At 34.0% G+C, this 135,047-nt stretch overlaps 11 protein-coding genes, 2 long non-coding RNA genes, 2 other non-coding genes and 2 pseudogenes across 25 annotated transcripts; 7 read left to right on the top strand and 10 right to left on the bottom strand.

Annotated features, from left to right (window-relative positions):
- Positions 1 to 457: 457 nt before the first annotated feature.
- Positions 458 to 576, bottom strand: LOC125582770 (annotated as a pseudogene).
- A 1,054-nt stretch (positions 577 to 1,630) lies between these two features.
- On the bottom strand, positions 1,631 to 1,705 carry TRNAN-GUU. The gene has a single exon. It is a non-coding gene; the product is annotated as a tRNA-Asn (tRNA).
- Positions 1,706 to 25,502: 23,797 nt separating this feature from the next.
- Positions 25,503 to 27,624, top strand: LOC106380210 (transcription factor bHLH93). Its single transcript, XM_013820015.3, has 4 exons — positions 25,503 to 26,389; positions 26,879 to 27,061; positions 27,227 to 27,394; positions 27,497 to 27,624. The coding sequence occupies exons 1-4, from the start codon at positions 25,751 to 25,753 to the stop codon at positions 27,581 to 27,583; spliced, it is 1,077 nt and encodes a 358-aa protein (XP_013675469.1). The 5' UTR covers positions 25,503 to 25,750; the 3' UTR covers positions 27,584 to 27,624.
- Positions 27,625 to 36,658: 9,034 nt separating this feature from the next.
- LOC106379105 (uncharacterized protein At4g02000-like) lies at positions 36,659 to 37,648 on the top strand. The gene has a single exon (XM_013819117.2). It carries the CDS (start codon positions 36,659 to 36,661, stop codon positions 37,646 to 37,648), a length of 990 nt encoding a protein of 329 aa, XP_013674571.2.
- Positions 37,649 to 43,032: 5,384 nt separating this feature from the next.
- BNAC02G43960D (uncharacterized protein At5g65660) lies at positions 43,033 to 44,096 on the bottom strand. The gene is made up of 2 exons (XM_013823040.3): positions 43,720 to 44,096; positions 43,033 to 43,334 (listed from the first exon to the last, which is right to left on the bottom strand). Exons 1-2 carry the CDS (start codon positions 43,951 to 43,953, stop codon positions 43,152 to 43,154), a joined length of 417 nt encoding a protein of 138 aa, XP_013678494.1. The 5' UTR covers positions 43,954 to 44,096; the 3' UTR covers positions 43,033 to 43,151.
- Positions 44,097 to 58,336: 14,240 nt separating this feature from the next.
- LOC106380211 (auxin-responsive protein IAA9-like) lies at positions 58,337 to 59,804 on the top strand. Of its 8 annotated transcripts, none has more exons than XM_048747332.1 (5): positions 58,337 to 58,685; positions 58,752 to 58,981; positions 59,106 to 59,220; positions 59,331 to 59,367; positions 59,461 to 59,804. In XM_048747332.1, exons 1-4 carry the CDS (start codon positions 58,570 to 58,572, stop codon positions 59,332 to 59,334), a joined length of 465 nt encoding a protein of 154 aa, XP_048603289.1. In that variant the 5' UTR covers positions 58,337 to 58,569; the 3' UTR covers positions 59,335 to 59,367; positions 59,461 to 59,804. The 8 variants fall into 8 exon arrangements, 4 of the variants coding, with proteins under 4 accessions (XP_048603289.1, XP_048603288.1, XP_013675472.1 ...); XM_048747331.1 differs by having other exon boundaries at positions 58,340 to 58,685; positions 59,328 to 59,367; XM_013820018.3 differs by having other exon boundaries at positions 58,341 to 58,685; positions 59,455 to 59,804.
- Positions 59,805 to 65,643: 5,839 nt separating this feature from the next.
- On the top strand, positions 65,644 to 68,429 carry LOC111213636 (probable E3 ubiquitin-protein ligase WAVH2). The gene is made up of 2 exons (XM_022715434.2): positions 65,644 to 66,210; positions 66,410 to 68,429. The coding sequence occupies exons 1-2, from the start codon at positions 65,812 to 65,814 to the stop codon at positions 68,135 to 68,137; spliced, it is 2,127 nt and encodes a 708-aa protein (XP_022571155.1). The 5' UTR covers positions 65,644 to 65,811; the 3' UTR covers positions 68,138 to 68,429.
- A 4,413-nt stretch (positions 68,430 to 72,842) lies between these two features.
- On the top strand, positions 72,843 to 77,306 carry LOC106382945 (phosphoenolpyruvate carboxykinase (ATP) 2-like). Of its 2 annotated transcripts, XM_048747334.1 has the most exons (10): positions 72,843 to 73,137; positions 73,299 to 73,593; positions 73,843 to 74,018; positions 74,112 to 74,265; positions 74,538 to 74,622; positions 74,727 to 75,300; positions 75,371 to 75,615; positions 75,694 to 75,863; positions 75,956 to 76,124; positions 76,239 to 77,306. In XM_048747334.1, exons 2-10 carry the CDS (start codon positions 73,304 to 73,306, stop codon positions 76,380 to 76,382), a joined length of 2,007 nt encoding a protein of 668 aa, XP_048603291.1. In that variant the 5' UTR covers positions 72,843 to 73,137; positions 73,299 to 73,303; the 3' UTR covers positions 76,383 to 77,306. The 2 variants fall into 2 exon arrangements, with proteins under 2 accessions (XP_048603291.1, XP_048603290.1); XM_048747333.1 differs by having other exon boundaries at positions 73,843 to 74,265.
- A 5,033-nt stretch (positions 77,307 to 82,339) lies between these two features.
- On the bottom strand, positions 82,340 to 83,372 carry LOC111203278. The gene is made up of 3 exons (XM_022696850.1): positions 82,851 to 83,372; positions 82,524 to 82,736; positions 82,340 to 82,417 (listed from the first exon to the last, which is right to left on the bottom strand). Exons 1-3 carry the CDS (start codon positions 83,370 to 83,372, stop codon positions 82,340 to 82,342), a joined length of 813 nt encoding a protein of 270 aa, XP_022552571.1.
- A 772-nt stretch (positions 83,373 to 84,144) lies between these two features.
- On the top strand, positions 84,145 to 85,814 carry LOC106380214 (transcription factor RAX3). The gene is made up of 3 exons (XM_013820023.3): positions 84,145 to 84,419; positions 84,540 to 84,669; positions 84,756 to 85,814. The coding sequence occupies exons 1-3, from the start codon at positions 84,284 to 84,286 to the stop codon at positions 85,597 to 85,599; spliced, it is 1,110 nt and encodes a 369-aa protein (XP_013675477.1). The 5' UTR covers positions 84,145 to 84,283; the 3' UTR covers positions 85,600 to 85,814.
- A 12,507-nt stretch (positions 85,815 to 98,321) lies between these two features.
- On the bottom strand, positions 98,322 to 100,624 carry LOC106415781 (1-aminocyclopropane-1-carboxylate synthase 5). The gene is made up of 3 exons (XM_013856560.3): positions 99,828 to 100,624; positions 99,542 to 99,702; positions 98,322 to 99,444 (listed from the first exon to the last, which is right to left on the bottom strand). Exons 1-3 carry the CDS (start codon positions 100,104 to 100,106, stop codon positions 98,472 to 98,474), a joined length of 1,413 nt encoding a protein of 470 aa, XP_013712014.3. The 5' UTR covers positions 100,107 to 100,624; the 3' UTR covers positions 98,322 to 98,471.
- A 1,742-nt stretch (positions 100,625 to 102,366) lies between these two features.
- On the bottom strand, positions 102,367 to 104,839 carry LOC106431207. 3 transcript variants are annotated; one of them, XR_002655652.2, is made up of 6 exons: positions 104,467 to 104,839; positions 104,207 to 104,273; positions 104,066 to 104,114; positions 103,888 to 103,932; positions 103,619 to 103,738; positions 102,367 to 102,540 (listed from the first exon to the last, which is right to left on the bottom strand). XR_002655652.2 is itself a non-coding variant. In XM_013872013.3 (5 exons), the coding sequence occupies exons 1-5, from the start codon at positions 104,668 to 104,670 to the stop codon at positions 103,672 to 103,674; spliced, it is 432 nt and encodes a 143-aa protein (XP_013727467.1). In that variant the 5' UTR covers positions 104,671 to 104,839; the 3' UTR covers positions 103,512 to 103,671. The 3 variants fall into 3 exon arrangements, 1 of the variants encoding a protein (XP_013727467.1); XR_002655651.2 differs by having other exon boundaries at positions 102,367 to 102,546; XM_013872013.3 differs by lacking the exon at positions 102,367 to 102,540 and having other exon boundaries at positions 103,512 to 103,738.
- Positions 104,840 to 105,691: 852 nt separating this feature from the next.
- LOC111202754 lies at positions 105,692 to 109,243 on the bottom strand. Its single transcript, XR_002655650.2, has 3 exons — positions 106,931 to 109,243; positions 106,375 to 106,503; positions 105,692 to 105,953 (listed from the first exon to the last, which is right to left on the bottom strand). It is a non-coding gene; the product is annotated as an uncharacterized LOC111202754 (long non-coding RNA).
- On the bottom strand, positions 108,980 to 109,079 carry LOC125582841 (annotated as a pseudogene).
- Positions 109,244 to 115,035: 5,792 nt separating the features above from the next.
- LOC125581602 lies at positions 115,036 to 117,739 on the top strand. The gene is made up of 7 exons (XR_007319213.1): positions 115,036 to 115,234; positions 115,322 to 115,457; positions 115,577 to 115,667; positions 115,940 to 116,364; positions 116,476 to 116,838; positions 116,974 to 117,114; positions 117,276 to 117,739. It is a non-coding gene; the product is annotated as an uncharacterized LOC125581602 (long non-coding RNA).
- A 1,078-nt stretch (positions 117,740 to 118,817) lies between these two features.
- Positions 118,818 to 120,854, bottom strand: LOC111202808. Its single transcript, XM_048749265.1, has 9 exons — positions 120,734 to 120,854; positions 120,514 to 120,610; positions 120,298 to 120,419; positions 120,133 to 120,217; positions 119,910 to 120,039; positions 119,626 to 119,819; positions 119,416 to 119,539; positions 119,121 to 119,336; positions 118,818 to 118,967 (listed from the first exon to the last, which is right to left on the bottom strand). The coding sequence occupies exons 1-9, from the start codon at positions 120,852 to 120,854 to the stop codon at positions 118,818 to 118,820; spliced, it is 1,239 nt and encodes a 412-aa protein (XP_048605222.1).
- A 9,267-nt stretch (positions 120,855 to 130,121) lies between these two features.
- On the bottom strand, positions 130,122 to 130,228 carry LOC125582618. Its single transcript, XR_007320075.1, has one exon. It is a non-coding gene; the product is annotated as a small nucleolar RNA R71 (small nucleolar RNA).
- Between the last annotated feature and the right edge of the window lie 4,819 nt (positions 130,229 to 135,047).

The raw sequence follows: 135,047 nt of genomic DNA on the forward strand, positions 1-135,047 counted from the left end.
GTGAAATTGCATCATAATCAGATTCCATAGGGTTTTAATATACGTATTAATTCCAATTACACAGTTAGTGAGGCCATGTTCTCAATAATATATGCATATATATCAATAAATAATACATCCAAAAATAGAAAAATAGAAGATTGTGTTTCGATGATTGATCAAGCGTCTCCATCTGTGAAGAAACACGAGAGAACGGAGAAGAAGAAATAGGAAACATGTGAGAGCTTCAAGAATGGATCTCTCGTGAAACTGAACCGATCATCCTCTCTGATACATACAGCTTACACCCACTTTTGTTTTCAACTGATAATAAATCCAAAACCATCTACCGCAATTGCAAATGAGATTCATACACGCCCGGTTTAACTTTTAAACTATTCTTCATATGTATATCCATTAGCCATTTTTCTTCTTTTTTTTTGAAACACTTTTTTTTTTTGAAACACTTTAATAAAAAAAAGTGCAACACGAGTACTTCTTGGGAGATCACCCATCTTAATATTACTCTCGCCCAAACACGCTTAACTACGGAGTTCTGATGGGATCTGGTGCATAAGTGCTGGTATGATCGTACGCCATTAGCCATTTTTCATAACATCAAATTACTTTCTTTTTTTTTGAACTGATAACATCAAATTACTACTGAAACTTGAAGAATATTTACAAAAAAAAAAAATTACTACTGAAATTTGAAGAATATTTACAAAAAAAAAATTTACTACTGAAACTAATCTACAAAGAGCAAAACTAAGTAGAGATTTAGAAATTCACATCGGTGATATTATTAGATGTTCTAACCCCAACAATTTATACTACTCCATATAAATCCAAACCTGATATACTTGACTAAAAACGCATTTGTATCACAAAATAAAATAAAATAAAATATATGTTTGTTTGTTATTTTATTTTATATTTGTATCAGAGGTTTGGGTCTTTGGCCTATAACTTTAAATATATTGATACAAAACAAGTTCTTAACAAACTAATATTCTCCCCAAAAAGAAACTTTGTACCTTTTTAACATCTGGTTTTCCTTTATTTGATATCAATAAATATTGTGAGAGATATATGTAAAAATATATTAAATTGGTTAAAGCGAGAAAGAGACATGTCACAAAAATGACTTAGGGTAAAGACGCAGTTTCAACAAAGATTTGGTCAAATGCAGTTCAAATGTTCTTAGTCAAAAAAAAAAATGCAGTTCAAATGTTATATCGTTATCAAACGTTGTAGAAGCATATACCACCTGATTTACCCGCTCTGTTCCCTTTTGTTCCAGCCGTAATCTGATCCTCCTTTTCATTGATTGTTTTACATTTATTTATATGAGTTCGGTCCGAGTTAAAAAAAAAATTAATGCTCTGCTGGGATCTTGAAAGAGGAAAAGTAAAACAAGAATTAATATTGGAAATTGTGAAGCTAATCACGAGAAACGAACGGAACGAGAGAAGAGCTGATTCGTGGAGGCCCATTAGTTTTAAACCAACCATTGGGCTTATAAGCTTGAACGTACCTGTATTGTCGGATTTTTAGATTATTTCGTCGCACAAATAATTACGGTGTGTATGGCAACTTCTGGACTTAGCCCATTATTAAAAAAAGAGCAAAACACAGTATGGCTAAATAACGCTAGAAGGAGGGGTCGAAACCTCCGACCTTGTGGTTAACAGCCACATGCTCTAACCAACTGAGCTATTCCAGCTTTTGATTAAATAATTAAGAACGTATTAACAGAATTGGTCTTTTTCTACAAACTATTAAAACATGAATTTTAAAGTACGAGATACATTTAAATCTAGCTTGTATAAGTTCGTGAATAATTTTGGGACTTTAATCTCTTATGGGACAAAAGACAAAAAAAAAATCTACTCTTATAAATCATAATGTGGATGTCCATAACCGGTCCAGTTCATAATTGGCTCTATGCTAGAGAGAGAGAGTCGACCGTGAGGAGAGAGAGAGAGAATCGACATCTTGCATTTTCCTTATTAGATTATGATTTGTGTTCTTTCCATGTTTGTATTTCCTTTCTCTAATATTTCCATTATTCTATGACGGTGTAATTCTCTATATATAAAGGGCTCCTTATGTTTATGAATAGACAGAAACATACAAATTTTATTCTCTTGTTTTACAACACGTTATCAGCATGATAGAATCTAAATCCCTAAGCTAAAACAAACCGCCTAAAACCCAAACCCTACTCGGCGAACATCCTTACCGGCGAACCATCCTAATCCCGATCGCGAAACCTTACATACCGATCCTTGTTTGCAATCTGTTCCCGATCAGCTTCAGCTCAAGGCGTTCCTGATCCTAGCTCAGACGATCTCGGATTGTTCAACCTCAGCTCGCAAACAAGACGATCTCAGACAGCTCGCGACCGGATCAGCACGTTGGACAGCTCGCGTTCCCGTTCTCAGCAATCAGACAGCTCGCGACAACATCAGCTCGCGTTCCGATCAGTTACAGCTTACGGTTCATCTCTTTGGTGGTTCATTCAACCCTACTTGAGGTTAAGGTAATTCGAAACCTTAAAGAGCATCCATAATCGAATTTGATTGTTTGATAAGAATTGAAACCATAAAAACTACAAACCCTAATAGTATGATCTAATGTTGAAATCAAAACCATAGGGTAATAGATCAAAACCTCAATGAGTAAATCGAAGCTCATAATCATAAGTTCGATACCCCAAACCCTAATCGAGATTGATTTTTTGATCAATTAAAATCAAAACCTTAATGGTTTTGAATCTCAAAACCCCAATGATCTAAGATCAAAATCGAAACCCTAATATCCATGATCCAAGCCGAATACATGCTTATTGCATGAATGCATGAAATCGATTTTATTTAAAACCCTAATACTAAAACACATTCGATTTTATAAACCCTAATTCAAAATCAAATTGATTGATTGAATGAATTAAAATAGAAACCCTAATCTAATGCTTTGAATCGAAATTTATTGTTTGAATGATTGTATGTTTGGATCTAGTATGCTAGCCTTGATTAATTAAAACCGTATGAATTTGAACACATAGAAATCGATTGCTAGGATTGATAATCTCATTCTTGAATTTGGTTGTTTGAATTGATAAAACCGATTGAATGATTTTCAAATTGAAGTCGTATTGATTGTTTGATTGAAACCCTAATGTCTTGAAATTAAAATCGAATACTATCTTGTTTGATTGATTAAAACCGAATGCTTGAATTGAAATAGAAATCGCTTGCTAGGTTAAATGATTTATGCATTCTCGTCTTGATAATGATCCGACTAGTATTGATAGTTTTCATACATTCTCGAATGAACTCTAATTGTTGCATTGCTCGACTGTTTGATTGCAATTTGATATTAAGAGTTTTCAAGGCTCCTAAGACAAATGTTGTAGTATAAAAGATTGTCGAACCAGTTCTGAGGGATATCAAAGCACTGAGAATGCAAGTACTCACTTAATCTAAGTGCAATCAATGATTTAGATGGGTTTTAAGCTATGACTAAAACTAGAAAGCAATAACAGAATGACACTTTCTTGACTAAGGAAAAAGAGAACTCATGGGCATAGGGATTAGACCTTGGGTGATCAAGTATCGAACTAAAGATGACAAATGATCAATCAAACTATCAACCTTAAGCCTAGACACAATTCTAAGCAAGCTCTATGTCTAGATGAATGCTCATTTGCTAACATATCTCAAACATCAAATGTCTTTGGTTGAATAATATGAAAGCAATCATTACTAACAAGTCTATTAGCTATCTTAGCATCTTTAACAACAAATGTCTTTGGCAAAGTATACTAAAAGCTTAGGAGAATTGTCTCAGGCATTCAATCAAACACCTTTCGGGTGGGAAATGCCTATTGCAAACTCAGAAGATGTATTAGGAATACTCTACTAGCAAGGGACAAGAATGATCTACACTAAAACATCCTAGAACTAACCTAATCACCCTTAATCTCCCTAACCCATGAATTCAAAAGGTGATTACTCACTAATCTCCATGATTCCTCTTAAACCCATATTGGATTTCAGATTAATCATGTAGAGAAATAGATAAGAAATCAACAAGAACACAAGAACATAACAATCAAAATCCAAGAGATAAACTTCTCAAGAGAGTTTTTATGTATTTCTCAATAGATCCAAAAGATCTTCTCCTCCTGGTGGCTTACAGAGTATTAAAACATAGGTTTAGAAAATAAAAACGTGCATCATGAAATGACCAAAAGGCCCTTAAGTAAAATAGAAAATCGACCCAATAATAGACGCGGAGCGACCTCGGCATGTCGCTCCGAGAGGTCGCTCTGGCCTTCGGGAGCGACCTCAGTGGGTCGCTCTGAGAGGTCGCTCCGGGCTTCGCTTCGTGTCGTCTCGCCATAGAGACGCGAGCGACCTCGGGGTGTCGCTTTGGGAGGTCGCTACGAGAGGGGTGTGAGATGCGAGTGACCTCGGTGCGTCGCTCTGGACTGGTCGTTGTGGTGAGGTCGCTCTAGGAGCTGGAGCGACTTCGCCTTATCGCTCTGAACTGGTCGCTCTAGGAGCTGGAGCGACTTCGCCTTGTCGCTCTAGGAGGTCGCTCCGAAGCGTATAGGGCGAGCGAGTTCATGGCGTCGCTCCGGTAGGTCGCTCTGGCTGGAGTGACTTGAGATAGTCGCTCTGGGCTGGTCGCTCCAGGCAGTGCTCGTCCAAAGATCACTCTAATCACCTCCTTTGAGCTCCAAATGCACCCAAGTGTCTCCAGGAACTCCATGTGGTACTCCAATACCTGATAGAGACATATGTATGCAAAATGCAACCTAGATATGGCTTAATCCTAATCTATATGATGAAAATGCACATGAATAAATGGATAAAACAATGTGAATATGCAAGATATCACAATTACACATTGAACTCTTAGAAAACCGTTTGCTAATATTGAAAACGAATAACCATTGTATTGATTGCATTGAAACCGTTTGCTAAGATTGTACTCGTGTGGCTTGTTTGCATCATGCATACATAATAGTATGAACTGATTGCATATAGAATTGAATGCTAAGATTGAACATGTATGCATCATATACGAATGACCTATTTACATCATACCTAGAATCTGGATTGCTTGAGCATATTGATTGCATTCGCTTGAACACTTTTAAATCTAAATTATGAAACATATGATTTCAGATGTCGAAAATCAACAACTTGGATTTTGCTGCCCTAAATCTCTGTAGAGATAATTACTTGCAATGAGCACTTGATGCTACGATCATCCTAAAATCCAAGGGACTCGGTAAATGTATTAGCGAGGGCAATAATGCAAGTGAGAAAGATAGATATGGAGCTATATTAATTATACGTTATCATCTTCTTGAGAGTCTCAAAGATCAGTATTTGACTATTGTGAATCCTCTAGACCTTTGGACAGAGTTGAAAACGAGATATGATCACCAGAGAACGGTGTTATTTCCAAAGACTATGTATGATTGGAGGAATCTCAGAATCCAGGACTTCAAGTCCGTGGACGAGTATAACTCGGCCATGTTTAAAATAGTTTAAAAATTGAAACTGTGTGGTGAGGATATAACGGATAAGGATATGCTTGAGAAAACATTTTCCACCTTCCACACAAGCAATATATTGTTACAACAACAGTACCGTGAGAAGGGCTTCACAACTTATGCTAATCTGATCTCTTGTCTCTTGCTCGCTGAGCAGAACAATGAACTGTTGATGATAAACAGTGAATTGAGACCTCCTGGAACAAACCCATTACCTGAGGCACATGCGACCGTAGAGGCTAAGAAAGAGTCGAACCATGTCCAGAGTGATAGCCAACACAACCGTGATCGTGGAAAATGGCATGGACGTGGTGGTCAAGGCTGAAACTCGTTTGGTCAAGGCCGAGGTAACTCATATGGCCGTGGTCATGGCCGAGGCCGTGGTCATGGCCGAGGCCGTGGTACATCATTTAAACAACAAAACTCGACCAAAACCGTGTGCCATAGATGTGGTATGGATAATCATTGGGCTAAGACATGTAGGACTCCCAAACATCTCGTTGACCTCTACCAAGAGATTTTGAAAGGGATGAATCCTGAAGCTCATATGACTTATCAAGATGGTGAAAATAATTTCAATCATGAACAAGACGATCTCATGGAGTATGAAACATCTGATTGATTAAATGAATGAAGTTGATTTTGGATCTATGTTTTTGTGTTCTTTGCTTTGTGTTTTCTATGTTTTGATTGCTTTGAACTTATTTTATTAATGAACAAAAGTTTTTGATATAAAAGTCTCTAAAGTCTCATAGAGGGCTACGGCCAGGCTAATATCATGTTGCCTAAGGGTACGCATCTAGAGATATCTGATGCATTGTATTCACCCAGCTCTAAGAGAAGCCTATTGAGCTTTAAAGACATTCGAATGAATGGCTTTCATATTGAGACTAATGGCGAAGGAAACAAAGAGTTCCTTCATATCATAGAGATCAGCCAAGGCTATAAGAAAGTCCTAGAGTCTATACATGCGCTCTCTTCTGGCCTTTTACTATGCTAAGGTTGGAATGATAGAGACCAATGCTTGTGAGTTCACGTCCAAAGCGTTTAATGATTACTGTATGTCCATGGGGGTAAGTGTGGAACACTCCGTGGCACATGTACATACACAAAACGGCTTGGCCGAACCATTCATAAAATGAATTCAGCTTATAGCTAGACCATTGCTTATGAGGTCTAAGCTTCCGGTCACAACTTGGGGACACGCGGTCTTGCACGCGGCCGAACTGATTTGTTTAAGACCATCTAGTGAACATAGATATTCCCCATTACAATTTCTTACGGGTCATGAGCCAAACATATCCCATCTTAAGACATTTGGATGTGCCGTCTATGTGCCAATTGCACCACCACAGAGAACAAAGATGGGACCACAAAGGAGGATGGAGATATATGTTGGATATGATTCTCCCACGATTATAAAATACTTTGAGCCAACTACTGGTGATTTATTTAAGGCCAGGTATTCAGATTGTCACTTTGATGAATCTGAACATCCAACATTAGGGGGAGATAGCAGTAAACTGGTAAAAGAAATTACATGGAATCAAACATCCTCATCTTGGCAAGATCCTCGGACTCAAGAGTGTGATTTAGAAGTCCAAAAGATTATACATTTACAAAAGCTAGCTAATCAATTGCCAGATTCCTTTGCTGACCCGAAAAGAGTGACTAAGTCATATATACCAGCTGTTAATGCACCAATAAAAATTGATGTTCAAGAGGGACACAATCAAGTTGCTACAGAGTCTAGACAACGTTTGAAACATGGTAGACCAATAGGTTCCAAAGATAAGAACCCTCGGAAAACTAAGAAAGGTGCAGAGATTGAAATCGAGGTTGTTAAAACCTTAGACACGACTGCGGCCGTTCTTAAATCCCGGGACTTAGCCTCGGCCGATTCAAAAACCCTAATAGCGATCGCGGCCGATCATGAATGCTTAGATGCGGCCGGCCCTGATGTATCTAATACTGATTCTTGGGACGCCAAGATTCAAGGTACTGAAGGTCCTGATAATAATGAGATCTCAATAAACTATGTCTTGTCTGGGATACAATGGAACATAAAGAATGTCGACATTGATGATATATTTGCATGCAATGTAGCACTTGAAATCATGGATGATAATGAGGATCATGAACCCACGTCTATTTATGAGTGCACTCAACGATCAGATTGGATCAAATGGAAAGAAGCTATAAACGTGGAGTTAAACTCTTTAAAGAAGAGAGATGTCTTTGGACTAATAGTCCGGACACCTTATGATGTTAAACCAGTCGGCCATAAGTGGGTCTTTGCGATAAAGAGAAACGAACATGGTAATGTCGTTAGATATAAACCACGGCTTGTTGCACAAGGATTCTCACAAAGACCAGGAATAGATTATGAGGAGACATACTCCCCTGTGGTGGATGCTACTACTTTTAGTTTCCTGATAAGTCTGGCTATAAGAGAAAAATTAGACTTGCGGTTATGGATGTTGTAACTGCATACTTGTATGGGCCACTGGATAATGAGATTTATATGAAAGTACCAGAGGGTATAGAGTTGAAAAACAAATCGAGTACTCAAGAAAAACACTGTATAAAGTTGAATAAATCACTTTATGGATTGAAACGATCAGGCCGACTGTGGTACAATAGACTAAGTGAGTACTTAGTGAAAGAGGGATGTAAGAATGATCCGATCAGCCCTTGTATCTTTATAAAGAAATTCGGCCAGGGTTTTGTGATTATAGCAGTGTATGTTGATGATTTAAATATCCTAGGAACCTCTGGAGAGATTTCTCAAACAGTTGAATATCTTAAGAAAGAATCCGAGATGAAAGATCTTGAAAAAAACAAAGTTTTGTTTGAGATTACAACTTGAGTACATAAGAGATGGAATCCTTGTGCATCAAATGGCATATGCAGAAAAGTACTCAAGAGATTCAACATGGCCGAGTCTCACCCATTATCTAGCCCCATGGTCATGAGGTCCCTCGGCCTGGACACTGATCAGTTCCGTCCTAAGATGGACGATAAAGATGTCCTTGGTCCCGAAGTGCCATATCTCAGTGCCATACGAGCTTTGATGTATCTGGCTAGTCACACGACCAGATATATGTTTTGCCGTGAATCTATTGTCTAGATTAAGCTCTTGTCCAACCCAAAGACACTGGAACGGGATTGAACATGTTCTTCGTTACCTGCAAGGAACGAAAGACTTGGGTTTATTTTATACTAACCAAAACAAAAAAGATTTAGTTGATTTTGCTAATGCAGGTTATCTTTCGGATCCACACAATGCTCGATCACAGACATGCTATATTTTCACACATGGTGGAATGGCCATATCATGGTGTTCCATGAAGCAGACGATTGCAGCCAAATCTTTAAACCATTCGGAGATCTTAGATGTTCATGAGGCCAGCCGCGAGTTATTCAGAACAGGGGGAGTAATACGTGTTGTACTCTTTTTCCTTCACCATGGTTTTGTCCCACTGGGTTTTCCTGGTAAGGTTTTAATGAGGCAACATCTAAAGCGTATTACAATACCTGTATGGTTATGACATCCAAGGGGGAGTGTTATAAATCATATTGTAGCTGTCCATAACCGGTCCAGTTCATAACCGGCCCAATGCTAGAGAGAGAGAGTCGACCGTGAGGAGAGAGAGAGAGAGAGAATCGGCATCTTGTCTTTTCCTTATTAGATTATGATTTGTACTCTTTCCATATTTGTATTTCCTTTCTCTAGTCTTTCCATTATTCTATGACGTTGTAATTTCCTATATATAAAGGGCTCCTTATGTTTATGAATAGACAGAAACATACAGATTCTATTCTCTTGTTTTACAACATCTACAACCACCAAAACTAATCTGTGATGGGACAAATGAGTGTAAATTATGATTTTACCCTTAATGAAAGCTCAATATCAACCATTAGATCAAAATCATTCACGTTATAATGTGAGCCGTCGGATTTTTAAGGATGAAATATTTACAACAATGCCATTAATGAATCTTATTCCTTAGCTGTCAGATCATATGAGTATGTTTTAATCTTGGCCATTGGATTTCACCATCCAGCTTCTTCTCTCTCGGCTGGGTCCCACAGAAACTTTAATCACTCTTCTTCTTCTTCTTCTTCTTCTTCTTCTTCTTCTTCTTCTCACCCTCAACCATATTCAACCACCACGAAAATTCATTACATTCACCAAACAAAGCTCTATTCCTCAACTCTTCATCCACAAACATTTACGTCTGTTTCTTAAGGTCTTTCTACAGCTTATGACGCCGTGAAACAGCACATGTGCGTCGTCTTTGGTTCTAAAATCGCTTGGTAAGTGTATACTCTCTCCCTCTCTTTTCTCTCACTCTTCTCTGTCTCTTTTTATTTTTCTAATGTTTTATGTTTCAGTTTAGTCACATAATATGTATGTTAACGTTATGAGTCAGATTCTAAGATTTAATATAATGTTGTTAAAGTATGAAGCATGATATTATAGAATAAATCGTTTTTGTCTATGGTACAACTGATACAACTTTTGCACATGTATCAAACAATAAAGGTGATACTGGTATAACTAGTCAAACTATGTCTTATTTACAAGACTAGTGATACTGATATAACTAGTACAACTATTCAGGTTCTGAAATTGAAATATTCCATTGGATATTCCAAATGAAAAAAACAATTAGCTGGCCAATTTGGTAAGTATTTCGATAGGTTCCTTTTTATTTGTGATAATTTTTAGTTTTTTTTTGCATTTTTTACACCATCTCATAACTTTGCATGATTTACCTTATACTTTTATGGCTTGTTAACTTCTTTGTCCATATAATTTTTGGAAAACATATATGAAATGTATTTTAACAAAATTGATGATTTCATTTTATTGGGGCAAAGGCATGTACACATAAAGAAGTGGTACAACTGAGGTAAGTTTAAATTTTATGTGGTACAACTAGTTTTTTCGATTTCAGTGCCAAAGTACAACTATGTACAAACCGGTACAACTCAAAAACTAGTACAACTATGTTATTTCATCTTGTATTGTGCATCAAGTTTTAAATGTGTATCATGTTTTAAACATTGTGGTTGAACTACATGTTAGTATGTTGCTTTAGTTGTATCGTTGTACTAAAATAATTGGTGATGCAAATAATTTACATCAATTTATTTAATAATTGATGTAAAAATATAAATTATTTGTATCATTTCATTTTACAAAAATTAGTATCAATTTAAAAAAGTTATTCAAAAATGTGTATCATTTACAACTGATGATTTATATCATTTACTAATTAAATGTAATTTGAAAAAATATTTGATTATAATGATTTATTTTGGTAAATAATTCTTAATTCATATTTTTACTGATTATTTGTATTATTTGTTGCAATTTTGTTTCTTTCTAATAGCTATTATTATCTTGATAAACAAACTAAAATTTTACAATTGTCGATAACAATCGTAGTAATACATCACGATCAAAACAATTATTTGCAAAAAAAAGAAAAATCATACATCAAACTCAATATTTTTCTTCTTTCCTGTGATTCACGTCTTTAGAGCAATGGTTGAAAAATTTTCTGGCTCCGCATCTAGCTTTTTAGCCTCGAGACTAAAAAGATGAAGATGATTTTTTTCCAAAAATTGTACAACTAGTATAACTTATAAACATATCAATTCCAAATCAAATATTATTAAAAATATACTATTCATATATTTGACACATGCAAACAGAAAAGATTAGACCAATATGTCTTATTGGTTATACGTCATTATCTTTTCTAGCATTTTCATATGCTGGAAAAAAATCAATGAAGAAAATTCTACATCTCATAATTAAGTGATGCCATTTCATAATTTTCTCAAAGCTATGTCATCTTTTTTTTTGTGAGGATAAATATGGTGATGACACATAAGAAAATCACTTCTCAAATATGTATAGGAGATACACAATCTGTACTAGTTGTATTAATTCGAGTTGTACAAGTTGTACTAGTTTGAGTTGTACTAGTTGTACTAATTTGAGGTTTACTGGTTGTACTAGTAATACTTTACGTTCTTCGTTATCTTGAATACTGTATGGAAAAAATGAAATTTGATTCTAGATAAGATATAATTGATTAAATATAATTATGGGTTGATCGATTTGAGATAAAAAAAAATAAAAAGTTAGTGGATGATTGAAGAAATTTTTGATTTTGTTCTATGGTGAAAAAAATGGGGAAGAAGAAGGACTGGGTTGGGTTTCTTCCTTGTTTTTCTTCTTTTGAGACATATTTTCTCAATGAGTGATACGAAATTGGAGAAATATATGAGATTCAAGATGATTGCCGAGTTTGATTAGTGATGGGAGATAGAGGGAGATCGTGATTTTAGTCTGTAGGTTTCGTTGGTTACGTCGAAGACAAAGAAATTGGGGACGAAAGAAATTGAGGATTTACGTTTATTAAAATACGGACCAGATCGGATTAATGGTAAGTGGGTGGGTACACTGGTTGGATATGTAAATATGTTGAAATTTTAGGTTTTATGGTATTTTTTGCTTAATTTTGATTTATTTTTAATTCATTAAAAAATAAAAATAAAAAGGGTTTATTTTAGATTTTTTTGTGTCCTTCAGTTCCATTCCAGCATTTGATCCATAATTTTTTAAGCAGATAACTCCTTTCTCCTTCTAGAGAGAGACTATACACATTTAAAAATAATCAATGGGAATTACCAATTTAGTATACAAGAGCAAACAAAAATAATATTAACAATTCTAATTATATTGACTTTAATAATGTGCAGGCTGGCACTAGAGATGTAAGAAGATACGAACTAATTGTTAACTTGATTTGCAGCGTACAATGATTCAATGAATAGTTTTGGACATGTGAATATAAGATGAGATGTGACTTTGATTATGATTACTTCAGAAACTGTGGTGGAAAACAAAATAAATTCATAATATATTCATAAACAGGCATAATTAACTGAATCTGGCTCGTGTTCTCGTAAAGCTCTCGCCTATGCTGTAATAATTGAGTGACCCCTGTCTAAGTTTTTACCTGTTCGTTCCATTGTTTTTATTTTACAAGTCATTTCCTAATGTAATGTACGATAGAGATCGTGTCGAATAAGATTTATATGTCTCATAAAATAAAATAAAAATTCAGAACTTTTGACTAATTTGAGTTTTCGAATATGCTGTCCTACATCATCGCTAAGCAAATAGCTTCGGTTTTGTTTTAACTGTGGATTTAAAACTTTATGAAGAAACCAAAACGTTGATTTAAAAATCGAGCGTCCCTTCTAGCTTAAATCTACACATAACCACTTTGGGGTGTTAATCAGTGATCAACGAAACGTAAAGATTAGGTCGATGGTGTGGACTCTGGAGAGTATAGATGCAGTGCCTTGCCAAGAGTTTTAGGAGCTTGGTACAAGTTTTAAAAATAAACTTATTTACAACTGCATTGAAAACAATTTTTTAATATGATGTATCTTTTTCACCAAATACACAAGTCTAACACCGTAAAAGAAGAAGTTTATTACGTAAATATGTATATTATGTCATATAGGAAAAAATACATGAATTCAGAAGGTGAATTAGTCAATTTTCGTATTTTTATTTAAATAAATGTAAACCAATAGACTAAAAATTCTTTTAAATTTTGGAGCCTTAAAGAAAGACATATTAATAGGAAACCTAAGACGAGTGTCTTTTTCAATGAACCGTAGACACGTCGGTGCACGGCGTGTATGCAATGTGATAAATACATTTGTCTATCTAACACGGTAACACTATACTGTTCATAAATAAAAAGAGCTGTAAGTCTAACTTTTCACAGTATTTGCTGTCGATAATTTATTTGATTTGGAATGGTTCTAAGCATATTTGTACTTTTAAAACCATTAGAAGAAATTTTCCTTTTTTTTTCTTTCAAAATGAAACTATTGGTTATTCTTATTTCTTACAACTAGAAAATGCAATTTATTTTCGGTATTGTTTATAGATCATGTTTTTTTTTTGACAGCGAAAGGCTATTACGATTTAATTTTTGTTTCTTTCATAATCGTTTCAACTTTTAAGTTATTTATTTTCCAAAAAAAAATTCTCCCAAAAGTTTCATTTATTTCCAAGAGTATAATTACCGACGGTCATTTAGTGAGTCTCTGTTTCTATGTTTTTATATTTATTTTAATTCTTAATTTTTCTTTGTATGGAAAACTACTTTCTATTTTATCTCCCTAACAACTACATGATCTAATTTACTGATTTTAACATTACTTGTTTTATTCTCTTACCAATTTTTTTTATTTTTATTTTGTTTATTTGAGTTATATACTGCCTTTAGAATGCCATTTAGTCATCAATTAACTCTATAGTTGTAATTACGTATTTTTAATATTATTAAGTAATATATGAAAAAAATTATAAATTAAAAATATTTGTCCCCAGTCAAAAAAAATTCTAGATCCGCCATTGAGAATAGAACAACCAACAAAAAGAAGCTCTGTATGGAAAGAATAGATCATGTTATTCATCAATAGTATATCATACTATATATATATTATTCATGTATAAAAATACAAACCATTTGATTCGTTTTTATTTTCTCTTAAGTTTTAATTATAAGACTTTTTCTTATAAAACTGTAATGAGGATAAAAACAATTTTAAAAAATCATAAGACTATACATTTAATCGCCTAAAATTGCCTATATATAACATTTGCTTGAATGTTGATTTTCGCTTATTAAATGTCTTTTTCATAGCTCTACAAATATCTTTAAAATAATACAAAATATAAAATAACTCTGATATAAAATCCAGAATTTGACAATCAAGCGCATATTGTCTGGAGCTGCAAGTAACTCTGATATAAAATCCAACAATTGTAAGAGTAGGTCGAACAACAAAAAATCGTTTACTTCATGAAAAACCTTTATACATTTTCATATTTCATTGAAAACTTTGAGTTTTATCAAGCATCTAATTAAGTGGTCTGAAGATTATATGCTAAGTTATATTTTTGTATATCGATGATAACTGAAACATGCAGCCGCCAATTTGATATCACATTGGTAGCGTATTTTCACTAAGTTGTGACTCGAAGATTTAGAATATACGATACAGGATCTTTTGCCCCTCTTTTCACGCAAAGTGCAAAATTTTATAACTGTACAGAATTCCGAAACAGTTTAGTTCGCACGAATATATGACATCAGTAGAGAGGAGGCGAGATTAAACCGAGGGACCAGAGATCGTGAGTATGTGTGAGTCTACGCTAAAATCTAAAATTATGATGCGACACTATGTTTCTGATGATTTTTTATAATAGAGAGGGGATATGATATGGCAATATATGATATATGATGGGACCAACCAGGATTTAAGAGTCGTTAATAAAATACCATAAGAAGTAGCTTGATTGTAATTATGAATAAAAATGATGTGTGTGACACATGATGACCATACGCGAGCAGAACTTTAACGTACACTTTATATGGATCGGAGACTATGACGTTGCCATTTAACTTCTTGTTAATCATACGCAGGCTCGTTACTTTATCTACGATATATTAACAGTAAATGAAATTATGTTAAACAAAATTACAATTACGTGGAAATTAAGGTTTAGGTTACGCTCTAAATAGTTTACATAGTAGTTCGGTTACCTCGATCCGGATATTTTATATTAGTTAGAAGGCATTCAAAATTTGGATTAAGATTAGACAATATAACGCCATGATTAATCCGGGCTTATGAGAGTTTTTAGGGTGGGGTTTTTAACGGAATATAAAAAACCGTCTCTTAACTTTTAACTAAAAAAACTAAGAATCGATTCTTAAATAAGTTAAAAGTTAAGAGACGGTTTCTTATACTCCGCTAAGAACTCCACAGAACCCTCCATTAATCATGCTCTTAGGGTGGAGTTCTTACCTTCGGCTAAAAACCGTTTCTTAGCTTTTAACTAAGAAAAGCTAAGAACCGTCTCTTAAATAAGAGATATAAGAACCGAATTTTAGCCGAAAAATGTAAAAAATAATAATATCAAATCATGAGTTAAGAACCTCAAATTAAGAGTCCGGGTTGATCATGCCGCTCAGACAATCAATCCATTATGCACCATTAAATATATTTTTTATAAGTGACTGGACCAGTCAATAGAGCAAATGTTTTTTTAAATAAGTAAACGGTGTTAGAATTGATATGAAACTCGGTTGGTCGTTTTATCGTATATATGCATGTTTTCAATAATATATCCCTTACTTTTACGTAGAAAAAGTGTTAAGATTATATCATCTCTTATGTCTACGCTAATAATAACAACATAAACTAGATTGTCATTGTGAATTTGTGATCTAGTCATTCTTTTAGTATACCTGCATTTTTTTTAAAGAAGTATAGTGCAATTAAATATCTACTGGCCATGTTTCAGGTTTTAACCATATGTACAATTTCATATATACGATAACGGAGCTTCCGGTTCTCTCTGATGGTGAGGGGTGGTGAAAGACAACGAGATCTGGCGGATAATCGCACAACCTAGGAGAACCGATGGAGGGTCGGGGGGGACTGGAGGAACAGGAGGAACCATCAGGAGCATCACGTCGAGATCCGGATCTGGAGGTTCAGGTGGCAGGGGAGGAGAACCAGACGAAACAGCTTCAGGAGACTCCATTGACAGAGAAGGGGAAAAGCTTCGGGATGGAATGCGAGGTGACTACAACAGCGGAGGAGAGGCTCGTGGTTAAGAGAAGGAGGAGCTGCACCGGAGAGAGATCTTCATTCTGGCGGAGAAATATGATGAGTGGTGGCTGTCTTGGACTTCGTGCCTGGGAGAGAACCAGCTAGGACGAACTCAATTGGAATGGTTTCTCATTTTTCTTAAATTTAATAATTCATTTATGTATTAGTAAGTCGTTTAACCTAAATATTTTCTTTGTTAAAATGTTTCATCTAAATCTAATATTTTATATTGTAAAATCAAGAATTAAAATGTATACATGACGAGCTAGCTCAAAAAATTCCTAGTTTGAATATACTTAACAATCTGGAGAGAGAATTAGCAACCGGTTTTTATCTCTGACTCTGAAATAATTAATCAGAACATAAAGTCTGGATTATCTTCTGATCTTTAAAACAAATTAAAATGTAATTTAGGAGCCACAAACGGCCCCAAAAGGAAGAAATATGTCTTTCCCAAGTTTACAAAAAAAAAAGTGAACAATGCAAAAGAGAAAGCGGTTTCGATAAGAGAATATGGCTAAACTATGGGCTGTCCACCGAATTCATGCAATGCAACAAAATCTCCCTACGTACGTTTTTTTTTTAAATACTATTTTTGCAAAAACATTGGATTCTCAATCAAGTAAACTAATATATTTTAGCTACGGATTCTCAACTCCAGCCAAGAAAAATAATTAAACATTTTCGTGTTGATAAAATATTTAATAGCTGCTCCGTTCTTCTTCCATACGACCATACCTCTTAAATAATTAGTTTTGGAATAAACACGGAAAATTCCTACAATCATTTAACGGTTCTTTTCGGTATGCCGATATTCATTATAATATAAAGAAAGTCATAGTTATTTTTTTATTAATTTGGGGCATCCTGAGACTTACGGAACACTCCACGTTAATCCATAAAAGTAGATGGACTCCACGGATAGATTTTTTTATATGCAAATAAACCGTAAGCAAAAGCACATATCCGTGTAGATATCCAGAACAATATGACTTAGTTTCATGCAGCAGATGGATCAAACGTAAAACGTGTTGGCATCCTAAACTCCTCTCCTTACCACATGCCCACAAACCCAAAATAAATAGTTGTTTATTTTTTTTATTAACCTGAGAATATCCTGAGAAAATAATATATTGTGCAGTACCTTCGTTGATATTTTAATATAATACTAAATTTTGATCCGTTTTTAGAGAATTATTTTTGGTTGAAATATTCTTTATAATGAAAATTAGATACGGTATATATTTAAGTTTGTAGGTATGATTTATTTTAGTTATTTCTCTTAGGTGAACTATTCAAATCTAAAATTATGATGGTACCTTTATTTAACCTGTTTATTTGACATGTTTTGAATTGATTTTATTTTTAATAATTTTTTAAAAAATAAGATAATCAACTTTTTAACCATTTTGTATTAATTAATTTTTAATGTTTCATAATAAAAATATGTTAATATGTTTGTTCAACCCGTTATAATTTTTTTTGGAACATTTCAACCCGTTATATTTGATAAATATTAATATTGAAATCATGTTCATTATGCCATCATATGTTTGTTCGATGCAATAATTTCTATGAAATGGCTTTGGTTACTATTGACATCTTCTAGACCATACATGCATTTACTATCTATATTTATACTTATACATAGAATAAGAATTGTTCTTGAAAATGATAAATATATGTCTATAAAAATACTCATGTACAGTACATTAATGTGATTGACTAAGGATGTAGGCCTCCTAACAAAATCGTGAGAGACTAACAATGAGGAAATCTTTATAAATAATTAGTCTATAATCGATGAGGATATCTCTATGAAAATATTAACAAAATCGTGGGTAGACTAAACTGTTTAACCATCGCTAAAAAAAATGACTAAATTGTTTAACCATTTATATAGGAGAGTTGCACACGATTTATTGCACTTTCACTTTACCCTTAATGAGAAACTAATTTCTAGGCAAATTCATGATGGCACAAAATATAATATCCCAAAAAAAAAAGACTAAGTTGCAGGCGATTTTGTTGATCTTAAATTGCACTCTCACTTTATCCTTAATGAGAAACTAATTTTTAGGCCACAAAATATAATATCTCAAAGAAAGCCAAGGGAAAATCTAAAAAAGGATCATGTTTTAATTGTATTGACTAGATTATGAACCACGTTTTATAAACGCGAAAATATTTTTTTTAACAAAATGTATTAAAATCAGTATGTTTTAACTTTTTTATTTATTGTATTTTAGTACTATATAATTATATTATTATGTATTCATATTAAATATGAAATTGTATAATATATTACTGAATTTTGTTTTTCAATTATTTCAACCTGTTTCATTATTAGTTTTAATAAAAATATATGTAATTTATTTTTTAATTGTGTGATAGATATTTTGATATAAATAAAATAATCTATTAATTTAATTTATTTCATATCAAATGAAATTATTTTGTAGTATTTAAACCTGCTAAAAATAGTTTTACTTATTTTTAATATTTTCATAAATTATTTGAGTGTTTTAGTCAATTATTTGATTTAACAAATAATTTTTAAAAAAGATTAATAAAAACTTATTAAAAATGTAAGACGTAACGTTTTATATTGTTTGGATGCGAGATCAATTACTGTGTTAGAAACATATTTAGTAGCATAATATTGTTTTATATAATTATCCTTAATAACAATATAATGTTTTTATTAATGAATAGTGACATTCAATTTAATATAGTGTACTAGATTTGTTGACAAATTTATTGAGATAACTGTTTGTTAACTAATTTATTTTGCTATAAACATTTTCGCTTTTCTTTTGACTCTAATTTGCTTTTATTGGTTTTCGATTTCAGTTTGGTTGTGGCTTTTTGTTTAGAAATATATGAACAGTTTTGATTATATATGAAGTTGAGTTTTGGTTAAAGTGATTGAATATTTTGATATTTTATGTGGTATGGATATATAAAAATTTTGAATTTTTCGGTTCTGGTTACATTTTTGTTTTAAACCATTTCAAATAATTGAGGTAAAATAAAAAAACTCTCATATTGTGAATCACCATTATAATAAAATGGGAGAAATATTTAAAAAATTATTTTATTTACATATCTATTTATTTAAGGTATAAATAATATATCAAAGAATAACAAATAATTTTAATAAAATAAAATTACTATATTCAGAAAAAAATGTTATAGTTTTTATTAAAAATATAACCTGTATAGTAATGTTTATATAATGAAAAAAATTATAATGTAGATATTTTATATTTTCAAATATTTTAATTTGCTGAAAAGAATTAAAATGAGACGCACTATTACTTGATTTTAAAATTACATGCAAAAATGATCAAGTTGGATCGCAAAAGCCAATTCACCTAGAAAGCAAAGCAAACATATATCTTATTTATCTTAATAGGCCAAAGCCCATTGCCTTACAAATCTAGTTTATTGTTTTGACCCACAAAATCAGGTTTATTATTGGAAAAATAAACATATAGAGCCAAAAAGTTAATGAAAATTTTTGTAATTAAAGAAATATTCTGATTTAATAGTATAGGTAACGAAAAGTTAAGTCCAGATGAATGTTTTTATTTTAACAAGAGAGGTTTTAGAGGAGAAAAAAAGAAGAAAATAGTATGCTTTCTTGTGAAAGTCAAAATAACTATTCCGCGAAATTAAAATAAACTGTGTTCAGGGTAAACAAACATTGTGCGCATCTGCATCGCATCCCCCCGATTTAAGCTCTTAATGACACACCATATATTATTAAAATAAATTGTTATTCATAAACTTTTTTTTTTGTCCAAAAACAAAATTCAAAAGTTTTAAAATTACTAACAGTTACTTTTTGTCAGTAACAATTTTTTTTGTCAGTAACAATAACAACTACTATTATACATTCGCATTTTGTTTAGTTTCTTCGCATTTTGCCCATACTTATTTTTGGCCCATACGGAAAAGATGCGTGGTCGCTTGGCAATGGTAACTCGAACACGTGTGCGCTTCAAAGAAAGGCTATGTACGAAAATTGCTTGGAGAATTCACGTGGTCTTGGCCCCTTTTCTTTGTCACACATTCACCTTGAGGAACAGCCCACAGTTTAATTTCTAAATGTTATGCTTTTTTATAAGTAATTCTAAATGGTATGCTATATATCAAATAAATTATATGTTATATATATCAAAAGATATCTGGTTATCTTATAGAACACTAAGTCATCTATAATTTGCTAACTATTTTGATTAAACTGTTGGAACATTATCTATTTAGCATTAGTTTATACATCACCGCCATCGGTTTATTGTCTAGCCCCTAGCAATAAGCATTTTCTTCCTAAATTTAAAAATAATTATAATGTTACAAAATATGAAAACTGAAGATTGTAGCATGTTTAAACTACAACTTTTCTTTCTGATAATCTAACATTTTAAAATAATGAAGCCAACTACTTAACTTAAGGGATGAGATTAGGGCTTTACAACAAATAACCAGCACTCGTTATTAATTGGCAGTATGTAGATGTAGTATTATTTACTTTAACTATCGTCTCTAGTTTTAACATCTAGAAGTTAATCACGTTTCTCAAAAAAAAATCTAGAAGTTAATTATTTCCTTTACGGAGATGAGAATAAATATTAAAAATAATCATTAAAATTTGTCGAACTATCCCAATCGTCGAAATTTCTTAGATATAGCAAGGGGGTTGACTTATTATTATAGTCCAAAAAGAAGTTAGTGGAAATGACGAGTATGTACAGAAGATGAAGACGAACTTATAATTAATGTTTTTGACGAGCAGCTTTTTGGTTAGTTGAGTCATGTGAAGAGGAGGAAGACGAAGATAATAGAGGAGTTCATTAATTAGGGACAGGGTCACGATACAGTAGATTCACTGAATGTGCCCCAACAAATTCTCACGCATATCACAGCTTCCGAATACAAACAAGCCTCGATCCATTCCACAGCCTTGTCCGTCTCTTCTTCTTCACAACATAAATATAAACACATATCCTATTATACGTACTAAAAGTATATATATACTTATATTCATTTTTTTTTTTTTTTTTTTTTTGCTAACCGAATATCCTGGCCCCACCGAAATGGTCCAGACTAGAGACCGAAATGAGCATGGACGCTGCCAGGGCGTCACCATGTAGCTCACCGTGTAACGGTCTTCGGTTTCGGATGCTGCAGCCCACATGTAAATTCCGCAGTGACCAAGGCTCGAACCTAGGGACGGACACTCCAGCTGGAGCTCTTAACTAGAGCAACTTGGTTTATATATTCATTTGTTTATGCGTGCCTATAGCGTGCCTATAGATACATCTGGCAGTATCTCTATGTTTTTAGTAAGTTTTTATTAAGCAACTTGTTTTTAGTATGTATTGATAATAGACTGACTGTTTTATGTTGAAACATAAACATCATGTTTGTTTGATACTTAAAATTCTACTTTTCATCAAAAAATAATAATTGTTAATGCAGACGACGTATTATGCAGTATAGAATAATATTTTTAGCACAGAACATAATTCTTTTTTTTAACACAGCACAGAACATAATTCTAAACATATATAATATCACGTTATTACTTACGTTTTAATTAATGTGGCAATCTTCTACACTATATATATGGCAGCCTATCAGGCACCAGCAAATGTATTTTTATCACGGGCGTATACTTTTTGCTTTATTATAAATGATGTTTAAATTTTTTTAATACGCATGTCAAAAATTTGTTACTTGTACTATAATATCCGGTCTTATTTAAATTCAAAATTCAATTAAATATAAAATGATAAAATACAAATAATCACAAAATAATTTGTATTAAAATTATAAAATATTATTTAAATAACACAATAAATTTTGACTAAAATCCCAAAATATGATAAAGAGGAAATAATAATAAAAATTTGACAAGCAACTGAGCTAGCAATATCCAAACAGATAAACTAGCTTGTGTTTTCTCTTTCACAATTAGAAATACTTTTCTTGGATCTAACTAATTATATATAGAAGAATTTTTGAACTTATAAATTTCAGAAATTCCAAAACTTTACTCATAATCTCTTTCGGTATCTATAGTCAACCATTGATAATATCATATTGAAAATGTAAATCATTTTTTCTTAAATTGAATTGAAATAGTGATCGTCACCATCTTGAAAACTTTCAAGTATCACAAGATCACCATCCATTTTGGTTAGAGAATTTTGAAATACATTATATATATATGTAAAAATACTCACACCTGCACCATAGAAATGTGAATGTATATATATGGGTTTATTATAGATTGAAAGTGAGTGAACTGAAAGGACGGGAGAGGCCTTAGACAGCTTGTTTGTTTTCGTGAACATGGAGCTTCGCTTTGCCATGTGCTGCTCTCTCTTCTTATATTCTTTTATTTATTCTTATGTTTTATACACAATAAGAATGGCACTGAAGATGGAGCAAGAAGTTTACATGCAAACATAAAAATTAATAGAAAATGAAAAAGCTACATTCTAGGCATATATGCGTGATTGTCCACGGATTTGTTTCGTATATAAGATACCACCCATATGTTTTAGCAGTCAAATAGCTAGATTTGCTTCTATAAGTGTGTTTCTAAATTAACCCCTTAACTTTCATATCTGCTAATCTACATCCCTAATGGTGCCCTAGTTAATAGCAAACCAAAGTTCCAATTTGTTCGGTGATTAGTTTATAATAATTGCAGCTAATAGTCCATCTGAATTATGAAAACATGACTGTAAAAGCGTACAATTAAAAGATAAACGTCCATATCAAATGTACGTGAGACAAATGTGAACATATACAATAAGGCAATTATTTCTATAGCCTATGTTCCAATCATTTAAAAAAGTTTGGGATTACTATTGACAAAAGATACCTTGATTTAAGGGTCGAATTGTAACTAAAACCAAAACCGAGGCTAATTATCGAATTTAGGGCAAGATCGACGCAATTTAGTTATTTGCGTATACACAAGAATAGACAACTACGTACCCTGTGTGACCAGATAATAGTAATTTCCTCTGGAGACACTATTTCAACATTAGTTTGTAAATATAAAAATATGTCAGACAAAATAAATAAATATATACATAAAGAGTATAAATAAAGCAAGAGGGAGTCGACAATGTTGATGATCCGTTTTCGTCGAGACAGAAAATTTGTGGGATCAAGGCTTTCCTGTATGGAAAGGGATTAATCAAACGTATACTCTCTCTCTTTCTTTCTTGTTGTTTGTCATTTACGTATAACTAATTATTAGACTTTAGATAATTACATTTTCATTTGTTGATATAATTATAAGTCTGAATTTGGGTCCTTTTTTCTTCTTCAAAACAACTTAAATCCTCCTTTTTATTGAAAGAGATTAATTTAACATCATGTTATGTAACCACTATTATTATAGAATTTCGTGATAAACAAATCTCCAATTGTAAACCATATAACCAACGTACACAACTGAAGTTTACTAATTCCGCAATCGTACGTATGATACTATTAAATATATGGATATGCGTGTATTGATCAGTCACATGGCATACATAAAAGAAAAATCAATATATAAAACACTTATATGTTGGATTCTATAGTGGTATAGTGGTTCAAATCAAAAATGTTAACATTTTTAAAGATCCCTACAATTTCAGCAATAATTAACACCAAATGTAATAAGAAACGATCACATGTATGATGTATTTAATGAATGAAAAAAACAAATTAAGAATGGCGAAAGATTTCAAGTTTTAATGGGGAATAAATAGATAGAGTAAACCCAAAGATCTTTCATCTTCGTTTAGACATCTTAACGTTGCATCGTATTTATATATATATCGACATAGAACCTCTAGAAATTAGAAACCGCACATACTGCAATAATATTAATCATCAAAACTAAATGGGAGCTTATTGAATTGGTGATTTGGTAGGATTTTGTTTTTGTCCAAATCTCACCTTATTGGATCTAGTATTTACAAAAGTTATCTTAAATCCTTGCTTATTGGATGTATCAAATCCACCCTTATTGGAAAATAAGGATTTCATCTATAAAACATCTCAGAAAGTATTTGGGAAGTATTTGAAAATGATTTGTAGTTAAAATTGTGTGAACATAAATTCCATCGTGTGAGATGGTATTTGAAAAAAATTCATAGGTTTTCTTTTTCTTAACTTTCGACCTAATTTCTTTTTTTTTTAATTCTTGGAGAATAATAGATACAACTTCAGTCATTTTGTCGAACTAATCTCCTTTGTCTCTTCCGGTGGTGTAAAGAGGAATAAACCGGAGATGAAGAAGATAACCGATAGGATTATGATTATTAGGAGAATGTTGGACTGATTTTGGTGTCTAGGTCGAAGTTTGTGTTGGATTGGATAGTTAATGGTGGTGGTCATGGAATTGACTAAGGATACAGGAGAATCTTAGTTGTTTTGCTTTTTGAGAAAACCCAATTTATATTTGTCCCCAGAATTTTTTTTGAAAGAAACAGAAAATTCAAAAAGATGATTCAAGCTTTGTTGTTGTTGGTTAAGAAAATGGAAGCTCTCAGAGAAAAAGAGAGATACAACTACTCTATTTTTTATTCTTATGAAATTTGTTTTGCAGCAGGAAAGCGATAGCGAGAGTGATGAATAAAATAATTAAAGGTTGGACCATTGATGATGACATGAAAAATTCTTCACTTCAGATTTTTTTTCATGTAAGAGGAGAATCCGATGAAATGATCTTTTGCGGTTATGATAACTTATGGTATACCTAGCTTGTTTTATTTTGTTTTAAAATATTTTTTTAAAATCTCACAAATCACCAATCTCGTAGAAAAAGAAAACCAAAATCATACTTTTAAATTCCTATCAAACTCTACAAATTCTATCCAACTTCCACTACATCTAAAATTCCCAGAATTTTCTCAAACCCTTAGTCCAATAAGACCCCCTTATAGAATTCAATTATGGATTCCTCCTAACTTTCTACAAACTATGCCACTTTATGGAGTATCCATTTAAAAAAAAAAAGACTTATGCGTTCTATTATACTATGATTTTTGAGTAAAACTCGATTAACATTTCGCACCTTTATTTTGCATAGGCAATCCTCGGCAAAATAAAAATTACATCGATTTATGTCTTGTACCAATATAAATAGCTCATCTACTCATCATAGCTAGACAGAGGTAGAGCCTAGCGCTAACAAAAATGTTTTTTATTATTCGTCACGAGAAATAATTATAAAATGTGTTATCAAACCAAAGAAAGCCCACACATTATATAAAGCCCAAATTAAGACGAGTTTTTAATTTAATCAATAGATTACTCTCTCACTTAAACACCTCTCTGGATTTTATATATAAATACGCTTACACTTCATCTTCTTTAATCCACAAAACTCTTTATCTCTCACACACATACACACTGTACTCTCTTCCCCTTATTACAGAAAAAATGGAACTGTCGACTCAGATGAATGTGTTCGAAGAGCTTCTTGTTCCGACAAAGCAAGAAACCACCGACAACTACAATTACAATAGCAACATCAACAACCTGAGCTTTAATGGCGGATTTGATCATCATCAGTTATTCTCAAATGGATGGAACATTGATTACCTCTGTTTCAACAATGAAGAAGAAGACGAAAATACTCTTCTGTACTCATCCTCTTTCATGGACCTAATCTCTCAACCTCCACCGTTGCTTCTTCACCAAACACCACCTTTACCACCACCCTCATCTTCATCTCCGCCGTTAATCTCCTCCACGGCCTCAACATTCGATGACCCTTTTCTTGAGGCCCTACAAGAGATTATAGACTCTTCTTCCTCTTCACCACCAGTGATGCTTCCAACCTCCCAAGAAGAGAGCTTCATTAATCACTCGTCGTATCCATCTCCACTGGTGGAGTCTGATCAGAGCAAAAGCTTCAGTGTTAGATACTGTGGAGGAGTAGTAGAGACAACAAACAAGAAGAAGAGCAAAAAGCTTGAAGGCCAACCTTCAAAGAATCTCATGGCGGAGAGACGTCGAAGAAAACGGCTTAACGATCGTCTCTCTATGCTCAGATCCATTGTTCCAAATATCAGTAAGGTAAAATAATAATTCTAACGTTTTATGATTTAACCTTTTTGAATAATTATAATCATAATGGTCAAAATCAAGAAAATATTCTTCCTCTATTTTTTTTAATTAATGGGAGTAATGTATTTTTCTATTATTATATGGGCTAATAAAGAGATTAATCTTTTTAATCAGTATGTTCGAACTTAGTTAAATCTCAAAATTTAAACCCTAGCTAGCTGTAGTATTTGTTTTCTTTGAAGATTAAACGTTTGGTTCAAAAGATTCGTCCTTTATACTGAGTGAATTAATATATTAAATGCGTTTTCATGAAAATAGCGTTTTCTATGTTTTCAACATTATATGTTTGTTTTTCTTGTTTGAACCTTTTTTAAGACTTGTTTAATTATTGTGTTCTTACTTTTATGGGAATCTAAGAACCTGTTGAAAAGTAGATATATAAATGTTTAATAATTTAAAAGTTTTTAAAATAATGATTATTGTTATCTTCAAAATTAGATGGACAGGACATCGATACTAGGAGATGCCATAGATTACATGAAGGAGCTTTTAGACAAAATCAACAAGTTACAAGACGAGGAACAAGAACTTGGAGTCAGCAACAGTTCACATCATTCTAAGCTCTTCGGTGATATCAAGGATCTTAATACAAACGAACCGCTGGTCAGAAACTCACCAAAGGTATAGCAAGAATGAAGATAACTTTTCATGTCAGTATTCTTGTTTTTTGTAGTTTTACATGTTAGCCCCTGTACTTGTGAATTGTTACTAGAAATACCCTCGAAATTTTACAAATTCACAGGTTGATGCGGACTGATTTTGTTAATTTTATTATGTTTTGTATAGTTTGAAGTGGACCGGAGAGACCAAGATACTCGGGTTGAGATATGTTGCTCCCCCAAACCGGGATTGCTTCTATCAACTGTTAACACACTAGAGACTCTAGGCTTGGAAATTGAACAATGTGTTATTAGCTGCTTTAGTGATTTCTCTTTGCATGCTTCTTGTTCCGAGGTACTAAGAAGATATCAAGATAATATATGATATCCTAATAATATATCTGCAATGGGAAGACTGATGAGTTTGTTTGTGCTGTGTGTGTGTTTGTCTTTATAGGCAGCTCAGCAGAGAGATTTCATCAACTCCGAAGATATAAAGCAAGCATTGTTTAGAAACGCAGGTTATGGAGGAAAATGCTTGTAAGGAGTTTTTATGATGAAATTAATGAACCAACATACTATTTATTTCATGCTTTCAAAAATTAGAAGTTTGGTGTCTATTTCCATTGCAAGCTTGAATTTTCTAGGGGGGGGGGGGGGGGGGGGGGGGGGGGGGACATTATGAGTTGTTAAAAGAAGGAAAAAAATAGATATTTTCTTGGAGAGTAGATTTGTAGATGGAGGTTATAACCTTAATTAAAAGTTCAAGATCGAATTAAAGTGTAATGATGTATCAATGAATAAAATATATTGATTAATAAAAGGTAAAAGTTTATACTGAAGGGACTCGATAATTGAAATTAGGGTTTGTACTTTGTAGATGACAATGCAGATGTCTCCGATTAGAAAGATACGTATAATAAACAGCGTATTAATCACAAAGTTTTAATGGCTAATGATGGGAGTGATTATAATGTTAATCACTGTGCCGTCAGGCCCACCATCAACGCATTCATCATTACATGGTACTGTATCAGTGTATCAACATTTAATCTTACCGATTTAACATAATTAGCGAAGAAAAGGTTAATTCACAGAAGCCTAATGAAGGCGTAAGCAATAAATTGGACAGGCCCATAGTTATAATGTTGTATCATTTGGGCCTTGGAAGGAATAGATATTGTTTTTGACGGCCAACAAGGGGTGTTCAATCCGGATATCGGTTCGGTTTAGGTTCGGTTTTTTCGGTTTTCGGTATTTCAGTTAGTAAAATATAACTACCATTCTAAATCCATATTTACTTCGGCTCGGTTCGGTTTATATACCGTCGGTTTTCGGTTTATTCGGTTTTATACCAAAAAAACATAATTATTTAGTTTGAGATCATATTATATGAATTTTAGAGTCATATTGTCAACACAGTCATTTATTAAAAATATATTACATGTTCAAATAAATGAAAAAAAAAAAGTAAAAATGCTTCTACCATCAAATAAAATAATCAAATCTATAACTAAAATCAAAGCTTCAAATTTTGAAAATAAAAATATGAAACAAAACAGAAACATGAAAGAAAAGTTTTTCCACTCTTCCATATTTAGTGTTCATTAAAGTAATACTTTTTCAATCAAACACGAAAGATAAGAAAAAAGATGTGAAATTTTTCCATTAATTATTGTCCATCAAATTTATAATCTTCATATTAATTTAGTGAAGACTAAAATAAAATAAAGCAAAAAGATCAAAAGAAGACTTAGAAAATAAGATGTCTGAATTGCGATGTATTGTTATTTAATTATAGTTCAAGTGTTTTATAAATTAAGGTTCTTTATTACTATAAAATTATGGTAATAGTTATTAACACAAATTTAACTTATGTAACAAATAGATTTTCATGTATTGTTATAAAATATATACATATTTACATGTTTCTACATTTAATCGGTTTTGTTCGGTTTATTCGGTTTAATCGGTTATATACCAAACCATATCCAAATCCTACGGTTTTTATAAAATTATATCCATTCGGTTTATATGGTGTATACCAAAACCAAACCATATTATCTATTTCGGTTCGGTTCGGTACGGTTCGGTTTTACCATATTTAACAGCCCTACAAGATATTGTCATAGTTTTTGGAAGTAGAGAATAGTTTCTCTCGATTAATTTAATGAAACAAACGGAAACTATAATAATTGGACTAAGAATCATCACATATTTGGAATGAAGTTAAACTCCCAAGAAAAGGAAAATACTCACACACACAAAACATTAGTTTTTAGTTGAGAAATGACTCCACTTGGGCACTATGAAACAACTTGTCACAATAACACTCACTACCACAATGAAATATGTTCATCTCGTTTTCTTAGTTAGATAATTATACTTGATCAGGCAATGATTAGAAAACTGAGAAAACACAAATCAAAATCTCCTGTAAAAATACAATAAGACTGGCTTGAAGTAGCAAATATCATCAATGATATATTAGTCAAGTCTAATTACGAATCTTAGTTATGCAACTTGCACAAGTATATATATTAAGCGTGAACTGTATAACATTTGTCCACATCCCTGTTTCAACATCATCAACATCTTGGTACTAATGATGAAACTTTTTTGAATTGTGGTTTATCCCCACAAGTTGTGTAGCAGCCCTTTTACAATCATGCTTGACAGATAGTGTTACAGAAACAATAAAGTCAAAAGAGAACATAATAGAACATATATGAATTGATGGTTACTTTAGTTTTTTAACTATGATAAAAATCTAATAAATTAGAAAGCATAATATAATACTTTCAAATTAGTTTGCTTGTACATAACAATATTGTCGAAAATACAAGAAACTATCAATAACACGTGAATAATCTAATTTATGATGGATAATAACCTCCAAGAGGTTATAGTCCACAAAATACATTAACTGCCATTATTTAACATCTGAATGCTTTATAATTATTTGGCCAATCCCATGTTTCTACGCAAATTGTGTGTGTAACAGCAAAAGAAAACAGGGGTTGGTATTAATCCATGTTTAATTTTAAGATAACGTATTCCCCTTATATGAACTTCCTCTACAGCCGTTATTTAGAGAAAATACACAATCTTTTTGTTTTATGTTCGAAAGCGAAATGAACGATGTATTTAATATCATTGTAGCTAGGCCTGGACATAGATCGGATATCCGGATTTTTGAAGGTATTTGTGATTTGCTTCGTATGTCACGGATATTTAATTTTTCGATTTGCTTTGCTTCAGAAAAATACAGATATTCGGAAAAACGGATATCCGGAAAATAAATAGATATTTGCTGATATTTATGAATACTTGCGGATATCTCATATGTTTTGATTAATACAAATAATCTTAAAAATTTGATACAAATTTTCTTTTGTAGAATATATTTTTACATGATATATATGATAAAAATTAAAAGAATGAGTGAATATACATATTTTGTAAATTTTTTGAACTTAGTTAACAATTATAATAACATAAAACTTAAGAAAAAAATTATAATTGTCATAAATGTGTTCTATTCTTTTTATCTAATACTTTTATATAAGTAATAATGTTAATAGAATTTATCAAATCATATGTTAGAATAATAATTATATAATTTTATACATTAAAACTTTAAATATAATCAAAGTATACATGTATTTATATATTGTCGGATCGGATCGGATATCCACTTTCCAAAATTTTAATATTTGTGATTTGCTTCGATTTTAAAGGATATTGATTTTTAGTATTTGATTTGCTTCGAAAGTTTACAGATATCCGAAATTTTCAGATCGAATCAAAATGAATAACGAATCGAATCAAATTTAACGGATAAAATGTTCCGCCCTGATCGTAGCTTCCTAGTAATATATATAATATATCAAAGAGAGAAAAAAAAAAGGAGAATAAGAAGAATGAAGAAAAATTAAAAAGGTGGCGTCAGAAATAAGGGAGCGATAAGAAATGTTTCCCCATGTGATTTGATATTCTTCAATCTCCGGCCCGCTCTTGTCTTGCTTATCATCCGTACGTTCTACATTATACTCCACTTTTCATCCATTTAAATACATTTTCTTCTAGTTTAATTTAAATTATTTTAATGACTTCAAAATTTTCATTTGACTATTTATTGTTGAGTTATTTGGAAGGTTTTGTATTTTCGAATAGTGATGACAACTAATCCTTTTTTTTGTCAAAAAAATGAAAACGTTCATGAAAATGCATGTTTTCTTATTATTAATCATATTATTCAATATCCTCTGCAATTATAATCTTTTTTGGTACGCATGTTAAATGAAGTTATAAAAGTTTTTATGAAGAAACCCATATACATGTTTTATATTTTTTCAAAAAAACATGTTTTATATAATTTCCCAGCTCTAAAAACAAATAAAGAAATGAAATGGCATGATCCCTAGGTTTCAGCGGTGATTGCGGTGCCTTCACATGCTTTCATATGACTACACAGTATAACAAATTTGTTTTTCATGATAATATAGTATTTTCAACCGGAATCTCCTATATATTAATAGTTGAAAAGATGTAATCTCAATTTTGTAATAATTAAAAAAAATTATTTGTTTATATGTCAATCAATTAGATAATTAATTAATCATATATGTCAGTCTCACATTAAAATTGAAAAACATGTTGGTTCAATTCAATTTTTATATCTTTACCAACTATATGATATCATATGATATTAACTAAAGTAAGATGGATATTTATTATATGTTATTTCCTTAAATAAAACCTACGGAATTATTCAATGTGGTTATGATATATATAGTAATTAATGATTTTAAATAATGAAGATTTGCTAATAATATGTATGTTTTCTATCATTTTTTTAATTCTTAACTATTAAAATAAATTACACAATTACATTAATCATATATTAAAAATTTAGATTTTCTTGTATATGTCATATTTTAAATTTTTCAAAATGAGTATAAATTATTAAAACTGTTAAAAGTCTCACATAAACTTTTGTGATCAATGTTTAAATTTTTTTCTATAATAAGATACAATGATAATAAAATCATATAAATAAATAATTTTATTTTAATAAGTGTTTATGTTAATATATATATATATATACTTCATATTGTTTAAATTTAATTATATATCATATACGATAGATAAGATTGTGTTTTGATTTATTTATTCTAAAATAATTGCGAATAAACAAGAGCGGTCATTTGATTTATATGTGCAAGTCAATTTATTACATAATAGTAACTGATTTTTTAGTTATTTAATATATAATTATTATCTTATTTCATATTATACAGAAAAATATAAAATAAGTATTTATTCTGCACAATGCGCATATCTTAACCTAAGTATGCATCTCTTTAATAATTTTGAATCTTAAACATTTTCTAAATCTCAGGCCAAAATAAAAGAAAGAAATGAGAATAAACTCAAAAATCAATATTTATATCAATAACCAAAATGACACAAAAAGGAGAAAAATATCGAAGATATATAGGATTGGCACGTGAAAATAAACTTCTCTTAACCATAATTAACTTTTAAATTACTAAATCATGATATAAAACCGAGCAGACATAGTTTCATTGTAACCAAATAGTAGGCATGAGATTCTTCGGCCTAAACGTTACGTTTTTATGCGATAAATAATTTTTTGACCAAAAATATTTTTAAAAATGGGATCAGTTCATTAGTAAACAAATTATGTAATTAACCAAAAAATTTTAAAAAATTGTTTAAGGGCCAAATATATTAATTCGATCAATAATATAAATTTTTTTTCTATACGATATTTCTTAAATAATTTTCATATAAATTTACCATGCACAAGGCGCATGTCTTATCCTAGTATATAGAATAAAATCTACTCTCTTTTTTTTTTCAACTCTAGTCAATAAAATTATATGAGTTTTCCTCCATCTGTTACACAAACAAAATAATTCGTAAGGCGCGAAATAAAGAAACATCGTTTTAAAAAGATAGCTTAAATGATCCATATTCCTTTTTCTTAACTAAATAGGTTAAGATTCGCGCTTTACGCGGAATGAACATTATATATATAATTTTTTGTGTATTATATTTTTTTAACATATTATGAAATTATAAATATATATTTAATAATAAAAAAGCCAGTAACTATTATTTATATAATTAAATTGGTGCGGACATATAAATAAATTTTATTATCCAAAAAAATATTTTTTCTGTTTGATGTGGTATATAATTAAATTTAAATGATAGTAACATATATACAATATATTTTAATATTAACATCTATTAAATTTTTTTTCTATACGATATTTCTTAAATAATTTTCATATAAATTTACCCTACGTAAGGCGCAGGTCTTATCCTAGTATATAGAATAAAATCTACTCTCTCTTTGTTTTACAACTCTAGTCAATAAAATTATATGAGTTTTCCTCCATCTGTTACACAAACAAAATAATTCGTAAGGCGCGAAATAAAGAAACATAATTTTAAAAAGGTAGCTTAAATGATCCATATTCCTTTTTCTTAACTAACTAGGTTAAGATCTGCGCTTACGCGGAATAAATATTATATATATAATTTTTTTTATGTATTATATTTTTTTAACATATTATGAAATTATAAATATATATTTAATAATAAAAAAGTCAGTAACTATTATTTATATAATTAAATTGGTGCGGACATATAAATAAATTTCAAAATTAAATAATAGGTGCTGACTTTTTTATTCATATGTTCAAAGTAAATAATTATATATGTTCAAAGTAAATTTCAAAATTAAAATATTTATGTATTTTTATATGGCATATAGTTTAATTTAAAATGATATATATATATATATATATATATATTTCTTTTAATTTTAATACTTAGTAAATGAGATTTTCAACTTATATATTATTTTGTAATCATTTGTATCATTTAATAACAAAAATTTTAAACCATGGATCACAAAATTTGAATGTGAGACTTTTATATATATATATATATTTCTTTTAATTTTAATACTTAGTAAATGAGATTTTCAACTTATATATTATTTTGTAATCATTTGTATCATTTAATAACAAAAATTTTAAACCATGGATCACAAAATTTGAATGTGAGACTTTTAACAGTTTTAGTAATTTATACTCGTTTTTAAAAATTCAAAATATAACATATACAGAAAAATCTAAATTTTTTATTATATGGGTAATATGGTTGTTTAATTTATTTTAATAGTTTAAAACTAAAGAAATATAATATAAGATACGCTTATTTTTATCAAATCTTTATTATTCAAATCATTAATTGTCATATATATTTTAACCACATTACACTATTCCGTAATTTTATTTAAGGAAATAATGAAGCACATTAATAATGTATTTATGGTAGTTTAATAAAAATCTTATTATATATTTAGATAGACCAACATATTTCTCTAGAGATTCTAAAAATTATTCTAGTGATGACACATGACTACAAAAAAATGTTGTAATGCTTCTCAATTAATATACAAGGGATTGAACAATATTCTTTTTGTTTTATAATAGGTTTAATACATAAAAACATCACATATAACCATTTGTATAGAATAAAACTTGAGATCAGATATTCTGAAACAAGATGCTTTCATGGGATTGTAAGCAAAATATTTAATTTTGTTTTAGTTTAATTTATTTAATTAATTAATTTTAAATATAATTTTGAATACTCATAAAATAACATGGGATATGAAAGTTTCTTTAGAAAAATAAATAAATATCTTAACTGAAAAATTCTATTTACTCTGTTTTTCAATTTTTTTTAATTTATTTTTTATTGGTGAGATATTCTATAAGTATCTTCCAATAACATGTTTTTACTGGTGACTTCATAATCACTTTGATTTCTTAGCGCGTAATGTATATAACAAATATTTAATACCAAAGCTCTTTTAGTAGATATTCATTATAATTGAATACCAACACAATAAAATACCTATAAACAACAACAATTTACAAAAATAAAATAAAACGGTTGTTGAAGAACCGCGAAGCATAGATAACGTCATCAAAGGAACCAATCCCAGTTTTGTACTTTGCAGTATGACGCACTTGACACAAGCACTGATTACTTTGCATTTTTCGTTTTTTTTCTAAAAATATACTATATGGAACTCTCTGCAAGCATTTTTTTTTTCTTTTTATCACGATGACTCTCTGCAAGCATTTAATTGCTCATTCGAGAGTGAATTTAGTTAGTTCTGACATTTTCTGGTACTATTATTTATGTCGTTTTGATGCGTCTGAAATTTGAAACTTGATATGATAAAAAAAAGAGCTTTGATTCGAACCTTCGACCTGACCTAATTTACATTTGGTGTTCTCTTTTTTGTTGCTGTACAATTGATAATTAGTGGACTTGAGCAAAAGGTAAATCTCTATCGATCAGATTCGGAAGTATTTGGATTAGAATATTAGGATAAACCAATGCATTACAAAACTGATATTCAATTTAAAATGACAAATCAGCAAAGTATAAGAATAATATGTATATATATATAACAGTGAATTTAGGTCATGAAGTGGATTGTTAAATTGGATGGGTCAGTGGTGGGGATGTGTTTTGAGCACTTGGTTAAGAAACTTGCTAGTGACGTCAATTTTGGATTCGTAACTTTAGTGCCAAATTTATGAAGTTTTTATATTTTGAGTGACCCGAACTTTTTCTCTTTCTTTTTTTTGTGTGTAAAATGGTTATGACCGAAATAAGGATCGTAGTTAACCGAGAGCTATATTGTTTTCTTCGTCCGTCCATACTGTAAATGTAATAATTAGCTCTTATAGAATGTTTACTATGTTCAATGATTAATCATGAGGTTTCTTGTTATGACGCACAAGCTTTGCAATTTAATTGATATGCTTGTTTTCCATTTAAAGTATCAAACGTGGTTGCATAAAACACCTTTTTTAAATTGGACTACTAATAAAGAACGGAAATGTGAATATAAATACAATCTGCGCTATTTCTGGTACAATTCAAACAAATCTCGAGATATCCTAAATTAGTAGTAATCTATATTATTTTGGTAGAAACAATAGTATTACAATAAAAATATAATAGTTTTTTCGGTTAACGTCTATTTCATACAGTAAGTATTTGTAATTTTGTATAGCGAAAGGAAACATAATTGAATCAGGATCTCGAAGTAGCAAAAGTCAGACAACCGTCCAACCTTTTTTCGAAAAAACCTTTTCATTCTTAGCATTGTCATGTGGTCCATAGATCTAACAGGCCTTTACACGCCGGATTCAGCTCCCGACTCGGGTCGGAGGGTCCTTCCTTGCCGCAACCGCTCACCGGAAGACCACAAACAACGAAGATGATGAAGCCCACAACCTTGTCGATCCTCAACGCCTTCTCACCTGAATCATAGCCTCCTCGTTAGAGATTTTACCACGGTGTACTCGTTTACCTTGTGGTCCGTTGGGTCTACTTCCTCCTTCTTCTTCATAAGAAGAACAGGAGGTTCACTCATAATCTCTCAACACTTACTACGGTCTCTGTAGTCATCTGCATTTACTTTGATCTGTTCCCCGCATTGAAGTCTCTCCTCTAACCACAAACTATAAAGTGGAATCCGGAAAGAATCATGGCTCATAGACTCTCAAGATCTGAAAAAGGAAAATGGGTCTCAGACTCGAGTAAGCAGACTCGCCGGCCTTCAGTCATTATCCCGGCCACTGATAACTACGCTCTCATCGAAGCCAACAAGTTCACCCTTATAGGGCGAGTAACCAACGCTAATATCCAGAAGACTAGAGCTCTAGTTGACTTTTTCCTCCAACATTGGTCCGTTGTTAGACAGTTTACAGGAAGAGAACTCGGACCGCGGCTCTTTCAGTTCACCTTTGAATCAGAGAGGGACCTTCAAACGATCCTACAAAAATCACCGTTCCACTTCAAACGTTGGATGCTGATTCTTCAAAGATGGGAACCTAATACCTCTGATGACTTCCCATCGCTTATCTCCTTTTGGGTACGTATTCATGGAATTCCTCTGCATTTCTGGAATGAGCAGACCCTTGAAGCCATTGGAGCTGGAATAGGGCTTGTAGGACCAAAGGATGTGGACAGAGGCAGAGTCCGAGTACATCTCAACGGACACAAACCTCTGGAAATGTTCTTGGACATCACGTTACCGACTGGAGAGTCTAAGAAAGTGGAGCTCGAGTATGAGAAGCTCGAGTATGAGAAGCTCGAGAAACACTGTTTCCTCTGCAAGGCGTTAACGCATGAAAAAGAAGACTGCCCTCGCAGACAAGACTTGGAAGGCAAGGTAGTAGAACCTAAAGACATTAACTACTCTAGAACAAAGGATAGTCTTGATGCATTTAGAAGAGCAAAGGATGAGAAGAAAGTTGATCGCTCCCGGGCTCCACATGTCTTCGATAGAGAGAGAGAGGATCAGGCACTTTACCATCGCAGAGGAGAAGGATATGAAACCCCTCGCGCACCTCGACCTAGATCCCCAACGCGCTCTTATTACTCAGAGAGGAGTCATTACCATATAGACCTTCCCTTGGAATCACTCAGAGAAAAGGAAAGAACTTCCTCTATCTCAAAATATGGTAACAGATAACTAAATCAGAGAAGCATCTCTAATGGGTCCATGACAGGGAAGGTAGGCCAGCGAACCCATGTTTCTCAGAGAATCTCGCATGGACAAGTCAGCGTCCATTCTCGCTTAGGAGACAGAGTATGGGTAGAGAAAGGTTCACAGTCGCAAATCTCGCACACGCCCCCTCCTAACCTACCTCGAGAGCCAATGATTATTAGTCAAGAAGTAAACTCTTCCCTAGAGCGTAGACCTGTTCTAGAAAGACTTGCCCTTCCAGTAGCGAGAACTTTACTTCCCGATGGAGATGATCTAAATGTTCAGAAGGAACCTTCCACTCAAGAACGCATGTCGGCGTTACAGAGACTGACCCCACCCTCAAATGCAAGAGTTCCCCTCCTCCTTAATGGAGTAGCAAATTCTGATTCCGGTCGCCTACAAGAGGTAGAAGTACAGTACTTGGAGGATACGTTCCCTACACACATCCTCAACACTTCTGGAGGTCCGTCTTCTTCTCGCCCTCCAACTAGAGAACGCCTCACGCTACCTCAAGAATCCCCCATCAGATCTTTAAGCGGTGACAGAAGGCACTTAGCTGAAGTCAATATGGCGAGAGTAACAGAGGAAGAAGCTAACCTAAACAACTCAAACCTACAACAAGCTCCACCCTCAAAAGCAAGGAAAGCCACTACCTCAAAGGCTACAGGAAAAAGAAAAGCATCCGAGAGACCCCCTCCAAAGAGAAGAGTGGCCCATAGCCCTCTACAGGGAGTTAGCCTAAAGAAACGTCGAGTCAGTAAGGTACAAAACTCTCCAAGAGGCAAACCAGCTAATAAAAGAGTGTCTGGGAATGCAACTACTCCCGCTATGGAGACAAGGGCGAGGAACCAAAGACAAACAAACCCGACAGTCACCCTAATTCCAGCCATGACTCGGCAAGGGACGGATTTTCGGTCCGGCCAAAGCACTCTTCCTTAGGCATTATGGCCTGGAACTGTCAGGGGATTAGAAGCAACCCTACAGTTCATCGTCTACGGAACTTACGTTCTAAGTATTCCCCAGATATCCTGTTTCTGATGGAAACGAAAAACCAGGACGAGAATGTATTCAGACTCTTTGTGAAGACAGCCTATACCAATCACTTTACAGTAGCCCCAGAAGGACTAAGCGGGGGTCTCCTCCTCTCTTGGAAGGATCATGTTGATTTGGAAATCCTTGAATCGTGCTCTAACTTCATAGACGTCAAGCTTACTACTGGACCAGAAAGCACTTTTGTTACGTTCTTATATGGGGCTCCACGACAAGAGGATCGTGCTAGTCTATGGGAGAAGCTCACAATCTTAGGAAAGGATCGAAACGAAGCCTGGCTGGTGACAGGTGACTTTAATGACCTATTGGATAATGAAGAGAACCTCGGAGGACTGACCAGATGGGAAGGTAGTTTTGTTGTCTTCCGGAGTTTCATTACACAATCGGGGCTCTGGGATCTGCAACACACAGGCAATCATCTTTCATGGCGTGGAACCCGCTACAATCATTTCATTCAATCAAGGCTAGATAGAGCGGTTGCAAATTGTAGCTGGTCCGAACTGTTCCCTACCTCGTATTGTGAGTACCTCAGTTTTGAGGGGTCTGATCATAGGCCATTGTTAACTTATTTGGATAATAATCCTCGGAAGAGAAAGAACTTATTTCGCTATGATAGACGTCTTACGAGTAAACCTGAAATCAAAGAGTTGGTGCTAGATAATTGGATGCAGTGCGATCTTGACTCTGTTCTATCTCGACTATGTCGTGTGCGACAAGCAATCATCAAATGGACGAAAGAGCAGAACCAAAACTGCAAAGTGAACATCCAAAACCTCCAACAAGATCTGGACCTAGCGTTGTCTGCTCCATTACCTGATACTGATCTCATTGGGATGCTAACCTCGGAGCTAGACAAAGAATACCGGGAGGAGGAAAGCTATTGGAGACAGAGAAGCAGGGTCATATGGCTTCAACATGGGGACAAAAATACAAGCTATTTCCATGCGATAGTTCGAGGTCGTAAAGCAGCTAATAAATTCTCGGTCATCGAGACGTGTGACGGAACGCCGGTCTATGAGGAAGGGCAGATTGCAGCAACTATAGCGGAATATTACAGAAAGCTGTTCAATTCAGGCTCGGGTGGTGATCCACAGATCGTAACAGAAGCCATTTCACCATGCGTCTCAGATAGCATGAATGCTTCCCTGATAGAAATACCAAATGATATGGAGATAAGAGAGGCAGTCTTTGCGATCCATGGGTATAAGGCGCCAGGCCCTGGCGGTTTCTCGGCTAATTTATATCAAGGTTTTTGGGACATTGTAGGAAACGATGTCTGTCGGGATATACGAAGTTTCGTTGTTACTGGCACCATCCACAGTCGCCAGAATGAGACTCACGTGCGTTTGATACCGAAGATAAAAAACCCGAAGAAAGTGATGGATTATAGACCAATCTCTTTATGCTCCACGCACTACAAGATCATTGCTAAAATACTCTGCAGACGAATGAAGCCGCTCTTATCTGAAATCATCTCTCCTCATCAGTCTGCATTCGTAGCGGGTAGATCCATCTCAGATAACGTCTTGATTACGCACGAAATACTCCAATACCTCAGAACCTCCAGCGCGAAGAAGCACTGCTACATGGCTGTCAAAACGGACATGAGTAAGGCATACGACCGCTTGGAGTGGAGTTTTTTAAGAAACGTCTTGAACCGGTTTGGTTTCCACCCAACTTGGGTTGCTTGGATCATGGAGTGTGTGAGCTTAGTATCTTACTCCTTCCTCATTAATGGAAGCGCTAAAGGGAGAGTTGGCCCGACCCGTGGGCTTCGTCAAGGTGACCCACTGTCACCGTACTTATTTATTCTCTGTTCGGAAGTACTATCATGTATGTGTGTGCGGGCACAGGAACAAGGGAGTCTTCAAGGGATTAAGGTAGCACGAGCTTCTCCACCTCTCAATCACTTGCTATTTGCGGATGATATGATGTTTTTCTGCAAAAGTGATCGGAACACTTGTCGTCAGCTAACTTGCATCCTAGAGATATACGAAGCAGCCTCTGGACAATGCATAAATCTCCTTAAATCTGCTGTTACTTTCTCAGCAAAAACACCCATAACTGCAAGACGCCAAGCGAAGGAAATTCTAAGAATAGAAGGCGAAGGTGGTGTGGGAAAGTATTTAGGGCTACTAGAGCACTTCAACCGTAAGAAGAAAGATATTTTTTCGGGGATAGTGGATCGTATTCGCCAACGCTCTCATAGCTGGGCAACTAACTATCTCAATGCCGCTGGGAAGCAAGTCCTTCTCAAGGCTGTTCTAGCTGCGATGCCCTCCCATGCCATGTCTTGTTTCAAACTCCCGATGTCCCTGTGCTAACAAATCCAGACTATCCTCATGCGCTTTTGGTGGGACGCAAAACCGGACGTGCGGAAAATGGCCTGGGTCTCTTGGAGTAAGATGACAATGCCAAAGATTGCAGGAAGATTAGGTTTCCGAGAAATATAGCAGTTTAATGATGCCTTGTTGGCTAAGCTAGCCTGGAGAATCCTGAAGTTCCCTCAGTCCCTCTTGGCACGCACGCTGATGGGTAAATACTGCCACTCAGGAACCTTTTTAAAGGCTTCCGCTCCACAAAACTCATCACATGGGTGGCGAGGAGTTCTGGCTGGTAAGGAAGTATTGCTAAAAGGACTAGGTTGGGTGGTGGGATCAGGACAGAGTATTAATATTTGGTCGGAGCCTTGGTTAGGATCAGACCGCCCACTTGCTCCTATGGGACCTCCGACAGAATCCAACAGAAACACCCTTGTCTCTGATCTTATTCACAGCTAGTCTGGTGAATGGAACGTTGAAGCGATTAGACTACACTTACCTCAGTATGAGGTGCAAATCAGAACTATCCCGCTCAGCCAGTTCTCTATGGAAGATGAGCTGGTATGGCTCCCAGACAAAACTGGATCATACTCAACCAAAACAGGGTATGCTCTCTGTAAACTGAATATAGGTGAACCTGATATCACCTTCGACTGGAAGAAGCTTGTTTGGAGAGTTAAAACATCTGCTAAACTCAAGCACTTCCTGTGGAAAATACAGAACAAAGCCATACCGGTGGGGGAAAATTTAATCAGGCGTGGAATTGAGGTTGCAGGTACCTGTAAAAGATGTGGAGTCCTTGAAACAGAGAGACACGTGTTTAGTCAGTGCACTTTTGCATCCCGAGTTTGGGAACTAATCCCCGCAATGTTCAAACCAGCGCCCAACGCAATCTCTACCACAACATCCCTACTCCTAGCTTGCGGCCGCATGATTAATCTACCACCCTCGGGACTCAGCTCTACTGATCTTTATCCGTGGGTGTTGTGGTATCTCTGGATTGCAAGGAACAAACTGCTCTTTGAAAATATGGTTATAACAGAACAAGAGGTTGCAACACTGGCAATCAGAGAAGCTAGGACTTGGCAGGCGGCCCAGAAGGAAACTCCAACGATACCAACCCATCGACAAGGAGTCACAGTACCACGGTTATGTGGTTCATCACTATCTACCAACTGTTTTGTGGACGCTGCTTGGAACGCAACCACCAAAGGAGGAGGCTTTGGTTGCATATTCAAGGATCCTTCCAGCAACATTACCATCCACCAAAATTCTGAAAACCGTTGCATCGTCGGCTCTGCTTTTATTGCAGAAGCTATAGCGGTTAAAGTTGCCTTATTGGAGGCAGCCCAGTTGGGATTAAGAACGCTGACGATTCAGTTAGATTCACAGTCCCTCATCCACATCATATCAACAAGGAAGAGGAATATTGAAGCACAATGAGTGTTGTTTGATATTGAGCACTTATGTATTTTCTTTTCATCTATCTCTTTTCAATTTGTACAGAAGCTTAACAATGCTGAGGCTGATAGCTTAGTAAAACAGGCATTGTGGAACCTCTCTAACTCTGTTTTAGTTCTTTATTATATGCAATGAAGGTTTGTTCAAAAAAATAAAAATTGGATCAGGACATCGACATCGAAAATACCGTCAGACGAAACGTGCCATGTGTTTTGTTGTTGCATACAGCATTCATAGGTAAATAATAGCTCAAATCGATGAATAATATTCACCGTTAAAAAACAAAATAACCATGTAGTTTTACCTCAGTTTAAAGTGTGCGAGTTTATAATTTTTTTAACCAATCAAACAATCATGTTTTTAAAAAATTAACATCTAATTACATCATTAGTTGATTAATATAAGTGTCATTCTCTATAAAAAATTCACATAATCAAACCACTTCATAATTTTGCCAACTGAATACATAAATAATAAAGCAGTGAACAAAATTAAATAGTGTAGAGTATTTACATCCCATACCTTAATATTATCCCTTAACAAAATTCACTCTTAAATTTATAATAGTTTAAAAAAAAATTATGATTCACATGTACATCAAAACGAGATATTTCAACATTTTTCCTCCTTTGTGTTATCTTTTAGCTAAATTAAATCTAACAAAGAGGAATGGGAAAACGCGGCGGCTTAACAGGTGGTGAGTGCGGTGGACTTTGGACATCAACGGTGAGGTTCTCTGGCCGAGGTGGTGCACACGGACACGGCAATGCTATAAATTTAGGCGTATTATCTCCAGGCATCAACACCGTTATGCTTAGATCCTGGGGTTTCTTCAAATCCTGTTCACAATAGTTATTTTTAGTTCATAATCAACTCACTAGATTTATATATTTATTTATTTTACTTTCTACTTACTAAAATTTTCAAAATTCAACCTTAATAAATTACAATTTCATCAAGATAGTAATGTATTCCATATGCTTTTTAACTTACTTTCCGATTTCTAAAATATTTATAAGAAACCCTATTTTGGATTTACTCAAAAAAAACTTGTGAACTTATTTTTACTAAATTTAATAGTAACTAAAATCTTTCAAACATACGAGATTTAAATCCTCCATGAGAAATGGAAATAAAATGTTGTGGCAAATATGTTTTCCCTTTTTTTTTGCTGGTAAAATCGTAATTTATAATAATTTCAGAAAATGGGAGAGGAGAGTATACCGGAAAAGGGGGTCTAGGTTTGAACGGAGAGGACTCTATGTCGGCGGAGGGATGACCAGAGGCATTGGCCAAAGAACGGCGGAGCGAGCGATGTTTGTCCCAATGGTAACAGCAAGAAAATATCCCGGAGAGGCTGAAAATGATTATTAGAAGCAGAGCTGTGCCGAGAGGGAATCCTAGTGACGGCCGAGAAGCGTCCATGTGAGGCGGCGAGGATCCTTGAGTGTTCTCCATCTAAGGTGGCGATATAACCGAAGGCTGAGATTGTGAGATGAGTTTGTTCTCTCATGCGTTAGAGAGGTAAACAGAGAGAAGAGAGAGGGAGCTTGTGTGAGTTTGGAGAAAAGTTAAACAGGGGACGGGGAAGGAAGAGGAGATATTGAGCGCTTATTTATAAAAGAAAATTCACTTTTTGTTATAAGATAAACTTTGAAATGATCCTCTACCCCTTTACCAACTCAAGCACTATGATCATCTACTCATCAAGCACGATGATCATCTACTCATCAAGCACTATGATCACCCACTCATTTACCAAATCAAGCACCATCTTTGATATTTTATGCATTGTTGTTCACTATAAATACCATCACTCATCTCACTCTTTTGTACACCATTACATCTTCTTCTTCTTACTTATAATAAACTCTCTCACTTATAGTAGTGTTATTTGCTTCATACGGATATTAAATTCTACTCTTATTTAAATTTCTCGATACTATAAATTATAAGTTATTTCATAACACGTTATCAGCACGATCATTCTGCGATTCGGTAAAATTTATTTGTATCATTTATACTCTGTTATAATGGTCGGTATACCGCCTCTACTATTATTTATATCATGTTATAATGGCCGGAATACCGCCTATATTATTTACTAGTAATTTAATTTATTTATTGGTCGGCCGAGCCGCCTTATATCCTGTTTATTATTTATTGGTCGGTCGAGCCGCCTTATATCCTGTTTATTATTTATTGGTCGGCCGAGCCGCCTTATATCCTGTTTATTATTTATTGGTCGGCCGAGCCGCCTTATATCCTGTTTATTATTTATTGGTCGGCCGAGCCGCCTTATATCCTGTTTATTATTTATTGGTCGGCCGAGCCGCCTTATATCTTGTTTATTATTTATTGGTCGGCTGAGCCACCTTATATTCTGTTTATTATTAATTGGTCGGCCGAGCCGCCGTATAATTTATTTATTATTCTGCATTGATCGGCTGAGCCGTCGCATGATTTGTTGTCATATAACATAAATATTTCATTGTCATAATTTTTCACTTTTATGAAATTTTATAGATTTGATTGACCGTTTAATACGATATTTTCAGACTAATTTTTGGTGCACTCGATTTAACCCAACGGTCACAAAGAAAATTTTTCAAAAATTTCCCCTTTCTCCAACGGTCATGAACAGTAATTTTCATCTATAAATACAACTCATTTTCACTTCATTTCATCATCCAAAACATTTCATCTTCTTTCAAAAATTTCAAATCGCTCTCCTCCGATTTTTCAAGAAAGATGATTCGCGCACTTTTGTTTTTATGTGTCATTTTATTTGTGTTTCTATTTATGGTTTATTCGATGGAGAATTTACTCCGAGTGAATTTAAGATGATTATCGGTTTAATTTTATTTACATCACTTATCCTTGTAATTGCTTGTATGGTTAATGTAAACGGTTTTTAAATTATGAAGTTCTAATAAAATTATTATTTTGCGTTTTACAAATGGCAAACGTCGAGAAACTCCAGTTCCCGGCTCTGAAAATAACCGGCGAAAATTATGTCAGATGGGTCACAAATGTGAAACCTTATCTTGTAATAATAAAAAAAAATATAACCGAAGCGATAAAAGTCGGTAACAAATCGCCACCCGAGCATATAGCCGAAGCGATAATCTTCCTGAAGAAGCATTTAGATGAGAATCTAACTCACGACTATGGAGACGTTGAGGACCCAGCCGTATTATGGCAAGCCTTGAAAGACAGATTCGATAATCAGAAGGAAATCAATCTCCCTCACGCTCTTGAAGAGTGGAAATGTTACAAATGTGGATGTAAAGGACATTGGTCCCGTACCTGTCGTACTCCCTCACATTTGTGCAAGTTATATCAAGAATCCATAAAAGGAAAGGCTAAAGAGGTGAACCTCACGGAAAACGTTGAAGGGACCTCATACCTTGAATCCTCTAATTTCGCAAATGAGCTGGACTAGAATACTCTTGAAGAGTACGGAAATGTTTCTAATAAGACTGCTGAATAGTCCTCATTTGTAATATATAATAATTATGTTTTCAAAGAATAATGTTGTTTTAACAACAATATATGTATAATTATTGTGTGTTTTCTTTATATAATCAATGAATAAATTTCACGTTTCACTTTTATTTAATGTTTATGATAATTTCAGAAATGGATCAAAATACTAATGGAGCAAAATCCAAGAAACGGATTCGTGAAATATGCATACCAGATAGTGGAACAACGCACACTATTCTGAGACAAAAGAGATATTTCTCTGATATAAAACCGACAAGAATTGTCGTCAATACAATATCAGGTCCTGCAGACGTGATTGAAGGAACTGGTAAAGCAAACTTTACTTTGCCGAATGGAACAAAATTTTCCATAAATAATGCTTTATATTCTCCGAGTTCTAAAAGGAATTTGTTGAGTTTTAAAGACATATATCTTCACGGATATGATACTCAGTCTGCAACTGAGGATGGAAAGAAATACATGTATGTAATTTCTGAAAAATGTGGCAGAAAACACATATTGGAAAAGTTTCCAGAACTTCCTTCGGGATTACATCATACTTATATCGATGAGATCGAATCAAATCTTGTAGTAAAACGGAACCCAGAAGAGTTCACGTTATGGCATGATCGCCTTGGCCACCCAGGCACTACAATGATGCGTAAAATCATAGAAAGTTCACATGGTCATCCATTGAAAATCCAGGAGATTTCTCAAGGGAATAAAATGACATGTGTTGCATGTTCTCTAGGAAAATTGATCGTAAGGCCATCGCCAACCAAAATCGATAAAGAATCACCAAAGTTCCTTGAAAGAATTCAAGGTGATATATGTGGACCGATACATCCACCATGTGGACCATTCCACTATTTTATGGTATTAATTGACGCATCCAGTAGATGGTCACACGTTTGTCTATTATCATCTCGAAATGTGGCATTTGCGAGATTTCTAACTCAGATAATCAAACTGCGAGCACAGTTTCCTGATTATACTATTAAAAGAGTTAGACTAGACAACGCTGGTGAATTCACATCCCAAGCATTCAATGACTATTGTATGGTAATGGGAATTGAAGTTGAACATTCGGTTGCTCATGTTCATACGCAAAATGGTTTGGCTGAATCTTTAATTAAGCGTCTGCAATTGATTGCAAGACCATTGATCATGAGATCAAAACTTCCAACCTCTGTATGGGGACATGCCATTTTGCATGCAGAAGCACTCATTCGGATCAGACCGAGTGCATACCATAAGTATTCCCCACTACAGTTAGTGTTTGGTCGAGAACCAAACATTTCCCACTTTAGAATCTTTGGTTGTGCAGTATATGTGCCTGTAGCACCACCACAACGAACAAAGATGGAACCACAAAGAAGGTTGGGAATATATGTTGGTTGTGATTCTCCATCAATTATAAGATACCTAGAACCACAGACTGGTGACGTCTTTACAGCACGTTTTGCTGATTGTCATTTTGACGAAAATGTATTCCCAGTTCTAGGGGGAGAAAACAAAAATGTTGGAAGTGATATAAAATGGAGTGTACCATCATTGTTATATCTTGATCCTCCTACTAAAGAGTCAGAACTAGAAGTTCGACGAATTATGCATTTACAGAGTATAGCTAACCAGCTACCTGATGCATTTGTAGATACCAAGACGGTAACTAAATCTCATATACCAGCTGCAAATGCTCCTGCTCGTATCAAAATGCCAAATGAACAAGAAAAGGAGGATGACACACGAGAGCCAAAAACACGCCTGAAGCGTGGTAGACCTGCTGGTTCTAAGGATAAAAATCCTAGGAAACAGAAGAAAGCTGAAATATATGATGCACCCAAAATAGCAGAAAATATTTTGGAAGAAATAAATGATAAGGGCTCTGATGAATCAGAGCATCATGAATCGAAAGATAATCATGAGATTTCTATTAATTACATCCATAATAAAAGGATATGGAATAGAAATGAACAAAATGATCTTGATGATGCTTTCTCATATATCGTGTCAGGTGAGGTAAATGAAGATACCGATGATCCAGAACCGAAATCCATATATGAATGTCAAAAGAGACATGATTGGAATAAATGGAAAGAAGCAATACAAATCGAACTTGATTCGCTTAACAAACGAAAAGTGTTTGGATCTATTGTACTCACACCTGAAGATGTGAGACCAGTTGGGTACAGATGGATTTTCGTTCGAAAACGAAATGAGAAAAATGAGATTACAAGGTATAAAGCTCGCCTTGTAGCCCAAGGATTTTCTCAAAGACCTGGTATTGATTATGAGGAAACATATTCTCCTGTAATGGATGCGATCACATTTAGATTCCTGATGAGTCTAGCCGCTGATAAAAATCTTGAGATGCGTCTCATGGATGTTGTTACAGCTTATCTATACGGATCATTAGATACTGATATCTACATGAAAATCCCTGATGGATTTAAAATGCCAGAAGCATTAAGTTCCAAACCTAAAGAGTTATGTGCAATAAAATTGCAAAGATCATTATATGGGTTAAAACAATCTGGACGTATGTGGTACAATCGTCTCAGTGAACATTTAACAAAAGAAGGATATGTGAATGATCCTATATGCCCATGTGTTTTCATCAAGAAAACAACATCCGGATTTGTGATAATCGCGGTATATGTTGATGATCTAAATATTATTGGAACTCAAAAAGAAATACAAAAGGCATCAGACTATCTCAAAGGAGAATTTGAGATGAAAGATCTTGGACAGACACAGTATTGTCTTGGCCTACAAATAGAACATTCACAAAATGGTATATTTGTGCATCAATCCACATACACTAAAAGAGTGTTGAAACGATTTAACATGGATAAATCAACTCCTCTTAGCACCCCGATGGTCGTTAGATCACTTAACATTGAAAGTGATCCATTTCGACCACCTGAGGAAAAAGAAGAGATACTTGGTCCGGAAGTACCATATCTAAGTGCAATTGGAGCGTTGATGTACCTTGCAAATTGTACACGGCCTGATATATCATTCGCTGTTAATCTTCTAGCAAGATTTAGCTCATCTCCAACACGAAGACATTGGAATGGAATTAAACATATTTTTCGTTACTTACAAGGGACTATTGATTTAGGCTTATTTTACCCTAAAGATTCAAATGGTCAAATGGTTGGTTTTGCAGATGCAGGATATCTTTCGGATCCACACAAAGCTCGATCGCAAACAGAATATGTTTTTACGATCGGAGGCACTGCTATATCTTGGCGTTCTCAGAAACAAACGCTTGTGGCTACCTCTTCAAATCATGCTGAGATCATCGCACTCCATGAAGCAAGTAAAGAATGTGTATGGCTAAGATCAATAAGCCAACACATTTGTTCAAGTAGTGGGATTGACAAAAGTACGGGGCCAACTATTCTATATGAAGACAATACAGCATGTGTTGCTCAAACGAAGGAAGGATATATCAAAAGTGATAGAACAAAACATATACATCCAAAGTTCTTCTCATACACCCAAGAGCTCGAGAAGAAGAAAGAGATTGAAGTAAGATATGTCCGATCATGCGACAATGCAGCCGACCTCTTCACAAAAGCACTTCCTACTTCGGTATTCAGAAAACATGTCCATAACATTGGAATGCGTCATCAGAAGGATCTATGACTGCTCAATCGAGGGGGAGCTTACGTAGTTGTACTCTTTTTACCTAACTATGGTTTTTCCCATTGGGTTTTCCTAGAAAGGTTTTTAACGAGGCAACAAAGACGTTAAGCGAGAGCGGAGAGTGACACCGGTTCCCAAGGGGAGTGTTACGAAACTTAATTTAATACAAGATGGATGATCAAGGGGGAGTGTTATAAGATAAACTTTGAAATGATCCTCCACCCCTTTACCAACTCAAGCACTATGATCATCTACTCATCAAGCACTATGATCATCTACTCATCAAGCACTATGATCACCCACTCATTTACCAAATCAAGCACCATCTTTGATATTTTATGCATTGTTGTTCACTATAAATACCATCACTCATCTCACTCTTTTGTACACCATTACATCTTCTTCTTCTTACTTATAATAAACTCTCTCACTTATAGTAGTGTTATTTACTTCATACGGATATTAAATTCTACTCTTATTTAAATTTCTCGATACTATAAATTATAAGTTATTTCATAACACTTTTAATTTAATTTAGCTTACTACTGTTATAAAGTTATGGCTTCAGTACAAAAAAAAAAAGGCAAAAATGCTGTACAATAAAGTTGTCACTTTTCTTTTTCCGTTGAAATTTTTTATTCCCGTTAGCTATTATATTATCAAAGGATGGATTTTATATGTTTCTTGACTTTGCTGAACCATTTCTATTTTATCATTTTGTTATGGTTAGAAATTATAAATGAACTTATACTGAAAAAATAAGTTTCACTGACTGAGCTAGAATTTTTTTTAAGTGGTATGTTATCATTTCTATTTGGCAATTCTCTCACATATTTATTTTTAAATTTTTATCACAAAAATAGCTCTCAAGAAAAAAAATGACCAAAATAGTTTTTTTATTTTGAAATTTTTAATATTTTTTTTAATTTGAAACTATATCCCCAAAACCCAACCCCTTAACTCTAAACCATAAGTCTAGATTAGTTAATCCTAGGGTAAAAATACATTTTCACCATTTAATAAAACTTATTTTGGTCATTTTCTTTATTGAGAGCTATTTTTGTGACAAAAACTTAAAAATGACTATCATAGAGAATTTCTCTTTCTATTTTATCATTTCTAATATGTTAAGTTAGCAAATTTTTATTCCTTAGAAACGTTGATAGGCATAATATATGTGAGATTCTTACACAAAATTTTTAGGGAATAAAATTTTGGTATCATTATCCATGTTTACCTTCCCTAGAACATTTTCACAAATACCTAAAATATAAAGTTTCATTAAATAGGCAAAAGACTCTTATCTCTTTGTTTTATAGATTTATAGACAATTATTTAAATAAATAATTAAGAGAATTATTTTGAATTATACATTTTAAAATTTGAAATTTTTCCTAAGAAAAAATATGCAATTTGAAAATTATTTTTATTCGAAATTTTTTTTGACACTATTTTTAAAAAAATATTTTAAATTTTAAATATTTACTTATTTATTAAAGCTATAAACCTCAGCCTCTAAAATCACACCCCTCAAATCTAAACCTAAGTCTAAATTATTTGATTTTAGAGTTATAAATGTATATTTATCTCTTTAAAACTAAAAATAAATATGGTTAAAGCAAACATGAAAAGTGATACTAAGAATGTGGTAGTTTAAGCAATTTCTCAAATTTAGAAAAAAAAACCAACATGAGATAATTATAAATAATATTTATAAGATGAAAGAATTTGATTAGCAGTCTTTTTTTAAAACTGGCTTTCTAAAAATTTCTTTTTATGTTTTTTGGGGTTTTTTTGGGGTTTTATTAATACACCCTTAAACAATCTTAAAAGGATATAACAACATATATATAATAGTTGTGACCTGAAACAACAGATAAGAGTATCTCAAACTATTTTATATATTATAAAGTAGATTTATTCAAATATATGATTCTATAATAATTTTTTGTATTTATATGAGTAAATATAGAAAATGTTATTTTACCTCTATATATAAGAACTGAAATAACTTTTTCTATATTTTCTTTATAAATAATGAGACTCTATTTTAAATATGTACATTCTTATAGATGGATTGAAGAAAATTTACCTAATAATGAAATTATGTTTTTTGATAGTCTTTGAATCCGGTTTAATCAAGATGAGGCGTTAAAAGGAGGGAGAGAGTGGAAGGTGTACATGGAAAGAGGACAGAGGGAGGCTGCCTGTACGGAGAAGACGTGGACTCAAAGCTCCACCGTGTTAACGTTTTTTGCCTTTGTTACCTGACCTAATCTTCGTTAATTACCATAATCATACTATTATCTACATTAGCTACTCCTACAAAATATACTAACTAAAATTTCCGTTGTATCTGTTTTATAAGTAACTAGTATAACCTCCCGTGCTAAGCACGAATCAATTTCATTGTCTTCCAAATTATACAATCATAAAATTGCAATGACTTATCAGTAACAAATTATTATTATAGTTATATATATCTTCTAAAACTACCGAACATATTGTTATATAAACTTAGAAATAACTGCCTTCAAACAAAGCGATTCGAGTTGCCAAAACATTTTTTCAATTTTTTTTAAAGAAATGTTACATAATAAAAATACATTTTAATAACATCGTGAGTTTAAATCATGTAGATTGAATAATATTGTATTCTTTTTATGAAAAACTAAGAAAGAATTTGAATACAATATTATATTCTTTTTTATGAAAAATTATGAAAGAATTTCTTTGTAAAATCAAGCCAAAGAAGATGAACTGTGGATAAAAAGACATAAAAATTCAGAAAAGTTTTTTTTTTTAGAATAAAAATGCAGAAAAATTGATTGACTCAATTTTCTAAAAAAATTGGTTGAAATTTATATACCGTATGAAACTGCTTGACATAACTTGAAGTTACACGACTTCTGTGAACGTGTGATGATGCTAGTTTGAAAAAATAGCTTTTGTCTGCAGTTAAAATATTTATGATCCAATAAATTTTTTGTAATTTATTTTTTTTTTTAATTTTGTAAACAGTTACCTTATGTTAAATTTTGATTGGTAGAGTGACTTGTGATTTAGTATATAAGAGATTATTTACACTTCCAGAAAATTCAATTTCATGTTCTCTTATGTATCAAACCCACATTGAAACATTTCTTCACATCTATGCAATGCGCTCTCACGTGTTTTTGCGGTTTAGATACACATCAAGTCGGACTAGAAAGAGTTCATAACATAATTCTATTTTTCTTCTTAAAGTTAAAGACGAAGAAAAATCGCTATAGTTTTTTGTTTTGTTTTATGCAAGCAATAACGAATAGCGTTAGCTCGTTGATGAGTTTATACATTCTATAATATATTCTTTGGCGTTTTTAAATACGATGAAAAGTATATGCTGGGTACGGGTACTATTATGCTACCAAACCAAAACAATTATCACATGGTTTGTCTCTATTGAGATCGATTATTTTCAACGATTACAATAATTCTGATAGACATTCGTACATCACTTGATATAATATGTATCCTGACGTCATAATGTTATGGCCGAGATTTTAAAAGCCTTTTAACATTTTTAGACTAGGTTTAATATAGAGAAATTTCAATAATTAAACGTCATATTACTTATGATATTTAAAAAAATTGAAGGGCAAGACAAATATTTCATCGGATGTGTTCAGTTCAGTTCTTGATAATGTAAATGCCATAAGCAAATCCTAACGACAATTTGGCCTAGACATGTTAGTGTGATGTAGGCATATAGCTAAACTTCTACTCTATATGAAAACAAATTAATACCATTTTATGGTCATGTGCATTAATTTGTGTGGGCGCGTGCTAACAGGAACACCCAAGTTCAAACTATTGGAAGAGAAGTTGAGTACGAATTCCTTGATCATACGAACGTCCTTTCTGTTTTTTATTCGTTGTTTGTAAAAGAAAAATATACAAATCAAAATTAAAAAGGTGTTCTTTTTTTTTAAAGAAAACAAACAATAAGTTGTGGTAATTCTGTTTATAGTATAAATTGCTGAGCTTCAAAACGGATAGTGTGGAATTGTCGAATTATGTTTGGTTCCTACACCGCCCAAGACAAACTAGTCCCCACTTGGTATATTGAACCAACTGAAAAAAGAAATTCCGGATGACTATGAAATAACTTAACTTACGTCAAATGTTTGGGACTTTTGCCGGCACTGCGTCTCACTCTCTTCCTCCTTTTAGTTTTTCAGTGTGATTCTTTTTATTATTATTATTAGAATATAGATTTGACATTTTTATAAGAAATGAATAAAAATGTTGTCTAATGAAGACAACCCTTGCTACTCAAAACTACCACTGAAATTACGAGAATGGACCTGACCGTTTTTGTGGTTGGTCCTTTGGCCTTTTGAGTTCCTAAGGGACAAATATCATCAGTCCATGGATTTTAAACGACTCAACAACTGAAAGTACAGAAATCCATGACAAGATATGATCATGGGAATAGCTTGTTCGTAGTATTTTATTATGTTTATGATAACGGTTGACGTGTATGTCATAGCAATATATAAACGTAACATGTATGATCGTTGAATATGCCTAGAAATGATAAAGAAATGCAATATAACAGGAATTAAAATATAATTTGACCACATGGGACAGTGTCAGTAACCCATAAATACTATTAAAGTCAAATTTAAATTGTAAATTTTACGGCTGCTATACACATCTAATGAAAAAACAAAAGAGTAGCTGCCGTGTGGAACTTCTATTTGACAATAGTCTTTACTTTTCTGACTTCTTTTTTCTAATAGCTGTATTTTTGTTTTTTTTTTGTACAAATCTGGATTTTTGTTTTTGCAGTTTTAGTTGCAAATAATGCCAAATTTAGCGAGTCTAAATTTTATGATTAATATTTTTTTTGCCTTTCAAGGTCTCACAAGTTTTGTAATACAAAAATAAAAGATCTCCCAGTTTTTATTTTTATTTTTTATTTACGTTTGTTTCCTTCAGGCTTAAATATTTCACATTGACATGAGAACTACACAATTTCATGCTGCCACCAATCCTTTTCTTATAATGGTTAACAACATCTATATAGTAAACTACCATTGTTTCTTTGCATTTTCAGGCTGTTTATCCTAAACAATGTCATGCTGCCACCAATCCTTTTCTTATAATGGTTAACAACATCTATTTAGTAAACTACCATTGTTTCTTTGCATTTTCACGATGTTTGTCCTAATCATTATCATATCTGGTATATATTATAAACAAAATATTATTAGTCTTACGAGATTTACTTGAAAGATTGAACTAGACTTGCTATTTATATTTATATGCGTGTTTCTGTGTCTGAACTGTAAATGGGTCTTCAACTGGTCACCGCCGTTACTTTTAAGGTCAATGAGTGTGTTATCCACTACACAAACCCAACCGACACTTTAATATTACAGCTTGTGTCTTTGCTTTCTATCAAGATAAAATTCCATAAAACGTTTCTTTTTAACTATCGTATTCATATGTATGTTTTCATATAATTCAATGGACTGTATCATCTACCAATTACGATCTCAATGGGTATGCAACATGCTGGACTTGTTTTGAGAGTGATATCAGTCCTTTTCTACTCCAATCTAATCAACGATGCATATCGATTTTCTGATTCGGTGACATCACTTATAGAAACTTAGATATTTTCTTATATAGAAAAAGTGATTTAGTATGCATTTATATTTTTACAGAAAAATCCAAACCTATTGCACAAGTAAAACTAAGCTATATGGGACCATGTTGACGTAGACCAAGACCCATTGAGATATGTACTAATGCTAATACAGGTGTTATTCAATATACAGAAGAAGAAGAAAAATCCAATTCATATACAGCTAGATATACCTACAATTTTATATGTTATCTTATGTAATAATTTATTACGAGGGATGGAATTATATGTTACGAGATATTTATATGTGAAAACTCGAAGGTGTATCTGATTTTGGTCAAATCTATTTTAATGCTCCTCTCCTACTTTCATGATCATGCCTTGTTACATTGTCTTATACGAATTCCAATACTAAATTTTAGTTATTTTATTTCGAAAATCCGATTTAATAGCTTGTGGTTTGACCGCATTATCCGCGAAGACTATATTTACGAAGTGATTTATACACATGTAGATACTACAATCATTTTCGCTCAAAAAAGAAACATGTTACTTAAAATAGATGACATGTCACTTAAAATAGATGACATAGTTTTAGAAAATAGTGACATGACATCATATTAATTGTGAGATGTAAAATTTCCTTATAAAAATTTGAAATTTTAAATATGGTAATAAAAATAACTCATATATCATTACTAATGTCAATTTTTCATATAAATATTTATTTATGGTAAACTATTAAATATATTAATAATTCATATATCACAATTAAAATAATAATATATGTCTATCTCACATTAATAAAAATAAACTAAATAAAGTAACACTAATAAAAAAATTGATAGTTAAATATTTAAACATTATTTAAATTTATCCGTTCATCTTCATCATTTAAATTAACAAAAATATTTTTCAGTTTAACTAAAACAAACAAAGTCTCAAATTTATTAGAATTTATATTTATATGTATATATATATATATATTCTCTAGACTATATTTGCGAAGTGATTTTGCCACATGTCTTTTTTACAATCAATTTCACAAAACAAATATGACATGGCTACTGAAATTGATGACATGTCTTATAGCTTAATACGACATGAACAATTGCATTTAATGTTAATTTATATTTTTGGTAAACTTTTTAAAATAAGATAATAACTCATATATTACATTTAATGTCAATTTATATTTTTGGAAATTTTTTTAGAATATGGGAATAACTCATAAATCATCACTAAAATAAATATATTCAAATATGTCATTATAAATTTCGAAATATAATTTAATTATATATTTTTAAATTATAAAATTTTATTACTAAAATTTTCAAAAATGTATACAATTTTTCAGAAAATTATAAAAATTTAATCGTAAAATCATTATTTTCTTATATATCTACAAATTTTATAAATATTGTTTAATTTTAATTTTTGGTAATTATGCAACTTTTACAAATTTATTTAATATATTTAATTAAAATAAATAGATAGAAAAATCTATCTAAGATTATAATTTCAAATATATACATGCATATTCTTAAATAAAATTTTTATATTTAATTAAATCAAATTTATATTAAAATATTGATACGAAAAAAAATTTTACGATATTAATAAAATTTTATTCTAAAATATAATTTATATTTTTCTGTTAAAAAATATTTTAAATTTTTTTTACTGTACATGGTGCAGGAAGACACCTAGTAAGATGATATAAACAATGTGATAAATATTTTTAAATTTTGTCAACTATTTGATAACTAATTAAATTAGTAGTTATGTGTATATTTAATATAAATTTATCGAATAAAATGAGCATATAAAATATAAATACGGACAGCAACATTGACTTCTCTAACGAGGAAATATCAGTACGAAAGGGGAGCCAAATATCCTAGTAAACGCGCTTAGTGGCCCTGGCCCATTAATAAGAAAATGATCTATGGGCCTATAATTAAATCGGTGAATTATAGTACAAAATAAGGCCTCATGATACTAAATGTAATTTGTATGCTTGTGCAAGTCTGGGCCCTAGTAAGAGTCTAACGTGTCTTGTCGTAAATCTCCTTCTAATTATTAGTTAGTTTAATTAACTGTAGTGTATGCATCATTAATGAGAGTAATAAAATAAGCGTGAAGGACAAAAGCACTACTGGACCCACTGTCTTGTCTAAACCAGCATTATTTGTACTCGCACTGCTAATCTGATCTACTACTGTTTACTTTTGCATTTGTGTAATAATTTTATCAGTATTGCTGTTGCATATTTTCACTCATCACTGCTTCTTCGTTTTTTAATATAAGAAATATAATTGGTTTTACAATTGTGCATATAGATTAAAACAATCATTATTTTTTATATTTTTCGAACAAAAACATCATTAATTATTTATCCAACCACAAACTATATTACATTGAAACCAAAGCGAATACGTGGAAGCGGAAACGTAAAAAAACACAGAAGCAAAATTTTTTAAAATATTAAAAAATTAGTACGTGTTAGAAGCGTATATCCATATATATATATATATATATATAAGTTTTTTAAAAAAAAAATTAAGACTAAAAATTATATGATTTAGAATTGAAATAAAGCATTTATTCATTTATAATAATTTTGAAATAATTTTATATTAAAACTATAAAAATACACATAAATTTTATATTAATTATTTTTAATACTTCATAAATAATTGACACAATATATTTCAATATGTGCTATATCTTTAATAAAAAAATTCAATGCATAGACGGAAGCGTGATTCCAAAACGGAATCGTAAGCTTCCAACGTGTTTTTAAATAGAATATTTTAGAAGCATTTTGGAAGCGAGATTCCGCAAGCTTCCACAAGCTTCCGATTCTGATTCTGATTCCGAAGCGGGAAGCGGACGTCCTATGAAGCTTCCGTGCAACGTAGACCACAAATCAACCAATAATAAAATAGAAGGTATATTATCATTGGTCATATAACATTAAGTGTTAATAAATTTTACATAGAAAATCGAAAACGTTATATAATTTGGAACATAAAAATTTCTCTAAAATGACTTATATTAAAAACGGAGGGAGTAGTATTTAATTAGCCACACATATTTTAAGTACATGTAATATTAAATACTGAAATATAAACTCCGCTTTGCACTCTTCTTTTCTCACTCTCCCAGAAATTCCGTTTTCTCCTGACTTAAATATTCGACATATAAAATATGAGGAACAAACTTTATAAAGCTTGGGAATGTTAAGAAAACTCGTATAAGTCTGAAAGTTCGGTTTATACTAGAAAAACTGGATGTTTTCTGAAGGGGTTGTAGCTAACCAATCTGTAATGAAGAAGGAAGCGACGCAGAACATCCCCAAGGGACAGGGGAGCGCTACAAACAACAGCTATAGCCCACCTGCAGCCAAGTAATATAGCTTCTTTTGCTTGAGTTTGATATGCTGAAGGGTAAATTTTTTATTTTATTTTTTCAGGGCACAGATTGTTGGTTGGCCTCCAGTGAGATCTTACAGGAAGAACACGTTGGCCACCACTTGTAAGAACAGTGATGAAGTTGATGGGAAGCCAGGTTACGAGGCGGCCCTCTTCGTGAAGGTGAGCATGGATGGTGCTCTTTATCTGAGGAAAGTTGACCTGAGGAGCTACACTAACTACATGGAGCTCTCTTCAGCCTTGGAGAAAATGTTCACCACTTTCACTCTTGGTGAGATGTTTTCTCTGTGATTTTGCTAATATGAGGCTTTGAATAGAAATTTCATGGTAGATCGATTAGTGAATGCAATGGATTATTTTGTGTTTAAGTCAATGTGGATCTAACAGAGATGCAGGGAAAGATAAGCTCTGTGAGACCAAGCTCAAGGATCTCCTGAATGGAAAAGACTATGTGCTCACTTATGAGGACAAAGATGGAGACTGGATGCTTGTTGGAGATGTTCCATGGGAGTAAGTTTTATGCTTTTGGAATAAAATCTAAACATGCATTAGAAAGATACTAATTGAGATTTAATTATTCTGATAAAATCTACATAATGTTTATTGATGTCTGCAAGAAGCTGAAGATAATGAAAGGGTGTGATGCCATTGGGTTAGGTATGTCTTTTGTTTCCACTTGTTAACGTGTTTAATGTGATAATCGCAGTGTCTTGTTATATGATCGATATTGTGATGTTTTTGCAGCTGCAGCTCCGAGAGCAATGAAGAAATCGAAGATGAGAGCTTAAAAGACTTGGAAAAAAAAAGAAGAGAAAAGCTTTCTAGTTATACAAATTATGTGCGGTTGAAATATCTTTTGGTGGTGTTTTTAAAAATTTCAAAACATCTTTAGCTTCTGAATTTTTTTTTTATTATAAAAACTACGTACGTAAGAAATGAAGAAGAATTGACTACGCTAAAGCTTTAGTAGAACCAGTAAACTGGTGGCTGTTTCTACTGTCTAGAGTCTGGTCTATGTTTGGTTTGATTTGATTTCGATGTGTGGTTTGACTTTTCTATTTTGGGATATTAATGTAATGTTGTTATTCTGCCTCTCCGCCTTCTTTAGTTATCAGCTTTGTTTTGTTATAATTATTCGGCTTTGTCGTAAACAGAGCTATGTTTAAGTTCAAAAATAACTTAAATTAGATGGATTGTCTTATATATGAAACACCCAATTAGAATTTATTCAATTGGGTTCCGATGCACTACATTTGCTTTCAGGTCAGATTCTCAATTAGTGAAACTATTCAGGTGATATACAAAATTTCGGTTTCGTTTGTTTATACGATAGCGTTTTTTTTTCTTGTCCAGCTCCAGTTACGAATTACGATTGATGGTCAAGAATGGAACCCGCAGGTTTTGTTTGCATGCTTGCATTCGCAAAAACAATTTTGAATATCGATCCCTACTTAAATCGGGGAGGTGGGTTATTAAATTGTAAAACACTTACTACATGTGGAAGAGCGTTAAACCAAAATGCATACGTTAATCCAAAAGCATATATAGGATGGAATAACCAATGGAAATCAATTAGCTGTTCAAGTTAACTATCCAGTTCTAAACTTCTAATTGGTTTTCTCAAATCTGCCACTATAACTTTTGTGGATATCTACTTCTAACTTATTATTCCCTCAGTTTCGAATTAGTTATCGTTATAGAGTAGAATTTTCGTTTCAAAATAAGTGTCGTTTTAGAATTCTAATACAAAATTTATTGATAATATTCTCCTGTTTATTTTCCTATTGATTGAAATATGGTTAGGTGTATTGGTAATGATGTTTTTGTTTTGAAAATATGTAAAAATAAGTGTCGTTTTAGAATTCTAATACAAAATTTATTGATAATATTCTCCTGTTTATTTTTCTATTGATTGAAATATGGTTAGGTGTATTGATAATGATGTTTTTGTTTTGAAAATATGTAAAATTAAATGTTTTATTAATCTACTGCATGAATCTAAAACTACTACTAATTCGAAACAGAGGGAGTATATCAAGAAAAGATGCAGAGAAATTAATGCATATATCTTCTGGCAGTCGGTTTGATATGCGGCTAAATTATTGGCGCAAGTAGATCCTTGAACCAACATTAATAATCCTCCTCGAAGACCCAAATGCTACGAGACAAAGGAAGAAAGGTTTGCGCAGGGAAGTGTCTGATATCGTGACTTAAAATTTTAATTTTCCATGAAACTCTTGACCAAACCTAAAAAAACAAAACTTCATGAGTGTTAAACTCATGAAAGTTAAACTCTCCGAGATGAATATATCATAGATTTCAACAGCGGTATCAGTTTAAAATTCAGTGAGTACGTTTTAATAGTGTATTGAACTCCATCGTTTCACAAAATAATCAAAGATACATGAACATATTGATGGGGTATCGACTGTATATAATATTTTCTCATCCTTCTCTAATTATTTTCTGTACCCAAAGATGCGAACATAGTGCGCATTAGACTTTGGCAATGGTGGTTTGATTATTAATAATTGTTTTATAAACAAATATTTCCATGATATCATTTATTGCCCATTTTTATAATTTCCATTAGCGTTGACAAAACAACATATAGGTTATAGTTTTATCATCCTTTGAAATAAACCCTACCCCAATGATAGGTTATATTCCAAGTATCAAATTTCAAAGATGCATTAATTAATCAATTCCAGCGCATAAATATCGAGATAATTAAATACTCATATACTCTAACAACAAAAGAATCTACTGGTCGAATTTAAATCATTCTTGTTACTTTTATCCAGAGAATTGGATAGATGTGTGATTCTTATAGCTTCATGTGAAGCCTAGCAGTATGCGCATAAACAAATAGTCATTGCTTGTGAATCTCATTTAATTCGATTCGATGCACTGACTTCGAATGGGACGGATTATATAGTTTTATATAAGTTGATCAACTATATAGTATTACTGAACATTTCTAAAATTAAATATGACAAAGACTTAGGGAATGACATGTCAAATTTGTCTCCAAAAATATGAAATGAAGTATGCTTCTAAACGATGGAACGTGGCGTTACCTTTAACACTCATTTATATTGGTTTCTAAACTCTCTATGTACACAACTATTTATATACATATGAAACCAACAATCACAAAATGCCCACTAAAATGTTAAAATGGTAACTTGTGAACATATTGTTTTGGTTGATACTAGGAATGTATTCAAACCTTGTAGCAGTAAAAGGGTAAAACTCAGACATATCAATGTCATTATCAGGTGTTTTTAAAAATTTATAGTACATTAGAGCATGCTCAACGCTAGCTCTTAGCGTAACTCTTAACCAAAATAAAAAAAAAATGAAAAAAGGCAAAGACGCGCCTCTTAGGGTAGGGAGAGAAGGCCCGCTTCTTGCTCGCCAGGTGTCACGGGATGAGAGGATGTTTTGTCGGTTACGCGTTAAACGCGAAAATCTCTCTCTCTCTCTCTCTCTCTCTCTCTCTCTCTCTCTCTCTCTCTCTCTCTCTCTCTCTCAACCTCTCTCGGCGAAAGGCAATTTCGACGTCTCCTTCGGTGGCTCTCGTCAGCGACATCTCGTCCGGTGGCTCGCGTCGGCGACATCTCCTCCGGTGGCTTTATTTGGCAACCTCTCTCTCGGTAGTTTTCCCCGAGGCGACGGAGCTCTCTCTCAGTTGATCTTCTGAAATCGAAAGGTAAGCGATTGTTGTGTTCTTGATTATGCATGTTCTTAGATTATGCATCTTCTCCTCGAATCTGTCTGATCGGTTGTTTTTCTTTCTATTTTGTTGGTTCTCCTCGAATCTGTCTCTCGGTGGGTCTTCTCCTCAAAGCTTTCCCTCCGTGCCTCACCTCAAATCCAAAGGTAAAACGGTTCTTCTGTTCTTTGTTAGTTATGCAAGCGATTGATTATTGTATATGTTGTTGTCATCACAATTTCAATATGATTTGTTTGTAAGTTAGTTTAGGTTCATCATGTTCTGTCTCGTGAATCAGAAAATAATTGACTGATTTTTAATTGTGTGTTTGTGGTAGAAGACGAAGAAAAGCAAAGCAGAGGAGTACATTGGTGGAACAATACATGTAAAAGTTTTCTTCTTTTCAAATGATTGAATTAGTTTTTTTTCTGTGTAGTTATGTCTGAATTAATTTTTTTTTCTATATTTCTGTTGTCAGATTGAGGGTCAAGGTTGATCATCGACCAAGGATGATTGAGCAAACCTTCAACGAGCACAAGTTAGTGTTACTTTGTCTTTCTGGTTCGGTTTAGGATTTGGTTTCAATAGCATCGACTGTAATTAATGTGTTGGTTAGCTAGAATATGGTTTTGGTTGTGGTTGTGTGATAAATATAAGTGATGGCTAGCTAGAATTGCTTAAAGGTGTTTGTGTTTGTGTTTATTCTTTGTCATCAATGTCGTAGATAAATGCATCTGAAACTTCCGACTTCTCTTCCTTCTCTGCCATCTATAAACTCATATTCCTCCTTCTCTTTAAATTTAATAATTTTTTTTTCAAAAATCTCTAATTAAGAACTTACCATTGGAGCTAAATATATAGGTGTCTTTTAAGTACTAGCTCTTAAACATCATTATAATTATTTAAAAATCATTAAGAATCCAAATTTGTCTCTAAGGGTTAATGGTGCTTTTAGATTTATCAATCAATCTCACATGAATCTAATAATCCATATAAATACGAACATATAAATCAACACATATAAACTATATACAAACGAACAAATTGTTTACACCTTTTCCCCACGTAAACGGTACAAATCGCGTTCTCTCACCTTGGCTCTTCTCATTTGATAATAATATATATGTATGGTTAGCACTAGGCGTTCCATTAACCACCCAATATGTTTGACCCAAAGTTTAGAACAGAACAGTTCAAACGCACACTGCTGGATTCAAATTCTAGAAAAACATATTAACTTTGTATTCGCTCTGGGATGAACCTAGTGCTAATAAATGCGTATAAATCATATAAATGAATTTTCATAAATGCATATACGATCAACAGAATGAATGTGTGTGTTTTTTTGGTAGACCTTCGACAACCCACCGAATTGGTGGTATCCATATATTTCTTATCAACTATCAATCATGGGAGGTCGTGATCTATTTATTTATGGACAAAATAGTATCAGCATTATTATTGTACAATTTTTCTTTTTCGTTTTGGAAGGTTTGATTATCAACTTTGTCCGGATAGTAACTAAGTGTGTATACTTGTGATGTGTAGCGCATTAAAAGATCTCATTCAATTTTATAAAACCTAGTTAAGTTATTTACGAAGTAATATTTTCGTTTTCTAATGGATAGTCAATAATTCCATGGCGTGCACGCATGAAGTCATGTGATGTTCATACAAGGGTAACAACTTAACCTACCAAGCAATTTACAAATCCTTACCTATAGTATTTTAATTTAGCCATAACTAGTTAGTTTTTTTTTTTTTTTTTTTTTTTAAAAAAAATTTTGTCACAAAAACTAGTTAGTTTAGTAGTTCTCAGTTACAAAAAAAAATAACTAGTTAGTTTTAATCCGTATTTTTTCCTTCATTCATTCATGTGGCTCATCTGCAAAATTCCAAAATACTCAAAGCCACAAACTTTAATAATGTATGCTTTGGAGTTTATACCACTGATCTAGTAATATGGAGTTAGTTTAGGCACTGATCATCAGCCAGTAGATCTAATGGGTATTCGAAAAGATTTTAAAAGGGATAGTTAGAACTTAGAACTATCCCAGTCAAAGGAAACCACCATTTTTGCCATAGCAAGAATTCAAAAATTTGCTGGACCAGTCTAATCTTTATGTCATATCATTAGCTCTTGTCGTCACCATATAATTTATTATTATTTGGATCATCCGAAATGTGGACAATTTAAATTATTTTGTTTGTAATAATAAATGCACTTCGACCTTTCTCCTTCAAACATACAAAATTTTCACATATAGTCCAAAACCAAAAACGTTAATTAAGTTAATCTGTTCAGTCAGTATATAGATGCTATATAATATAGTTAAAGTTAGATAAGCTAAACTCAAATGGAAGTAAAACAGTAGAAGTGAATGTGGAAAGATACTTGACTTTGACAGAGTGTACAGACAGAGTCAGAAAAATAAATGCCTCTAGACCTACAGAACTCTAGTCCTCTGCTAATTACGACGCAGTTCTGAAAAATCTCTCTGCAATCTTCATTTTTATTTATATATTCTTTTGTAATTTTTAGAACATGCTTTACCGTTTGTTGCTCAGATTCTATTTCCAACATCACGTGCCACATGAACAATGTTTGACTTCTCTTTTTTTGGCAAAACAAAATATCAGAACAACTAGATGAAGTCGAGAAAGTAAGGTTTAGTTTCTTCTACACTGAACCACATTGGAAGGTAAATATGAATCCAAATACGTCAGGTTATAATTGTTTAGTGTTGAGATATAATAATCGATTCATCAAGTTAAATTTGGTTATCAAAAAAATAAGTGAAATTTTACAAGCAAATGGAACAAAGGTTTACATGCATGCAATTTTTTTTTTTTTTACATGCAAATGGAACAAAGATCGCCGGGTCTTTAGTCAAATGAAATCCCATATGCATATGGTCGGTTCCATCGTTGACCTTTTTTTATTTTATCGTCCATCCCAATGAAAACGATTTGAAAGATCAAACCCAAATATAAAAGTATGTAATATGACCTTCATAAACAAAGATTATAGTTTAAAAAATATGAAGGGGACGTAACGAATCAGTGATTATTTTCTTCGAGGCAAGAAACTATGAAAGATTTACATGCAAAATGGAAACAAAAGCCATTTCAGACGCATGAAGTCATAATTTTCACCTTTTAATATTGCTTACAATAAAAAATAATTAAATGTTTCTAAACGTCAGTAAAGAAGAAATATCTTTCTCTCTCTCTAATCTTTATCTTATTTAATATCTCCATCTTCCTTATGATCAATGCCCAAAGCTCCCTTCATCTTCTATATAATCACTTAGAGAAAAAAAGAGTGGAAGATAGAAAGAAGTTAAAGAAAGAACTTTTTTTCTTCATTTGTTCAGCTGGAAATGGTGTTTGGTTGGAGAAAAGCGTTCTGCACATCCTTTCCTAGTAATCAAGACAAATCTCATCAATCATCATCAGACCTTCTTCACACTGACCCACCTATTCCCACACCAAGACTCCGATCAAAGTTCGGTTTTTTCTCAAACCCATCAACTCCCCGCCTCCGATCTCGCGGCGGAGGTGGTGGAAGTGGATGTCGCTCCGCCGCTTCAACCGCAGCCGCTACTCCATCTCTTCCCACTAGTCCCAGACTCCAATGCAGGACTACAAGCAATGCTACTCCGAGGACAAGTAACCCCTCGACTCCTAAGTTTCTCTCTAACCCTTCTTCTCCCAAATCATCTTCTCCTTCCTCCCACGCCGGCGTCTCTCTCCTCCGTGCTACACTTCTCCTCAACCAGGTAAGCCTTATGATTTTTATTTATTTTCTAATTGTTTTTTGATTCTTCTAATTTCACAATCTTAAGTATACTAATCTAAATCTCTGTTTTGTAATAACTATACTAAATAAAGACTTGTTTTGTAATAAGTATATATGAATCTAAAAGCTCTGTTTTGTAATAAGTATACTAATCTAAAGCTCTTTTGTTTCGGATGCAGAGTAACAGTAACAGATGTGGGATATGTCTACAGAGAGTTCACTCCGACCAAATCAACTCGACGGCGATTTTCACGGCGGAGTGTTCACATTCGTTTCACCTCTCTTGCGCCGTTAGATTACAAGACAAGCGCTGCCCTTTCTGCTCCACCGCGTGGAGTCACGCTCCGAGGAAAGATCCTCCGTCTGCGAATTTCGGATCCGACCCGATTAGAAAACCCGGGATCCGAGAAATCAAAACCGGGAAGTCGCTGAGAGTCTACAACGACGACGAGCCGTTAGCTTACTCGCCCGTCTCTCTCGCTCGGTTCAACACTATATTAGAATCAGACGAAAACGACGACGTAGAGGAAGACGACGAGTTCCCCGGATTCTTCCCGGATTCTTCGATCACCCCGGCGGCTTCGATCTCCGGGAACCTCGAGGTCCAATTGCTGCCGGAATCCGCCGTGGTGGAGACCGGGAAAAAGATCGAGACGCACGTCGCCGTCATGAAAGTGAAGGCGTCGCCGATGAAGGACGCCGTTAGAGCGCGGCGGCCGTCGATAGATTTGGTGGCGGTTCTCGACCTGAGCGGCGGCGGAGCTAATCTGCAGACGGTTAAGCACGCGATGAGGCTGGTGATCTCTCTCCTCCGGGAGATGGACCGGCTCTCGATCGTCGTGTTCTCGACGGGGTCGAAACGGTTGATGCCGTTACGGCGGATGACGGCGAGAGGACGGGGGTCGGCGAGGAGGATCGTGGACTCGCTCGGCGGAGTTGAAGCCACCGGCGGCGGAGGGATGAGCGTTAGCGACGCGTTGAAGAAAGCGGTTAAAGTCGTTGAGGATCGGCGGGAGAGGAATCCAACGGCGAGCGTTTTGGTTTTATCAGACGGTCAGGATCAGCCGGAGGCGGTTTTGAAAGCTAGGCTAAGCTCCAAGCGCGTGCCCTTCGTCGTTTCCACCACTCGCTTGTCTCGTCCAATGATCCCGGTTCATTCCGTCTGGATCGCGTCTCCAAGCGCGTTGCAGTACGCGCCTCTACGAGACGCGTTCACGGAGCGAGTCGCTGCTTTGTTCAACGTGGCTTTGCATGACGTGAAGCTTAATCTATGTTTGGTCTCCGGATCCCCGTTGACCGAGATCTCAGCGGTTTACTCTTTAACGGGCAGACCCGAGAGTTTCGGATCCGGGTCGGCCGTTGTCGTCGGGGATCTGTTCGCGGAGGAGGAGAGAGAATTTCTCGTTGAGCTCAAAGTGCCGACTTCTTCGAGCGGGTCCCACCGTGTGATGTCCGTACGGTCTTCGGTCGTTGACCCCGCGACGCTTCAGCCGTTTCCTTGTCCGAACGAGAAACGGTTTTTGATCCCGCGGCCACAGACCGTCCGATTCGTTTCTGCTAGCATCGAACGGTTGAGGAATCGACACTCTGTCTGCCGCGCTGTAGCTGAGTCACGTAAGATGATTGAGCGTGAAGATTTAGCCGGAGCCTATGAGGTTTTAACAGCGGCTCGGTCAAACGCGTTGGATGAGAATGATAGCTTGAAGAGCTTGGACGCTGAGTTAGCCGAGCTTAACCGGTTAAAACCGAGAGACGGTACAGCAAACCGAGCCGAAGAGGAGAAAACCGAGCAACTAACGCCGACTTCGGCTTGGAGAGCCGCTGAGAAATTGGCGAAAGTGGCTATCATGAGGAAGCATTTAAACCGAGTCAGCGACATGCACGGCTTGGAAAACGCCAGATTTTAAGTTGATTATTAGTTGGTATGTAATTATTTAAATATTAGTAACCAATAATTGAGTAAGATATCATAAATAAAATTATAGAAGCATGATTTTTAGAAAGGGACCCTATAGGTGCATGACAGCGACAAGCAGTAGCCGACGGGTGTGGCCTTTTTTGTAATGCAGAGACTGGTACATTGAGAGAATTAATTGGTCTTGTAGCTTTTATCATCTCCCTTTTTGTAATTTTCAGAAAATCCAAATTTGTGACAGAAAAAGTTTGAAGAAAATAAATGAAGTTTGAATTTTTTTTATATACTATAAAAGTGTAGTGGATAATCAGAGAGTGGATGCAATGCTGGACTTCAAAATCAAAAGTAAGTTTGTACTTAGTTTATATTATCGTGCCGTTTAAATTTCATGAATTTATTATACTTTATACCTTTACATAGGAAAGATCATGATTAGTCATGTGATCATCATTATAGGCTAGCATATTGTTATAGAAAACTTAAAAGGTTTACCAGAATAAAAAATATATTCCCAGTGGTTGTACTTGTATTATAATGTATGTCTTGTGACACAACAATGAAATATATAAAACTAATGATTAATATCATGAGAGACCCAAAAAATTGATTGGTGCTTTGCTGTATTTTTAGCTCAGTAGGGCCAAATGTTGTAAAACAAAGATGAGAGAATTCGGTATTCCAAGCCCGTTAAGATAAAAGTGATGTTGGCCCATCAATCCTTAACCTTTCATGCCACCACTCCATGTCCGATATGTCACAGATATAAACTATCTACCAGCAAGAAACATAAAGACCCACAAATAATTTAGTGAAAATAACATTTACTCTACACTAAACCGGCCCAACAAAATGGACATATCCACCAAATCATGTAATTTAAGACTAGCCTGGAATTAAGAAAGTTTACCCTTTTTCTAAACATTTTTGTTTTGCTGAAGCCTTTTAAAATTTTAATTTATTTCATGCTGAATACCAGTTGATTTTTATTTTTTACTAGTGGACGGCAGATAAAATGTACTACCTCCATTTTAAAATGTAATATGTTTTAAAAAAAATATGTTTCAAAATATAAGATGTTTTCAACAATCTATGTAACTTTCAACTTCATTAAAAACTGTACAACCAATTATATTTTATAGTGTATTTTATAATTGGCTAGCCTAATTTAATATATATTTTATTGATACTTTTTCAGATAAAATTAACTTTTTAATATGATTCAAAACAACTTGTATTTTGGAGGAGAGAGAGTATCTGTTTATTGAAATTTTATCATTTTTTTCTTTCTAAATGTAGTATTAGTGGTATAATTATTTAATTTAATTACTGGGATTTTAATTATTTGTAAAGCTTGGTCAACTCTAAAAGACCCACGTCTCATAGATAAGGCAGCTGATCTGGTTGTCATGAAACTTTTATCCGAGATCCGGATTCGATCCGAGATTTGATCCGGATCTGATCCAAAAATTCGGATATTCGGAAGGGCCGAATTCGGATCCGGATAGTAAAATGTTGGATCTGTCAAAACCGGATCCGAATCCGGATATCTTAATTTTTTAGTCTGGATATCTGGATCTGTAAGTTTTATTAATAACTATTTCAAAAATAGTAATATCTATATATATTCAAATTAATTTTATTAATATGTTTTTATTTTTATAATAATATATATAAATTTTATGTAAATTTTGTAACATTATACATAAAAATAATTAAAACATTATATATATATATATTTATTTTTAAATTATTGTTAATATTTTATATATATTAATATTATTATTTATTTATTTTAAGAATCCAAATCCAGATCCGGATATTCGCCGGATCCGGATATCCGCCGGATATTATAATTTTCAGAAGGATATCCGACATCCGGATATCCGAGAACCCTAGATCCGGCTAAAGATAGTAAAATTATGAATCTATCAGATAAGAATCTGGATCCGGATACCTTAAAATTGCTCGGATATCTGATCCTTCCGAGTGCTGGTTGTGATATGCGAAAAATTGTCCAACGTTGACATTCCGATCACCGTCCCTTGAAATCGACTTCTCAGATCAAATACTGACACTTGGCTTTCTAAAAGGTTATCTATATCTAATTTACTCGAATTATAAAGTAAACTTTTCCTAACCACAGCCCACGATGTATTATTTCTGGATATTTTTGTTGATGACTTGTGGTTTGCAACCAGCGGTATAAACAATAACCATGTTTATATTTATTTATTACGCTAAATACAAATGAAATGTCATACATACTTACAAGTAAAAGATACGGGTTTCAACTTTCGCGTAATATTATAAATAAAATTATAGGGAAAACAATCCATTTTGCATTTGAAGTTCAAATAGTCTTCACTCACTATTTTTGTCTTGAGAAAGTAGTACAGTTTCAATTTTGTTGTTGTTTTGGCAGTGGACTTTCCAAAATAATTAAATTATATTACTACTTAAGTTGTTTTTATTACATATACACGCATAATGAGTTTAACAGTTGATTTGATAGTATATAACCTAGTTTCCCTCATAACTGGTCGTATCAGTAAATCAACAAGGCCAAAATCAGATTATATTTATAATACATGAACAAATATTTCCACTTCAGCATGTTAAATTATCCACAAAATTATCGTATAAAAATGTGCCGTACCTTGAATAAAAACAGTATATATTATTTCTAGTCAAACAGCTGAAGACATGATCAATCAAAAAAATCGAGCTTAAAATATGTTTGTAATTTGCACGGATAAGATTTTGGAAAACGACATTATACATTTGAAATACAAACATTGTGAAGATAAGAACTTGATGAGCAAGTCAAAGAAGAACTCAGGTTAAAGTAAGGTTTACTTGGGGTTGAGTTAGAAGACTTTGGACCAAAGAGAACGCTTACTATTGGTGTATAGTTATGAGCACAAAGCAGGACCGTTTGTCTCTATGCGTTTGGCATTATCACAATTGGCGTTTTGTAGCTGCACAAGACCAATGTTGCTTTTTATAATATATGCACCAAATTTTAGCGAAAAAAAAAAAAAAGAAGTTAAACACTGGGATAAGGAGAAGATATCTCTTTTTCTCTATTCTTTCTCCTCACCTGCTCGCTAGCTACTGTTCACACTACTGCTCATCCGTTTCAATGGCAGGAGCCTCTTCGCTCCATCAAGCGGCTGACCCCCTGATCCTGGAGCTGGAACCTTTGGATCTGGATCTCCTCTCCATCCATCTGGATTCCCTCCGCTCCCTCACTCTCCCGAAGCCGCTTCAAAACTTCAGATTTCCCCACCAACCTTCCCTTCTTCTTCTTGGGGTAGTGGGAAGTCGGTTTGTTCCCGGGTTGTCTCCAGATAACCGAGCTACTACTATGGTCAACTTGGAATCATCTTCCACGACTATGGATATATCTCCTACTACAGTGTCTATCCAGATCTCTGAAAAAGGACTGGATAAACTTCAGATTCTCCCTTCAGCAAAGATTAAAGAGATAGACTTCATCTCTGCTCAATATACTACCCTCTCAGCGAGGGCAAAAGGGGCTCCTCCTCCTCCTGCACTGCTCCTCATGTGGTTACTTCTGAATCTTCAAAAGTACTCCCTCAAGCTTCGGGACCTGAGATTCTGTCTAACCCATTCTCCAAACCATCAAAGATTTCTCCTTCCGTACCTGTTACGGTTTCTCTTCCTGTTGACTATGTTATTCCTCATGTTCCAGCGGGTTCAGGGCAAGAGAATCCCTCAGTGGACGCGAGCTCACATAATCCCCCAAACAGAGACCCTCAAACTAGCGGGAATTCTTCGAAGCCTCCTCCTTAGGACAGGACCTATGCTGGCAAATCTAAGATGGGAACTGATAGATCCTTGATTCAAGACTAGCTCCAAATTGGTTTTCTCTCCCGAAGGGATCCCTCAAGTTAAAATCCCAGACGAGGTTTTCAACCGAGGAGCTGAATAGGAGTCTTCACTGGAAAAACTCCCTCCTATAGCCAATTTCAAAGCGTTTTATCTCATATCTGGGGAAAAGACACCAAACTGGTCATTCATCTGAGGCCTCAAACTCACTCTATGCTAGTAAAAATCCCAAATGAATTCATTCGCCAGAAGTTAGTAGAACAAGAGATAATGGCATATTGGGACTTCTATGTTCTATGTTGCACAATGGAGTGCTCAGCTTGCCATAACTCCCCCCACTATGGACTCCATCCCTCTTTGGGCTCATGTTCGAGGTGTTCCCTTTGACCATCACTTGTAATCCTTTTGTTCTAGTGGATTCCGAGCATAGTCTCGGCGAGATGTAGCGACCCTCGTTAATGGGCGTGAACTCGTTAAATATCTGTGTGTTCTCCTTCTCTTAACTCTCACACTCTCTTATCCAAAGCTCTCTCTGTTTCATTCATCTCAACATAAATCTGTTCTGTATCTTTAAGTTAACACAACTAGAGTCTTGTCTGTTGAAGGAAATCTTAACAAACATATTTCCATACTGTTCTACCGGAGTGTATTAGTTGAATGTGACAATAGTTACCCGAATAGTTTCACGATTACCAACGTAAGACATGAACATATTCATCGGTCAAAACGGATATATGTATTATGCAAATTGATCTACGGTAGATCATCTACCATGTGCATGCACAAGTTAACTATGTGGATAAACCAACGCAACGTCTAGTCATCTTACCATAGTAGACTAATAGTATATAGTAGTTGTAAACAACTGTCTTATCTACATTCTACAATCATGTATACACATTGCTACATGTGTAACGTGATAATCATCATTTAACTAAGTCAAACCACGTTTGGGCAAGTTAATTGAGACGCGTTTTCTGATTGATGAGAGAAATCGAGTCAAAGGAAGCCTATAAAACGGCTTCTTCTTCTTTTCCATCATCACCCATTAATCTCTTCTCCTTTAAGACAAATCTTGTTTTTTTTTTGTTTTTGTTTTGTTATATATTCTTATTCTTCCACAAAGAAGAAGACATTCCGGTATTAACATTTTCTTCATAAACTCTCTTTAAATTCATATACGTGTACATATTTGTGTGTGTGTGTGCAAATTGTGTAATATTTTTACCAAAAAAAAAAATTGTGTAATATTTGTGTGTGAACTAATTGTATATTTGTATATATTCATCCCCACACGTTAGCGGACATGGCGGGAAACGGAAACACTGACGGAGAATTCAGTTTCTCGGCTGCGGCTGCGCGTGATGCGCTTCCTAGGATCACCACGGAGAAGGGAGCCAAGTCTACGACGTCGAGTGACGTGTGCCACGACGACACCGCGTCACGAGTCAACTTTCAGACCATCGATCAGCTCCACAGTCTCCAGAAGAAACGATCTGCACCGACCACTCCTCTCAAAGAAGGAGGTGGCGTAGTGATGGGAACCAGTGGCCCTACCACTCCTGTCTCCGGTGAGAGTATGCTTCAATCCGTCAGGTGTGTAAATTTGTTATTAATATAACCCAAGGTCCTAAAGTTTTTTAACTTTGTGATATGGAAATAAGAAATGTAATCAAGAAGTCAACAGAAAGTTGGATCTTAATTGATATATTTATAACACACAAAATGGAAGAATAACAATATCATACGGTGTACGTGATTTATAAATCCAGTATATAATATGACAATATGAGATATGGGAAAACAATGACACTGAACATATATAATTTGTTGATGAAACGACAGTGCATCGTTGGCTTCGTTGACGAGAGAGACAGGACCGAAGGTAATCAGAGGAGATCCGACGTCGGCGGCTAAAGTGATGGCACACGTGCCACAAACTCCTACGTCAGCTCCGGCTGCTGACGTCAGTGACAGTTCTCTGAAATTCACTCACGTCCTTCACAACCTCTCTCCCGCAGGTAACCATCCAAAACGCAGACCATCTTCATTAACAAGATTTGATTACATATTTTACAAAACAAAACGTCACATTTTGAATTTTATGGTTGCAGAATTGTACGAGCAGGCGATAAAATATGAGAAAGGATCGTTCGTGACATCGACCGGTGCGTTGGCCACTTTGTCGGGAGCCAAAACTGGTCGGTCTCCTAAAGACAAGCGTGTAGTTAAGGATGAGACAACTGCGTCCGAGCTCTGGTGGGGCAAGTAAGTCCCTCTCTATCTTCATTTACATAATCAAAATCACCACATGAAAAATTGATAAGAGGTTGTGGCTTTATTTTGTTCCCTTATAATATAGATTGTAAAATTTTCAACAGTAGCTTTAGTTTTTATTGTAGATCTATATCAATAACTTTTAAAGCACTAAATATAAAGTTCTCTAAACATGTTTTATTACAGAAACATACATTAAACTATGATATAATTTATTTTTAACATATGTTGACTTTTACATTATATTACATTATTTTTAACAGAGGATCACCAAATATCGAAATGGATGAACAAAGTTTTTTGGTGAACCGAGAAAGAGCTGTTGATTACTTGAACTCTTTGGACAAGGTAACTCAAACAAACATCAAAGACTGCATGTAGTTAAAAAATTATTTGCACTATTAGGGATAAATACAAACATTTATTTGGTTATATTTATATTATATCGTCAGGTGTTTGTGAATGATCAATACCTAAACTGGGACCCAGAGAACAGAATCAAAGTCAGAATAGTATCAGCAAGAGCTTACCATTCACTTTTCATGCACAACATGTGTATCCGTCCAACAGCTGAAGAGCTAGAGAATTTCGGGACACCTGATTTCACGATCTACAACGCTGGAAAATTCCCATGTAACCGTTTCACCCATTACATGACATCATCGACAAGTGTCGACATAAACCTAGGAAGAAGAGAGATGGTGATTCTAGGGACACAATATGCTGGAGAAATGAAGAAAGGACTTTTCGGTGTGATGCATTATCTGATGCCTAAGAGAAAGATTTTGTCTCTTCACTCTGGTTGCAACATGGGCAAAGAAGGCGATGTTGCTCTTTTTTTTGGTTTATCTGGAACCGGAAAAACTACGTTGTCGACAGATCATAACCGATATTTGATTGGAGATGATGAGCACTGTTGGAGTGAGACTGGAGTCTCGAACATCGAAGGTGGTTGTTACGCGAAATGCATTGATTTATCGAGGGAGAAAGAGCCTGATATCTGGAACGCTATCAAATTCGGAACTGGTATGTACATCATTAAAACAAAAACTCTTTTGCCCTAACGTATAACTCACGTTTCGCATTTTGGGGACAGTTTTGGAGAATGTTGTGTTTGATGAGCACACAAGAGAAGTGGATTATACAGACAAATCAGTGACGGAGAACACACGTGCGGCTTATCCTATTGAGTACATCCCTAACTCAAAGATACCGTGCGTTGGACCACACCCTAAGAACGTGATCTTATTGGCTTGTGACGCTTTTGGTGTGCTGCCGCCAGTTAGCAAGCTGGATCTTGCTCAGACTATGTATCATTTCATCAGTGGATACACTGCTCTCGTAAGTCTTCTATCATCATATAACACACAGCCAGATACGACTTTCAGGTTGATGAGCAACGAATCTGTGGTTTTGTAGGTTGCGGGAACAGAGGAAGGAGTTAAGGAGCCAAGAGCGACTTTCTCGGCTTGTTTTGGTGCTGCTTTCATTATGCTTCACCCAACCAAATATGCAGCTATGTTAGCCGAGAAAATGAAAGCTCAAGGAGCCACCGGTTGGCTTGTTAACACCGGCTGGTCTGGTGGAAGGTACAACCCATCCATCTCTACTTCAAGCTCTCAGAAAACCACAAAAAAACATGTGTCATTGTTATAACTTTGAAATGTTGATAATTTTGCAGCTATGGATCTGGAAGTCGAATCAAGTTGGCGTATACAAGAAAGATTATTGATGCTATACATTCGGGTAGTCTCTTGAATGCAACTTATCAGAAAACTGAGATTTTTGGTTTGGAGATTCCAAATGAAGTTGAAGGAGTGCCTTCTGAGATTTTGGAGCCTATGAATGCAGTAAGTTCTAGAGAGATTAACTTTATATTTTATTTAACATGAGTCAGAATAAACCCCATATATTGTAAAAACTATGAAAATTGACATTATTCGGTTATGTGTGTTTTGGTGCAGTGGGAAGACAAAGTGGCTTATAAGGACACATTGTTGAAGTTGGCTGGTTTGTTTAGAAACAATTTTGAGACATTCACAAGTCATAAGATCGGAGAAGATGGAAAGTTGACTGAAGAGATTCTTGCAGCTGGTCCAAACTTCTAAAGTGATGAAGATTATGATGATGAACCAATAATGTTTTCAAAAAGTACAACAACATAAAAAATAAAGTGAATAAAGGAGAGAGTCCACGAATTTCAAGAAAACTCCATTTGATTATCGGTCATATTTTTTCCAATTGAAATTCTTTTCATGAATGTTTGTTTACTTACAAAATAAGTTTACATGCTCTGTTCAACCAAACTAATCTAAGTATCATTTCTTCACATAGTTGCAATGGTAGCAAGTATTTTTTTGGTTCTTGTATTGTTGATCTAGGTTTCTTGGGATTTATCTTGGATTCAAATAGCTGCAAAGGTAGCAATTATGAAGTGTGTATGTAAACAATGATTGGTTTTCAACTTTTGAGTTAAATGTAAGAAACTGAAACAGTGAAACCTATCATTCACATGCAAAATATCTATAAATCAAAAGTCTTCAATGTTTTTCTGATGAGATCGTTTCCTAACTTTATATTTTATTTAACATGAGTCAGAATAAACCCCATATATTGTAAAAACTATGAAAATTGACATTATTCGGTTATGTGTGTTTTGGTGCAGTGGGAAGACAAAGTGGCTTATAAGGACACATTGTTGAAGTTGGCTGGTTTGTTTAGAAACAATTTTGAGACATTCACAAGTCATAAGATCGGAGAAGATGGAAAGTTGACTGAAGAGATTCTTGCAGCTGGTCCAAACTTCTAAAGTGATGAAGATTATGATGATGAACCAATAATGTTTTCAAAAAGTACAACAACATAAAAAATAAAGTGAATAAAGGAGAGAGTCCACGAATTTCAAGAAAACTCCATTTGATTATCGGTCATATTTTTTCCAATTGAAATTCTTTTCATGAATGTTTGTTTACTTACAAAATAAGTTTACATGCTCTGTTCAACCAAACTAATCTAAGTATCATTTCTTCACATAGTTGCAATGGTAGCAAGTATTTTTTTGGTTCTTGTATTGTTGATCTAGGTTTCTTGGGATTTATCTTGGATTCAAATAGCTGCAAAGGTAGCAATTATGAAGTGTTTATGTAAACAATGATTGGTTTTCAACTTTTGAGTTAAATGTAAGAAACTGAAACAGTGAAACCTATCATCCACATGCAAAATATCTATAAATCAAAAGTCTTCAATGTTTTTCTGATGAGATCGTTTCCTAAGAGCATGCGCAACGGTGAGACTCATTGGAGTTTTTAGCGACAAGGACATTTCGGATTAATCCTGGATATTTTGGATTTTTATTAAAAAAAAAAAAAAAAGATGACCATTCACGGACCGCCACGTAGTCGTGGGGACCCGCAAATAGTGCAAGGATTCACTAAGAAATAATCCTTATTTAGAAATTTTAAGGGTTGAATCCTTAGCTTTTGGTGGAGTCCACTGATTATTTAATTATTTTTTCTCTAAGGACTCTCACTTAAGGATTCCCGTTGCGCATGCTCTGACTCTTTTCCCAATTAATGAAGCAATCTCTAGTCTATAAGATGCATTTATGATTTCTGCATCATAAATATAAACCACACCAACTTGTATTTATCTGGTTTCATTTGGGTGTTTACGTCTATTTGTATAGATTTGTATTGAAATTTTTGGGTCAAGCATACAAAACTGTTGCTATCATAATGTTTGCTTCCATCTGAGCAGCAAGGTTTTTTTTTTGAACACCACTGAGCAGCAAGGTTTTGATCAAAAGGTTCAAGTATGAGACGACACAGCACCTTATGCATGGTAACATATAACAGATGGCTATTGTACTAAATTTTGATTTAGTTTACTGGTTAAGTTTGTAAGTACTGATAATGAATGATCCTACATTTCCTTTAGCAATTAGTAGGCAATGTGTTTCAGTTATGAAATGTACAACTTCTTGTTTTGTTAATTGTATATTGCCGGTTTGATTGTATATTTGATGTTTTGTTTATTGTGTGTTAAGGGTTTGTTTGAAGGTCTAAAGCTTACAGAAAACAAGATGGTAGTATCTTCTCTTCCATCTAGTCTTGTTAAGACTATAGTTTGCGAAAAAAATCTCTCTTATCAGTATTTAATTTTGAATTGTATTTTTCTTTAAACTAAATTTTAATTTTGAATTGTTTTGTCTATGAAATGTATGAAGATGATGTGGCTAACATCAGAAAGGCCAAGGATTGAAACCAAATAACGTGTGAAATAAGTGAACAAATCCGCATTGAATATTTGCGGGTTTTTTTGCTTAATGAGTGACAGCTTAATTCTACTTTACAAGTTGGCGTTTACTGAATATACTAATTACTGCTCCCTCTGTTTTTAAAAGATACATATTCTATACTTTTTACATATATTAAGAAAACTCATTAAATATGCATTGTTTTTTGTGAATAACAATTTTTCATAATTTTTAGCCAATAGAAATTCAATAAACACTATTAATTTTTTTTGAAACTTACAATTTTTCATAAAATCATACTTTGAAAAAGTAAAAAATGTATCTTTTCGAAATTTTTTTTTTCCAGAACATACATCTTTTATGAACGAAGGGAGTATTGTTTAATACTACCAAAATAAGTATAATCTAAACTCCACTATCTTTGTCTTTGGACCGACACATTTCCCTCCTAATCCTGTTCAAACCTAAAAATTACCAATTCATGAAATCAACTCCTAATCCAATTGTGTGTTTATGAGTTTTTTTTTCTGAAATTTATTGGGAGTAAAAATTTCAAATGCTATATACAGATATACTTGTGGAAGATCTTATCAAACACATTAAGCTTCTAGCGACATGAGGAAACGTTGAACTTTATGCAAAAGGATGTCATGATTATCTCATGATTACGATACAACAACATGTTTTATGGAGTATTTAATTATTATTAGATTAGTCATTAGTGTAACAAAAAGAGGGTGTACACTTGTCATGAGAGTCTTATCATAGAAGTAGGATTCACCTTCTTTTGCATAGAATACTTCCAGAAAGTAAATGAATCCTAAAAAGTACCATCAGGGAAAGAGAAGATAAAATCATGGAAGAAAGAAAGATGCCTTGAGATATATATTTCGATCAAAAAAAAATATATTGTCGTGATCTTCCTCTTCTGTGTCTTTACCTGCTGTTTGACAATTATTTTCCACCTCTTTTCACTATTTTTACTGTTAAGTAGATCATTCAATTTTAGTCAATCTTGTATGTGTTATCATCAAAAATATTTTCTAGATGGATTTCATTTATTAAGATAATTACTTAAATCAAATTAGAATGCATATGATATAATCATGGATGGATTTCGCAGATCCTTGAATACTAGGTTGAAAAAAAAAATCATGGATGGATTTCGCAGATTCTTGAATAGGGTCCTTTCATAGCTTGAAAACGAAATCATAGACATGATTTTTTTTTTCTTTGATAAAAATAGACATGATTTTAGAATATCAAATCCAATATATTTTTTAGTTCGCTAAAAATCGGCTCATTCAGCAGTACGTCTTAACTCCTAACTTAAAGCAAACCACATTATTAATATATGTTTTTAACATAATTACTGATATATGTTTAACACAAAAGTTTTGGTTATTATTGAAATTTTAAGACACTAAAAAGAACCGTAGGCTTCATTGAGCAAAAAAAAAGGGAGGGGGGGGAGGGGGGGGATTGAATTAGCGTAAATGTCATATATAAGCATAGGAAATTTGGAAAAGAAGGGATGGCCTACGCTGCAAGACCAATTCCTGTTTCCTACTAGTGTTGTTGAAATCTGAATACAATTTTTATTTTATTTTTATCACCCTTAGCTTCAAAGTTCAGACTTTATTTAACCTTTCCATAAAAAAAGATATTTTACCCATGATGGTACATATTTTATTTCACAAATGCATATAAACACAGTGAATAATACCTCAATAATTTGAAGACTTTATATTTCCAAGTGCTTTGACTTTTAACCCTTTAGTAACCATCACAAGTCAAGTCAAAAAAAAATTGTTTCCTCTAGAAGCTTTGGCTCATTTAAACTTGAAAAATGAACCCATTCAAAGTTACATTTCAAATCTTATTTGTTTGTTTATGAGTATTCAATAATAATATTTCACTTGTTTTGCAATATACTAAATTATTATAAACAATACATCCAAATTGACCGATATTTATTTTACATAAAAGATTAGGAGAAAAAACAATATTAACCATATACGTTTGTATAAGAACGTCCAAAATTGTGACGACACTTAATAAGAGACTGTGGGTTTTCTTGTTCCTTAATCTCAGCTGCCGTGGAAAATGTGTTAATTAGTAAATTACTATTAAGTAATGCTATGTTCTTAACATACCTATCAAATCTTTGATTAAAATTTAATTATGGGTCCATGAGACAGTCGTCATTATTAGGTTCAGTAGCTATACTGCATGATTACTAATTAAGTAGCTATATTTTTATAAGAATTAAACAAATCTATCAATATATCACCACTTTTCAGTTCAAAAAAAAAAAAAAATATATATATATATATCACCACTTCATTATATATTACCGTTTAGCTATATTTCTATAAGAATTAAACAAATAGATCGAACAAATCTATATATACATATATTTTGTGTTAAAAAATGTTCATCTTATAATGCCTTTAAAATTCGTTAGATGTAATTTTTCTCCGAGGGTTGGCAAAGTTTTGTTCACCAACCATAACGGAATTCCCTCTCACAAAATTCCGATATCTCTGTTATACCTTTCATTTCATCTCTTTTGGTACATATCAATAACTCATATCCTTTTCAAAAGGGTAATATTATATTAACAAGTGATTCATCGATCACGCACCAAATCCTATATATGTTTGGTGATGATTTTGGACATTTAATTTCATGGATTTGATTATTTATCTTCAATATTTTGGTATACTATAGATAAGTTGTTTGTATGTATCAAAGAGCGTTTAGTTACAATTAATTAGCGAACAGCAAAGGACGTTATACGATGCTACTCTTTTGTTAAATCCACGCTTAATTAGTTTTGATCTAAGAAAACTTTGTATGCCAAAAGTTTTTTTTATTGGTAACGACGATGGTCTACATCCTTTATCGAACTTCAAATAGGCGATACATGATACCAGTGTTCTCATATATTATTTTCTTGAGAACTATTAATATATATTTTGATCAGTGAGCTGTTGTTCAATACGAGTTTCTGTATATTTATATTTTCTAGATGGTTCACACATTTCCATCACCAAACATTCGAAGTATTTGTCTCTATCTCGATAAGTATATACTCCTCTGTACTATATAGACTACAACATCAATTACTAAAAATATATTAATAATATATATAATCTTACGTACTACGTACAAGTCTCATTTAGTCATTAATTGGTTCAAAATTTTGAAAATATTGAATTATTTTGTTACTCTTCATGACCAAGTCTATCACGTGCATGTAATAAAAAGTACACATAAAAGCATTATTATCCAGGATTTCAATAATGCTCTAATCGGTCTTTCTTCTTATTCGTAAGCTGCCATGCAAGTGGGCCTTCAAGCTTCCGTGAAGTCTTATGTAATAATTACATACACACGCACACACGCACACACGCTATATATAAGTATGTATGTATATGCATATTAATTAATCCATATGTAACTCCATTATAATCAAATCGAAGGTATTTGTGATTTTGCATGCCATTTACTATTTATGTTAATCATACTCCTAAACCGCAGATCAAAGACTAATTATAAAATCCACTACTCGCTAGGACATGAATCATGAGGAAAACCTATATATAGCGTGTAATATCTAATGATATGCTTGTTTCTCGACAAAAAAAGTGTGTAGTATCATGCATACAATAATCATACATGTTTAAGCGTACATTTACTAGCAACACAGAATGGCGGATAAAATATAATTATAATAACTAACTGCAAAAACTCTACAGTGATAACACAACGATTTTTTTTTTTTTTGATCAAACCATACTTCCATTATACTGAAACGAGTTTAAACTCCATTACAGGAGTATACAACAAGGCCATAGCAAGCCAAACAGACAAACAAACTGACTGAAAAATAGAGAGATAGCTTAAGAAAACAACTTACAAAAGAAGACCATAAAAAGTGTATAACAACAATTTCATAGGCTTTTTGACAAATTGCATCCAGTGTAACCCAAAGGGTCACAATCACTGCCTCAAAGGCAGAGAAATGCACTAGCTGGGAAGAAAATCCTTGCAATACCAGCAATGCTTGTTCATCCAATTCGCTCCATACATGAGGAAATATTGGGAAAATAGATTGCTCCAGACAGGAAACACCCAAGAGAAAAGTACTCGTCTCAACCGGCTTCAACAGAAGGAATATCATAGATAGTGTTTCTTCAATCTGCCACCAAGAAGAAACACACACTAACATAGCACAAAGAGCCAGATTGAACACAAGAAACAAACTGCATACTGCAGTAGAGATTGGCACTGAGGCCATATAGATGCTACTAACGAGCACAAGAGTAGAACCTAAGGAGAAAGACTCCATCGGAACATCACAAATTAATACCAGGAGCCGCATATCCAGTGCCTCCCATACAACCCATGTTTCATACCATTCAACAGAATAATGAACCGAGAGTGAAGCGCAGAGGCAAACCTGGAAGAGAACATCAGGACATGATCGAAAAGGAGACCACACTGTGCGCCGGTGGTATAACAAACTGCATCCAGCAGTACATAGACGCCCTGAGACGAAAGATGAGACACCAACAGACAAGTGATGAGTGTCTCCGCCTCTCATCTTACTCGTCAAAATTGGCGAATGAGATTCCAGATCTTGGATTTTGGGAAACGCATGGGATGAAAGGCTGGCGGCGGCGTTGAGGAAACGAAACAGAGCGAGAACAGAGGAAGCGTCGGGAGGGTCTGGTGGGTCCGGCGGAATGGTGGGAGAGAGAGATTCAAACCAAAAAAGCTTACACGGTGGTGGGTCGGGAGGAGGCCTGAAACGCGACGGAGCAGGAGCAGTCATCATCAGGAGCATTGCGGAAGAGAAGATTTGCTTCAGGAGGAGGAAGGTTGAACGGCGGAGTTGAAGCGGATGAGATCCATCAAAACGGCGTGCATAGGGAAATGGGCCTGAGAGGTTTTACCCAGGACGAAGGAAGCGTTTGGTTGTTATGAGGATTGCTTGATAACACAACGATTAATTTCCACTATTTCAAAAAAAAAAAACTCAAAAGTGATTATAAATTTAGAACTAGATGCAACTCATACAATAAATTACAAAATATATTTCATAGTTTTCAAGTCTTGCTCTTCCATCCGGAAACTTATTCAGTAATAAACTGTTCTGAAGTTAGATGAATACAGCCTAAAATCTAGAATATAGGAAGGAAGAGACAAAAGAGTCAAAGGGTGGCGGCCGGCTAAGCAAACATTATAATTGACGGGGTGTTTTACATATAATTGGTGGGATTTATAATTAACAAAATTTCCTTAAGACTAAATATACTTCATTAGTATTGAACTCTAGATGCTGATGCAGGAGCAAAGACAAATGAGAAAAAACATTAGTTCCCCCTTCTCTGTCATTCATTTCTAAATTCTACTAATATTTTATCACATAATTTATATCATCAAATTTCCAATTCCATAAAGTAACTTTTATTCATTTTTAAACCCTAACTTTTGACATCTTCATCACAACTATCTCCTCCAGCTATTATATACTCTCTCCTTTAATTTTTTCTTCATTCACATATACTTTTCTCCATTATACACATTTCCGTGTATGTATATATAAGAACCTCACATACACGCACCATCATACAAACATCCTCCTCCTCCTCTTCATCATCAACATAGTTGAGAAAGATAAAAAATAAAGAGGGAGAGAAAGAGAAAGAAACACATCAAGAACAAGAATCACGAATCAAGAAGATGGGAAGAGCACCGTGTTGTGACAAGGCTAACGTGAAGAAAGGGCCTTGGTCTCCTGAAGAAGATGCAAAGCTCAAAGATTACATCGAGAGTAGTGGCACAGGAGGCAACTGGATCGCTTTGCCTCAGAAGATTGGTATATAATTATGATTTAAAATAGTTTGAGACGGTTTGAATATTCTATAGCAAATAGAACTTTCGTGTACATATTTTCGCGTTGATATTTTGTATATATTTTATATGTACATGTATATAGGTCTAAGGAGATGTGGGAAGAGTTGCAGACTAAGGTGGCTTAACTATTTGAGACCTAACATCAAACATGGTGGCTTCTCTGAGGAAGAGGACAACATCATTTGTAACCTCTATGTTACTATTGGTAGCAGGTACTATACTCTACTTGGGTCAAGATTATTAATTAAAGAATTAGAGAACCATTATGTTTATATGTTCAATGGTTTTTTTTTAAAAGGTGGTCTATAATTGCTGCACAATTGCCTGGAAGAACAGACAACGATATCAAGAACTATTGGAACACGAGGCTGAAGAAGAAGCTTCTTAACAAACAAAGAAAAGAGTTCCAAGAAGCTCGGATGAAGCAAGAGATGGTGATGATGAAACGACAGCAACAAGGACAATGCCAAAGTAATGGTAGTACGGATCTTTATCTGAACAACATGTTTGGATCATCACCATGGCCATTACTGCCTCAGCTTCCTCCTCCTCATTGTCAAGTACCTCTTGTGATGATGGAACCAACAAGCTGCAATTACTACCAACCGACACCGTCTTGCGCATTAGAACAAAAGCCATTGATCCCACTCAAGAACATGGTCAAGATTGAAGAAGAACCGGAGAGATCAAACCCTGATCATCATTATCCGGAAGACTCAATGACAAACTCTTATGATCTTTCCTTTTCTCAGCTTTTGTTAGATCCTAATTACTACCTGGAATCAGGAGGAGGAGAAGGAGAGTTTGCTCTCATGAGTAGCAGTACGAACTCTCCATTACCAAACACAAGTGGTGATCACCATCAACATCAAAAAGAGATTACTCAATGGTTTGGGAGTAGTAATTTTCAAACAGAAGCTATCAATGATGTGTTCTTAAACAACAACAACTTAGCGAATTTTGAGACCAACGACGAGAACGCAAAACTATATGCAAACTCATCAGTAACCGGAGCTGGAGCAGCGTTTGCCGGAGGAACGACGAGTACATCGGCTGATCAAAGCACAATAAGTTGGGAGGACATAACCTCTCTTGTTAACTCCGATGATGCAAGTTACTTCAATGGGCCAAATCATGTGTAATTTTTTCTGCAAAATTTTATTTTTACTTATATATATAAAGAGGTTTTTGTATAAGTATATATGACATAAGAGAGTGGTAAAAAAAATCACATGGATTGAGATTAATATTCTCATATTTGTGTATTTTAGCTTCAACTTAGCTTTATTCACGAAGAACAATATATATGATCTTTTGAGTTTTTCTTTTTGATTAATGCTTTTATAAATTTGAAAGAGATTCTACCTTTTAGCTTCTTCCTTTTTCCCTAATTAATTAGGTCTTTCGAAAATCTAAAAATATTTTCAAATTACAATACATCTGACACATATAAGAAGAAAGAAACAGCTATGAATATAAATTTGAGAGCCTAAAAGAGGATTGTCTTTTAAACGCACCAACGTACATCCATCAATATAAAAGTTTTTTTTTTTTTTTTTTGATCAAACAATATAAAAGTTCTTATTTTTAAAAGATAACACTGTTAATCATCTTATATATACGACATGGTCGTGTGTATAATACACATGAATTGTTAGGTGCCTATAGTATTCATAAAGAATCCAAGGGTGATTTCGTGTTTCCTATTCAACTCCACTGGAGTATATAACCATGCGTGTAGATATGCATGATTATGATACATTTGTCGATATTTATAACAGTAAAAACATTCATGACAGTCAAATTTGCTAAATCAGGTCATATATAACAATCCAAATTTTATTGTTTTATAAATTAAATCACCAATGACTTCGAATACTTTCAACAGTTGAATATTATTACTGAGGTATTTGTTATTTTATTCTGTCATTAAGCAGCTTATTTCTGTAAATGCGTTTTGTACGTAGTTGAATAATCATTTACATATTTAATTAAAAAGGATGCAGCAATATGGACACGTACATGGTCGGATCTATATGGCTTCGTCTGATAAGAGATACTATGACAAACACTCAAATACACATATGCAAGTGTGTGTATACACATATGCAAGTGTGTGTATGCACAACTATACATGTTCATTTTTCTCAAAATAATAGATGTTAGTTGTCATTTATTTTCTTATATATATATATATATATATATATATATACAGTATGTGTTTGTGTTGGAAACAACCATTATTGTGTAAGAATGATTAAAAATATACTGTTAATTAATAAAGAACGAATAAATAAACATATGTTTCAAAAAAGAAAATCTAACAATGTAGAAGAGTTTTTTTGTGATAACAAAATGAAGAGGAGTTGTCTTACCAATTCAACGAAAGAGTACGTACAGCTTCGAAACTCTCTTTCTAGTCAGTTTGGTTTTCAAGATCACAAAATCAAATGATGTCATTCAAAATTCTCTTTCTCTGATCGAGTTTGGCACATATCTTTGCCCATTCAAACCTCCAAACAAAATCATGTTCACTTGCACTTGCACCCTTTTTTTTGGTAAAAGATTTTTTGCACCTATTTTTATCTCGAGTGAACAATACAATGTTATATCTTTATATCTACCAAATTGAAAACAATATACATATACACATATAATATATATTAAACAAAATTATGATAATCTATAGTATTAATTTAATATTTGTATATTTCTATTCTCTCTATTCAATACTATTAAAATTTAGATTTTATATAAATTGAAAACTATATTTTTTAAATTTTTATTGATATAATACATTGTGTTTTTTTTTAAGAACAGAAGCGTGATTCCAAAACAGAATCGTAAGTTTCAAACGTGTTTTTAAAGATAATATTTTAGAAACGTTTTGGAAGCGAGATTCCGTAAGTTTTGACAAGGTTTCGATTCCGATTCCGATCCCGAATCAGGAAACGGACGTCCGATGAAGCTTCCATGCAAACGTAGTTAACTACACACAGGGAAAACGGTAATGATATGACGACCTGAGACAATATATATCTAACAGTCCACTACGTTTTAAATCTTTAAATCTTTTGCTAGAAAATGACATATTATCTATGGTTTATACTTATTCAACCGTGCCTGATCGATTACTACTATACGTAAATAAATAATAGTTCAGAGGAAAGATTATTGTTTATTTCGTTTTTGTATATACATACACGTAAGGACAACAGAATAAAAGTATGTTCTTTGTTTTAAAAAAAAAAGCCTGTTTCCAAGAAATATAATTGAAAAATTAGTCTCTGAAAGACAAGTCATTTTGCATGTTTCCAAACATTCTCTACAAACAGAAAACCGACAAAACTTATGGAATTATCCGCATCTAATTAATACTTAACTTAAATCAAATTATGATAAAATTATTTAGGGGGTTATTGGTAGTTAAATTTCGAAGGAGTTATAAAATTTAGAGATTCTATTGTTATTGGTTTATGTATTTTTACAATTTTGTTAGAATCTTTTGTTATTGGTTTATGGACTTTTAAATTCTATATAAAATTCTTTGTTATTCAAAAAGTTTAATTTTTATTGATTTTTTAATTATCGTAAACCATCTTGTTATTGAGACATAAAATCTCTCTAGTTTTACTCATAACACTCAACTTTATAAATATCATCTATATTCATAAGATTCTTAGAATCTATGTAACAAAAAACACAAATCTACAAACACAAAAAGTTGTGTATTACATTTTTGTTGTCATGTGAAAGATAATTGTAAAAAGAAATTTAAAGATAAAAAAATTATTAAAGATAACATAATCAAGAATCATGAAAATATCATAGGTTGACCTTATAAAACTTTAAACAAAAATCAAACAAGACATATTCAAATATTAAAAAATAATAAAAAAAAAATTTAACATCAAATAACTATATTTCTTGAAATAAAAAAAAAATTAAGTATTTTTATTGAAAGATAAATCTGGAAAAAAAAACATATACGTAAATTCATGCTATTCAATCATAATCAATGACAATTTATACAATACATATGACAAGAAGTCATCAAATCTACTTAACTCTTAAAAATCTTTGAACTTTAAAAATTTTCAGATTCCACGCGAATTCCATATCCAATAGGCCCCCTTAGTTAAATAGTCGTAATCTAGGGGGAAATTGAGGAGATTCTAGAGATAGTGATGCAGATTATGTATGTAAGCATTTGCATTAGTGGATGGCAAGACGTGTCATATCCATGTACGTGTATGCTATATTCTTAGCCATATAACTTTTTTAGTTGTATTAAATCATTCCTCATCTACCTACAAAACGCCATACCATAAAAAGTAAATTGACAAAAAATAATATGAAATGATTAATAAACCATAGCATATTTTTATCCTTATTGTTTAAAAAGTATATGAAAAAGGAAGACGGAATAATTATCGTTGAGAGGAATTCAAGTAACAAAACAATATACGAACGAGGGAGAGACTATTGATTCATGAGTATACGACTCACTTATGATTTATATTAAATCCATTGATTAGCGGTACATTCTGTCAAACCTTTAGACGATAAGTAAAACAAAACCATATGAAACCTTGATTAGCTTCGCGACAATTCGCCCCGCGACGACCTTGTTGTATATTTTTAAGCTTCTTATATATTTGTTTAACCATTAATATTGGAAGATTGTCAAAAAAGAACCAACGTTCTTAATATTTTGATAAATGCATATAATGCAGCTGATGCTGACACTCACTAACACGTTAACATTATTCACCCTGATTTTTTTCCTTTCATAATGTCAATGATCATCATCTTTTCAACTTTGTGGCTCTGTTTTCTGTCCGTTTTAAAAGTTAGGAATTTTGTTTTTATTAACATAAAATAATGAGATGTATTGTGAAAATGGGAGTAATGTCGCGTCGTCTGATTGTTTTCTGCGTCCTCTTAGACCATGATTATCCCTAAAACCACTAAAAATTTCTTAGATTTTTTTTATTTAATTTTATTTTGTCTGATTAAAAAAAAAATTAAAAAACGCATTAATTGCGGATCGCCACGTGTCGGTGAAATCCGCTAAGAGTGCAAGAAATAGATCAAAGTCTGTCCTTATTTGATGCTTTTGTGACCGATTCTTATCTTTCTATAGGGTCCACACAATATTTTTTCTCTAAAAACCCCTTTAAAAACCTGCCATAATCCTGCCCTTAGCTTTTTATCAATTAATTTATATTATATTTTTTTTGTCAATATATGGAAACATATAAGTTTTGTCTATTTCTTGTTATCTGCTTATGGAGAAACATATAGATACTGGTAAATTTCCGCTACTTTAAATAAAATAATGAGAAAATTTTCCACTTGACCATTAAAAATATATTATATATTTCTTCCACTAATTATTTAGCATATCTTTCTTACCATTTTTTTCTAATAAAACCAGATTTTTTTTTTTTTTGTTCAACATAAAACCAGATCAAAATATCCCCCACTTACCTTTTAATCAAACCCTCCTTCGATCAAAAACTATTAAGGCCCAATAACCCATGTAATGGGAAACATATAAGCCCATTATAAGATATGAACAATATGTTTCTCGTAAGGTCCACAAAGGCAGTGACTTAGCAGAGATACTCAAGTGGTGGCTTTGAATTTGAGAATTAAGCATCATCATGTCATTAAATTACTTAGATTGAAAGGCATGAAGAGCCGACTAATTTTATTATCTTTGGAAGAACAATACACAACAAGTCAAGTAATAAAAATAAATTTAAAAGAGAGATTAATTTTAACAATGTTCAAAAAGATGGGAAGAGGAGGATGAACGTTGATAAACTCCATGAGCATTAATCAGTAGACTTTATATTATAATTCATGCCGGTGCATCTAAGCTAAAGAGACGAATCTTTGTGCGATTTAATTCTTGCTTTTTAAGTAACAAATGTGCGATGAATCTTTCTTAATCGTGCACATATTAAGTGGATGTATAAACGAAGCACAACATTAATCAAAGTTCTACTGTTATTAAAATATAATAAAAATAAAATATGCTCTTTAATAAAAAAAGTTAAAGTGACTTCCCGATTCATAAGCTTTGCATCAAGTACGAGAAAGGCTAACGTGACCCACATACCATATATATATTATTTTTTTGAACAACACCCACATACCATATTAGAGCTTAAAATATATGAAGTTTTAGTTCATTTTTCACTATGTTTATGTATGCATCAAGTACGTGTGTGTGATGTAAGTAGCAATTCCATGCGTAGATGGCCTCTCATGCATATATGAAAGACATCAAACGGGGTCCACAAGTATATTTTTGTATTTAGGAATCCAAGTGATTTGTCCTATTGTTCGAAGTCAAATATGGATAAAAACTAAATCGTTACAATTCATTTTTTCTTACGCATATGAATTTGATCAATATATATATATGTGCATGCAGGAGATGTTATAAGGTTTTGTGTCACGGCATGTGCAGTTATATGGCCTTATTCGTGAAGCCCACGTGACTCATAGCTTGGTTCAAACTTTTTTTTTTTTTGAACTTTATGGGTTCAAACTTGACATGTTTTTTCCGGTTTATTTGCCAACTAACCATGTTTTGAGTACAAATTAGGTGAATGTCATTGATTTTGACATAATGTAATTTATGACATTTACACCATAAAGTGTCTGGTTTTATCCTTCTTCTTTACAGGTACCGAGTAAATGTGTTGGAGTGAATAAGGTGGCCAACAAATTATAAGGTCTAGAACACCTGAAAACTATTCCAAATAAAAGAAGGAAGAACCACCCACGTATACCTTTATTCATCACATACATATGCACGAGTGTTCTATTCCATATCACCGATGTAGTATAGGATTATAACTCTACTTACAACCCCTAAATATTAAACATATCCGATTCACAATCCTAGATACTAAACTTTACCTCAGTCTTACCCCAAGCCCTAAATACTAAATCCTAAACTCTAATCAGTAAACACTAAACCCAAATATAAACCATAAACTCAAACATAAATTCAAAATCCACATAGAATAGAACAAAACAAATAACATAGTACATTGAATGAACATGATTGTATGGAAGAAGTTAATGTTGATCTTAACCATACCCTCTCACCTTCTAAATACTAAACCCTAAACTCTAATCACTAAACTCATCCAAATATAAAATCTAAACCCAAATATAAAGTATAAACCCTAAATCCAAACAAAATGAAATAAAATAAATAACATAGTACATATTGGTGAAATTATGAAATATCTATGATCGCAAGAAGAAGTTAATGCTGACCCCAGCCATACCCTCTCACCTTCTAAATACTAAACCTTAAACTCTAATCACTAAACCCTTACCCAAATATAAACCCTAAACCCAATTATAAATCATAAACCCAAATAGAATGGAACAAAATAAATAACATCGTACATATTGGTGAAATTATGAAATGTATATGATTGCATGGAAGAAGTTAATGATGACCCCAACTATACCCCTTCACCTTTTAAATACTAAACCCTAAACTCAAATCACTAAACCCTAATCCAAATATAAACCCTAAACCCAAATATCAAAATATAAAAAGTTCATGTGTAATATTAAATTATATTATGTAATATTAAACTATACAATATAGATCATAGTACAGTTTTTACAGGTTCAAAAACATGTAACGATAGTTAGAACTTAAGGAAATTACAAAATATAACACTTTTTAGTAAATGTCAAATGAAATGGAACCTGACGAAATAGTATAGTAACATAATATATCGCATAACAAACTATGTTTTCATGTTTCGTCTTCACTCAATGACAAATCTTGGATTGGGAAGATGGATGCACAGAGCCGTAACGCTGTCGGTCGGGGTGATGCTCCTCGCTCGTGTGATATGGAGGCAAATCGGTCCGGGTGATGCTCCTCGCCGCCTCGGCTGTAACTGCGGTGGCGCGCTGGCGGTTTTGGAAGCAGAGAAGGTTAGGATTTTGGGAGAAGTTTTTCGATCGCAAAAGACTCCTAGAACTCAGACAGTGTTGACAATGTCGATCTAATAAGTGAATGGAAGCTTCAACTCAGCCATGACAAACCTGACGAACAAAAGCAGAACGCCAAATTAATGGTAAGTAGTGTATGCTTATCAAACATAATATGCGGTGAAAAAAATAGCAGTGATACGGAGCATAATATAATATGTAATATTTTACATAGTTTAGTTGCTTTCGGTATAGTATGGAATAGAAACATACATGAAATGGAATAGCAATTATGTATACTTATACTACGATACTTCATGACGACTAGCTACATGGAATGGAACGATAAGACAACTACAAGATAAGATGTTCCATTTCAAACATAGTTATTAAGCTATTCCATTTGACATAGTCAATCAATATAGTTCTACCCCTCATATGTTCCTTTCGATTCCAAACATAATTTACCCCGGAGTACTTCGCAGTAAACATATGAATCCGACAAACCGGGGAACTTAAACCCTCAATCAATTCAGGGACCTCTCTCTACCAGATCCGACATGCAAATGAACCGTTGGGTTAGATTTAACAAATTAGATTAGGCTAGAGCTACAATATCTGCATAGGGGAAAAAAGCAGCGCAAGCATAGAATCAAAGCCAGAAAACCGAGAACTTACAGTATTGCAACATATCTCAGTCGAATCACCTATGTAAAAGAGAAGACGCTCGGGTGCTCTTTCTTGCCGATTGGATTGTAACGACGCCGGGGGCCAAGCGATTTCAGCAGCGGCTCTGCTATTCCCTTTATACCAGACTTCGCGATGTCTAAATACGGCAGAGCAGGCCAACGGTGGCTACGATGTAGAGCTAAGCGATGGGTTCGACGAGGGTGAGAAATTCGGCGACGGAGACCTTTTAGTTTTCCAAAAATTACCAAAGAAAGGTAAAAGAAGAGGTGGTGTAATTCTAATTACGCCACTAAGTAAATATGACAGTTAATAATTAGATATTTTTATTTTATTTTTCTTCAGGTTTCTCTGGTTGGCGTTAAGGACAAAACAGAATTAATACATAAAAGAGAGTGTCTGTATCAAAAACCTAGGACATTTGGTTATCCCGTAAATTATGGTTTATTTTGACGTTATAAAGGTTAATTCCTCTTTTTTTTTTCCTTTTTTTTCCTTTTTTTTTCTGGTAAACTCAAACTTGACATGTTGCATAATCTGTCTCTTATTTAGTAAATTGCCTACGCTCAACGTTTCTTGACTGTGATTCTGTGGGAAGATTTTATTCTCAAATTATTAAGTTTCATAGCATTTCATTAAGCTTTTTCTTACATAGCAATTTTATTTGAAATTCCATTATATTTACACAAAATTTTGGAGTTAACATTCAAACAATTTAAGTAAATCACATTTAAGATCATAACGATATAGCATTACACAAATTATATAAGATTAGTATTTAACTAATTAAGTTGACGTAGCGAATTTTTTCTTATAATATCATATTATCATTCTATTCCATGTTGCTTAATATATTTGCGATTAGTACTACGACCATGATAAAGACGAAATTTATTTGGTACAAAGAGTACACAAATCTCAGATTGTGAAGTTATGGTCGGTCATATGCAACTAGGACTTTTAAACACAACTAAATCTCGATCCGCGCAACCGTGCAGATTTTTGTTTTCAGTTATTTTTATATAACTTTTTTTTTCAATTCTAAATTGGTATATAATATAATATATATGTGTATATCAATTTTTAAAATATAATATGTTTACGGTATATTTTTTTCATTGAAGAGATTTTTTCAAGCTTTCATATGTATTTGTATCTTTTTCTATATATATATTTTTGGGTTATTATTTCATTATTAAAATTGTAACTATATATATAAAGATTAATAAAATATTGTTTTATTGTCATATTCAAAGATATTGTAACATTTCACAAATTAGAAAGTTTAAGAAAATTAAATTTTTCGCTTCATAGATTTATATTATCGAGTAAATAATTAAACATTTAGTTTTTGTTTAATTTTTAAAATAAACTATATAGTTTTAAATTTGTTTTCATTGGTTTAATGTAGTAAATATTAATCATTGTTAGATAATATGATTTTTGTTATTTAAAAAAGAATCTTTATAATTTTAAAGTTAGCATCGACAAATATTTAAATAATTAACATATGGAGGTATAGTATTACAACATTAAATTATATCTATTTAATTTATATTATCTATAAATCCAATGAATCATCTATTGTTTAAATCCAATAGATCATCTATTGTTTAAATCTAATTATTGATAGCCCAATAAAAATTTCTGGTAGTCCCAAAATTTAAATGATAAGATTAGAGATTAAATGTAAATGATTTTCTAGGAAAATGTCCATTAGATCCATTTTTAAAAAAAATCACACATGGATCAAAGTTGTGACTTCTGTTTTAATAGATAAGATACTCAATCAGTATTACGCATCACGGATCCTGAAATCCAACCAAATTCTCAATCTCATATCTCTCAGAGTGCATACATATGGCCATCACATTTTTAATCGAATAGTTAATTAATTCAGAGATTTTTGGGGACTCAACCACCAAGTTAATGCTCTTCACATGTAAGGATCATTTGCCGTTACGGCCGGTATAGCCGCGTATCATGCTTAAATTAAAAAGAAATCGGTTAGTAAAGTTGTATTTATATATTTCCTAGTCTTCGTAGTACCAACAAAGCTCATGGCATTTTCAATATTTTTAGTTTTTAGATATTATATATTCGATCTATAATAGGCTTAGCATAAATGCATAGTAACCTTGACCGGATTCCTATATAATGATTAGCCAATTATATGACACTTTATCCTACTTTATCCCTCAGCAAATAAATTGAACAATATAAATAAAATTGTTATAATGCCTTTTCTCTTTAAATTATTGGAGCCTTTTAATCTCCAAATTTTCAAAATTATTGATTTCAGCAGCTATGATTGGAACTGTATTGTATGTTCAAATCTCTAATCATTCCAGTCACTGGACCATGGTATTTGTTAGCATCGCTTTGAAAGTTGATCATTGTACAGGTTTTAGACAGTTGTAAAACGATCCAAATATATATTTTAATTGGAGTAAAGATTTTTACCAAAAAAAAGGAGTAAATATCGATTGTTCATCTAATCATGTTTTTTTTCTAACTACCTCATCTTATCATGTTGCTATATTATAATTTCTAACTAGACCGTTGGTATATAACTACATAAGCGGATTACCGTTTTTAGCAACTGTATGCAAAATATCACGGAACACATTATATTGTTGAAATTATATAAATTAATATTTGATAAATTAAGAAATATAATAAATTAATAATAATAATTTAATTTTGGGTTGGACGACGGATTCAAAAATTAATAAATTTGTACGATGTAGAAAAATATAATATCAAGAGTGGTGAAATCAATAGATATTAGATAGTGATTGATAAATTTCAATCTAATCTAGATCCACATATAAAATCCGTATGGACTCCATGAACAAGCAAAAGAAGAAGAAGAAAAATCAACAATCACCTTTCGACTAATATAAATCTTTCTGGTATATAACTAGTTCTTTTTAGGGGGTAACAAAAGAAGTTCGAAAAATTAGGTTTTTATGTTTATAATCTCTTCAGAGATTAGTTAGAATAGGTTGAACTAGTATCTTCTTGGTCATTGGTATTCGAACTTGTGACCTTAACAAAAAAAAAAAGAACAGGTAATATACATCACTTAGTGTGTCTAGTTTGATTTAAGAGAAAAGTTAGATTGGTGATCATTCATTTTGGTTCAAGAAATGCTACTCCAAGACATTACTGCGGTTAGCTAGAAGCTACTTTTCCACCCTTAATTATTGAAGATTTATGGTCAATTAATTTAATTTATTTAGTAGTTTGGCTTCATGGAACATTTTAGACAAAGAGATCAAGCCCTCTTCCTTGATACACCGAAGAGACATCACCTTTGACTCTCTTTTTTGCTTCTTCAGCTGACAAACCATGCCCTCTTCCTTAACTAATTAAACTATTGACATTACAAATTAAGCCGCCTTGATATATGCCTTCACTAACGTCCTTAACTAACGTTAACGATCATCATAGACTTATAGTTAAAAGGATCGGATCATGTATCACAAGCGATTCAGAAATCAATCCAAATTAAGGAAACACATATTTATGAAATCAATATATATGTGTTTCCTTAATTATGAAATCAATATATATGGGAAAAAAACAAAGAGGAGAGAGGTGAGAGAAAGTTTTTCTCGAGTCTCTTTTCCCCCAAATCTCAGTCTTCTCGACCTCACCGTCTGAACCTCGTCTCCGGTGGCCGGCGGTGGTCGTTAGTCGTCGGTCGCCACCCCAAATCGCTCCCTCTGTCCATCCTCAGCCCTGTCGAGCTCTGTTTTCCCCACCTCCTCCTTGCTTCATCATCTCTGGTTTTTCGCTTGGATACCGGCCGGATCCGGCGAATCAAAAGGATTTCTAGGTGCATACCCAGTCTCTCCGGAGTGATGGCGAGATTCGTGGATGCTCAGAACTCTTCAGGAGGCGCCGTTTCGAAAGCAGATCTAGGGTTTGGCTTTCGGTGGATCTGAGTCAGTTTCACCTTGGAGGATTCGCCGGAGCTTCGCTGCCGCTGCGTCTCCGGTCAGCCTCGCTGCCTCCTCTGTCTACCCATGTCTCTGTCTTCGGTTGCTCTAGCAAGAACTTTCCCGTGTAGATCTTCGGGTCTAAGACGAAAAGCAATGTTTTGAGGGCTTCGTCGGAGACTTCTTTTCCTTTCTGTCTTCTCAACAACTACCATGGCGTCTGATGGTCTCGGGTCCTTGGGTGGTTCGAGATAGCTCAGGGATTTCAGTTCTCTGCTTTGTCTCTGCCTTCTGTCGGTTCCCTCATCTTCTCGCCTGCTGATGGGAGCTCAAACCTCCCCCGATTTACAAGTTTCAGAAAGAATTTGACTTCCACTTCCTGCCCTTTTCGAAGCTAAGCTGCCAGATCTTTTAGTGCTCTGCTTGTTTGTCGGGACCGGAGTCGAGCCGTATAACCTCCGCTTCCGCCAGCTTGTATCTCACCCGTGCTTATCTGCTGGCGTCTTCGCTTCGGTTTGGATTTCTCAGGGAGTTGGTCTTCTCGTTTTCTGGAGTAAGCTTCGTCTGGAGTGGACTTCGCTGGTTGTGATGGCCGGACCAGGACTTAGTCAACCCTGCTTCGCCTGTCCTCCTTTCGGAGTCGCCTTTGGGACGGTCTGCGGTGCCTCAGACCGTTCTCCGGTTGTGAACTCTAATGATCGCCTCTCTTGTTACAGGTTTCCGGTTGCAAGATCAAGTTGTGGTCTCCTGATACTCAATGGTTGCTAGGAATTCGTACTCTGCAAAACTTTAGTCATGTGTCTTGAGAATGTGGCTAAACCTTAGTTTGTTTTAGAGAGTCTTTTTACTTTTTTTTGTGGCTTTCTCTAACACATTTGCTTTAACTAGCACTTTAGATTTCTAGGATTTGATTTCTTCAAACTCTTGTAATCTCTCTGTATCATTACCAGTTAATGAAATTCACATACTTAACAAAAAAAAAAAAAAAAAAAAAAATGAAATCAATATATATATATATATTAAATGAAATCAATATATATATATATATATATATATATATATATATATATTAAAAGAGTGAATTACACAATACATGCAAGCTTTTAATTAAAATTACAACGGGATATATATTTTATATATATAGCCACTGCAAATCCACATTCGGACTGAGTGCACTTTTAACACATAACGACACTTGTAGTAACAATTTTACACCCGAAAAATTGCATAAAACTCATCCAGACATTTATGAATATATATTACACATATATAATGATATTATATATATCTTGGAAAATGAAAAATACTTCTCCAAAATATTAAAAAATGAAGGAAATAAAGAAGAAAAAACCTTTAAAGACTTTGTTGTCGTCTCAAACTCAGGGAGATGAATAACTTCATCGCTCATCAGGCACACGGTCGGACCATGAAACCCGGAAAACCCAGTTAGAGACTGTCTTCTTCCTCAAACTCTTGAGCCTTTCATGGCTGCTTCTTGATATCATCCGTCCACAGTCTGTCGACTCTACGAATGTTTTGAGTCTCTTCAAGGCCAAATCGAGTGTATCCTCGCTCATATTAGCGAAACAAACCCTAAACCAACCCGGTTCGGTGCAGTGACACGACGAACCGGGTGAGATGTTTAGTTTCACGTTGTAGACAATCTTTTTCCAGAGGTCAAGCTCAGCTTCGAATGTGTTTGTGTCCAAGAGGTGTCTCATGTCGACCCAACAGAACAAACCCGCGTTGCTTCGCAGGCAAGTAATCCCTGCGGACTCAATACCAGACACTAGGCGTTTCTGTCTGGACTTGAGCCGTTTCTGATTCTCCTCGAGGTATTGGCTTGTGAACTTTTTGTCTGAGAGCAATGCAGAGAGAAGGTATTGAGTCTGAGAAGAAACAAGACCGAAACTCGACATTTTTGTCGCGGCGGAAACGATCATGTCGTCGTTGGAGTAGATGGCTCCCACGCGGAAACCAGGAAGCCCTAGATCCTTGGAAAGGCTATAAACGACGTGGACTCTTTTAGAAACCTCGGTGTTTTCGAGTTTCTTGTCTTTCAAGACATCCATCACGCTTATGAACTGTTCAAACCCGAACATAGTGCCTGAGTAGATCTCGTCGCTGATGAGATGAATGTTCTTGGAAGAGATGAAGTCAACGAGAAGGTTAAGTTCACGTCTAGTCAACGCAGTGCCAAGTGGGTTTGATGGATTCGTGACAAGAACTCCTTTGACTTTGAGATCAAGTTTGTGGGCTTGTTGGTAAGCTTGTTGAAGAGCTGCTTCCGTGATTTGGAAGCCATTGGAGCTTGAGCAGTGAATCGGCACGATCTCAGCTCCAGTTCTCCATTTAAGATCTCTATCAAATCTGTAATCATTAAAAAGCCAAAGCGTAAGCAAGAGAGTTTTAATGAGTTTACTTGGAACCCAAGTAAAGTGGAGCTAGGGTTAGTATTGTAACTTACCCAGGATAGTAAGGAGTAGGCAAAAGGAAAGCATCGCCAGGCTCAGCGAGACAAAACATGAGTGTCTCGTTCGCTGAGGTCGAACCAGCGGCTAAAACAATCTTTTTGGGATCAAATGTGACTCTGTTTCCTCTTATCTCTTCCATGAACTCAGCCATAGCCTATTAAAAAAAAAAGAGAAAATACATACGTTCATGAGAATTGAGAAAACAATTTCATTACTTGGTATACAAGTTATTAGGTTTATGTCTTTTATCCAATTTAAAGAAAACAAAATGAAGCTTACTTTTTTGAATTCAGGCATGCCGTGATAGTCTTGAAAGAGAGCAAGCTCTCTGAAAATGGATTGACCGTTCCTCTTGAGACTAGCTGCGTCTGGGTTCTTAGCTAACCATGACTCGATGAGATCGAAACATAGCTGATTTTCGGCAAGACCCATCTGGATCATCCCATTAGGGTTCTTGATCTCATCGTAAGGATTCTTCTCGTACTCTTCCCATCCCAAGAAGTAGGATGAGTCTTGTCCATGACCATTGCTTGTCACTTTTGTTGAAAGCTGTTTCATTTTCCTGATTTTATGTCAAGAAATTTTGGTCGAAGAAAGAATGAGGAAAGAGAGAGAGAGAGAGAGAGAGAGAGAGAGAGAGAGAGAGAGAGAGAGAGAGAGAGAGAGAGAGAGAGAGAGAACAAAAAAAGAGATCTTGGTTTAGGGTTTAAGCTGGTGAAGAGTGAGATGTGTTTGAAGAATCAATGGGTATGTTGAGGGATATATATAGATAACAATCTTACGACATTTTATCCCAAAAAATAAAAAAGTGTGAAAAAAGAATCAGAAACTAGACACTCTTTTGACCGCCCAGACATTAACACATTTTTAGTAAATTTTCGTTAAGACATGTGAGACAATTTATTTTATTGTATTTTATTACGACTCTTAACAATCATTCAGCTATTATTTGATGAGAATTGATGTTCAATATATTGCAATATAGAGCTTTATACTATATGAAAATAAGAGTGACCATTATTGAACTTCTATTTATTATTGCATTCACACATACGGCGATAAATCTTAGTATTGGTTTTATTCAGAAAGTTCAATTATACATACACACAAAATTAAATGACAGAATTTGAGCTAAGTTCCCTGATTAATTTGTTCGTTTCCTAGGATTTGAGTATTAAATAATTTTAATAGGGATAAGAAATAAAACAATAATATATTATTAAATGATTAGCCTTTACGCGTTTCCGTCACCGCCGGACCGTCCTTGTTATGACCATCATTTAGGGACCAAATATGCCAATTAAAAAAGCAAACTCATATGCCATATATAAATGGTTTAATTATAAAAATCGAATTACTATTATTTTATTTTTTTGTTGTTATGGTAATAACAACAGAATCCCGCTCAATGGAGGTAGATATCAACTCACGAAACTAATATGCAGTCTACGTACCCTTTCTTCAATATTGTTTGTTGTCTTTTTCCAGTACTAATGACTTGTAAATCAACTACTAAATACAGATGGTAAAACTATCAGATATCATTTCTACGAATATTGTGACATAACACAAAATTTTCTTATCAAAACCTGTAACTAATGTCAACAGAGTTATATAAATATTAATAAAATAAAATAAAAAGTGGTAAACGTAAAATTAGAAAGCAAGGAAAATAACATACAAGAAAAAGGAAGAGAGACAAGTGGGGATCAAAAGTAATGCTCATGAATCGCTTGAAGAAATCGTATTGTCTCATTAAGTTGATCGTGTATACGTATGCATGTACGTATATATATACATCTAAAATACATATATTTATACTGAAGATGGTAAGTCAAATAGGACCATTTATGCTCCCTAAACTAGCAGTCCTAAATAAGTTGGTCCGCCATTAATTTTTTCTCCGGTCATATTGACATCGACTTGTCAATTTGGTGGGATCATTTTCATGCAATGCAAGTATACATTTTTCACGACTAGCATGATCGACGTATTTTTTTTTTTTTGAGCAAAGATCGACGTATATATGTACTAATGTATATCAATAGAAGTATATAACAAAGTATGACGTTTTAGCATAAATCTGTAGATCAATCAGATTCCAATTTTGAGTGTAAACATGGACTTGTATATATTGAGCCACATTGTTGCATATTTCGATAACCAACGAAGTTGATGATTCTGGGATGGTAACCATGGAAAAGTGTATGACCAGAAGAAGACTATATATTTAAAATAAATTTATCTCTGGTTGGAAGAAGGAATTAATGTCTTCATCAAAAAGAAGGAATTTATATTTTTATATGTGGTTTTTATTGAACTTATTTTCATCCCGCATATATGAATTTAAGAAATTGAAAAGCATATCTTTCAACTGTTTTTCTGAAGAAGAAAAAAAAAAGCACAAGTAGGTTGCGGAACGAGTTATTCAAACATGGGATTTAAAATGGTGATCTATTAATTTGGACATAGGTTAATATGATTACTTAATATTTAATCAATCTAGTTGCGTTAAATTTAACAAACAAAATCAGGTGGACGAGATCAAGGCAATGCTGGTAGGCTGGTAGCCGCTGGTTTATATAACTTATCCCCCAGATTTTCAAGCGACGTTGTTCGATTTAAGTTTGACTCCAACGATCAACTAACTTAACTGAATATTCTTTGGTAGGTATTATATAGTGGTTATTGTTTCTCTAAAATAATAAAACCCTCAACGTCAAGAAACGTTATCTTATAGCAATATTTAAGATACATTTAAAAAAAAATAATGAATGAGACATTGCGATTTTCTCAAATTATTTTTCAAGATTTCATAAATCTCAAACTGATTTGATTGGTGCGGCCAAAATGGGTCCTTGAATAACAACTTCTAATAATGATAAAAATAAAAAGCAAAACGACCCATTGAAACTAGCATGTGAAATCATCATACTGATGATGATGAAGCCATATATTTCGGTATTTATCATCTGAGTCTTGATTGCGTTTCCTGAAACTACCAAAAGATATCATATCAACTGATAAATGCAATCATATAATTAATATCACATAATAGTTTTACATTTAAAATTAATTTTAAAAATCAAATAAGAACATATTTTTATTATATATCATTAAAAATAGAGTTGTTAGATTTTTATATTATAGATTATTATATTAGAAGAAAGGGAATATGGGAGAATAATATTATCTCAACAATTTGTTTGATGAATTCAAGTTTAATCAAAACAAGTACTGGTGTTTCAAAAAAAAAAAAATCAAAACAAGTACTGTAAATTATTTTTGAACAAATCATAATCTGATATTTTGATAAATAATCGTGATGATACTTCTTTAAAAAATATATATGAAGAAAAAAAAGAACCTAAAGTTTGAACTGTATGTAGTATATGGAATTTTTTCTCTAAATTTATTTGAGCTGGTTATAGATATCAGATAGAAAAAAATTATGTATATATTTGTCTTATATTTAAATGTTTTATAAAATAAGAAAAAAGTTTAAAAATAAGAGAGGAGGTAGAGACGTGAGGGAGGCACATGGAGATGCAGTAGAAATAGGGTTGAAGAATGCATGTGAACAGTATAGGTTATAAGACCCTACCCACCCCCAAATCCCTACATCAAACAACAACATTTTGTGACAACCATCGTGATCTTTCTTCCTTCCATTTTTGTTTTAGTTAATAGCCACTACTCATGTTCCAAAAATTGAAAACGTGGGTCCCATAAAACTCTCAAAACCTGATATGTGTTTTGTATATTTGAATGTTTTAGAGCATCATTATCCCAAATACTCATTTAGGGTCTCTTAGTTATTTTTTAATAATTTTAAGCAATAAATGGATGTGAAGAGACTTCGTTAAGAGATCCGAACATTTATGTGTTCCAATGCAAGTCTCTTAATCAAGGGTTTTTAAAAAAAAAATTCAATTTTTTTTTAATATCGTATGTTACTAAACATTTTTAATTTCAAAAATATTTTAGTAAAAAACGTTTCACCACAAAACATTTCACCACAAAACATTGCGTCACAAAAGAAGAAGAAAAACATCAGTTATAATCAAAACCTCTATGTACGAGAGATAAGTGATCCAAGTCCATGAAAGCTAATAATGACTTGTCATGGAGGACGGAGAAGCTTGTTCACAGCCGTGTCAAGAACATCCATATTTCTCCTCAGCTGCTTTCTGTAGATTGATTTATCAAGGAATTGTACAACAATTTCCAACTAAAACCACAATTAACAAAGCTTTGAGCCAAACATGGTTTGTATTTGTCTCTCTGTGTACAATACTCAACAACATGGTTGACACGCAAAGAACTATATCAAGGATACAACCGAGCCGCCAGAGTATCAACGCCTTTAATTTCCTCGTTTAATCTGCACATTTGAACCGAAGAAGAACTCGTTCACAAATCACAACCGTGAGTGTATTTGAAATTTAATTAACCGACGATATGAAGCCACATATTTGGAATTTGGAAACATATTCGGTGTTCGCTACGATAGGTACCTGAGGCAAGAGTTGATGTAGCGGTTCCCTTTAGTGGATGCATCTAGAGCTGTAAAATTCACAAAACAAAAGAAAAACAGTTCAAGTTGATTGTTCATTCATTCATACAAAAGAAAAGCAATGAGTTTTCTCTAACGTTACCGGTTTCCTGAAGGCGTCCAGCTGCATCTCCAAAGCAAGTCATGTGATCAACTGAGCTTCCTGTAGCCTATTACACCATTAGCCACACAAACAAACAACTCTAAGCAAAGAGATCAAAAGCATCAAACTTTGCAATGTTTACATCGGTCCACGGACAACTAGAGATGCGATCAGATCATTACAGAGCTCAAAACATGAAGACAAACAAGGGCCCTGATGAAATCTCCTATAACCCAAAAAAATTGGTTCTTTATTCTAACCTCAGAGAGAGTCGATCGGAGGGAAACGAAGAGAGACGAGAAGCTCTCCGCGATTGCTTGTGAATCCTCCTCCACCGTAGCAAGTGTTCCCAATATCTCCCCCTGATTCGAAGAAGACGGCTCCAATCTTCCGCCGCTGGCTTTCTTCAACCCAGATTCCGCATCCACCGTCCGGTCCACATCAACTTCAGCTCCGGCGTCCATTTTCCCAATAGATAATTCCGGTGGCGTCACCAAACACCCTCTTCGATTCGTCTCTGAAGCAGGCGAATTTTGGGAACCAGAGAGAGAGACAGAACACGAGAGGAAGAACTTGGTGATCGGTTTTTTTTTTCCTTCTCATCTGAGCACGACCCAATACACACTTACCACGTGTCCTCTAAGGCACGTATCTTCTGATCCTAAATTAAGAGACGTTTGTTGTTTTAATTGGCATTTTTCTTTTTCTTTTAATCATTATTTGTCTTAAGAACCAGGCTAAGATACATGGATAACGATGCTCTAAGTGAATCTTCATTCCAACTGATCTCTCTTGTCTAATTGAGGTTGTAATTCACCTTTTCGGGTGAAACAACGTTTTATAGATTCTTAGTCTCCGTCAAAGTGAAATGTGGTTCACTATAAGCAAGATTCATGAATTAGAATTATGAAAAAAAAACTTTCTGCTATGATTTCATCCATGGTTTGAATATTTTTACTATGATTCCAATTATTTTAGACATAATCAGTCACGGTAAATATCCTAAATAAAATATTTGGTAATAAATTTTTGAGAATTATTGTAGTTTCGGTTCAAAATTATTCTGCATGCTATTAAAAGAGAAATAAAATATTTGGCTTTTCAATACATTTTTTTTTTTTGAAAAAGGAATTTTTTTGGTTCGAATCATTTCAATACATATTTTGTGACATCTTATTTGGAATTATAAATTTTACATGTTTCATGAGAGAAGAGAAGGAACGATAAACCAATTGGGTAGGTCTAGGGGTGTCAATATGGGTAAACCAACCCAACTCAATCCAAACACAAATGGATTGGGCAGTTTATAGATCATGAGTTAATCCAACCCATTAACTAAATGGATTGGGTTAAACCATAACCCATTTAAATTAATGAGTTAGTGGTTTTATTGGGTTGACCCATTAACAATAGTATTAATAAACATAATTTACAAATATTTACTATATCACAATAAGATTACCATCAACTTACTAACATTTAATAATTAAAAATGCTAATCAAAAATTAGCAAATTATATAATTTTCTTTTCTCAAGTTATATAATATAACTCATCAAAATATTTGAAATAACAGAAAATCAAATGTCTAGCAAGAAAAACAAGATTGCCTCTCTAGTCTCCACCATTACACATTAACAAGAACTCTCGTCGTTTGATAATAGAACACAAACAAAAGTCTCTAATTCCAATCGAGCCACTTCATCGTTTCATTCACTTCCCTTGTTATGTCTGCCCATTGTTTTCACCTGAAACACAAAATCAACCATTTGAGTGCAAACTCATATCTTAAAATATCTTAGAAGAAATACAACATTAAAAGAACCAATTTCTAGTGTAACACTTATAATCTGGATTCAAGTAACTAAGATAATCTCTAAGTTCTTCATATTCAACAGAAAGGAAAGGAAGATTATGTCTAATAATCACTCGACTAAACTTTTCCCTAGAAACTTTATCATCAAACTTCCTTTCCTTTCTAACATCCAAACTATTTGAGCATTTCTCAGCATGACGTTTCAAATTAGATGTTCCACTAGTTGGCAACCACACATAGTTCTTTGGACACTTTTTACAATATGCTCTCTCTTGGCCATTCTCATCTTTTTCTATTGTAAAATAATCCCAAGCAGTTGATCTCTTAGTTCTTTTTGAATGATTAGAACTTACTAGAGCTATTTGTGATGCACTTGTGGATGATTGGCCACCACTGTTTAGAAGATCTTCTTCATTATTCATCATCTTTGTTGACACCTTGCTGCTACAAGTGTTCCACAAACACGCAAAGGCTGGTGATACCTGTCAACATAAAGAAAGTCTATTAGTACTATGAAGAGACAGAGTCAAAGAATACTCTTCCAGCCACAAATAAAATAAAGCTTGAAAGTCTACAATTTTTTTCTTCATAAACTAGTCAAAATCTGAATTTCAACAAAGACAACAGATGGAGAAGAACATAAACTGTGATTCCATGAACTCCCAATAGAGCAAAAAGCATTTTCCAATAAGAAAATATCAAACCAGAAACTATATCATACGCATGATCAAAGAAACCATCTTAAGCCATGAGAGTCGAAACTCAAATACAATCCATAAGATAGAAACCCTCTTGACTAATGAGTTTGTCGATAGATTCAAACCCATAAAAATCCACTTCAGTTAATCCCAAATCATCAAAATCAGTGACCCATAAAGCCAAATTGAAGAAAAATAGAGTTCGACTCACAAGGAAGATGAGTTGCTTTGTTGTGATTGATAACCCAAAATCAATGACCCAAAAGGTGTGAATCGATGTCGTGATCGATGATGAAGGTCTAGCGAGATCGAAAAAGAGAGATCAAGTCTCGTGAGATAAGAAAAAAGGGAGAGAAAGACGAAGAGAAACAACGTGTATGAAAAAATTGGTTTGGATTGGATAACCCATAAACCCATTTTGATCCAAACCAATATTAATCCAACTCACTAAACCCACTAACCCATAAAAACCATTAATCCATTAAGATCCAAATTATTAACTCATTAGAACCATGGGTTGGTTTGGCTTGAATCAATCCATTAATCACAACCCATTTTGACACCCCTAGGTAGGTCATATGACTATATCAAAGCCAATGATAAACCAAATAAATACTTTGATGAAATAAAGAAAAATACTCCCACCTGCATTAGATACCACCATGTTAACAAACAGCATGGTCAACTTATGTTTATGTCTTTACACCAGTCTGTGTGTCTCCCCCCTCGTTTTCCATATTCATAAAACCTATGCTGTGTCTACTCTAATATATATCATAAGATTAGCCCGTTTTTTGCCTAAGTGAAGAGAGAAACTTATATGCCTAATGTAACCTGGGCCATTCTTATAGTGCCTATACATTTCAATTAACGTATGGACTTTATCATTGGGCCTAATACATTTAATCAGATCAAGCAGAGAGGGAGCAGTGCACAGGCCTCTTCTTGACTTGTAGAGTTGCCTCTAACCTTTAGACGTGCCTCTTCTTGATTTGTCTATCAGATTTTAAAATGAAACAAATGCAGGCTAATTTATTAAATATATTTAAAACTTGTTGAAAAAGTTTAAATATATTAAATTAAGAATCAAATAGTTGAGAATGTGTTACAACTTAATCTTGTGGAACTTTTCTATTACCTTCTACGGAGGGAAAAAGACATAACAGAGAGGAGATATATCTAATATCTGGTATGAATGCTTTTCAAAACCAGTAATAATTATAAGATTAGAATCGAGAAACAAAACTCCACCAAGGAAAAGCATACATACATACCAAACTTTCGTAACCAAAGATCTCAGATCCGACAAAATACGTGTGTGAACGTTTTTCTTTCTTCTCCAAAGCTTAGAAAATTTCACTAGCCGAGAGCTTCCTAGTGTTTATTGTCAAACATAACATGTGTGGGTTTTTGATACCGCTTGTGCGTCTAACTGGAGACGTGAGGAACGGACGAAGCGTATGCTTACTGGTAAAACTTTTGGGATAATTGGATTTTTATTGTCCTTAACATAGCGCAATGCATGTAATAATAGCGCATGCATGCATTTTTTCACCGATAGGTAAGAAAGATAAAAGTTTAGGCTAGTGGACCAGCAAAATATTCGACCCCCATTTAGTAGAAACAAAATATAGATTCGCACTCAAGAAAAATGATCAAAGCTTTTTATCCGAAAAAGACTTGGAAATAACGTGATTATCCGACATCTAATTGCTTCTTTGCTTTTATGTGATTATAGTACAAGTTAAAACACAATTTGTAAGTTATGATAATCATGGATGCAAGCATATTTTTAGTTTATGCTAGTGGACCAGCAAAAAGATCAACTTCATTTTAGGTTCATGTCCGTCTCCAAATTTAAAGCCCAAATATGATTACTGATTTCTTTGTCCAAGCACAAGATATGATTCTTGGATTAAAATCACGTGGCAATAGTCATATGATTTAACTACAGTTCGTATAAAATTTTACATGACGGGCAAAAAGGCTCAAAACCATAAAGCATTGTCCAATCTTAATATCATATCAAACAGATGTGAAAGGACATGTTTGAAGCTGCTTCCAATAATGATGGAGGTGGTTGTGTTTATGTTCAACGATTATCGCACCGTCGGCATTTTGTATAGCCTTTATGAAACTGTTCTTTACAATTAGAATATAAAATTTCACATACAAGTATGGTAGAGGTATATTGAATACAAAAAAATTAGCTAGTAAATATTTGGAAATTGTTTTTCAAAAAAAAAAAGACGTTTGAGAAGAGAGCTCATATTCTATGGGTGTATAATAAGTCTATCATGCCCAGAAATTGAGCAAATCAGATTTTTTTGATTCTTGTGGTTTATAATCACTGCTCTCTTCTCCAATCGATTTTGAAACAAATAAAATCACAGCACAAACTTATTAAAAAAAAGTGAATAAAAATTGGCAACGAACATCATGAATTGAAAAAAAAAACATATTTTAAATCTGAAAGAGAAAAATAATAGAACATAAGAATAACAAAGACCCCTCTTTTTGTTTCTGCTATAGAGGTTGATGCTGGAGATGGTGTTTAGTGGCTCTTTATATACCCGACAGAGCAAGCTAGGGCTTGTCATGTGTAATATAGATGAATTTGCAAAAAAAAAAAAAAAAAAACGTTTCTGGAAACATTTTCAAAAGCATCTTATCATGAACAAATTAAAGTTACTTTTAAGCTGTTGAATGTTCTTGTTTATTATAAACAGTTGAAAGAGTAGAGTAGCTTGGACCATATATATACAAGGTCACATTTCAGCCATGTTTTTAGTTTATATTTTAGTTTTAAAATAGCTTATAATTAATTCTCTTGTTTTCTTACAAACAAAACTTTATAATTTCGGTTTGATACTATATAATCAGGTGGACGACCAGTCGTTAAGTTTTCCACAATTTGATAGGTTTTATGCGAATTCGACTATGTATTAACGTAATTAATTACGTAATAAGTTATCATAGTATAGATTCATTAAATGCTTTGGGGGAGGAAAGCAAAAGCTTTTGAAAAGGAAAAGCGAGATTAGATTTCTTGTAAAAAGTTAGCTTTTGCTTTTCTTTTTGATCGAATTTTGGAGATTTGGAACTCTTGGACCCCCCTTAGAATTTGTCATTACTCTCTCTTTTCCACAATTGATCGATTAGATTTGTCAAAAAAAAAAGAGAAATCGAAGGTCTAAAGTGCACTTAATTAAGTCATGACTGGTGGACATATGATTATGAGGTCACCAGACAATTCCTATCTTTAATGTCTTAGTATTTTGAAATAATCCACCTGTTAAAATTCATATACATTAAATCATATTAAAGCGAACGTGAATCGTTAGGGTTATAATTTTGTCATGTTGATATATTATCGACATTAGCGGCTAGCCGGCTATGTAGCATTTATGTTGTTTTCAGCGACCTAGAATATCGTATGATGTAACAATTTCATACTCCATAATATCCATATAATATCATAACCAGTTAAAAAAAAACAAAAGTGAATAAGAAGAGAAAGACTCCCATATAACCTAACAAATATCCTATGCCTTACTTGAAACGTATTTACAACATGTAAAATACTAATAGTTTTTACCTAATTAGTAGTAAATACCCTATCCATTGATTCTGGAAACTTAGTTACCAACTAAACATAAAATACTAATAGTATTTCGTACATATTTCCTTTATGTCGACAACGAATATTATAGTTTATTCTCGTAAATCTCAAATTACGTGATCTCTCAGCATTGACGGATTCTGATGGACCGTTACAACAGTACTGTTAACGCACGACCAAGTGGCACACGTTGAGCTCTGCTGGATTTGTCGCAGCACCAAAGCTTGTCTTAAGCTCATCAGCTTCTCATGTAGAATTTGGTTTTCCACTCGTAGACGTTCATTTTCCATATTCGCGCCTTGACAATGGTGCATAACGTACCGGAGCTTGTTTCCTAGTTCTCGGTTCTCGGTATTGAGCTGGCTAAGCTGGCTTCTCAAATCGTCTAGGTATTTTTGTTTTTTCATCCTCGACCGCCTAGAAGATTCCCGGTTTGATTTTTTCCGTTTCTTTTCCCGCTCATCCTTTGTAGGGAAGAAAACGTTCAAACCGGTCAGGTTAGAAGGTCTGTCTTCCATATCAGGACAGGGCTCGCTTTTGTTTAGAACTTGACATGAGTTTGTTTTCTCAACAGCGGGATTCACTTCCACGGGACAGACCGGTGAATCAAAGATGGAGAATATATCTGATGCGTCGTCCCAGGGAGTGAATCTAGTTTCCAATGTCTGTAAATGATTGGTAACTATCTGTTGAGATAAGAAACCTGGTAAAATTGAAGACATAATGGTCTCAGACCCTAAAACCAAATTTAAAACAAAACAAAATAGTATTTTCAAAATGCTATATGAAAGGAAGAGTAGAAGGGGAAAAGGGAAGAGTTGCATTGTAGGAGTCTCATATTTATGGACAGATTTCTTGAGCCTTGGGGCATGCACGAGGGTACTCTTGTCTTTAGCTTTTCCATGGTTCCAGACAAAGAGAAAGACAAATGTGAGAAAGGTTTGAGTCAGGAGAGCGACAGTATCTGGATACGTGTAATTATGGGATTAGACATAGCTCAAAGTAAGCCGGAGAGCGTCTTTTTCATTCTTGATTATTTACGCATTTGCCTTTATATATACCGAATATTCGTTTCCGATATACTTGTAAAAGTCGCAGACTCAATCCAAAAACATTAATAATTCTTCTGATTAAAGTATTTGACATTTACTTTTAGTTATATACACTGTAACATCAACTCAACTCAGCTGTGGATAATATCATAATATTCATCTAATCTACCGATGATAACATATCTTTTCGTGTGCGGATAAAACGAGTTTTGCTTTGGTTTGGATAACAGCTTTTCATAGTGAAAAATGACGGCAACAACAACAAACTAATTATAGTCTGGATTGTTTGAAAGAATGTGCAAACAAAACCTCCCTATCAAAACTTATCTCTCCATCATTTTTCCTCTATCCATAGTTTCTTTTTTTATTGCTAAAAATGTAAATTTCATTTCAAGAGATGAAGATTGAGGAGTACTAATAGTGATCAACTAATTGATAGACCTTTGAAATTTTTTCCATGACAAAAAGGTAAAAAACATGGAAGCAGATGCAATTGATGCTTCATCCGTTCAGTGTGGTAGCGAACATGAGGAGAAGTAAACGATGGAGACTTAAAACACTTGAATGAGAGTGAGAAATCGAGCAGATACATGTATGTTGGGAGAAATCCGAATACAAAGTGGAGCTACAACCAACTAAGCGGAATGCGTAACATTGCATACTATGGTAATGTACTTTCAACCATACTATAATGCGTTACATTACATACTTTTAGGAATTGACGGTCACGGTTTGTTCCTTTTCGATAACAATATAATGTATTTATATGATAAATAAAGCTGCCTGTAGAACTTTAATGTAACGACCGGTTTTCTTAACCGGAATTGGTTTGTGTTTCTCATTAATTAAATTGGTAAACCAATCTGGTTTTGTTCAATTAAGTATATAACCAACGAAGCAAATTGATTTCTTAGGTTTTATTAATAATTGCCTTATATAAATACACAAAAGTGTTTATATCTTCATCTATCTCAAAACCCTTGCCGCCTCTTAAAATTGTTTGTGTCGTTCTCTCTCTCGCTTGCACTCCTCATTTCCTTCATGTACACCATTGTTCATCTCTTCTCTCCTTCTCCATTATCATTCATGTACGTGTGTTGAAATCAGAAGAGTCAAGTCATCATCTCAAAATCATCACCGAGGGATCACCATTGCTAGCCACCATCGGAGCAGTTATGCATCACCGGAGGAGAGCTTTGCCATCATGCCTTGTTCCGTGCCATCCCGTCCATGGCGTTGATGCCTTGTATATGGTTCGTAGGTGGCGAACGTGAGCCGATAGGCAAAGGAGTCGTACGAGCCGGAGCCACCGTCTAAACACCACCATCAACCGTGAGTTATCCACCGGAGACAAAGTTGGGATGTCGGAGCTCATGATCCACCGTTGCGGTTCCAAGCCGAGAAGGTTTATTGCATTCATTTTATGTTTCTTGCGTTGCAAGAAAGCTTGCAAAGTATAAACCCGGACCTGTTCTTTTGGTGTACTGAGACGGGTAGCCGAGACCCAAGTGCAAAACCTTAGGTTTATTGGTGGTCAAGTCATCTTGCCTCGTTTTTGATTTGCTTTCCGGTTCTCCAATCTTGGCTAAGGTGAGGGCTATTCCGTCTAATCACGTGCTAGTTTAGTACTACTATTATGGAAAGTCTAGTTTCGAAACATGATCCGTCTCTGTGAACCGAGTCTGTTTGAGAGTCTTGCTTGTTTATTATTGTTATTAATTGTTAAATCGGAAATAGGATAATAGAAGATTCAACGGTTGAATGAATTGAGTGATGTTAAAAACTGCTATATATGTATATATAAATATGTCCGTTGTGGTGATTGCGGGTGCACAAAGACGTTTGTGTAAGCCGCCGACGAGCAGTGTGATTGCGGGTGCACAAAGACGTTTGTGTAAGCCGCCGACGAGCAGTGAGATTGCGGGGGTACAAAGACGTTTGTATCAGTCGCCGACGCGCAGATTCTGGGAGTACAGAGATGGACTACTGTACGCCTGGAGATATACATATATCCTTATGAGGTGTACTAGACACTGTGTTTGTTTCATGCTAGAGCTAGGCCTACATGGTCGTAGTGCTATGTACTGAGTCAGTGGTTTGCGGTTTAGCATCACATACCTCACGGAGTAACTTTCCTGTTACTCACCCCTGTTTCTTCCTCTTGCAGGTGAACATGACGAGCAGTTGAATATGTGGACGGATTGGTGTCTTGGGATCGTTGTATTTTATTTCAGTTTTAATTAACTTTTCGATTTAATGTGTTTAGTTTTAAATTATAAACTTGTTTTATCTGGAAATTATTTGATTAAAAGGTTTGAAATTTTATTCGGTTTTATAAATCGGTTTAATTTGGTATTTTTTGGTTAGTAGCACACCGTTCCCGAGAGGAGACGAGACGGGTGTTACATTTAAGTTTTGTGCACGTATATATATACTTTAGTTCTTGAAATGCTGTTTACATTTCATGCTGAAAATAATTACAGTCCGACATATATAACAAACTTTAGTCTAGCAGCTAGCACATTCTTGAAAATTATCTACTATATTTTGAATACCCGTCCATATATACGTTTTCACTTTTAACTTACGTTATACGGTCTTTTACCAAAAAAAAAACTTACGTTATACGGTCCATGAAACACACATTTTTAACATTCTAAATTTTGGCATAGTGTAACCTCTATGTTATTAGGTATTATGACTTGATTTGCGAAAAAGTACTAGTATACTAAGTTTGGATACAAAACAAGACATCTCTTCAAATAATATTTTATAGAGAGAGCATGGTGGTAGTTTTCTTAACGGCAAAGCTGGGTTCAAAGCAGCCCTACGCACCCTAAGAATGCAAATTTTCAAAAAAACATAACACACTTACTACTTTTATACACATGCATGTGCACACCATCTTTCGTTCTATTTAAAACTATACAAGCTTTTGATCCGCGCGCCCGCGCGGATGTTCGTTCTTTATAATCATATGTTTTTAAGTTTTGAAAATGAGAAAAATTCAATTGTTTATACTTATTATTTTTTTGTCACTGTTTATGTTATAGATTCATATGTTGTTCAAATTTGACATTAGTGTGTATTATTGTTTAATGTGATGAATTTTCGTATATAAACTATGAGATTGTGTTATTTTTTATTGTGTTTATTTAGTCAAATTTTTTATTCTGTTTTTTATATTTTGTAAAGTCAACAATAATATTTTTTTTTTTGCCGATAGTTAAAAATATCTAACAAACACAAAAAAATATGGTTAAGTATTTGAAACTTTAGTTTATTATTCTGACCAGCGTTTTTAATTGTATTGTGATATATATTTTTCATATTGTCTATGGCATCAATTAGATGGTAATATTTTATGAAATCTAACTATGTATTTATATATAGTGTGAACATAATTTGTTACTTAAAATACTGTATTAATTGATGACAGCAAATATAACTTGTGTAAGAAAATTTTTAAAATAAAAAGATCTTTTAAATATCTGATTATATTAACATTGGGATATATGATTTGATTTTTCAATGCATTATCTAATATATACATTAACATTATGGCCCAAAATAAAAGATGTTTATGAAGCCCAATTTGTAACTGCTTATTCCTTATTCCGGGAAAACACTATTAGTTGGTGTGTGTATCAAAAACCATATGCAAAAAAGAATTTCTATCGTCTCTTTGTCTCTCTCTCTCTCTCTCTCTCTCTCCAATCGATGCTTCGATGTTCATCTGTAGAAAAAGGGATCGAAGAATCAAATCCATTGAAAGTACAATTTTATGTTTATCAACTTCATTCGATCAAGTATCTGCTAAATCAAGCGATGTATGTCAAAGGTTAGACTTCCAATTTTTATTTTCAGTTTAAACGATTACTTTTTCGAAGACCTAAACACTTTGATCGTTTCTTTCTTATGTCAATAGATCATTGTCTCCATGAGTAGATCGGCCATCTAAGTTTTGAATTGGGAGAAATCAAATCTTTTTGTCAAGATCGAGACTGATAGAAAACAATCATGTATTTTCAGACATCTTCTCGTGCTAAAAAGAGTCCTACAGGGTTTGTTCTTCATTTTGTTTCTATCTTATTTACTTTATGCTTCCTGTGATATGGTAAATACAATTAGTTTCTTCTAATATACATTCTTTGCTTTATTTTTTTCAAATACCTGCATGTAGATAAAATATAGACCCTTGGAGCGGATAGACAGAGCCCGGATTCAGATTTATAAACTGGCATAAATCTGATGATAGCATCATATATGTAAAGGTGACCTATAAGTAACTCTCCTTTCTTTGCTTTTGCAAATTGTTTGATTTTAGTTTACTTTTCTTTAGCTCAGGTAGCTCAGGAATGATTTTAAAATTGGATAGATTGTAGCTGTTGTGGCCGACTTTTCTTTAGCTCAGGCATACTGTTGAACGGCTTCTTAATCAGACATTGATATGTTAGTGGCATGGTTTGTGCTCAGTTTATATGTTAGATTTAAAAGTATTATTGTCCCGAGCTATAAGTAAGTAAAAATCTTTTGTGGTTTACAGGCATGAAGTATTAGATTGCAGTCATCATAAGTGATATAAAGAGACGCTCAAACTGAGTACCGAGACAAACATAGAGAGATGAATTTTAACTACAATGACATCACAGATCATAAGGGCCGGAAGACCAATGAGTTAGTCAACAACATTTGCGAACAACATACTTTCAATACGGTTAGTAATAACTTATCTATAATAACTAAATCATAAGTTTAAAGCAATGTAAAAATATTTTTAAGAACTTAGATTAAGAAAAAACAATGGCTTAAGTATATATGCTGGGTTAATACCACGATTAATACAAATCTTTTCTTCACAATAGTTTATAATCTTGCATCAGTCATCCTCAAAAAACCTGATATCATGACATTTTATATGTGGCTGATGTTTGAGTTGGACTATCGGAGGACGAAATTCAAGTTATTCAGGTGATGGTAACTTTTCATTTTTTTTCCTTAAATGTGAGATATTCGTAATGTCTTTCAGTACATTACGTGTTGACCTTCTTGAAGTTGAAGCTCCTTTCTTTTGAATCCCAGGTTTAATAGAGCTGAAGCTTGTCTTTTCTAGATCCCCTGGTTTAAAATTAGTAATATGATTGTAATGAGTATAAGTAATTAAAAGATACACGGCTTGTTTTAAGTAAAAACAGGAGTATGCAAACTTGTTAATGATGTGAAGCAAGATCTCAGCTCTGGGGTGTCTGGAACTTGTGATCTAATTTGGTCGAGACCTTGGAAACATATCAAAATTAAACTCATTATAAAGGATTTCAAGGTTAAGCGATTTGTGGTGATAAGCATGGTTGGACATGAAACACTTACCAAGGACACACCTTCGTATATTTCTTGGTGTCTGCGGTGAAAGCATGCTTATCTGGTCATATGGGGTTGTATTGCTTGGTACTTGCCGGTTTTCAAAGTTTTCAAAGAGTCTATAATATATAGAGCATAAAGGAATTTCTTTAAAGGCTATAGTACTTGAAGAACTGTGCCTTTGAGGTTTAACTAATGAGGTTGTCGTTTTTTCTAATGCAGGTTCGACTCCAGTGATTGGTTCCAGTTTTTTCCGTTTCATCTTCAGAAAATCGAGACCAAGAAAGTTTCCTCGTTTCAGTAAGAGGATGAGAGAGTAGCTGAAAGAGGAGATTGGCCGTGTATGATAAATTTATTTAAGAGGTATTCTTCAATTACTTTTTCTAATTCTAGATTCATAATATATGGTTGGCTTTAATTTAGGAAAACTGTTGATAACAATTAGGATTCTTGATATCTTTTTTTCAGTGATATACTTCTGATTTTGGTACTCTACTTTATATAACTTTAAATTGTTTTTAAAGGTCGTAGCAATCTTGTAAAAGGAGATTACAAAGGCCTGTGAAGAATAAGGAAGCATCAAAGTGTTATATGAATCAAAACTGTCTTATAGCAGGCGACTACTATGATATTGAACAGGTATGTCAAGTATAAACTCATCTTATACTTCTTTGATAGTTTGTAGGATGGTAAGAATAGGTAAACCAGACAAAATTTGGTTTAGTTAGGAGAATCGAATGGTTAGTTAGGTGGTTAGTTAGGTTAATCTATTGATTATTTAATTGAATTTTGAAGACTGGTTGTCCATTGTTTAGATGTTGAACTAATGGAATGGAAAAGTCAGATCAAATTGTATAGAGTCTGATCTAATTATACAATCTAATTTATGGAATCATATAGGAAATCTCAATATTATTAAATATAGAAAACCAATCCAATAAGAAAAACCAATAAAAAGCAATGCATAAATCATAAAGTTCAGAAATAATTAAAGTAAAAAACATTATTAAACATAGGGGGAGGGGGGGAGGGGTGGTTGATGGCGAAGTGGACAAAGGCCTGTGAAGAATAAGGAAGCATCAAAGTGTTATATGAATCAAAACTGTCTTATAGCAGGCGACTACTATGATATTGAACAGGTATGTCAAGTATAAACTCATCTTATACTTCTTTGATAGTTTGTAGGATGGTAAGAATAGGTAAACCAGACAAAATTTGGTTTAGTTAGGAGAATCGAATGGTTAGTTAGGTGGTTAGTTAGGTTAATCTATTGATTATTTAATTGAATTTTGAAGACTGGTTGTCCATTGTTTAGATGTTGAACTAATGGAATGGAAAAGTCAGATCAAATTGTATAGAGTCTGATCTAATTATACAATCTAATTTATGGAATCATATAGGAAATCTCAATATTATTAAATATAGAAAACCAATCCAATAAGAAAAACCAATAAAAAGCAATGCATAAATCATAAAGTTCAGAAATAATTAAAGTAAAAAACATTATTAAACATAGGGGGAGGGGGGGAGGGGTGGTTGATGGCGAAGTGGACAAAGGCCTGTGAAGAATAAGGAAGCATCAAAGTGTTATATGAATCAAAACTGTCTTATAGCAGGCGACTACTATGATATTGAACAGGTATGTCAAGTATAAACTCATCTTATACTTCTTTGATAGTTTGTAGGATGGTAAGAATAGGTAAACCAGACAAAATTTGGTTTAGTTAGGAGAATCGAATGGTTAGTTAGGTGGTTAGTTAGGTTAATCTATTGATTATTTAATTGAATTTTGAAGACTGGTTGTCCATTGTTTAGATGTTGAACTAATGGAATGGAAAAGTCAGATCAAATTGTATAGAGTCTGATCTAATTATACAATCTAATTTATGGAATCATATAGGAAATCTCAATATTATTAAATATAGAAAACCAATCCAATAAGAAAAACCAATAAAAAGCAATGCATAAATCATAAAGTTCAGAAATAATTAAAGTAAAAAACATTATTAAACATGGGGGGGGGGGGGGGGGGTGGTTGATGGCGAAGTGGACACATTCTCTTGAGACTATTCCTTCTTTTCCTCCTCTTGTTTGATCATTTTGGTGCACAGCTTCTTGGAAGAAGATGATATGTCTGTTAGATCAGAATGATCTACTTTGCGCTTTGTGATGGGAGTGGGACAATCTTCTGATGACTTCTGATCCAACATCAGAACCTAAAATTAGATCAAATTAATCAGTAAGATTGTATTATAAAAATCCAAGTTAAAACAGACACAAAGTAAGACCAAATATAAAATTTCAAGTTAAAACAGACAAAAAAGAAGACCAAATGTAAGGCTCACGTTTTTTAATACTAATAAACTTACAGATCCAGATGACATGGTGGAAGATGTTGTGGCCATGCCAGAAAATGAGTAAGAGCCATTTTCAATACTTAGAACTTTATCTCCAGAACAAACCTCTAAAACCACAAACGTGTCCGCTCCATTTGTAACATTATCAGAGCTTATAGAAAGCCCAAAACAGAAGGACTTTCCAACCAAACTAAGAATATGTTCTGGTAGTATCTCTGGATCTTCAATCTACAAAAAAATAGCAATATATTTATTTGTTAATATGGGTAATGTTAGTGGTTTACGCACAATTTAAAAAAAATAATACCTCTTCATAAGAGCCATCCCATAGCTCTTCAGCTTTAACTCCAACGATTGACTGACAAACAGATCCTAGCAACATTAGGTTACATGTCCCTGTGTCATCTTTCACAACCAAATGTAGTTTGAATCTACTCAAACAAAAAAAAATTTGTATTGTTAGGACATGTATGGGAATAAATAAGGTAATACGGGTCTAAGCTTTGAAATTAATTACTTGGGTGACACGTTAGTGATATTGGAACGGCAGACTTCACAGCGAAACAATGGTTTATCTTTCTTTGTCATCCTCCCATAATCAACGTTGGGGAGCTTAATGACACGTTTCTGGTGCCGGTTACAACCAAAATAGAACCATGCCCAATCTGTATCTATTGCCTCAATAGAACATATTATTTTGCAAATCTCCACCTATATTGGTTAAAAAAGAAAACGTTATGTGATTTTATGTTGATAACATTAAACCATTTGAAAAAAATTCAGAGCAGACAACATATGTACCTGATTGGCCTCATTGACTTCTGCAATCGATTTGATCTCAGCATCATTCCAGTCATATTTAATTCTTTTACCATCCTTCTTTCCATCTTGTTTGTCCACCAGCGCAACAGATAGATGATCATCTGACAGCCTACAAAGAATTAAGATCACACCAACATCAGTGTGTGGATATGGTTCTATAATACACACATGAAAACAACACTAAAAGAAATCGATGTTTAACCTTTCTGTTAAATCTGTAAGTTCAGGGATCATCGGATTCAAGTAGAGGCGTGTTGCATGAAAAGCGTTTGTGATTTGTACCTCACCTAGTTAACATAGATTAAATTAAGCGCAAAAATATAGAGAAAAAAGTATTTTTACACGTTTAAAAATACAATTTAAATACCTCTAAAGTCTTTGATTTTTGCAAACCTGATCAAACAAACAATTGTTTGATCTTTGTCCTCAGTAAAAGGTTCAAGTTGCTCAGCATAATTTTCCCAAAGACAACATGCAATGTTGTTTCCTCTGTAGATTAAAATGGAAAGATGATTAGTATACTAATGAAGTAGATTTATTGCTATAATAATATAATGAACAAAATGTGTTTTAGAAAACAAACTCTGTGTCAACCAAGCGAAATTGAACCCTTTTTTTGTCTTCTCCTCCAACTTGCACGGTCTGAACATCACCAAGCTCATGAACTCTGCCAATTACATCTGGGAGAAAAAGAGACACAAAGTTAATACAATTGTGATATCGTATATAAAACACACACTAATATAAAACACCAAGTTCATGAACGTGCATATGTATATGAATAGATTCAAATTATAGATTACCTATGAGGAAATTTGGTTTTAGAGTTCCATTTTGAATTTCTTCATACTTGGCAAGAGATAGGAAATTGCTTTCATCAGCTAAATCAGAACTCGAAACCACAGCATCGTCTGCTATAGTCATCTTGTACTTATGTTTTGTTGTTCGGTATTGACCACCAGCTGGAGATACAGATAAGTTTTGAACAACTCCCCATTTATCAATAGGTAAAGCACCTTGAAGTCGGTACATGAGACTTGGTTTGCAAGAAGCCTGAATCTTGTTTCCCTATAATAAAACAGATACGAGTAGATTAGATTCAAACTATAATAAATAATTTATAAAGACACGAAAGTTTAAAATATAAAGTTACCCATTGATCTGCTAAAATCATCTCAAAGCTATCACCTCCGAAAGGTGTGTGTTGCTTAAATGAATGCAAACATTTGACCTGAACTCTCTAATTGTTTTTGAAAGGTCTCAATTTTGTGAAAGGAACAAAAGCCATAACGATTGACATGTTTACTATGTGGTTTTCTTTGATACGTTTTTGACGTCAAAAGGAGTGGATATATATAGTTGTGATTTGAAAGATTTGGTTAAATTGGCAAAAGTATAAAAAGATTTACTTTGTTGTGAGCTTCACGAAAAATCTGTTGATTATATTACCTTATTTATGAAATCATATTTAAAAGAAAATATCATTTCTAACGATAAGGAATAGCTTGTTTTGCAAGATTTTAAATCAGAAAATATAGATTGTATTAGTTAATTGAAACCGTGCATTAATCAAAAGTCAGCGTAGGAATAGGAAAAAAAAATAATGTTGTTTTGTTTTGGAAAAGAGATATTTTGTTATGATATTGGGCATGTAGAAATCGTTATTTAGAAAAGTTTGTTTTGATTATGGAAGGATTAAATCTTCCGATTTGTTATTGAATTGGGATAAAATATTCTCAGAACAATCGTTTAAAATTGTAGGGGAGATATAACTAAATTGGGTTGGTAATAAGAGTAACAAAATCGTATTGGACATTGGATTGGGCCATGAATCGTTAATTGCTTAAATGATCTGATAAAAGGAGAAGTACAAAAAATCCAGTGGCATAGGTATGTAATATTTGTGGAAAACTAAAGGGTATTATCTTTTTGTACTTCTGTTTTAATATATTAGATGTGTTTGTTTTTTTGCCCTAACAATAATCAAGTAGTCATAGTTGAAGTTAATTACTCTATTTCAAAAAACTTGTCATAGAAATTAGATTGTCTTCATTACATTTTAACTATTGAAATTATAATCGACGTTTTATTGCTATTATTGATTCTTAAAGCCACTTTCGTTATTTGCTTACAATCGGTTTTAAGGACTTAGAGCATTTCCAAAGAAAATTCTATAGCATCAAATATAGAGTTTTTACTCTTCAAAAAGAAATTTCAAAACTTCAAATATAGAGTATTTATTTTGATAATCCAGGTAATCCGAACACCCCGGAGGGAACCTGACTAGCGCCTAAGTACACATCTGCAGAAGGCATCCTGAAAGGCCATCTTTTTCACCCCATTTTAATCGACGGTGACCAGCAGGATTCGAACTCGGGTCCGTATTGGGGCCAAAGCTCCCTCAAGACCACTGGGCCGTCCTCGCTTGGTAAATTAAGAGTTTTAAAGAGTAAAACATCATATTTGAAGTTTCACTACTCAAAACTCTAAATTTGAAGTTTCATTTTTTATTTACATTTTGGTCCTTATAATTAATTAGACATTATATTTATGATTTTTAAGTATTTTCTTGTTTATCGTTTTAATCTTTAAACTTTTGTATATCATAAATATTTTAAATTTATTTTTATAAATTCAAATTTTACACATAAAATTAAATAAAAAATTTAAAATAACATTTATAATATTTTAAAAATAGAATTAGACAACAAAACTATTACAAAATAAACTTAATAAAAAAAATTTAAAATATACATGAAGACATAATTATTGACAAATTTAAATATTACAACATCACTAATAGTCTAGTATATTTTCTCTAGAACTTTTAAAATATTGTCCCAACAGATTTTGTGTAACCGAAGATGAAGCATTACGGAAATAATTTTATGAAATAATGTGATATTTTGCTTGTAATTTAATATTTAATTATGTATTTCTATTTATACTTTTATATTTTAGTGTAAGAATTTATTAATTAATATTACTATAATATTTTTATATGTGTGCTAGTTATTTATAAAAGATTTATAAATTTATGTTAATTATGATAAAATAAGGACCATAGTGTAAATAATAAATAATTTTGAAGTTTAACTTTGAAGTTTTTCTTTTGTAGGAAAAAACCTTGAAACTTCAAATATAAAGTTTTACAAATTATAAAATAGAAAGTCTTTTTGAAGATGCTTTTAGGTAGCATTAGCAATGGTACTAATAGCAATCAAATGTCGAAATAAAACTATTTAATATATACATTACAAGATGGATATCTTTATTTTACCAGTGGAACCGGATTTTTAACCTAAACTAGACTTTGACCCGCGCGACCCCGCGAATATTTAATTTATGTTTGTATTTAACGATATATTTGTAAATGTAGTCATATTGAAAATGTAAATGATATACTTAATTTTGTATTTTAGCATTTTAAAATGTATCACCGATATTGGGTATTATATAAAAAATATAACATTTATATAATTAGATTCATGTCTAAGATATATAGCGAATAAATTTTTTATATAAAAAGTACAAAAATAGACAGTTGTGAATCAGCATGCTATTTATAAATGATACATTAGCTATAATATTTGTAAGTAAATAAAATGATTGTTAAACTTCTATCAAATTCGGAACATATACAAATTAAGATTTAAATTTCTAAGAAAATAAAATGAAAATATAAATATAAATTTGATGTAACTGATAAGAAATTATAAATTGGCTTAATTTTTGTGTACATTTAAACCATGACTTTGCAGATGTTTGCTTTTACTTTTGTAAATAAATTATTTTCTCTAAGTGATAGTATATATTTTAAAATTTTAACTGTGTTAAATAATTATTTAATAACATTTATAAGCATGATTATAGTTTATATTTTCTTTAATTTTATTTTATCTTGTAAACCGTCAATTGTATCACCACCATTTTTAGAATATGATCCGTGCATCTATACAAATGTTTTATTTTGTTTTTTTGTGGATTAAAATTTTACGATAATCTCTAATAAATTATTTTATATACATGGTAAGTTGGTAAATAATTATAATGGTGCATGTAATATATTTATATTAGTAAGAAGAAGAATTTGTTCAAAACAAAATGAAGAGTAACATGAATTGTGGGGGAGAATGAGACAAAATGTAACTTATATTGTTACATAAATATTTTTTTTTATATTATTGATGTTCATTAATGTTTATAATGTTAATATGAAATGGATAAGTTAAAATATTTATATTGAATTGATTGTGAATTTAATTTAGGAAATATTTTATTAATTTTGAAAAAGACATGGAAAGCATAGAAGTAGGAGTAATTATTACTTCATTAATTTTAGAAAAGACAAAGATTACTTAAAAATAGGTTCATTTAATTATTTCAATGGCATTAGATTGTAAATACTGTGCAAATTTAAAGTATGTTAATATGAAATAGATAAGTTAAAATATTTATATTGAATTGATTGTGAATTTAATTTAGGAAGTGTTTTATTAATTTTGAAAAAGATATGGAAAACAATGAAGTATGAGTAATTATTACTTCATTAATTTTTAAAATGACAAAGATTATTTAAAAATATGTTCATTTAATTATTTCAATGGTATTAGGTTGTAAATATTGTGCAAATTTAAGGGTTAGTTTTAATTTGTACTTCTGTTTTAATAGATTAGACACTAGTTGGAAGAATTAACGTTCCCCATATCAACATTTCATAAATTTTTTAATACTTCTGTTATCCAAGCTGCTAGTTATATTCTAGAGAAAGAAAGAAGCGCAGTATGTTCTAATATGGATCAAATATAGAGTTCATACAATAGAGAATATATAGGCCCAAGTTTATTAAGGACATATAGAGTATATAGTCTACGGATGGTTGATCTTGAGTTTGTAATATAAAATCCACTACAAAGAAAAACAAAATGATAACAGTTAAAATGACACTGATAATTAAGCATATGAAAACACTTTTAACTGTATATTTGATAAAAGATTAAATCAAATCTGTAACAATATGTAAATGAAACATCATGTTTGTTTACAATGGATGGCCGAAAGGATAGAAAGATATATAAATGAAAATGTCAAACACAACAAAGTATTTTATCTCGGTTCTTCTTTTTTTTTTTTTAAACTGCAAATTCATTAAAATTGAAGACTAGAGTGCATCAGAAGAATACAAAGCCTGATTCGCAATGGAATCAGCGACGGAGTTTTCCCCACGGGGGATAAAGCTAAAAAAGATAGAGGAAAAACAACAAGAAAATTCATAGATATCCTGGAGGATTCCCATATGTTCCTTGACAAAGCTTTTCTGTTGGATGGTTCTCACAAGAGTTTGAGAGTCGGAATTGACAAGTAGATTTGTGACGACCATGTGTCTTGCCGTCTCTAGAGCCTGTCGGATAGCTAGTGCTTCTGCTATTAGCGGTGACTTGACGAACACCTCTGTTTTACTACCTTGGTGAAAGGATGGTCTCAGTTGGTCAGAAAAAAACCATCCCAGTCCCGCTGTTTGTCTTGATTCGTTCCATGCTGCATCAGTACACACTTTGGTATGGTTGGTTAGGTTTCTAGTCGTGGTGCAGTTACTGGTCACAGTTGAAGCCGCTGTTGCAGGATCTTTCTCGGTAAGTTGTGCCCTTTTCCATTCTGCAACTTCTGAGACAGCCTTTGAGATAACATCTTCCGCTGAAGTGGTCCTATTCTCGAAAATCCTTTTGTTCCTAGCTATCCAGATAGCCCAACATAACCATTGGAAAATGTTGGCAGAAGTTAATCCCGTCGGAGGGAGGCAGATAAGTCTCTTCGAAGATTGAAGGCATATAGCAAAATTCGTGATGGCTACGAAGTTTGGTTTGTTAAGCACGGGGGCTAACTCCCAAATGTTTACTGTGAAGGGGCAATGAACAAAACAATGCATCGCTGTTTCTATCTCACCACAGGAACAGCATCTCGTGTTCGCTCTCATCCCTCTTTTTTCCAAATTTTCGCCTAGGGGGAGAGCTCCTTGCATGGCCTTCCAAAGGGAGAGCTGAATTTTTAGTGAGCATGATGCTTTCCAGACTTCATTGTTCCAATTAAATCGATCTCTGTTTGAAAGGGTTATAGCGTCTTCAGCAAGTAAAGGAGGAGAAGCGGAGTGGTATCCTGTTTTTGTACAATACTCTCCGTTCGTACATAGGGTCCAAATGTGTTTGTCTGTTGAGGGTCCCTTGCTTGGTTTCAGGCAGAAGATATCTTTTGCATAGTGTGGTAGTAACCTGTTGACAAGATCTATATTTCACTCCTTTGTTTGGTCGCAGAGAAGGTCTGAAACCCGAAGTTGCTGATCATTGCAGTTAGGTGACCCATAGGTTTCAATGGCCGCTCAGTGGATATCCACGGTTCGTCCCAGACTTTCGTAGACTCCCCATTTCCTATAGCTTTGCTGATGTGTGGGATAAGCAGATCTCGCCCCTCAAAATGCTTCGCCATCCATGGGACGCTGCATTGCTTGGAGTTGTTTCCAAAAAGGATGTGTTGGGACAGTATCTTCCGCAGAGGACTCTAGCTACAAGAGACTCTGGTTTGGAGATGATTCTCCAGCCTATATTCGCTAAGAGGGCATCATTAAAGTCTTAAATGTCACGCAAACCCAACCCTCCATCGCGTTTCGACATGGTAAGTTGTGACCATGCGATCCAGCAAATCTTCCTATCCCTCGTGTTTGAATCCCACAAGAACCTAGTAAGAACGGATTGAATCCTCTTACAGAGACTAGAGGGGAGTTTAAAACAGGTATCGCGTGTGTTGGTATTGCTGAGAGGACATTCTTGAGAAGAACGAGTTTCCCTGCTCCCGAGAGTTTCTTTGTTGCTCAACTAACTGCTTTTTGTCTGATTCGATCCACGATAGAAGTGAATAAATCTTTCTTTCTTCTCCCAAAGTGTTCGGGGAGACCGAGATATTTCTCGACTCCTCCTTCTCTATCAATTCCCAAGCACAGTTTAACTATTGTTTTCACATCTGCGGGGGTCTTTTTGGCGAAGGTGACAGATGATTTTGCCGGGTTTATAACTTTCCCTGAAGCTTGCTCGTACTTCATGGGGATGGTCATTAGGGCATCACAACTTCTCGGGGATGCCTTACATAAGAACATAGTGTTATCGGCGAAGAGGAGGTGGTTAATTCGAGGGGAGGCCCTCGCAACTCTGATCCCGGAGAAAGTGCTCCTCCGGGTATATAGTCTACGGATGGTTGATCTTGAGTTTGTAATATAAGATCCACTACAAAGAAAAACAAAACGATAACAGTTAAAATAACGCTGATAATTAAGCATATGAAAACACTTTTAACTGTATATTTGATTAAAGATTACGTCAAACACAACACAGTATTTTATCTCGGTTCTTCTTGTTTGCATTAGATTTATTGGTTTCTATCACCACCGCACATGTATCTAAACATTTGAACTAAACAATATAAAGAGATACGATGTACTAATATAAATCAACCAGTGCCGGCTTTATGGGTGTGCTGAGGGTGCATAAGCACAGGGTCCCACTTTTTTATAGAAATACTAGGGTTGGTCCGCCCTACGGGCGGAATATACTTTACTTGCGATTTAGGTTATTATTTTTTGTATGATTTTGTGGTTTGTATTTTAGGTTTACATTTGCAAAAGATGTATATGATACACTACCAAAAAAGATCATATTACATCACACAAATAATATCAGAAAAACAAATGTTATTAATTTGAGACAATTATTAACAAATGATACAAACTATTTGTTTTAACATCAATTATTGTAATCAATGTTATTATTAACTTATCTTTGTCTATATTAATCTTTGTTATTTGTTAAGCAAGTGAAGATCAATTAAAAGATATATTGTATTTTCATATACGTGTAAAAATATGCAGTTTTTTTACTATTGTTTCTGTTGTTCTTATTAGAAATCAAAGGTTTGATAAATTAATAAAAAACTTTCATTTTGCATTATGATATCTTGCATATTTCCATTGTTTTATCCATTCACCCATGTGAATTTTGATCATATAGACTAAGATTTAGCCATGTTTAGGTTGCATTTTGCATACATAAGTCTTTATCAGGTATTGGAGTACCACATGGAGTTTTCGGAGACATTTGGGTGTGTTTGGAGCTCGAAAGAGGTGTAAAGATGATCATTGGACGAGCAGAGCGTTGGGAGCGACTTCCCGGAGCGATACCAGCAAGTCGCTCTGACCTGCCTTATCAGAGCGACCTTACCAGAGCGACCTTACCAGAGCGATGCGGAGAAGTCGCTCGCCATTTCATCCCGGTGGAAGCCGAAAACTGACCCGGAGCGACCTATCAGAGCGACCACTCCAGGTCGCTCCCGAAGCCCAGAGCGACTTGGCCAGAGTGACACCCCGAGGTCGCTCGCATTTCTATCGCGTGACGACAACACAATGGAGCCGGAGCGACCTATTAGAGCGACCCACTGAGGTCGCTCCCGAAGCCTGGAGCGACCTTACCAGAGCGACGCGGAGAAGTTGCTCGCGTTTTCATCGCTCGGAGACACGAAAACGGGCCCGGAGCGACGTCTCGCAGTGACCCCTCCAGGTCGCTCCCGAAGCCTGGAGCGACCTCTCGGAGTGACTACTGGAGGTCGCTGCGCGCCTATTGTTTGCTCGAATTCAGTTTACTCAAGGGCCTTTTGGTCATTTCATTATGCACGTTTTTACTTTTCAAAAACCTATGTTTTAAGTACCTTTGGCAGCCACCAAAGGAGAATCTCTTTTCTGGAGAAGAACTAGTGAAAACTTCTTTTGATTCAGATTTGATTGCTCTCGTCTTGTGTTCTTGTTGATTTCTTATCTATTTCTCTACATGATTAATCTGAAATCCACCATGGGTTAGGGAGATTAAGGGTGATTAGGTTAGTTCTAGGATGTTTTAGTGTAGATCATTCTTGTTCCTTGCTAGTAGAGTATTCATAATGCATCTTCTGAGTTGGCCACTCAAAAGTTGATCGATAGGCATTTCCCACCCGAAAAGTGTTTGATGAAATGTCTGATACAACTCTCCTAAGCTTTTAACATACTTTACAAAAGACATTTGTTGTTAAAGGTGTTAAGATAGACAATAGACTTGTTAGTAATGATTGCTTTCATATTATTCAACCAAAGACATTTGATGTTTGAAATATGTTAGTACATGAACATTCATCTAGACATAGAGTTTGTTTAAGATTGTGTCTAAACTTAAGGTTGATAGTTTGATTGATCATTTTCCATCCTTAGTTCGAAACTTGATCACCCAAGGTCTAATCCCTATACCCATGAGTTCTCTTATCCCTTAGTCAGAAAGTATCATTCTGTTATTGCTTTGTAGTTTTAGTCATAGCTTAAAACCCCTTTAAATCATCGGTTGCACTTAGATTGAGTAAGTACTTGCATTCTCGGTGCTTTGATATCCCTCAGAACTGGTTCGACAAACTTTTATACTACATCATTTGTCTTAGGAGTCTTGAAAACTCTTAACATCAAATTGGCGCCGTTGCCAAATTCTGAGTAGATTGAAACATTGAGATTTAGTCACTTGCTTGAGACTAAGTCATTTTAAATTTTGTTTTGTTACTGATTCTTCTTCTTCACCTACCTTTAGCTTTCCGGTGTATGAACTTGAGGAGCAGGGGTCAATCAAACCTAGTTCCAATAGTAGCAGACATCAGAGCTTTAGAGAGAGAGTGTGCTAGAGCTAGAAGAGAAGAAGAGCAACAAGCTCACTTGCAGGAATTGGACGTTGATATGGGAAATCCACAACAAGGGGCAGAACACCAACCGCGGGCAGGTCGACCCATTGGTACTTATGACCGGCCCAACATTCATGGTCATAGACTGGAATCCGAGCACCGGCTGTGGCAGCCAACAACTTTGAGGTCAAGTCAGGACTCCTCAACGTGATCGAGAACAACAAGTATCATGGCTTGGCTCTAGAGGACCCATATGATCACTTGGACAGGTTCGACAGCTACTGTGGATTGTCAAAAACCAATGGTGTGTCAGAGGACGCCTTAAAGCTCAAGTTATTCCCTTTCTCTTTGGGGGATAAGGCGCGTCAGTGGGAGAAGTCCCTCCCCAGCGACTCTATCACCACTTGGGATGACTGCAAGAAAGCATTCTTGGAGAAGTTCTTCTCTACTTCAAGAACTGCTAAACTGAAAAATGAGATCTCCAGCTTTCAACAGAAGGGCTTGGAAGGATTCAGTGAAGCCTGGGAGAGATTCAAGGGCTACCAAGCTCAATGCCCTCACCATGGTTTCTCTAAAGAAAGCTTGCTGAGCACATTCTACCGTGGTGCTCTTCCTAAGTACAAAGCCAGACTGGATACAGCTAGCAATGGGTTCTTCTTGGGGAGAACTGAGGAAGATGCAGAAAAGCTGGTTGACAACATGGTAAAGAGTGATGCAGTCTACAGTGGAGACCACGACAGAGGCAGTAGAACAGATGAAAAGCAGATGAGGAAGGAGTTGAAGGCTCTACAGGATAAGATTGACATCCTCATTGCGGATAAAGCCACCCAAGAGCAGCTGCACTTTGTTGGTAACCCAAACCAAGAAGCAACACATGTTGTCCATGGAGTTGAGGGTTTGGAAGGGCAAGAAGAGTTGTGTTTCATCAACAACAATGGTAGCTGGTACAAGAAAGAGCCCAACTTTCAGTACAACAACTACCAACAGAAATCCTATCCTAACAACCAACAGAGTGGTTATCCGCCTAAGAACAACCAGCAAGGCAACTATCAGCCTCAGCAAGACCCTCCTTCTGGTTTCTCCAACAAAAGGAACCAGTCTTCTCAACAACAAGCTAATCCTTCTACCTCTACTCCTCAGGAAAGCAGCACTGATGTTCTACTGAAACAGATCTTGGAGTCTCAGACTAGAAGTGAAAAGCAGGTTGGATATGAGTTGAAGAACCTTCACTCCAAGATTGATGGAAGTTACAATGAGCTCAACAACAAGTTCAGGGCTTTGGAAAACCAGTTTGCTTCCATGACCACTCACCAGAATCGCCAGCAAGGGTCTCTACCTGGAAAATCTGAGCAAAAACCCAAGGAGTATTGCAATGTTGTCCTCTCTACCACTTCTTCAGGGATTGAATTGAGTAACCACAAGAAAGAGGTAGGTGAAATTGAAAGATTGGTGTTTGGAACTGAGATTGAACAGGTTCAGCATCTGATTGTAGCAACAGCTGAAGCAAAGATTGTGGAGGAAGCTGACAAAATGGTTGAAGTAAAGATTTTGAAGGGAGATGCACCCATGGCTGAGAAACCAGTTGCGAGGAGAGCTAACCAGAAGCTGAAAGAGGTCAAGCTGGAGGACACCACTGAGGTTGAGCAGTCACCCTATGACAAGCTCCCATTTCCACAAAGGGTCCTCACCAAAGCTCAGAAGAAGGTGATTTCCAAGTTCAGAAAAGACCTAAGTGATATTGGAATTAAGCTTCCAACGATTTCGGGTATGCGTGAGGCTCATGTCCAAATGATGCTCATCAAGGACATTGTAGACCACCAAGCAAAAGCAGCAGAGCTTCTCAACATCTCAACTTTGAAACTTGATCCACCAGTCACACGAAAGTCTCTCCCTAAACTAGAATCCCAAGGGAAGTTCACCTTGTCTTTCTCTCTTGGTAAGCTCACCTTTGATGATGCTCTTGTTGATTCTGGTGCAAGTGTGAATGTGATCTCAATGGAGATGGTGAATAGTCTTGAGATTGAACACATGGAGCCAGATACTTCCTCTCTCACGTTTGGGGATTCTTCTTCTACTACTCCTATTGGTCTCCTCAAGGATTTCCCTTTGAAGATTGGATCTTGCACCATCCCTATAGACCTCACTGTCTTGAAGATGGCAACTGAGAAGAGAGTTCCATTGATCACGGGCACACCATTCCTTACTACTGTGGGTGCTTGCATCGATTTCGCCAACAAGAAGGTCACACTCCTCAATGTCAACAAAGCTGTCTCTTACCCAATTCAGTCTCCACTGGATGTTGAATATTGCGGAACCATCACTTGTGGAGACCCCTACATTGAGAAGGATCTTTCTTCTCCACTTTCCACTTGAGGTACTTCTCTACTTTCCCTTGTATATACCATTTCATTTTTGCATATTAGCTTTCTCTTTTGGGTATCTCTCTCTACTTGACAACACAGAGACTGTGTCATTTAAGTTTGGGGGAGGTACCAAGTATTTGATCATGTTTGCTTTGATGATTTTTCATTGAGTCTTTCATACATACCTTTTAGCATTAAAAAAAAATCATATAGATTGCATCACTTGCATTTTTAGGAGAGTCTAGAGCATATAGGTTGCATTCACTTGCATTGGGAGCAATGATTTAAAATGCCTTGTAAAGAACACTATTTCACACTCGAGTAGCTATTGCATCTCTCAAAAAGCCTTGTACGTTTCGAGCCTTAAAAACTCTTCCTGAATCTCATTAGTTGCTGAAACTCAATCTTTGAAGCCAATTACAACCTTGTTTGAACTGAACGAACTTAATGCTTCTTGCTTATGGTCCCTTGTGTACTGAGTCATGGATATACACACTTGAGTTGTCACATCCTTTACGCCAATCTTTTTGACAAACTCGAGTGGTACACCATTCCCAAAACCCTTCCCTCCTTTTGAGCTTTCATTATTTGATGAGTGAGGCCTTTTTCGGAAAGCCTTACATGTGCATAATGTCGAGAATATCTGGAACGACAATGCTTGATCTTCATTCCTGCTAGATTAGGCACTCTATTGTCTAGCCATAGGTGGGGGTGAGTGTTGTGACTATGATTTGGAAGCATGAAAAGTTCGAAGGAAAAGAATAGACTCTTTGTGTTTAAATAGATAATCTTATTGGAATTAGTAGATAAGTGGCTAGCTCGAGTTTATGAAAAGTCTTGGCCCCCGGAAAAAAAGGGAATATAAAAGAGAAAAAAAAAAAAAAAAAAAAAAGGCTAGCAAAGTTGTTTAGAGCTAAGATTCGTTTTGAAGTTGAGAAAATCCTTTATAGATTTCAAAGAAAAATAGTTTTATGTGCAAAGTGTTCTTGGGATCTTTTGGTGAGAGATGGGAGTTGGGTTTGACATTATGAAGTGATTGTGTAACTTGTATGTTTGGGAAAAGGGTAGAACAATGGAGATTGAGCATTGTATGCATGAGTTGGTCCCTTTCTTAGATATATTATGTGCAATGTCAAGACTACTTGTCTTGAGAGTAAACCACCTTTAAAGATCATGTGTTTTGAACCTCTTGACTCACTTGAATAAAAGCCTTCCCTTTACTCAACCAAATGATTTGGACCAATTGACCATTTGCAAGAATTCACTTGATGTTTTATGCTTAATGAATGTGAGAGTTGGTTGATTTGAATGTGTGGATGCTTGATGATGAGTATAAGGGCAAAAAGGAGTTGAGATAGGCCTAGAGAAGCTAGAGTGTGATAAGAGAGTGTGCTCATGTTGGATTAGATGTTGAATTGAGTGCTAGTTGTGTTTCTTTTGGCTATGAGCTCCCATCTTCAAACCTCTCTCCCTATGAGTTCTAGAAAGTTCACTTGTGGACAAGTAAAAGAACAAGTTTGGGGGAGTTGATATCTTGCATATTTCCATTGTTTTATCCATTCACCCATGTGCATTTTGATCATATAGACTAGGATTTAGCCATGTTTAGGTTGCATTTTGCATACATAAGTCTTTATCAGGTATTGGAGTACCACATGGAGTTCTCGGAGACATTTGGGTGTGTTTGGAGCTCGAAAGAGGTGTAAAGATGATCATTGGACGAGCAGAGCGTTGGGAGCGACTTCCCGGAGCGACACCAGCAAGTCGCTCTGACCTGCCTTATCAGAGCGACCTTACCAGAGCGATGCGGAGAAGTCGCTCACCATTTCATCCCGGTGGAAGCCGAAAACTGACCCGGAGCGACCTATCAGAGCGACCACTCCAGGTCGCTCCCGAAGCCCAGAGCGACTTGGCCAGAGTGACACCCCGAGGTCGCTCGCATTTCTATCGCGTGACGACAACACAATGGAGCCGGAGCGACCTCTCAGAGCGACCCACTGAGGTCGCTCCCGAAGCCTGGAGCGACCTTACCAGAGCGACGCGGAGAAGTCGCTCACGTTTTCATCGCTCGGAGACACGAAAACGGGCCCGGAGCGACGTCTCGCAGCGACCCCTCCAGGTCGCTCCCGAAGCCTGGAGCGACCTCTCGGAGCGACTACTGGAGGTCGCTGCGCGCCTATTGTTTGCTCGAATTCAGTTTACTCAAGGGCTTTTTAGTCATTTCATTATGCACGTTTTTACTTTTCAAAAACCTATGTTTTAAGTATCTTTGGTAGCCACCAAAGGAGAATCTCTTTTCTAGAGAAGAACTAGTGAAAACTTCTTTTGATTCAGATTTGATTGCTCTCGTCTTGTGTTCTTGTTGATTTCTTATCTATTTCTCTACATGATTAATCTGAAATCCACCATGGGTTTAAGAGGAATCATGGAGATTAGTGAGTAATCACTTTTTGAATTCATGGGTTAGGGAGATTAAGGGTGATTAGGTTAGTTCTAGGATGTTTTAGTGTAGATCATTCTTGTTCCTTGCTAGTAGAGTATTAATAATGCATCTTCTGAGTTGGCCACTCAAAAATTGATCGATAGGCATTTCCCACCCGAAAGGTGTTTGATGAAATGTCTGAGACAACTCTCCTAAGCTTTTAACATACTTTACCAAAGACATTTGTTGTTAAAGGTGTTAAGATAGCCAATAGACTTGTTAGTAATGATTGCTTTCATATTATTCAACCAAAGACATTTGATGTTTGAAATATGTTAGTAGATGAACATTCATCTAGACATAGAGTTTGTTTAAGATTGTGTCTAAGCTTAAGGTTGATAGTTTGATTGATCATTTGCCATCCTTAGTTCGAAACTTGATCACCCAAGGTCTAATCCCTATACCCATGAGTTCTCTTATCCCTTAGTCAGAAAGTATCATTCTGTTATTGCTTTGTAGTTTTAGTCATAGCTTAAAACCCCTTTAAATCATCGGTTGCACTTAGATTGAGTAAGTACTTGCATTCTCGGTGCTTTGATATCC

Source organism: Brassica napus, chromosome C2, assembly GCF_020379485.1.
Source record: "Brassica napus cultivar Da-Ae chromosome C2, Da-Ae, whole genome shotgun sequence".
Lineage (NCBI taxonomy): Eukaryota > Viridiplantae > Streptophyta > Magnoliopsida > Brassicales > Brassicaceae > Brassica > Brassica napus.

Bases quoted from the DNA above. Each gene is read 5' to 3' on its own strand.
- LOC106431207 (XM_013872013.3), bottom strand. From the start codon at position 104,670: ATGGACGCCGGAGCTGAAGTTGATGTGGACCGGACGGTGGATGCGGAA. The intron at 104,115-104,206 runs GTAACGTTAGAG...TGAATTTTACAG, and splicing joins TGGACGCCTTCAGGAAACCG to CTCTAGATGCATCCACTAAA. The intron at 103,739-103,887 runs GTATCCTTGATA...ATCAATCTACAG, and splicing joins GATACTCTGGCGGCTCGGTT to AAAGCAGCTGAGGAGAAATA.
- LOC106380214 (XM_013820023.3), top strand. From the start codon at position 84,284: ATGGGAAGAGCACCGTGTTGTGACAAGGCTAACGTGAAGAAAGGGCCT. The intron at 84,420-84,539 runs GTATATAATTAT...ACATGTATATAG, and splicing joins CGCTTTGCCTCAGAAGATTG to GTCTAAGGAGATGTGGGAAG. The intron at 84,670-84,755 runs GTACTATACTCT...TTTTTTTAAAAG, and splicing joins TATGTTACTATTGGTAGCAG to GTGGTCTATAATTGCTGCAC.
- BNAC02G43960D (XM_013823040.3), bottom strand. From the start codon at position 43,953: ATGGAGAACACTCAAGGATCCTCGCCGCCTCACATGGACGCTTCTCGG. The intron at 43,335-43,719 runs GTATACTCTCCT...TATTGTGAACAG, and splicing joins AACCTAGACCCCCTTTTCCG to GATTTGAAGAAACCCCAGGA.
- LOC106415781 (XM_013856560.3), bottom strand. From the start codon at position 100,106: ATGAAACAGCTTTCAACAAAAGTGACAAGCAATGGTCATGGACAAGAC. The intron at 99,703-99,827 runs GTAAGCTTCATT...TTTTTTTAATAG, and splicing joins GCATGCCTGAATTCAAAAAA to GCTATGGCTGAGTTCATGGA. The intron at 99,445-99,541 runs GTAAGTTACAAT...TAATGATTACAG, and splicing joins CCTACTCCTTACTATCCTGG to ATTTGATAGAGATCTTAAAT.
- LOC111203278 (XM_022696850.1), bottom strand. From the start codon at position 83,372: ATGACTGCTCCTGCTCCGTCGCGTTTCAGGCCTCCTCCCGACCCACCA. The intron at 82,737-82,850 runs GTTAGTAGCATC...TCTTGGTGGCAG, and splicing joins TAGGTTCTACTCTTGTGCTC to ATTGAAGAAACACTATCTAT. The intron at 82,418-82,523 runs GTTACACTGGAT...TCTATTTTTCAG, and splicing joins CAGTGATTGTGACCCTTTGG to TCAGTTTGTTTGTCTGTTTG.
- LOC106380210 (XM_013820015.3), top strand. From the start codon at position 25,751: ATGGAACTGTCGACTCAGATGAATGTGTTCGAAGAGCTTCTTGTTCCG. The intron at 26,390-26,878 runs GTAAAATAATAA...CTTCAAAATTAG, and splicing joins TTGTTCCAAATATCAGTAAG to ATGGACAGGACATCGATACT. The intron at 27,395-27,496 runs GTACTAAGAAGA...TTGTCTTTATAG, and splicing joins TGCATGCTTCTTGTTCCGAG to GCAGCTCAGCAGAGAGATTT.
- LOC106380211 (XM_048747331.1), top strand. From the start codon at position 58,570: ATGTTTTCTGAAGGGGTTGTAGCTAACCAATCTGTAATGAAGAAGGAA. The intron at 58,686-58,751 runs GTAATATAGCTT...TTATTTTTTCAG, and splicing joins TATAGCCCACCTGCAGCCAA to GGCACAGATTGTTGGTTGGC. The intron at 58,982-59,105 runs GTGAGATGTTTT...ACAGAGATGCAG, and splicing joins GTTCACCACTTTCACTCTTG to GGAAAGATAAGCTCTGTGAG.
- LOC111202808 (XM_048749265.1), bottom strand. From the start codon at position 120,854: ATGACTATAGCAGACGATGCTGTGGTTTCGAGTTCTGATTTAGCTGAT. The intron at 119,820-119,909 runs GTACATATGTTG...TAACCAATATAG, and splicing joins AAGTCAATGAGGCCAATCAG to GTGGAGATTTGCAAAATAAT. The intron at 118,968-119,120 runs GTAAGTTTATTA...ATCTAATTTTAG, and splicing joins CCACCATGTCATCTGGATCT to GTTCTGATGTTGGATCAGAA.
- LOC106379105 (XM_013819117.2), top strand. From the start codon at position 36,659: ATGGCTCATAGACTCTCAAGATCTGAAAAAGGAAAATGGGTCTCAGAC.
- LOC106382945 (XM_048747333.1), top strand. From the start codon at position 73,304: ATGGCGGGAAACGGAAACACTGACGGAGAATTCAGTTTCTCGGCTGCG. The intron at 74,266-74,537 runs GTAAGTCCCTCT...TATTTTTAACAG, and splicing joins TCCGAGCTCTGGTGGGGCAA to AGGATCACCAAATATCGAAA. The intron at 75,301-75,370 runs GTATGTACATCA...TTTTGGGGACAG, and splicing joins CGCTATCAAATTCGGAACTG to TTTTGGAGAATGTTGTGTTT.
- LOC111213636 (XM_022715434.2), top strand. From the start codon at position 65,812: ATGGTGTTTGGTTGGAGAAAAGCGTTCTGCACATCCTTTCCTAGTAAT. The intron at 66,211-66,409 runs GTAAGCCTTATG...TTTCGGATGCAG, and splicing joins CTACACTTCTCCTCAACCAG to AGTAACAGTAACAGATGTGG.